Source organism: Scyliorhinus torazame, chromosome 3 (assembly GCF_047496885.1).
Source record: "Scyliorhinus torazame isolate Kashiwa2021f chromosome 3, sScyTor2.1, whole genome shotgun sequence".
Classification (NCBI taxonomy): domain Eukaryota; kingdom Metazoa; phylum Chordata; class Chondrichthyes; order Carcharhiniformes; family Scyliorhinidae; genus Scyliorhinus; species Scyliorhinus torazame.
Genome location: NC_092709.1, coordinates 22,051,691 through 22,195,869, shown reverse-complemented (window position 1 = coordinate 22,195,869; position 144,179 = coordinate 22,051,691). Strand labels below are relative to the sequence as shown.

At 47.4% G+C, this 144,179-nt stretch overlaps 1 long non-coding RNA gene across 1 annotated transcript; it reads right to left on the bottom strand.

Annotated features, from left to right (window-relative positions):
- Nucleotides 1–45,796: 45,796 nt before the first annotated feature.
- Nucleotides 45,797–137,838, bottom strand: LOC140408338 (uncharacterized). The gene is made up of 4 exons (XR_011940087.1): nt 137,564–137,838; nt 65,023–65,129; nt 64,321–64,374; nt 45,797–46,797 (listed from the first exon to the last, which is right to left on the bottom strand). It is a non-coding gene; the product is annotated as an uncharacterized lncRNA (long non-coding RNA).
- Nucleotides 137,839–144,179: the final 6,341 nt, after the last annotated feature.

Here is a 144,179-nt window from a genome sequence, read left to right as displayed (position 1 = left end):
AAGGAGGCCATTCAGCCCATCGAGTCTGCACTGGCTCTTTGAAAGAGCACCCTACCCAAGGTCCACACCTCCACCCTATTCCCATAACCCAGTAACCCCACCCAACACTATGGGCAATTTTGGACACTAAGGGCAATTTAGCATGGCCAATCCACCTAACCTGCACATCTTTGGACTGTGAGAGTAAACCGGAGCACCCGGAAGAAACCCTCCAACACGCGGGGAGAACGTGCACAAGCCGGGAATCGAACTTGGGACCCTGGAGCTGTGAAGCAATTGTGCTAACCACCATGCTCCATCCCATGCTGTTTACGCAGGTGACAGCTAATCATTTCTCCGCCCCCCCCTCCTCATTGGGGAATCTCATACTCATTGAGGATTGTGGGATTGCCATTAGTCCCCAGCCAGTAGTAAAGAGGCAGGTTACAACAGTTACTAAAGAATCTTGTCATGTACAAAGCATATTAATGTCATGGCCAGCGAATCATCCAGGCTGAACTAAGGATAAGAGCTGCCAGAGGAAATGGGGCTAGAGGATGGTGTGCTGGGCAGTAGCTTAAATTCCAATAAACCAACAGACTCAAATGTCTCTTTAAGATGGGTTCCCTGATAGACACATTTATTGATGAGGTAAAAGGATGGAGTAATCAGGTACTTGCCCAGAGGTTAGAGGATTAAGAACTCAGAAAATCCTCCCTCACACTTCTTTGATGCTGGATTGCTTCTTCTGAACACGGGATCGAGTGGAGAGGGATTGGGGCATGATGTGTTAGGCAGGTTGGTTTGATGTGGACTGCACTCAATGCAGGGAAGTTAGAAACAGACGTCTAACACAGGAGAAGATCCAACACTATTTTATTCAACTAGATGAATTGCTGTACATATTCAGCTGTGGGTCGACACTATACTGATCTGACTAGTGACCTTGTAGTAGCCTGACCAGACTTACTAGCTACCGCATGGTGGACTCTGACTGTCTCAGTAGCTGGGTCCAGAGAGAGCGGGAAACCTAGTGCCCTCTGGCTTTATAGTGGTAATGTCCTGTCTGGTGATTGGCTGTGCTGTGTTGTATGCTTACTGGTCATCCTGCGTGTCAATCACTGCCCGTCTGCATCTCATTATATACATGAGTGGATATTATGACAGACTTGGACTGTGTTATTGAAGGAGCTGTCCCTGTGGAACTGTTGTCCAATGAAGAAGAAAGCTGTATGTGAGGGGTTGGGAAAAGAGAGAATGGAAGAGAGACGGGAGCCAAGGCTGAAAACAAAATGTCACAATTCCTTCCTGCGGCCTCGAAGCACAGTGAAAATGGCAATGCTGGCCATGAAACCAGCCGTGCTATGTTCCATTCAAAAAGAAAAAGCATTTTTAAAAACCTTCAACATTTCTGTCCTGATACTTGAGGAGACACTGGTTAGGCTTTACACTCAAACATTCCGCAAGGAGAAAAAGAGAAAGTCAGGGAGCCAGACCGACTTGTATTTATGTAGCGGCTTTCACAACCTCAGGACGAACCGAATCACCTTACAGCCCGTGAAATGCTTTTGAAGTTTAGTTATTGTTGCAATGTAGGAAACATGCACATTTGTGTACAGCATATTCACACAAAGAGCAATAGGAGAAAAGACCAGATAACGTTTCCCAGGAAGTGGGTTGAGTGCTAACATACAGCACAAACAGCTGCTCTGCTTCAAATAGTGCCATGGGTTCTTTTATGTCCACTTTTAGGTCTTGGATTATGGTCTCATCAGGTAGGTGTCACCTTCAACAGTGCAGCACCCGGGTCCTCGGCACCGTGAAGCAGCAGTGCCACCCTCGCTTCAATACATTTTAAGGGAGAGCTGAACAGCCATTGGGCAAGAAAAACCAGCATGGAGGCAGATAGTGAACAGTGTATTCTATTCTTAAATTGCGGAGCTAGCCAGATGGAACAAAGATCTTATCCGTCCTAAACATTCCTATATTCCTGTGAGTGTAATCCTTGTTGCAGTTGGCAGGATGTTCCTGAAACCATCCTTTCAAGTGGTTGTGAGGAACTTTTAATTCCCAAAATTACATGCCTTGACGATTTCATGGTTGAAATCCCAGCAATTCATATAACTTATTCTTGGATTCCGTCCGTATCAGCAAAATCTATTCCTGTCCAAAATATTTACTTTAAAAAATAACTGGCACGAAAACAGCAACATTTTTAACCAATGAAATGAAGCTCCTCGATCTGTGGAGAGAAAGCAAGAATAGATTTTCAAAGCTAGGTGAATGTTTTTTAAAAATTGAGAGTACCCAATTAATTTTTTCCAATTAAGGGGCAATTTAGCGTGGCCAATCCACCTACCCTGCACATCTTTAGGTTGTGGGGGCAAAACCCCACGCAAACACGGGGAAAATGTGCAAACTCCACACGGACAGTGACCCAGGGTCGAACCTGGGACCTTAGCGCTGTGAGGTACCAATGCTAACCACTGCGCCACCATGCTGCCCCCAAAGCTAGGTGAAATTCTTTGACACAATCAGAATTAATTAGCATTTGCAGCATTGTGCCCAAGCTGGAGTGCGTCTGCAGATCCTCGTGGAAAAGATTGCAGAGTTTCCCAGAGAATATCCAAGGCTTCAAATGCAGGACACTTCTGCGAGGTTAAGGGAAATCCTGCTGTGTAAGGGCGGCGTGGTGGCACAATGTGGCTTCACAGCTCCAGGGTCCCAGGTTCGATTCCCGGCTTGGGTCACTGTCTGTGATGAGTCTGCACGTTCTCTCCGTGCATGCGTGGGTTTCCTCCGGGTGCTCCGGTTTCCTCCCACAGTCCAGAAAGATGTGCTTGTTAGGTGAATTGGACATTCTGAATTCTCCCTCTGTGTACCGGAACAGGCGCAGGAGTGTGGCGACCTGGGGATTTTCAGAGTAACGTCATTGTAGTGTTAAGATTATTATTATTGACTTCCGGGTGCGGCGATGACCAGCTGAGTCGCACGTTTCGGCAGCTCCCGGTGGACCGGACTTTTGGGCTCTTAATAAGAGCCCCAACGGCAATTTTAACGGCTAAAAGTACTGTGCGGTGAACCAGAAGGGAATCCCCCCTGGATACGGATGGAAAAAGGAGAGGAAAATGGCCGGATTGCGGTGGATCCTTTAGAACAGCGGCAAGGAAGGCAAGCAAAAACCAAGATGGCGTCGGAAGGTGGCAGTTTAATATGGGGCCCTGAACAACACGAGTTTTTGAAACGCTGCGTGGAAGAGCTTAAAAAGGAGATGAAGAAGGAGCTGTTGGCCCCGATATTACAGGCGATCGAAGGGCTAAAGGATGAGCAAAAGACCCAGGAAAGGGAGCTTCGGGTCGTGAAGGCAAAGGCTGCCGAGAACGAGGACGATATACAGGGCCTGGTGGTGAAGACGGAGATGCACGAGGCATATCGTAGACGATGTGTGGAAAGATTGGAGGTGCTGGAGAATAACGCGAGGAGGAATAATTTAAGGATTCTTGGTCTTCCTGAAGATGCAGAAGGAACAGACGTCGGGGCATATGTGAGCACGATGCTGCACTCGTTAATGGGAGCGGAGGCCCCGGCGGGTCCGCTGGAGGTGGAGGGAGCATACCGAGTGATGGCGCGAGGACCGAGAGCAGGAGAAATTCCTAGAGCCATAGTGGTGAGATTCCTCCATTTTAAGGACAAAGAGATGGTCCTTAGATGGGCAAAGAAAACTCGGAGCAGTAGGTGGGAGAACGCGGTGATCCGCGTATATCAAGACTGGAGTGCGGAGGTGGCGAGAAGGAGGGCGAGCTTTAATTGGGCCAAGGCGGTGCTTCACAAAAAGAAGATAAAATTTGGAATGCTGCAACCGGCAAGACTGTGGGTCACATATCAAGGGAGGCACCACTACTTTGAGATGGCGGATGAGGCGTGGACTTTTATTGTGGAAGAAAAACTGGAATAAGCGGGTTACTAAAAAAGAACGTTTGAAACAAAGTGGTGGGGCGAGTATGGGGGGCGAAGAGGGGGGGAAAAGGGGGGGAAAGATGAGTTTTATGTTATTAATCCTGCGATGCGGTAACTTTTCTCTCTTCCACAGGTGGTGGTGGAGGGAGGAAGGGAGGTGGAGGAGATGGGGCGTTGGCCATGGGGGGCGGGGCCAAAAGGGAAGCGCGGGCTTTGTTCCCGCGCTATGATAATCATGGCGGGAATAGGGAAGCAGGAAGGAGGGGGCGTCGCACGGTGCGAGCCGAGGTCACGGGGGGAAGCCGAGGTGGAGCCAGAAATGGGTGGGGTGGGTGAGAGGGCGCCGCCTGGGGGGGACACAGCTGCGTGGGAACCGGGTGAGGAGCTGGAAAAAGGGGATGGCTAATCGACAAGGTGGGGGGGGTAAAAAGCCCCCCAACCCGGTTGATCACGTGCAATGTGAGAGGGCTAAACGGGCCGATAAAGAGGGCACGAGTACTCGCACACCTTAAGAAACTTAAGGCAGACGTGGTTATGTTACAAGAGACGCACTTGAAACTTATAGACCAGGTTAGACTACGCAAAGGATGGGTGGGGCAGGTGTTTCATTCGGGGCTAGATGCGAAAAACAGGGGGGTGGCTATACTAGTGGGGAAGCGGGTTATGTTTGAGGCAAAGACCATAGTGGCGGATAGTGGGGGCAGATACGTGATGGTGAGTGGCAAATTACAGGGGGAGGCGGTGGACTTGGTAAACGTATATGCCCCGAACTGGGATGATGCCAATTTTATGAGGCGCATGCTAGGACGCATCCCGGACCTAGAGGTGGGAAAGTTGGTAATGGGGGGAGATTTTAATACGGTGCTGGAGCCAGGGCTGGACAGGTCGAGATCCAGGACTGGAAGGAGGCCGGCTGAAGCCAAGGTGCTTAAAGATTTTATGGAGCAGATGGGAGGAGTAGACCCGTGGAGATTTAGCAGACCTAGGAGTAAGGAGTTTTCATTTTTCTCCTATGTCCACAAAGTTTATTCGCGAATAGACTTTTTTGTTTTGGGAAGGGCGTTGATCCCGAAGGTGAGGGGGACGGAGTATACGGCTATAGCCATTTCGGATCACGCTCCACATTGGGTAGACTTGGAGATAGGGGAGGAAACAGAAGGGCGCCCACCCTGGAGAATGGACATGGGACTAATGGCAGATGAAGGGGTGTGTCTAAGGGTGAGGGGGTGCATTGAAAAATACTTGGAACTCAATGATAATGGGGAGGTCCAGGTGGGAGTGGTCTGGGAGGCGCTGAAGGCAGTGGTTAGAGGGGAGCTGATATCAATAAGGGCACATAAAGGAAAGCAGGAGAGTAGGGAACGGGAGCGGTTGCTGCAAGAACTTCTGAGGGTGGACAGACAATATGCGGAGGCACCGGAGGAGGGACTGTACAGGGAAAGGCAAAGGTTACACGTAGAATTTGACTTGCTGACAACGGGTACTGCAGAAGCACAGTGGAGGAAGGCACAGGGTGTACAGTATGAGTATGGGGAGAAGGCGAGCAGGTTGCTGGCCCATCAATTGAGGAAAAGGGGAGCAGCGAGGGAAATAGGGGGAGTGAGGGATGAGGAAGGAGAGATAGAGCGGGGAGCGGAGAGAGTGAATGGAGTGTTCAAGGCATTCTATAAAAGATTATACGAAGCTCGGCCCCCGGATGGGAAGGAGAGAATGATGTGCTTCCTGGACCGGCTGGAATTTCCTAAGGTGGAGGAGCAGGAGAGGGTGGGACTGGGAGCACAGATCGAGATAGAGGAAGTAGTGAAAGGAATTAGGAGTATGCAGGCGGGGAAGGCTCCGGGACCGGATGGATTTCCAGTCGAATTTTATAGGAAATATGTGGACTTGCTTGCCCCCATACTGATGAGAACCTTTAATGAGGCGAAGGAAAGCGGACAGCTGCCCCCGACTATGTCGGAGGCAGCGATATCGCTTCTCCTAAAGAAGGAAAAAGACCCGCTGCAATGCGGGTCCTATAGACCTATTTCCCTCCTAAATGTAGACGCTAAGATTCTGGCCAAGGTAATGGCAATGAGGATAGAGGATTGTGTCCCGGGGGTAGTCCATGAGGACCAAACTGGGTTTGTGAAGGGGAGACAGCTGAATACGAATATACGGAGGCTGCTAGGGGTAATGATGATGCCCCCACCAGAGGGGGAAGCGGAGATAGTGGTGGCGATGGATGCCGAGAAAGCATTTGATAGAGTGGAGTGGGATTATTTGTGGGAGGTGTTGAGGAGATTTGGCTTTGGAAATGAGTATATTAGATGGGTACAGCTGCTGTATAGGGCCCCGATGGCGAGCGTGGTCACGAATGGACGGGGGTCTGCGTATTTTCGGCTCCATAGAGGGACGAGGCAGGGATGTCCTCTGTCCCCGTTACTGTTTGCACTGGCGATTGAGCCCCTGGCAATAGCATTGAGGGGTTCCAGGAAGTGGAGGGGAGTACTCAGGGGAGGAGAGGAACAACGGGTATCTCTTTACGCGGATGATTTATTGGTGTATGTGGCGGACCCGGCGGAGGGGATGCCAGAGATAATGCGGATACTTGGGGAGTTTGGAGTATTTTCAGGATATAAGCTGAACATGGGGAAAAGTGAGCTGTTTGTGGTGCATCCAGGGGAGCAGAGCAGAGAAATAGAGGACTTACCGCTGAGGAAGGTAACAAGGGACTTTCGCTACTTGGGGATCCAGATAGCCAAGAATTGGGGTACATTGCATAGGTTAAACTTTACGCGGTTGGTGGAACAGATGGAGGAGGACTTCAAGAGATGGGACATGGTATCCCTGTCACTGGCAGGGAGGGTACAAGCGGTTAAAATGGTGGTCCTCCCGAGATTCCTCTTGGTGTTTCAGTGCCTCCCGGTGGTGATCACGAAGGCTTTTTTCAAAAGGATTGAGAAGAGTATCATGAGTTTTGTGTGGGCCGGGAAGACCCCGAGAGTGAGGAAGGGATTTTTGCAGCGCAGTAGGGATAGGGGGGTGGCTGGCGCTACCAAGCCTGAGTGAGTACTACTGGGCCGCCAACATCTCAATGGTATGTAAGTGGATGGGAGAAGAGGAGAGAGCGGCGTGGAAGAGATTGGAGAAGGCGTCCTGTAGGGGGACTTGCCTACAAGCCATGGTGACGGCGCCGTTGCCGTTCTCACCGAAGAAATACACCACAAGCCCGGTGGTGGTGGCTACTCTGAAAATTTGGGGGCAATGGAGACGGCATAGGGGAAAGACGGGAGCCTCGGTGTGGTCCCCGATAAGAAATAATCATAGGTTTGCTCCGGGGAGACTGGATGGGGGATTTGGAACATGGCAAAGAGCAGGAGTAACGCAATTGAGAGATCTGTTTGTAGATGGGACGTTTGCAAGTCTGGGAGCGCTGACTGAAAAATATGGGTTGCCCCAAGGGAATGCATTCCGGTATATGCAACTGAGGGCTTTTGCGAGGCAACAGGTGAGGGAATTCCCGCAGCTCCCGACGCAGGAGGTGCAGGACAGAGTGATTTCTAAGACTTGGGTGGGGGACGGTATGGTATCAGACATATATAGGGAAATGAGGGACGAGGGGGATATTATGGTAGATGAGCTGAAAGGGAAATGGGAAGAAGAGCTGGGGGAGGAGATTGAGGAGGGGCTGTGGGCTGATGCCCTAAGTAGGGTAAACCCATCGTCCTCGTGTGCCAGGCTAAGCCTGATACAATTTAAGGTGTTACACAGGGCGCATATGACTGGAGCACGGCTCAGTAAATTTCTTGGAGTAGAGGATAGGTGTGCGAGATGCTCGAGAAGCCCAGCGAATCACACCCACATGTTCTGGTCATGTCCGGCACTACAGGGGTTTTGGGTGGGGGTGACAAAGGTGCTTTCGAAGGTGGTGGGGTCCAGGTCGAACCAAGCTGGGGGTTGGCTATATTCGGGGTTGCATAAGAGCCGGGAGTGCAGGAGGCGAAAGAGGCTGATGTTTTGGCCTTTGCGTCCCTAGTAGCCCGGCGCAGGATACTGTTGATGTGGAAGGAAGCCAAGCCCCCGGGTGTGGAGACCTGGATAAATGACATGGCAGGGTTTATAAAGCTGGAACGGATTAAGTTCGTCCTAAGGGGATCGGCTCAAGGGTTCACCAGGTGGTGGCAACCGTTCGTCGAATACCTCACAGAAAGATAGAGGGAATGGAAAAGAAGAAGACAGCAGCAGCAACCCAGGGGAGGGGGGGAGGGAGGGGGGGGGGGAGGAACCAGAGGGATTCTCAGGGATGTTAATATATAAGTATATAAGTATAATATGTATAGGTTGTTGTTATAGATAATTGTATATTGGGCTGTTAAAACATATTTTTGGAGAATATTTATCTGGGACAAGGCAGTTGCCATTTAGTTTTGTTTTTGTTTTTGTTTATATATTATTTATTCCTTGTTTATAAAACTGGCCATTGTTATTTATATTGTGATATTACTGTGTAAAGGATACACAATGGACTGTGATGGTTGGCCAAAAATTTTCAATAAAATATTTTTAAAAAAAAAGATTATTATTATTATGAATAATCCTTCTGAATAAGAAAGTTAGATGTCCACCTTCTATCTGTTGGCATGGTGGCCAAAGCTGCCTCCTGCTCTTCTTCCAAATTCCGGGTGTCACACTTTAAGGGGAACCCAAAGGCTTTTCAGACAGTGCAGAAAATATTTATGAGGAAATGTGGTTACTAGGGTAGATGGGGAGAGCTGGCCTGGTGTGGTTCTCCTTTCAGAGAGAAGGTTGGAAGGGGATTTGATAGAAGTGTTCAAGATCATGAGCGGACTATACAGAGTCGAGAGAGAAAAACTAATTGTAGCGGTGGAAGAATCAAGAACCAGACCAGTTAAGAAGCAATGGCAACAAGAGGACATTTTATTTGAGCAATGAGTGGTTAGGGTCTGGAATGCACTGCCAGAGAGTGTGCTGGGGACAAATTCTATCATAGCTGTCAAAAGGAAATTGGATAAGCAACTGAAGAAAGAAAATTTACAAGGTTCCTGAAGAATGGAAGGTAGCAAATGTCACCCCACTATTTAAGAAGGGAGGGAGAGAGAAAACAGGGAGCTGCAGACCTGTTAGCCTTACATCAGTGGTAGGTAAAATGCTGGAATTTATTCTAAATGATGTGATAAATAGGCACTTGGACAACCATGATCTGTTTGGGCATCGTCAGCATGGATTTACAAATGGGAAATCATGTTCGATGAACATGTTGGAGATTTTGAAGATGTTACTGCCAAAAATGATAAAGGAGAATTGATGGACATTGTATATTTGGATTTTCAGAAGGCTTTTGATAAAGTCCCCCACAGGAGGTTAGTTAGCAAAATATAAGAACATGGGATAGGAGGCAACATACTGTCATGGATTGAGAATTGGCTAACAGGCAGGAAACAAAGAGTAAGAATAAACAAGTCATTCTTGCATTGGCAGGCTGAGACTAGTGGGGGTGCTACGAGGATCAGTACATGGGCCCCAGCTGTTCACAATATGTATCAATGATTTGGATATGGGGACCAAGTGCAATATTTTGAAGTTCGCAGATGATACCAAACTAAGTGGGGATGTGTGATGCGAGGAAGACATAAAGCGGCTATTGGAAGATTTGGACAGACTATGTAAGTGGGAAAGAACATGGCAGCTCGAATATAATGTGGAAACATGTGAGATAGTCCATTTTGGCAGAAGGAACAGATATGCAGAGCATTTCTTAAATGGTAAGAATTTAGAAAGCGTAGGTGTACAAAGAGACCTTGTCCATAAGAGCTCTTGTCCATAAGTCACTAAAGGCTAGCATGCAGGTGAAACAAGCTGTTAGGAGGGCTAATGGGATGTTAGCCTTTATTGCAAGAGGATTTGAGTACAGGTATAGTGCGGTCTTCAATTCTGTGGAAGTTTGGTTAGATCGCACCTGAAGCACTGTGTGCAGTTTTGGCCCCCCTTACCTCAGGGAGGATATTATTGCCAAAGAGGGAGAGAAACAAAGGTTCACCAGATTTGTTCCCGGGATGTCTTATGAAGAGAGATTGGGCAAACTGGGCCTCTATTCTCTAGAGTTGCGAAGAATGAGAGATGATCACATTGAAGCCTACAAAATACTTAAAGAATAGAAAGGGTGGATGCAGGCAACAGGGATTAAGGAAAAGTGGTAAGTCTGGGGTAAAGAAGGTTCAAAGTTTGCTTGAGGGACTCCTGTGCCTCAAAGAAAGCTAAAAGTAACCTCTCCTGATTTGACTTTGCAGGAAGCTGTCCCTGCTCCCTCGCGAACTAACTGAGCTTGCAATTAAAATAGTGGATTGGGCCACAATGGTGTCAGTTTGGGGAATGTGCCTTTGCTGCCTTCAATTTAAAATGACCCCACTGCCTAGCTTCACCAGGTAGAGGTAGTTACGATCAGCTCACATGGACCAACCTCATAATTCGACTCCCCATTACCCCCAGCATCACTTGACTGCCTCCTTTCTATCTCTGTGACCACAACTGGGCTCATTATTCAAGTCATCCCCTGACCAAATCTTGACTTCTTCAAACTTGACACTATTCTTTTGGTTCTGTGGTTCAGATTTGGACAGACTATTTAAGTGGGAAGCACATAGCAGTTGGAATATAATGTGGAAAAATGTGAGATAGTCCATTTTGGTAGATAGGAGGCAACATACTGTTATGAATTGAGGATTGGCTAACAGGCAGGAAACAGAGTAAGAATAAACAAGTCATTCTTGCATTGGCAGCCTCTGGACTTGAGGCTGGAAAGCACTTTGATCATTTGAGGAGGAGAGAAACAGTCATCCCGAGAAGGGGCAGGTGGACCCAATCCCAGTTACCAGTATACCACTTGCCGAGATGGTGGTATTAGAACCGAGATCTTCTCAAGGGGATTGAGCAAGGGCTGCAGAAGTGGCTGAAGTGGAGGTTAGCACAACCCTGTACCAATTCGGCTGTCCTTGCTGGAGACTTGGATACTCCTATTCTGGAATAGCCAGTGGCTAAATTGAGACGTTCGGTAAGAGTGAGGAAGTCACCTGAGGTAGACTCACTTTATGAACTTTGTGTTGCACTTACTGTAACCCTTTGTGTCTGCGTATAACTGTAAATAAGAGTTTTTCTGTTTCAGGGAACTTTAAGAGGGGAGGAATGTGGTACTGTGGCCCCTTTAAGGGGCAATACTTTGCAGGCCATGTGATGATCCCGGAGCCCATGAGGATGGAGTGTGTGAATGTTAACCTATCAGGTGTTTGGGCTTGGACCTGGCTGTTGGGTTTGGTCAGAGTTAGCCCGGGAGTCATGGGAACAGGATCCGTGTAGTAGTTCTGCTGTCCTATGTGTGTAGTTCTTCTTAATTCAATAAACCTCTCGTGTTTCAACACAACCTCATTTTTAAAAAAATATATATTTTATTCAAATTTTTCAGCCAAACAAAACAATACAAAGGTTTTCCCTTTTTACAACAATAAAACAATATAAATAACAGTGACCGTTTTAACAAGTAAATAAATAATATATAAACTAAATGGCAACTGCCAGAACAAAAATAATAACTCTCCAGATAATAAAATCAAACAATCCAATATACATAACCAAGTATATCTATACAAAAACCACCCCTGAGGACCCACCCGAGCCCTCCCTCCCCCCCCCCCCTCCCCCCTGGGTTGCTGCTGTCACCTTCCCATTTCCTTTATCGTTCTGCGAGGTAGTCAATGAACGGTTGCCACCGCCTGGTGAACCCTTGAGCCGAACCCCTTAGCGCGAACTTTATCCGTTCTAGTTTTATAAACCCTGCCATGTCCTCAACACAACCTTTTGATCGTCTCGCAACGTAACAGCCCCTAATTCTCTTTCAGAATCATCCATTATAGTATTATTCATTCTGTGTGCACTGCCAATGTTCTTCCCTCCAGGGACTGGTTTAGCACAGGGCTAAATAGCTGGCTTTTAAAGCAGTCCAAGGCAGGCCACCAGCACAGTTCAATTCCCATACCAGCGTCCCTGAACAGGTGCCAGAATGTGGCGACTAGGGGCTTTTCACAGTGTTATAACCTGCCTGCTTACCATTGGCTGGGGACTAATGACAATCCCACAATCCTGTGGGAGTATGAGCTTCCCCAATGAGGGGGGCGGAGAAATCATTAGCAGACTCCCTGTATAAATAAAGCTGGCCAGTTTGGAACCAGCAAGAAGGAGTAAGCAGCAAGCGAGGTTGCTGCTGTTGTGCATATATATGTTATTGTAAATAAATGTTATTTCTTTGTATCCTTGAAACTCGTGCTGGATTCTTCGTGGCCCTCACAAAACTGGCGACGAGGGTTAAAGTGAATAGCTGTCTACACTGCTGAAGCCACCTCCATGGAGTTTTGTTGGATACAGGTTGGAAGTTGTTTTCTATTACACCATGCCTCTGTACGGACGTTTGGATGTTTTTGATGCTGCGCTGGAAAGCTGGAACCAGTATGCACAACGGATGCGTTACTATTTCCGGGCAAACAATATCACCGAAAACGAGCGCCAGGTGGTCATATTGTTCACCGCCTGCGGCCCGCATACGTTTGGGGTGATTAGGAGCCTTACGTACCCAGCTGCGCCGGACACCAAAACGTTTGATGAACTTGTGAATTTAGTGGGGCAGCATTTTAACCCAACCCTGTCCACGATAGTCCAACGTTACCAGTTTAATACCGCTGAGAGGACCCCAGGAGAATCCCTTGCCGACTTTCTATCCAAGCTACGCAGGATTGTGGAGTACTGTGACTATAGTGAGACCTTGTCAGAAATGTTACGCGACCATTTGGTTTGCGGTATTAACAATGCGGCCACCCAGAGAAAGTTGTTAGCTCAGCCATCATTGACTTTTCAACAGGCCATTCAAATAGTATTGTCCCGAGAGAGCGCAGAACGAGGAGTGCAGGAGATACAGGGAATGGAAGTGCATGCCTTGGGGCGCAACGCCTTCCGTCCGAAAACGTCCTCCCGCACTCCTGCGGTACCTTGGGCGAGACGACGTCCGGATCGATGCCAGTGGCCGTCGGACATTCCTCCCCGAAGGGAGCCTTCTCCAGAACCAATGGATGAGGAGCCATGTCCGTGTCAGACTTGTAGGCGCCGACCCCGTCGCTGACACTGGTCCTGGGGCCGTCGTTCTGACCGAAACTGGGACCAGCCCAGGGGCCGTACCTTCCATGTGGATGAGCCTACGGCGACTACTCCTGAGGACATGGAGACGGAGGACGACTGCCTCCAGCTGCATTGTGTGGCAGCTCCCCGTGTGGCCCCCATTAAGGTAACAGTACGGGTCAATGCTCACCCGCTTGAGATGGGGTTGGACACTGGCGCAGCGGTCTCCGTGATCGCCCAGAGGACATTCGACCGCATCAAGCAGGGTATACAGACCCTTACATTAACACAGGCCAGGTTGGCCACCTACACGGGGGAACCATTGGACATTGCAGGAACTATGATGACCCCTGTTGTTTATGGATGCCAGGAGGGGCGTTTCCCACTTATCGTGGTGCGCGGCCATGGGCCCAGCCTGTTGGGTTTGGACTGGTTGCGCCATTTGCACTTGCAGTGGCAGCACATCCTCTAAACAGTTTCTAGAGGGTTGACTGAGGTGCTAGGACGATACCCAGATGTATTCCAGCCTGGTTTGGGGAAAATAAAGGGGCCGTAGCCCGTATCCAAGTCGAACCAGGAGCCACGCCGCGCTATTTCCGGGTGCGCCCGGTGCCTTATGCCTTGCTCGAGAAGGTAGAAGGGGAGCTCACTCATTTGGAAACTTTGGGTATTATCAGGCCCGTCCGTTTCGCTGACTGGGCAGCACCAATTGTACCTGTAATGAAGCCAGATGCCACAGTTCGCTTGTGCGGCGACTATAAACATACAGTGAATACGGCTTCCCGACTCGACCGATATCCAATGCCTCGCATAGAGGATCTCTACGCAAAGCCTGCAGGCGAACTCTCGTTCACAAAATTAGATATGAGTCACGCCTACCTACAGTTGGAGCTGGACCCTGCCTCCCGACCATATGTAACGATTAATACACACTGGGGCCTGTATGAATATACACGTTTGCCCTTTGGAGTATCCTCTGCCTGCGCTATTTTTCAACGTGTTATGGAGGGCATTTTGAGAGGTTTACCGCGTGTCGCTGTCTACTTAGATGACGTTTTGATCACAGGGATGTCGGAGCAGGAATATTTAGAAAATCTGGAGGCTGTCCTTAGACGCTTTTCGGAGGCTGGAGTCCGTCTACGTCGCACAAAGTGTGTCTTTCAGGCGAAGGAAGTAATCTACCTGGGTTATCGGGTGGACCGCGAAAGTTTGCACCCCGTCGCAGAGAAGGTGCGCGCAATTCAACAGGCCCCCGCCCCGACTGACACTTTGCATCTTCGTTCTTTTCTCGGCCTCGTAAACCATTACGGGAAGTTCCTCCCCAATCTGGCAATTACGCTGGCCCCGTTGCATCTTCTACTAAAGAAAAATCACACCTGGGTTTGGGGTCAGCCGCAAGAAAACGCTTTCCAGCGGGTAAAACAACAATTGTTGTTGTCAGGGTTACTAACCCACTATGATCCTGGAAAGCCTTTGCTCGTCACATGTGATGCATCCCCGTATGGTATTGGGGCTGTCCTGTCCCACAAGAAGGAGAACAGGGCCGAGCGGTCGATAGCTTTCGCCTCCCGCACATTGACTTCAGTGGAATAAAAGGGAATTCATTGAATGTTTACAGGAGGGCTTTTTGGAACAGCTTGTGATGGAGCCCACGAGGGAACAGGCCATTCTGGACTTAGTGTTATGTAATGAGCCAGACTTGATTAAAGATCTTAAAGTAAGGGAGCACTTAGGAGGCAGTGATCATAATATGGTAGAATTCAATCTCCAATTTGAAAGAAAGAAGGTAGAATCAGATGTAAAGGTGTTACAGTTAAATAAAGGTAACTACAGGGGCATGAGGGAGGAACTGACGAAAATCGACTGGGAGTAGAGCCTAGTGGGAAAGACAGTAGAACAGCAATGGCAGGAGTTTCTGGGAGTAATTGAGGACACAGTACAGAGGTTCATCCCAAAGAAAAGAAAGGTTATCAGAGGGGGGATTAGGCAGCCATGGCTGACAAAGGAAGTTAGGGAATGCATCAAAGCAAAAGAGAAAGCCTATAATGTGACAAAGAGTAGTGGGAAGTCAGAAGATTGGGAAGGCTACAAAAACAAACAGAGGATAACAAAGAGAGAAATAAGGAAACAGAGAATCAAATATGAAGGTAGGCTAGCCAGTAACATTAGGAATGATAGTAAAAGTTTCTTTAAATACATTAAAAACAAACGGGAGGCAAAGGTTGACATTGGGCCGCTCCAAAATGACGCTGGTAATTTTGTGATGGGAGACAAGGAAATAGCTGAGGAACTAAATAAGTACTTTGCGTCAGTCTTCACAGTAGAAGACATGAGTAATATCCCAACAATTCCGGAGAGTCAGGGGGCAGAGTTGAATATGGTAGCCATCACAAAGGAGAAAGTGCTAGAGAAACTAAGAGGTCTAAAAATTGATAAATCTCCGGGCCCAGATGGACTACATCCTAGAGTTCTAAAGGAGCTAGCTGAAGAAATAGTGGAGGCGTTAGTTATGATCTTTCAAAAGTCACTGGAGTCAGGGAAAGTCCCAGAGGATTGGAAAATCGCTGTTGTAACCCCCCTGTTCAAGAAGGGAACAAGGAAAAAGATGGAAAATTATAGGCCAATTAGCCTAACCTCGGTTGTTGGCAAGATTCTAGAATCCATTGTTAAGGATGAGATTTCTAAATTCTTGGAAGTGCAGTATCAGATTAGGACAAGTCAGCATGGATTTAGTAAGGGGAGGTCGTGCCTGACAAACCTGTTAGAGTTCTTTGAAGAGATAACAAATAGGTTAGACCAAGGAGAGCCAATGGATGTTATCTATCTTGACTTCCAAAAGGCCTTTGATAAGGTGCCTCACGGGAGACTGCTGAGTAAAATAAGGGCCCATGGTATTCGAGGCAAGGTACTAACATGGATTGATGATTGGCTGTCAGGCAGAAGGCAGAGAGTTGGGATAAAAGGTTCTTTTTCGGAATGGCAACCGGTGACGAGTGGTGTCCCGCAGGGTTCAGTGTTGGGGCCACAGCTGTTCTCTTTATATATTAACGATCTAGATGACGGGACTGGGGGCATTCTGGCTAAGTTTGCCGATGATACAAAGATAGGTGGAGGGGCAGGTAGTATGGAGGAGATGGGGAGGCTGCAGAAAGATTTAGACAGTTTAGGAGAGTGGTCCAAGAAATGGCTGATGAAATTCAACGTGGGCAAGTGCGAGGTCTTGCACTTTGGAAAAAAGAATAGAGGCATGGACTATTTTCTAAACGGTGACAAAATTCATAATGCTGAAGTGCAAAGGGACTTGGGAGTCCTAGTCCAGGATTCTCTAAAGGTAAACTTGCAGGTTGAGTCCGTAATTAAGAAAGCAAATGCAATGTTGTCATTCATCTCAAGAGGCTTGGAATATAAAAGCAGGGATGTACTTCTGAAGCTTTATAAAGCATTAGTTAGGCCCCATTTAGAATACTGTGAGCAATTTTGGCCCCCACACCTCAGGAAGGACATACTGGCACTGGAGAGGGTCCAGCAGAGATTCACACGGATGATCCCAGGAATGGTAGGCCTAACATACGATGAACGTCTGAGGATCCTGGGATTATATTCATTGGAGTTTAGGAGGTTGAGGGGAGATCTAATAGAAACTTACAAGATAATGAATGGCTTAGATAGGGTGGATGTAGGGAAGTTGTTTCCATTAGCAGGGGAGACAAGGACCCGGGGGCACAGCCTTAGAATAAAAGGGAGTCACTTTAGAACAGAGATGAGGAGAAATTTCTTCAGCCAGAGAGTGGTGGGTCTGTGGAATTCATTGCCACAGAGGGCGGTGGAGGCCAGGACGTTGAGTGTCTTTAAGACAGAAGTTGATAAATTCTTGATTTCTCGAGGAATTAAGGGCTATGGAGAGCGGGTAAATGGAGTTGAAATCAGCCATGATTGAATGGTGGAATGGACTCGATGGGCCGAATGGCCTTACTTCCGCTCCTATGTCTTATGGTCTTATACACGCAGATCGAGAATGAGGGCCTGGCAGTGGTCTTTGTGGTGAAACGTTTCCACCAGTATGTGTATGGCCGCCACTTCACTATCGTGACTGATCTTAAGCCTCTGCTGGGACTTTTCAGAGAGGATAAGCCAATACCGCCCATTGCTTCCGCACGGATCCAGCGCTGGGCTTTGTTGCTCGCTGCATACGAGTATTCTCTGGAGCACAAACCAGGAACGCAGATAGTGAATGCCGACGCACTGAGCCGATTGCCTTTATTGACCGGCCCCATGTCGACCCCCACGACCGGTGAGGTGGTTGCAACCCTAAATTTTATGGACATCTTGCCTGTCACGGCATCACAGATCCGTGAGTGGACCCAGACGGAGCCAGTCCTGTCAAAGGTTCGACACATAGTCCTGTATGGTGGGCAGCATAGACAGCTCCCAGGCGAGTTGCGGGCATTTTCCTCCAAGCTGTCAGAATTCAGCGTGGAAGACGGCAACCTCTTGTGGGGGACGCGTGTGATTGTCCCGGAAAAAGGACAGGAGCTGATACTAAGAGACTTGCACACTGGGGATCCAGGAGAAATGTTGGCCCGGAGTTATGTTTGGTGGCCAGGCCTTGACGCCGACATTGAGAAGGTGGCCAAAAACTGCTCCATTTGTCAGGAGCATCAGAGGCTTCCGCCGGCCGCGCCCCTACATCACTGGGAATGGCAAGGGCGGCCTTGGGCGCGTTTGTATGCGGATTTCGCCGGCCCTTTTCAAGGATCCATGTTCCTTTTATTAATCGACGCCCAGTCTAAATGGCTAGAGGTGCATAAGATGCTAGGCACAACGCCCTGCGCAACAATTGAGAAGATGCGTTTGTCTTTTAGTACACATGGCCTCCCCGAGGTGCTGGTCACGGATAACGGCACTCCATTCACCAGTGAGGAGTTTGCGAGGTTCATGAAGATGAACGGCATACGCCATATCCGCACTGCCCCTACCACCCAGCTTCAAATGGGTTGGCGGAGTGCGCAGTGCAGACATTCAAACGAGGCCTAAAGAAGCAGTCTTCCGGGTCAATGGACATGAGATTGGCTCGCTTTTTGTTTTCGTATAGGACCACCCCCCATGCGGTGACTGGGATAGCTCCCGCAGAACTCCTAATGGGCCGGAGACATCGCACCCGCCTTAGTATGGTTTTCCCGGACATTGGCGCAAAAGTATGGCGCATACAAGAACGGCAGGGACAGGGATTTTCTCGGCATCGTCCGATTCAGCAGTTTGCGCCCGGTGACCCCCAGTGTTCGTTCACAATTTTGCTGATGGTGCCCAGTGGGTCCTTGGTGTAATCTTTCGCCAAACGGGCCCTATATCTTACCAGGTGCAAGCCCAGGGTCGTCTCCAGCGCATCCATGTAGACCACGTTCGGTCCAGAAGACTATGCCTTCCAAAGATTCCCCGCCCCCGGAGCTCATTTCTACAGCCGCAGAGACCAGCGACAATGGAAAGTAGTCCTCACAATCTTCCTCTGGTGCCTCACTCAAAGCCTGCGCAGGTCGTTACAGAACCGCGCGGAGATAGAGACGCCGAGATGACAGAGGCAGCAGACTCTGACTCCGAGATGGAGACACAGAACGCATCAGAGGGGGAATTCTCGGGCCCACGGGCCGTGGATGTACAACCGTTACCCCGTTCATCACGGAAGCGCCGGTCTCCGTCTCGTTACACGCCGCCCGATCCAGCGCCTCGTGCAAATGGTGTCCGGCCTGCGGCAAAACGAGTCCGACGCCCTCCTTCGCCAGGGTCTTCGGTGGATTCCTTGGACTTTGAGGGGAGGGATGTTATAACCTGCCTGCTTACCATTCGCTGGGGACTAATGACAATCCCACAATCCTGTGGGAGTATGAGCTTCCCCAATGAGGGGGGGCGGAGAAATCATTAGCAGACTCCCTGTATAAATAAAGCTGGCCAGTTTGGAACCAGCAGGAAGGAGTAAGCAGCCAAGCGAGGTTGCTGCTGCTGTGTATATATATGTTATTGTAAATAAATGTTATTTCTTTGTATCCTTGAAACTCGTGCTGGATTCTTCGTGGCCCTCACAAAACACAGTAACTTCATTTGAAGACTACTTGTGACAATAAGCGATTTTCATTACATTTCCTTTCCACATGCATTTGCTTGCATTAATCTGCAGGGGCCACTGCCCAAAGTCTAAGCAAAATATCTACTAGGTGACTGTATTTCAGGGTTAATTAACTTAATAAAATAACAGAAACAAACTCAGGGACAAATTAAAAGGGGCACTCCTGGTAGGGGCGCTACTCCAAAATAGCCAAGAGCAAAGGAAACTTGCCAAACATTAAATCAAAGTGCTAGCTTACTGTGACCCCTAAGAGGGGTCTATAAAGCAATTCAACCCCTATGGCGCCAACCAGGTACGGAAGGCCTCGAGGATGCCTGTGGATACCGCATGCTGCCTGTCCATGGACACCCGGCCGTGAACGTAGCCGTGGAAGAGGGGCAGACAGCCCGGCCGCACGATCCCCTCGTTCGCCCGGTGCCTGGACCTGTTTAATGCTGAGTTTCGCCAGGCCCAGGAGAAGGTTCATGGGGAGTTCCTGCAAAATCTTCCCCAGCCCTTCCCACACCGGGTCTAGCAGCTTGGCAACCCACACCACTCTTACTTCTTGACAAAGGGTCATATGGACTCGAAACATTAACTATTTTCTCGCCCTACAGATGCTGCCAGACCTGCTGAGATTTTCAAGCATTTTCTCTTTGGACTCTTACCCTGTATCCAGCCAATGCCCAATTCCCATCACCTCTTCACCCCACCCACCCAAACATGCTTCCCTTCGCGCAGGCGCGCTGGAGAGGGAGAGGGGGGGGTTAAAAACATCGCGCCCGCGCACTGTGCCACTCACTCGACCCTGCGACTGCGCAGTCGCCGACCTCTGCCCAGCCCCGCCTGGCTCCAGCCTCGGCGCACGCGCCTGTCCAGTTCCCAGTCCGCACGTGCGCAGGGCCTTTCCAACGCTCCCCTGGCGGGAAGCCGATGCGCAGGCGCGGCCTGCCCGAGTCAAGAGGGAGAGAGAGGAGCCGCTCCAACTGCCCGACCGCGCACGCACATTCCCGACTGCCGCGCAAAGCGGGTGGTGGAGTCGTTTGGAGCTTTTCGTCCACGGGCTTTTCATCTGTTCCCTAGCCCGGGCGGATTTAGAGCACAGATATTAATCTGAGGGGAGGGTTGGGTGGTTTGAGGTGATGTAGGCAGCCAAGCGGCCGCCATTACCGGACCGGCCGCCATTGGGCTCTTCATGTTTTAGTTCCCGCTTTCGGGGCGTCGTCATGGACGGCGGGGCCGGGGACCATGTGCGGCTGCCAGGCGCTGATGTCCTGGAAAAGGTAAATGGGACGAGGTACCTACCCGTGTCCATCTTGGCCCCTGTGTCCGTCCACCCGCCACACGCACGTTTACTTGGTTCAGGGAAACCGGTCTCCAGACTGAACTTGCACAGTTTGACTTCAAACATCCCAAGTGCAAGCTCGTCAGGTTAAAGACCTGCCTACCAACCAGTGAACAAAAAGGGCAAGCAAGCTCAGCAGATGGACGGGGTACTGAAGGGAGATAATGTTGAATTAAGATCAAAAGCCAGTAAATAGACCATCCCTACATTATTGGCACTGCAGCCCAGGTTCTTCACCGAGCACCAGAACCATGTAAGGAATACGGGTCACGTTGATGCCCTTTCTGCCTGGCATCTTGCAGGTTGAATTTAGTTCTAACTTCTGAGTTGCTTTGCTTGCTCTGGGTGTGGTGGTGGGTAATGATGGCATTTTGAACAGCACATTTAAAACTGGTCACTCCACGCCCTGGCTGCAGAACAACAGCCTAACCAAAACACCCGAGCCCTAAATTCTACAATGATAGTTAAAATTTCTACACTTTGTGGGGGACGTCACTGCAACTTTAACTCAAATAATGGTATCGCCCTTTTTAAAGTGCCTTCCAAAAGCAGTTTTCAAAACTAAAGCTCTGGTCCTAGTTAGATCGCCACCCTGAAACTGCAGAATCTCCCAGATGTAACTGATAGAGTTCTGCCGTGGCTATGTTTTCCTCCTTGACCTGTGAAATCTCAGGATGTGGGTGAGGCTGTATTTGTTGTCCTGAGAATTGGTCATGGTGGGGTCACTTTATCCGTTGCAACCCTTGTGCTGTTAGTGCTCCAACAAGCCTGTTGGGTAAGAATACCTAATATCCAGAATAGTGATGTGTTCAAGTCAGGATGGTGTATGACTTGGAGGTGATGGTGTCTCTACTGTTGCTTTTGACCTTTTGTTGAGAGGAATCGTAGGGGAAGGAAATATTGGGCTGGATTCTCCGGTCCCCCAGCTGTGTGTTTCTCGGCAGCGTGTCATTCCCTGATGGCCGGATTCCTGCGACTTGTCAATGGGATTTTCCATTGTAACCATTCCACACTGCTATGATATCCATTGGCAGGGCTGCGCTGCCGGCGGGAAAATTGAATCGCAATGACCGGAGAATTCTGGCCCTTGTGTAAGCCTAGGGTTATGGTGATAAAGTGGTAATATCAGTAGACTAATAACCCAAGCAACATGGGTTCAAATCCCATTAAGGCAGCTGGTGGAGTTTAAATTCAATTAATAAATCAATCAATGGTGACCATGATACTATCATCATTGATTGTTGTAAAAACCCATCTGGTTCAGGAAATCTGCCTTGACTCTTAACTGTTCTTCAACTGCAAGACTGCCATGATCTTTTTTTATTGTCACAAGTATGAAGTTACTGTGAAAAGGCCCTCGTCGCCACATTCTGGTGCCTGTTCGGGCAAGCTGGTACGGGAATTGAACCCGCGCTGCTGGTCTTGTTCTGCATTACATACCAGCTGTCTAGCCCACTGAGCTAAACCAGGATGGGCAGCAAATTCCGGTCTTGTCACTAATGCTCAAATTTCTTGGAAGAATAAAAACTTGTGTTAATGGAGGGATTAGGTATTGGCTTCAAAGATATTGAGTCAGAAGATGTGCAGGTTAGGTGGATTGGCCATGCCAAATTTCCTCTAAGTGTCCAAAGGTTGGTTAGGGTTATGGGGATAGGGTGGGGGTGTGGACTGACCTTTCAGAGGGTCAGTACACACTCAATGGGCTGAATGGCCTCCTGCACTGTGGGGTTTCTATGATTCAGTGGCAGGTACGTTGATCAAGTGAATGGTATCAAGCATCAAATATTTTTGCAGCCAGAAGATATATTGCATGTCTTAATTGCCACTGGTAGGAATTTCCTGCCTCGCAGTTTTCACTACATGGCTTGCAGTGGTTTAAGCAGCAGGCCAATGAAAGATGGGCAATAAATGACAGCCTTGATGTCACTGAAGGACTGAATTAAAATATTCAGATGAGAGGTGAGTACTCTATTATACCCCTGTCTAGAACCATGGGCGTCATTCTCCGCCGGCGGGAGTCTCCGTTGTGCCGGCGCCCGGGGCTTTCCCGACGGCGTGGGGCTGCCCCACAATGGGAAACCCCATTGACCAGCCGGTGTAACGGAGCATCCCGCCGGCGGGTCGGGGCAGAAATGTGGCGGGGCGGGATGGAGAATTTCGCTCCATATTCTTTACCATGATTTTTTTCTTTAAAAAAAAATAATTTAGAGTACCCAATTATTTATTTCCAATTAAAGGGCAATTTAGCATGGCCAATCCACCTACACTGCACATCTTTGAGTTGTGGGGGTGAGACCCATGAAGACCTGGGGAGAATGTGCAAACTCCACGTGGACAGTGACCCGGAGCTGGGATTGAACCAGGGTCCTCGGCGCTGTGAATATTATTTACCATGATGATAGCAACAAAAAATAATATCTCAACAGAATGTGAATGACAAGGAAGGTTGAATTTTAAACCTTGGTTGTGAAATGTTTCTAATTCACGACTGCGTGCATACGGAGGCCATTTGGGTCATTGTGTCTGCAATGGGTCGCTGAATGAACAATTCATCTAGTACCATTCTTATGCCTTCTCCCTGTAAACCTACACAGTGTTTTGTTTCAAATAATCACCCAATTTCCTCTTGAATGTCTCGTTTGAACCTGCCTCCATCACACTCTCAGGCTATGGATTCCAGACTTTAGCCACTGGCTGTGTGAAAAAGTTTTTTCTCGTATCACTTTTTTTTGCTTTTACCAATTACATTAAATCTGTGCATTCTGGCTCTCAACCCTTCCTCCAATGGGAACAGTTTCCCACAATGTAATCTTTTCAGGCCCCTCATGATTTTGAATTGTTCTGTTGCCCATTGAGTCTGTCCTGACCCTCTGAAAGGTCAATCCACTCCCCCACCCTATCCCCGTAACCCAAACTAACCTTTGAACCTTTGGACACTTGGGCATGGCCAATCCACCTAACCTGCACATTTGATTCAATATCTTTGAAGCCAATACCTAATTTCTCCATTAACACAACTGCTTTTGTTCCAAGAAATTTGGGCATCAGTGACCAGGCCAGAATTTGCTGCCCATCCTTTGAGAGTACTCTTATACCCCTGTCTAGAACCATATTCTTTACCATGATTTTTTTTCTTTTTTTAAAATAATTTCCTCTCGGCCGCCTTTTCTTTCACATTTATGTTAATTGATTTTAATGTAAACCTGTTGTTTCAATGGTTTTTTTTTAAACTGAAGTTAGCGATGGGAGAGTTTGACTTGCATCACTTTCATTAATTACGTTGATCAATTTACTCCATGGAAATTGTTTTCCCGGATTCCTTTGATTTTAACACTGACTATTGATTGTGGTCTTGTGACAAGGAACTTCAGAAGAGAGATATGAAATAAGTTTTTACAATGTATTGTGTTTCAGTTTGGTCACTTTTACCTTGAGTGTTTGGATATAGTTCCAAGTTGCAGCGAGGGTTTTTGTTGAGGCCATTGAAAATTGCATAAATGCACAGTGAAAATGTTTGACTGCCTGCATGACCATTGCTAGTGTGAAGATTCTGTCCTTTTAGCATAATCTGAGTACAATGTGTAGTGACAGTGAAATAATGTCACCGCCATAGATTGGGATAGCAAGTTGCTTGTGACAGAGTTGAGAAAGAAACATTGAGTGATTGTACAGTACTATCTTTGCAACTAACTGAAGGGTGTAGATCTTTTTTAAAGTTCAGATTGAACTTGATTTTAACAATGTGGCTGGAAATAAAATGATATCAAGTAAACGTCTTATTTCTGCACCATGCTGGCAAGGATGCAGTCCCTGTCCACTGATGTCTGAGATGGGATGTGGATCATGAAGAGGAACCACCTTAACCAGAATTATGCTACAGACTGATGTGTACTCTGCTCATCAGGTAGCTGAGACAAATGCAAAGCTTCACACTCCAAATGGCTTTTTATTTTAATGTGGGGAGTTATTGCTTTTTCACGTGGAACATTAAACAAATCTCAAAGTAAAGTGCCCAAGAGATTTCAACCAAGCTTTTTAAAAATCTCTTTTTCCTCTAAACCAGTGGTTTACTCCACCCGCTGCCCAATTCAAGTGAGGCACTCCGTGTTATTGCCTGTCTCTGCTCTGCCTCAGCCCACCTGCTGTTGAACCCTTGTTTTTGTTATCTCCAGACTTGATTTTTCCAGTACAGTCTTGGCTGGCCTACCATCTCCCATCTGCTGTAAACTGAGCTCATCCAAAACTTGGTCTGTAACCTAACTCCCACCAAGGCCCAACACTCCTGTGCTATGCACTGGCTTCCGCTTCAGCAGCGGGATCTCCAATTTAAATTGATCATCCTTTTTTCCACGGCCTCGTCTCTCCCGGACCTTCTAACCTCTGCCAGTCTTCTGAGGACTCTGCATTCTTTCCGTTCCAATCTCTTAAGTATCCCCTGTTTTTTTGCTCCGTTATTGAAGGTAGTGTCTTCAGTTGTCCACGTCCTAAGCACTGGAACTCCCTCCCTAAACCATACATTTAAGACGCTCCTTTATGCTTACCTCTTTGACCAAACTTTTGTTGACTTGTCCTATTTATCTAATGTGGCTTAGTGTCAAATTTTGTCTGCAAATGCTCCTGAACAGTTTTCCTGCACTAAAAATGCTACATTAATTCAAATTGTTGCTGACGCATGACAGCCTCTTGAGTTGCTTGAATTTATTCCATTCTAAAATCTTGATTTATATGGAATATTGCTTCAAGGTAGGACTAAGTACTTTTCACTGGACCTCGGTACACGTGACAATAAACAAATCCAATCCTAAGTTAAAATAGTACGAAGTAAATGTAAAAAGTATACATTTCTGTTTAGTACAGGGTGATAAGTGCTCGGAATGATTTGCAAAGCAAGGTTGTTGCGCCAAAGATAATCCAGATGCAGCTGGAGACCAGACAGGAGGACATGAGCTTTGATAGGTTAGATCATCGTATCTTTTGCTTGACTGTTCTGTAGTTTTTCATTATTGCTTTTCCTGCTTTGTAGATTCCAGTCAAAGAGAATAAAGAATTGGCACAAGAACTTGAAGGGTTGCATGTTAAATCATTTTGCCAGAAAAATGGAAGATCTACATGGAGACCGAAAGTGGGTATGCTGCATTTCCTTGTTGGTGCTACATCTTTTCTGTCAGTTTTGACATGTTCTGATTAAACTTTTTAAAAGCAGGCAAAAGATTTTTTTTCCCATTTGCAAATAACTCTTTATTCCTTATTAAGATGTTCAATTCTGGGTTTTAGAACTTACAAAACCTTTTCTTAATTCGACGGAAATTCAATCTCCCAACCTGGCAAATGTTAGATGGACTTTAAGAGGTGAAGTCTGAACGTGATAGTGAGGGTGAGTTGCAAAATGAACACAGTCCGAGATGTGTGTTCTCTAACCTGTTACACCTGTAAAATAATACAGGTGTCACACTTCTGACCTGCTCCACTATTCAAACTAAGATAAATGATAAATTATGATCATCCATAGTGAGTATTACTGGAGTGGGGATCAATGAAAACTTGTGCTGTATCTGTGACTGAGCAAATTTGCTTTTTGGGTATCTGTACTACAATGGAAAAGAATTGTGACTTCCGTAGCTTACACCGAGAATGGAAAAAGTAATGGAAATTACTGCTGCATTGCTGAAAATCTTGGCATCTCTCTCTCTCTTTCTCTGGTGCTCCCCCTGCCACCCCATTATAATTGGCAGACACAATGCGAGTCCATTAAGTATTTCAGACAGCTTAAAGCTGGTTCTGTTTTTTCACTTGGAAAATAGCTCTCAAATGCTTTCAAACTTATGGGGAGCTGTGAATGACCTATTACCAAACTGAACCCAATACTACATGTTCTAACAGTTTCAGACACTAGCTGCTTCAATATATGAGGGTTTTAGGAAATAGAGGGTTTTGCCGATAAGACTTGGATGAGAAAATATAGGACGAGATTTAAGTGGAGCATAAACACTGGTATGAACTGATTGGGCTGAATGAGCTGTTGCTTTCATTTATATATTCTATGTAATACTCCTAGATTCTAATCCTCAGAGTCTGTCTTGATTCTCCGTCTCCCTCCTTCCTTCCAGGGCATGGCGTCATGCTGGCTCTATACAGCCTCCAGATCAGTGGTCCTAGGCGCTCCTCCCAGTGGTTCCTCACCCCTTCCTCCAACACTTCCATCCGCTGTTGCTAATATCCATCTGCTCCTGCCACTGCTGAGGCACTGCTGCTAGATCCTTATGCCCACTCCCTTGACTTCCATAATCCAGGACCCCTCCTCTTAGTGACATCAATCTCTAATCCTATTCCACCCATGCAAAAATCATACCAACCTCCCATTACTGTCACAGATGGCAGGATTAGTGTTTTCACACATTTCACCTCGAAGAGATTTCACACTAAAACTGCTCTGCCATGACAGCTGCAGTTTAGCTACCCTCTCCCGTTAATTCTAGACACCCCTGGAATTCACTTGGGAGTAATAGAAAACCTTGTAATGGAACACCTTGCTTACTGTCTTCCAAAAAAATTGAGGGATGAGTGTGCATTATACTAATGGCTTGTCTTTAAACTAAAATATAATATAGTTTTTGTGGTAAAGCACTGTGTTCCCATAGTAAGGGTTGTACGGTAGAACCTGCACTACAGGTTCACCTAGGCCCCTGCATGCTAGCTCCGCCCAGGAGCCGGGTTATAAATATGCGTGGCCTTCAGCTCGCAGCCATTTTGTCAGCTGCTGTAGGAGGCCACACTTCAGAGACTAATAAAGCCTCAGTTTGAATTCAACTTCATCTCCAGCCAAATTGATCGTGCCTCAATTTATAAGTCTCTGATTCAGAAGATGGACTTCCGGATTAAACCAGATTGACTGCAGCTGGATCCACATGCAAGCGACGCCAGAAAGGACTTTCAGCACTGGCTAGCTTGTTATGAAGCGTATATCAATGCGGCGCCAACCCCTGTTCCAGAGGCTCAGAAGATTCAAATCTTGTACTTCAGACACAACTCTAAAATCTTCCCGCTGGTCCAGGATGCGCCCAATTACGCTGACGCTATGACTCGACTCAGAGTTATGAGCAGAAGACGAACACGCTCTTTGCCAGACACGCGCTCGCAACGAGTACTCCACTACCTGGTGAGTCAATCGAGGACTTCTGGAGGGCCCTGATCCTACTAGTTCGGGACTGTGACTGCCAGGACGTTACAGCTAAGGAGCACTCCGATCTCCTTATGAGGGACGCTTTTGTAACTGGGATTGGGTCCGATGTTATCAGGCAGAGGCTCCTAGAAGGGGCCACGCACGACCTCGCAGAGACTAAAACACTAGCACTTTCCATGACGGTCGCCCTGCGCAATGTACAGTCCTACGCCCCCAACCGCGCGGTCCACTCCTACGCTTCATGGGCTCGACAAGGAGCTGCCCCAACGGGTGCGCTACCCACCCAGTACGCCTGCGCCACGCGCCAGCCAGTGATCTCCGGGGGGCCCCGATGCTATTTTTGCGGCCAACAAAGACCCTCGCCAACGCTGTCCGGCCCGTGCTTCCCTTTGTAAGGCCTGCGGGAAGAAGGGCCACTACACAGCGGTGTGCCAGGCCCGCTCAGCGGCAGCGGTCGCCCCCACCCCCTGGTCACGGACAATGGGTGCCGCTATCCTGCCCTCCTCCCAGGCCTAGTGCGTGCAATGGGTGCCGCCATCTTCTCCCCCGCACCAGGCTCGCACAGCGGCAGCGGTCGCCCCCACCCCCCTCGGTCACGGACAATGGGCGCCGCTATCCTCTCCTCCCCAGGCCATGTGCGAGCAATGGGCGCCAGCATCTTCTCCCCCGCACAACACGTGCGTTTCATGGGCGCCGCCATCTTGCTCCACCCCCACAATGTGCGTTCCATGGGCGCTGCCATTTTGTGACCCCCCCAGGACCTCCGGGCGCCGCCATCTTGTCCACCCGCAGCACACAGAGACCAACGGCGTTTCAGGACCCCGACGCAGCGGCCGCCTCACTACCCGACGATCAACCACGACTCGCATCCATGCTAATCAACCAGTCCAGACCACACACTCTGACCAACGCATTCACCAGCGTGAAAGTCAATGGCCACGTGACCTCCTGCCTACTGGACTCCGGGAGCACCGAGAGCTTTGTACATCCAAATACGGTAAGGCGCTGCTCCCTTAAGGTACACCCTACCAATCAAAGTATCTCCCTGGCCTCCGGATCCCATCGTGTAGCGATCCGGGGGTACTGCACGGTCACGCTCACAGTCCAAGGCGTAGAGTTCCACGGTTTTCGCCTCTACGTCCTCACTAACCTCTGCGCTGCATTTATCCTTGGCGTGGATTTTCAGTGCAACCTCCAGAGCCTGACCCTTAAATTCGGCGGACTCTTACCACCCCTCACTGTGCGGCCCCACGACCCTAAAGGTCGATCCTCCTTCCCTCTTTGCCAATCTAACTCCAGATTGCAAACCCGTCGCCACCAGGAGCAGACGGTACAGCACCCAGGATAAGGCCTTCATCAGGTCCGAGGTCCAGCGGCTGCTTCAGGAGGGAGTCATCGAGGCCAGCAACAGCCCCTGGAGAGCTCAAGTGGTAGTGGTTAAGTCTGGGGAGAAAAATCGAGTGGTCGTGGACTACAGCCAGACCATCAACAGCTACACGCAGCTCGACGTGTACCCCCTCCCACGCATATCTGACATGGTTAACCAGATTGCACAATAACGGGTCTTCTCAACGGTGGACCTGAAATCCGCTTACCACCAGCTCCCCATCTGCAAATCGGACCGGCCAAACACCGCCTTCGAGGCAGACGGCCAGCTATATCACTTCCTTAGGGTCCCCTTCGGTGTCACCAATGGGGTTTCGGTCTTCCAAAGGGAGTTGGATCGAATGGTCGACCGGTACGGCTTGCGGGCCACGTTTTCGTACCTAGACAATGTGACCATCTGCGGCCATGATCAGGACCACGAAGCCAACCTCGCTAAATTTCTCCACACCGCCACTCCTCACCCTCTCGTATAACAAGGAGAAGTGTGTGTTCTGTCCAAACCGCTTAGCCATCCTTGGCTACGTGGTCCAGAATGGAGTTCTGGGGCCCGATCCCGACCGCATGTGCCCCCTCATGGAGCTTCCCCTACCCCACTGCCCAAAGGCCCTCAAACGCTGCCTGGGGTTCTTCTCGTATTACGCTCAATGGGTCCCAAACTATGTGGCCAAGGCCCGTCCACTCATTTCCCCCTGACGGCCATGGCCCAACAGGCCTTCGCCCGGATCAGAGCTGATATTGCCAAAGCCACAATGCATGCTGTAGACAAAACACTTCCTTTCCAAGTAGAAGCGACGCATCGGACGTCGCCCTTGTCGCTACCCTCAACCAGGCAAGCCCGTGGCATTCTTTTCCCGCACCCTCCATGCCTCCGGAACTCGGCACTCCTCCGTCGAAAAGGAGGCCCAGGCTATCGTTGAGGCTGTGCGACATTGGAGGCATTACCTGGCCGGCAAGAGATTAATTCTCCTCACTGACCAACGGTCGGTAGCCTTCATGTTCAACAACACACAGCGGGACAAGATCAAAAATGACAAAATATTGCGGTGGAGAATCGAGCTCTCCACCTATAACTACGAGATTTAAGTATCACCCTGTCAAACTCAACGAGCCCCCAGGCGCCCTATCCTGAGGTACATGTGCCAGTGCACAGGTAGACCGATTCCAGACCCTGCACGACAGCCTTTGTCACCCAGGGGTCACTCGGTTGTACCACTTCATTAAGGCACAAAATTTGCCCTAATCTGTCGAGGAAGTAAGGACGATCACCAAGGACTGCCAGGTCTGTGAGGAGTGCAAACCGCACTTCTACCGGCCGGACCGCGCGCACCTGGTGAAGACCTCCCGCCCCTTTGAACGCCTCCGTGGATTTCAAAGGCCCCCTCCCCTCCTCCGACCGACACACTTATTTCCTCAGTGTGATCGATGAATACTCCTGTTTTCCCTTCGCCGTCTCTCCCCCCCCCCCCCCCCCCCCCCCCCCCCCCCCCCCCCCCCCCCCCCCCCCCCCCCCCCCCCCCCCCCCCCCCCCCCCCCCCCCCCCCCCGTTGATGAAGAGGATTTTGGCACGCTCCCGGAGTCAACTTCGACCACGACAGCACCAACATCGCCGGCTCCACTTCGTCGATCCCAGAGGACGATCAAGGTGCCGGACCGGCTGAACCTCTGACCGGCCCATATGCGTGGCCTTCAGCTCGCAGCCATTTTGTCAGCTGCTGTAGGAGGCCACACTTCAGAGACTAATAAAGCCTCAGTTTGAATTCAACTTCATCTCCAGCCAAATTGATCGTGCCTCAGTTTTAAACCCAAAAATACTGAACACAGTCACAATCCTGTAATTGAGTAATTTGGCAGGTGTGGTAACTGTTGTCATCCACCTGTCTTCATCCATCATATAATTGGATATGCTGAGAGCAATCCATTGGTATATTTAAAATAAAAAACAGCTATCCATCGGTGTATTTAAAAAACAAAAACAAAGTGTACATTACTTTGTGCATTACTTGCCTGAATTGTCACACGCAAAGAAACAGGTAATTAACTGGAGTATACATATTTAACACCAAAGCCAGAATTATTATTATTTTAAAAAAATAAATTTTTAGTATCCAATTAATGTTTTCCAATTAAGGGGCAATTTAGCGTGGCCAATCCACTTACCATGCACATCTTTTGGGTTGTGGTGGTGAAACCCATGCAAACACGGGGAGAATGTGCAAACTCCACATGGACAGTGACCCAGAGCCGGGATCGAACCTGGGACCTCAGCGCCGTGAGGCAACCGTGCTGGCCCAAAGCCAGAATTCTTAACCTCTGGCTGAGTTTTGGTACACAATTAAATTAAGAACAATAAACTTTTACATCCTTGGGAAAAGATGTCGCTTCATCTTAGCAACAGGTTAATTCATTGTGAGAAAATACAATACTCTTGTCCTCCACAGCTGCACTCATCTCCTGGTGTCCCCTCAATTCTATTTCTTGTAGTTGCCCCTCGCCCCATCCATCATGGGGGAAATTGTGGGGTGAGTAATGGCGTATATTTGCTGCAGATAATGGGGAAACCTGTATTATTCAAAACCAGTACTAATCCAGGAAAATGTCCTCTGTTTGGAAAAGGATGCTACATGCAGTATTTATTCCCGTGAATGAAAATGAGAAATTGAATTTCACATTCAAAGGAAATTTTGTTGCACATCCTTGAGCAATCTGACCCGATCCCCCTGAGAATTCGCTATTCTCAGTCCGGATTAAATGATCAATCGAATACCAAGTCACTTCAGCATGTTTATTCACGGCCGGGGCTGCACCACTGTGCTTCGGGGAGGCACAGCAGCAAGCCAATATTAGTACATTCGACAGTAGCTTATATACAGTATGACACTCCCTTTTCTGAGGACGGCCCCCCTTAGAGGCCCAAGTTAGGGACACATTCTGTTGCTCTCAGCTAAATTATTATTATCTTTAGAATGAGGAACCCATTCCCTCAGCTGCGTCCTGTTATTGCAGACTGTCTAGTGCAAAAGCAGAAGCGATTCATCTCGAAAGTCATGTACACATTTTACACAAAGCTGTGACATTCTATTTCCCATCAAGCTCCGATTCTATCTTGAGCCAAACTCTCACCCCTCTATATTAACAGGAAGAATAGGGTCAGTGGTGCATCAGTTCATATGGACGTGTACCTGTTGCATTGATAGAAATAAATAAAACTGATGGTGACACTGGTCTCAGATACCTGAAGTGAGAAGAACGATTTAAGATTTGTGAGTGTTAAAATTTCTTCGACCTGTCTGACCTTTCATGTGAATGTAGTTTATTATTTAAACCGTTTTATTTCCACCAGTTGTTGTGATGGATGCATGCAGTTCAACACTAGACTAATACCAGGAATGGACGGGGTGTCTTACGAGGAAAGGTTGGAGAGGTTAGGTTTGTATGCACTAGAGTTTAGACGAGTAAGAGGCGACTTGATTGAAACCTTTAAGATCCTGAGGGGTATTGACAGGGTGGATGTGAAGAGGATGTTTCCTCTTGTCGGATAATCTAGAACTGGGGCTCACTTTAAAAAAAAAAAGGGGTGCTCATTTAGAATTTGTAGGAGAATTTTTCCCTCCCAGCAGTTTGAGTCTCTGGAATACTCATCCTCAAAAAGTAGTGGAAGCAGAGTCTTTAAATGTTTTTAAGGCAGAGCTGGATAGATTCTTGATTAACAAGGGGTTGAAGATTATTAGGGGCAGGCATGAATGTGGGGTTGAGGTTGCAATCCGATCAGCCATGATCCTAATGAATGTTGGCGCAGGCTTGAAGGGCCGAGTGGCCTACCCCTAATTTGTATGTTCAAAGTCTTGCCTTCCTTCTCTTTTTATCCTGATGAGTCTTTACTTTGGCTACTTGATTATGATCATTCAAAAACAGACTTTAATCTGTTGTACTGATTTGAGTCTGATGTCGTTGCTTGTTCCATTTGATGATCACAATTAATTACAAACAAAAAGGACTGTCTATATTTTACTAGTGGTAGGATTAGAGATATGATGGATTTGTAATGATATCCCTCATTGCCTTGGTGAATAAAGTTAGCTATTTAAAGTCAACTGGTGATGAACTTTGGAAAACTTGTCTTATGTCAATGCCCATTACTGGTTTGAAAATGCCAGATGTACTTGCAATCGTTACAGCAGTCACTCCATCCCTCCAAGCTGGCTTTGAATGCAAGCTCAAGGGCTGAAAGGCCAGTGTCGTAACTATGCTACTACCATGAAAAACATATTACTTCTTTGTCATAATCATGTTAATTCACGGGTAATTTATTTCTAAATGTGCAAAATGTTCACATTTTTTTAGCGTCAAAAAAAGAACACCATACAACTCTTGATTCAGATTTGCAACATTTGGAACCGCAGAAAAACTGCATATCCTCCGGAGCAGAGGATGAAAATGAGCTTGACGATGAATATAGAGCTGATTATCACGATTATTTGGACAGTGACCTGAGTGACTATGACGTTTCTCCACTCCCAGAGGCCGTGCCAACACCTGGAATGAGTGCTGAGCTATTTTGTGAGAAAGAAGACTGGGAAGAAGAACTTAAAGAAGCTTGTCCTTATGGTAATATATCTGTGAGGGGTTTAAAGATTACATGTCCTTTCACTTCTTTCACAACTTCATATAGTTCTTGAAGATTGCTTGTACATTGTGCACTCCACTTTCTGCCTGTGTGCTTTCTTGAATGTATCTTTGTAATCCTTGGCAGTTTTGAATGGAAATCCGATATTTAGAACTATTCCACCACAGTGATTCTCATTAACTAACTTTGGTATTATATTGTGGAGAGCATAAAATATCAAATACAGTGTTTCGTTTTTAAGACCAGAAGACATAAGAGCAGAATTAGGCCATTTGGCCCATTGAGTCTGCTCCTCCATTCAATCATAGCTGATATGTTTCTCATCCCCATTCTCCTGCCTTCTCCCCATAACCCCTGACACCTTAATAATCAAGAACCTATCTATCCTCTGTCTTAAAGACACTGTGACTTGGTATCTACAGCCTTCTGCGGCTTTGAGTTCCATCCCTGACTGAAGAAATGTCTCCTCATCTCTGTTTTAAAGGATCGTCCCTTCAGCCTGAGGCTGTGCCCTCGGGTTCTAGGTTCTCCTACTAGTGGAAACATCCTCTCCACGTTCACTCTATCTAGGCTTCTCTGTATTCTGTAAGTTTCAATGAGATCCCCTTCACCCTACTAAAAGTACAGACTCAGAGTCCTCAATCGCTCCTCATATGACAAGTCCTTCATTCGGGGTATCATTCTTGTGAACCTCCTCTAGACCCTCTCCAAGGCCAGCGAATCCTTCCTTAGATACAGGACCCAAAACTGCTCACAATATTCCAAATGTGGCCTGACCAGAACTATATACAACCTCAACAGTACATCCCTGCTCTTGTATTCTAGCCCTCTGGACATGAATGCTAACATTGCATTTGCCTTCATAAGTGCCAACTGAACCTGCATGTTAATCTTAAGAGAATCCTGAACTCGGACTCCCAAGTCCTTTTGTGCTTCTGATTTCCGAAGTCGGGTTATGCCTTTTAGAAAATAGTCTGTGCCTCTATTCTTCCTATGAAAGTGTATAACCTCATACTTTTCCACATTGTATTCCATCTGCCACTTCTTTGCCCACTCTCCTAGCCTGTCCAATCCTTTTGCAGCATCTCTGTTTCCTCTACACAACCTGTCCCCCTGCATATCTTTGTATCATCTGCAAACTTGGTAAAAATGCCCTCAGTTCTTTCTTAAAAATAAAAGCATGGCTTCTATTTCAGGAAATAAACCTTTGAAATCATGGAGATGAAGTAGGTCTTGGGTGACAGTGAATTGGCAGCCGATTTTACATTACAGTCCACCTTTGAGATGGCCAAATTCACTTCCATGTAACTACCGTACGACCATTGTTAGTTTGAGATTGGGCAGGTGGGAAACAGGATATTCAGTTAACCTGCCACTTGTCAGAATTGTTCTTCTGTCAGAATGATTCATTCATTTAGCCTCATTTACTTCAAACAGTTTTCATCAAAGGGGGATGTATCTCTGGCAAAGCATTCTGAAAATTCATATCCACTTTTAATGATCTGTCTTTTTTGTCCATGCTTTAACCATTTCAACCGTTCAAATTAAAAATAGCAACTTAGATTTGCATAGCTAGTTCAGGTTTCTTGAACACACTCCGGTTAGATAAACTTTTAAAAGATATTGAAATTAAAATCTAATTTTCATGAAAAGCATATCATGAAATGCTTGTGATTTGCCAACACGAATAAATAGTACTGGGCTTATGTGTATCTGAAAGATAGGAGCAGAATTAGGCCATTCGGCCCATCGAGTCTGCTCTGCCATTCAATCATGGCTGATGTGTTTCTCTTGCCTTCTTCCCATAACCCCTGATGCCCCTAGATTCAGACCAGTGCAGGTGAGAATGCAGCTGATAGAAAAAACTCCAAATTTGTGATCGGAATCTTGGGAGGGAAGGGTGAAGCAGACTAGTGGGTAGACTGACTGTGAGTATCCACTTCAGGAATAGAAACTGTCAAACAGATTAAGGATCAACTTATTTATTTCCTTTCGAATAAGACCATAAGTGTAGGAGCAGAAATAGGCCATCAAGCCCATTGAATCTGCTCCGCCATTCAATGAGATTATGACCGATCTGATGTGATAATCCTCAACTCCACTTTCCCATCTTATCCCCGTAACCCTTAATCCCCTGAATGATTTAAAAATCTATCTATCTCAACCTTGAGCATACTTAATGACCCAGCCTCTACAGCCCTCTGTAGTAAGGGATTCCACAGATTCACTACACTGAGAGAAAAAATTGCTCCTCATCTCAGTTTTAAATGGGTGACCCCCCCCCTTATTCGAAGGTCATGCCCTCTGGTCCTAGACTCCTCCCACAAGCGGAAACAACCTTTCAGTAGCTACACTGTCAGACCTCCTGAGAACCCCCGTATGTCTCAATAAGGTCACCTTCATTCTTTTGAACTTGAGTGAGCACAGGCCCAACCTATTCTACCTCTCCTCATAAGAAAGTCCATCCATATCCAGGATCAACCTAATGGACCTTCTTTGGACTGCCTCCAATGTCAGTATATATCTCCTTTGATAAGGGGACCAAAATTGTTCACAGTATTCCAAAGTGTTCTAACCAGTGCTTTGTATAGTTTTAGCAAGATGTCCCTACTTTTATGCTCCATTCCCTTTGAAACAAGGCCGACATTCCATTTACCTTTCTATTACCAGCTGAACTTGCATGCTAGCTTTTTGTGATTTATACACAAGGACCCACAAATCCTTATGTTGCAGCTTTCTGCAGCCTTCCTCCATTTAAATAATATTCAGCTCCTTTATTCTTCTTACCAAAGGGCACTTTCCTACATTATATTCCATCTGCCAAGTTTTTGCCCACTCAGTAACCTATCTATGTCCCTCTGTAGACTTTTTTTGGGTGGGATTTACCGAGCAACCCTCCACGCTGCCCGCAATTGGGTGGCAGGATCTTCTGGTACCCCTGTTAACGGGGTTTCCCATTGAATGTACCCCTCGTAGCTAGGAAACACTCAGCGGGGGTGCACTGTCCGCAGGACTGGAAGATCCCACTGGCATGAACGATGGGAAAACCTCTCCCTTTTTGTGTCATCTACAGCACTTGCGTTCTCAACTATCTTTGTGTCATCTTCAAACCCAGCAATAGTGCATTCACTTCTCCCATCCAAATCATTGATATATTGATATATATTGTGAATAATTGTGGCTCCAGCATTTATCCCATCCCTGTGGCACTCCATTTGTTACAGATTGCCATCCTGAAAATGCCCATCTTATCCCAACTCTTGTCTTCTATCAGTTAGCCAATCCTCTTTCCATGCTAATATATTATCTCCAACACCATGGACTCTTATCTGATTAAGTAGCCTTTTGTGTGGTATCTTGAATGATTTTTGGAAATCCAAGTATGTTATATCTACTGGTTCTATATTGCTGATCACCACTTCAAAGAATTCTAATAAATTTGTCAGGCATAATTTCCCCATCACAAAACCATGCTGACTCTGCTGGATTATATTATGTATTCCTAAATGCCCTGCTATTGCACCTTTTATAATGGATTCTAATGTTTTCCCAATGACCGATGTCAAGCTACCTGGCCTATAGTTAACTTTGTTGTCTCCCTCCCTTTTTGAATAAGGGTGTTACATTGGCAGTTTTCCAATCCTCTGGGACTTTTCCAGAATTTAAAGATTTTTGGAAGATTATTACCAGTACATTCACTACCTCCCTGAATTATTTAGTATTTTTGGAATGTTATTGGTGTCTTCTACCATGAAGCCTGACAGTATTTATTGAACTCTGCCACTTTCTGGTTTCCCATTATTACTCCACGCTCATTCTTTAAGAGGCCTATGTTTAATTTGGCTTCCCTCTTCCCGTTTATGTACTTAAAAGAAGCTCTTACTGTTTGTTTTTATATTACTTGCTAGTTTACCCTCATATTTTTTGATAATCTTTTGTTGGTTTTTAAAACTTTCCCAAACCTCTGTCTTACCACTGATCCATGTCACATTGTATGTTTTTTCTTTCAGTTTAGTATTATCCTTAATTTCCTTAGTTAGCCATGGTTGATTTATCCCCCACCTAGAATCCTTCCTCACTGGGATATATCTTTGTTGTGAGTCAGAAACTGTTTTCAGAAATGTTTGTCATTGCTGATCTACCTTCTTTCCTGCTAAATTCCTTTCCTCGTCCATGCATGACAATTCTGCCCTCACTCCTTTGTAATTAAGTTTAAGTTTAACCCAGTTGTTACTGACCCAAATTTCTCACTCTCAAGCTGAATGCTAAATTCTACCATGTTATATGGTCACTGTTTCTGAGGGGATCTTTTACTTTGAGATTGTTCACTAAACCTGCCATTACCAAATCCAAAATCGCCTGATCCCTGGTTGATTCTGCAACATATTGTTCCAGGAAACTGTCTGGAATAGACTGTGAATTCTTCCTCATGGTTACCTCTGCTGATTTTGATTTTCCCAGTCTAGATAAAGGTTAAAGTCACCGTTGATTAATGTATAGTCTTTTTTACATGCCCTCATTATCTGCTTTATTCCCCGTCCTACAATATAGCTACTGCTAGAGAACATATTGACTATTCCCACCAGTGTCTTCTCCTTGTTATTTCTTACCTCCACCCATATGGATACTACAATCTTCTGATCCAAGATCATTTCTTGCTATCGTACTTATTTCATCTCTTTGGTTTCAAGCTTTGGTAACTAAGCTACCCCACCACCCTTCCTGCCTGTCCTTATGAAGAGACGCATACTCCTGAATATTTACTTGCCAATTTTGATGTCCTTCTAACCACATCTCTGATGGCTATAAGATCATACCTATTAACCTCAATTTGAGCTTTGACAAAGCGTCACCTGGACTCGAAACATTGGCTCTCCCTACAGATGCTGCCAGACCTGCTGAGATTTTCCAGCTTTTTCTCTTTGGTTTAAGATTCCAGCATCAGCAGTAATTTGCTTTTAACCTCAATTTGTGCTGTTAATTCATTTATTTTCTGCCAAATATTATGTGCATTTAAATAAAGAACCATTAATTTTGCCTTTTTACCATTTTCCCCCCCTTTTGACTCTACTTACTGCTTTTAAAAAAATGTTTGTACACTCTTTCCCTTCCTGTCACACTCTGGGCATCATAACCTGAATAGCTGTCTTGCAATTTTGCCATATCCTTCTGCTTTGTAAGCCTACGCATCCCCTCTCCAGGACCCCCCCCCCCCATTCAGTTTAATTCAGCCTTCTCTAGTTCCCTAGTTATGTAGTTTGCAAGAATGCTAGTACCAGCAGGATTCATAGGCCATCTTATTTACAGAATAAACTTTTTACTGTGCGTCACCTATCCGGTAAAACATTCCTTCTGTGTAAATATTCACAGCATCCGTAACCTTTGTTTTTATGCTGGTGCTTTTTTCAAGGTGATTACATTTTCAGAATGTTATCGTTTTGTGCTTTCCTACTGGTTGATCTGGTCAAGACCCCTAAGGAGTAGGTCATTACGCTCTTTGATTATGTTCTGCCGTTCAGTTAAGTCATAGCTGATCAGTATCTCAACTCCATTTAGCCATATTGGTTCCATATCTCTTACTACAATTGACTAACAAAATTTTTTTATCAATCTCTGTTTTGAATTTTCAATTGACCTCGCAGCAGTAGCTTTCTTGGAGGCCATTCTTGGAGGAGCTCCACATATCACAACCTGATAACCTTCATTATCCTTAAAACTGTCACCAACCCCCTAACTAATTCCCTACCCATGTCAATAGGTTTCCTCCAGTTCCATCCAGTTTTGCTAACAGGCTGTTGTATTTGACCTTCTGAAAAATCCACAATACTAACATCTACAGATACTTTCTCACTACGAATTAGATAAACTTTTAAATATTGAACTGGATTAGTTTGGTATGATTTAGACATTACATATTGGTGCTGACTGATCATTTCTTATTTGCCCAAGTGCTCAGACATCCTGAACCTAACTTCTCACAACAGAGGTTAAACTAGTATGTCTGTAACTCCCTGGTTCCTCTATCCCAATCTACTTTGTATAATGGAGTGACATTGACAATATTTCAATCCAAGAAAGCAATTCCCAAATATTCCAATGAGTATATGACATAACTAATGTGGGAAGAAGCAGAAGCTGCAGCAGTAGAGGTAAAAGCAAATTATACACCTTGAATCCATTGGTTTTGCTTGTGGGACCTTTATGCGCAGATTAGCTACTACTTTGGAACTACCTTAATATGTGTTTAGGTGCTATACAAAAGTAATTTATTTCTGGTTCAGAAAAGGTCCAGAAGACTATTGAAAAATACATGTATTATATTTACTTTGTAATTGAATTATATGGTTTTAGAAATGTTGAGTAAAATTTCCACTCAAAAGGTACTTTATGCATCTGATCCCTGTGGGAGAGGGAAGAACAGGAATATTTAGGAGGAATATTCCCTTTGAGGCTGACAATTTGTCTTAATTCATGTTTTTTTTTTAATAAATAATTTTTATTAAAGGTTTTCATAAAATATCAATAACAAAATGAGAAAGAAAAAAGAACCCAACAGGGTTAAGTACAAAACACAATCTAAAAAAAAAGCAACCCCCGCCGTACCTAAATAATAAATTAACATTAACACCCCGACTTAAGACAACAGGTGTATACACCCCCTCAGACCCTTCCAGTGTAAATAACATAAACAAAAATAAAGTAAACCCCACCCCCACCCCCCCGAGCTGCTGCTGCCATTGACCAATGTCTATCGTTCTGCCAGAAAGTCTAAGAATGGTTGCCACCGCCTAAAGAACCCTTGTACCGACCCTCTCAAGTCGAATTTCGAATTTCACCCTCTCCAATTTAATGAACCCTGCCATATCGCTGATCCAGGATTCCACGCTTGGGGGGTCTCGCATCTTTCCACTGAAGGAGAATCCTTCGCCGGGCAACCAGGGACGCAAAGGCCAGAATTCCGGCCTCTTTCGCCTCCTGCACTCCCGGCTCCTCTGCCACCCCAAATATTGCGAACCCCCAGCCCGGTTTGACCCTGGATCCTACCACCCTCGACACCGTCCTCGCTACACCCGTCCAAAATTCCTCCAGCGCTGGGCATGCCCAGAACATATGGGTGTGATTTGCTGGGCTCCCTGAGCACCTAACACACCTGTCCTCACCCCCAAAGAACCTGCTCATCCTTGTCCCGGTCATGTGTGCCCTGGGCAGCACCTTAAACTGTATGAGGCTGAGCCTCGCGCAATGAGAGGAAGAGTTCACCCTCCCTAGGGCATCTGCCCACGTCCCCTCTTCGATCTCCTCTCCCAACTCCTCCTCCCACTTACCTTTCAACTCCACTACCGAGGCCTCCTTCTCCTCCTGCATCACCTGGTAAGTTTCCGAGATCCCCCCCCCGAGAGCACCCTGTCCTGTACTGTGTGTGGCAGTAGCTGCGGGAATTCCACCACCTGCCGCCTGGCAAACGCCCTTACCTGTAAGTACCTGAAGGTGTTCCCCGGGGGAGCCCGTACTTCTCCTCCAGCTCACCCAAGCTCGCGAACTTCCACACTGGACTAAATCGCTGGCTTTGAAAGCAGACCAAGGCAGGCCAACAGCATGGTTCAATTCCCGTAACAGCCTCCTCGAACAGGCGCCGGAATGTGGCGACTAGGGGCTTTTCACAGTAACTTCATTGAAGCCTACTTGTGACAATAAGCGATTTTCATTTTTAATTTTCACAAACATGTCCCCCAACTTTCGTATCCCTGCCCTGTGCCACCCCGAAAACCCTCCACCTGTTCTTCCTGAGACGAACCGGTGGTTCCCCTGTAATGGGGTCCACGCCGAGGCCCTAACTTCCCCCCTATGCCGCCTCCACTGCCCCCAAATTTTGAGGGCAGCCACCACCACCGGGCTCGTGGTATACCTCCTTGGAGGGAGCGGCAGCGGCGCCGTTGCCAGCGCCCCCAGACTCGTACCCACACAGGACGCCGTCTCCAGCCTCTTCCATGCAGCCCCCTCCCCCTCCATCACCCACTTGCGCCGCATTGTCGCATTGGCGGCCCAGTAGTACCCACAAGAGGGTGGGCAGCGCCAGCCCCCCCCTATCTCTATTCTGCTCCAGGAACACCTTTCTCACCCTCGGAGACCCTCGCGCCCACACAAACCCCATTATACTCCTGTTAACCCGCCTGAAAAAAGCCTTCGGGATAAACACGGGGAGGCACTGGAACAGGAACAAAAACCTTGGGAGCACTGTCATTTTGATTGACTGTATGCTACCCGCCAGGGCCAGCGGCAACGCGTCCCACCTCTTGAACAACTCCTCCATTTGCTCCACCAGCCTTGCAAAGTTAAGCCCATGCAGGGCCCCCCTGCTCCTGGCCACCTGGACCCCCAAATATCTGAAGCTCCTCTCCGCCCTTTTTAGTGGGAGCTCGCCAATCCCCCTCTCCTGGTCCCCTAGCTGAACTACGAACAGCTCGCTCTTCCCCATATTGAGCTTGTACCCCGAAAAGTCCCCGAATTCCCTAAGGATCCTCATTACCTCTGGCATTCCTCCCACCGGGTCCGCCACATACAGCAGCAGGTCATCCGCATAAAGCGACACCCTATGTTCCTCCCCACCCCGCACCAACCCCCTCCAGTTCCTCGACTCTCTCAGTGCCATAGCCAGGGGTTCAATCGCCAGTGCGAAGAGCAGGGGGGACAGGGGACACCCCTGTCTCGTCTCTCGGTGCAACCAAAAGTACTCGTACCTCCTCCTATTTGTGGCCACACTCGCCATCGGGACCTCATACAACAGCCTAACCCACCTGACAAACCCCTCCCAAAACCCGAACCTCTTCAGCACCTCCCACAGGTACCCCCACTCTACCCTATTGAAGGCTTTCTCAGCGTCCATCGCCACCACTATCTCTGCCTCCCCCTCCCTCGCCGGCATCATGATAACGTTCAAAAGCTTCCACACATTCGCGTTCAACTGTCTCCCCTTCACAAACCCCGTCTGGTCTTCATGGATGATCTGCGGCACACAATCCTCAATCCTCGTGGCTAAGACCTTCGCCAGCACCTTGGCATCGACATATAGCAAGGAAATCGGTCTGTAAGACCCACATTGCAGGGTCCCGCTTCAGGATCAAGGAGATCAGTGCCCGGGACATCGTCGGGGGTAAAGCCCCCCCCCCCCTTGCCTCATTGAAGGTCCTAACTAACAGCGGGCCCAACAGGTCTATATATTTTTTTATAGAACTCGACCGGGAAACCGTCCGGCCCTGGTGCCTTCCCCGTCTGCATGCTTCCTATCCCTTTGATCAGCTCCTCCAGCCCAATCGGGGCCCCCAGTCCCACCACCAGTCCCTCTTCCACCTTTGCAAACCTCAATTGGTCCAGGGAACGGCCCATCCCTCCCTCCTCCCGTGGGGGCTCGGATCGGTACAATTGCTCGTAGAAGTCCCTGAAGACCCCATTGATGCCAACCCCACTCCGCACCATGCTCCCTCCCCTGTCCTTAACTCCCCCGATCTCCCTAGCTGCGTCCCGCTTCCGAAGCTGATGCGCCAGCATCCGGCTTGCCTTTCCCCCATACTCGTAGACCGCCCCCTGGGCCTTCCTCCACTGCACCTTCGCCTTCCTGGTGGTCACCAGATCAAATTCGGCCTGGAGGCTGCGTCTCTTCCTCAACAATCCTTCCTCAGGCTCTTCCGCATACCTCCTGTCTACCCTCACCATCTCCCCCACCAACCTCTCCCTCTCGCTCCGTTCCCTCCGCTCCTTGTGGGCCCTAATGGAGATCAGCTCTCCCCTCACCACCGCCTTCAGTGCCTCACATACCATCCCCACTCGGACCTCCCCATTGTCGTTGGTCTCCAAGTACACCTCTATACTTCCTCGGACCCGCTTGCTCACCTCCTCGTCCGCCAACAGCCCCACCTCCAAGCGCCACAGCGGGCACTGGCCCCTCTCCTCCCCCATCTCCAAGTCCACCCAATGCGGGGCGTGGTCCGAAATGGCTATTGCCGAATACTCGGTATCCTCTACTCTCGCTATCAGCGCCCTACTCAAAATGAAAAAGTCGATTCGAGAATAAGCCTTATGGACATGTGAGACGAATGAAAATTCCCTAGCCCCCGGCCTTGCAAATCTCCAAGGATCCACCCCTCCCATTTAGTCCATAAATCCCCTCAACACTCTAACCGCCGCCGGCTTCCTACCCGTCCTAGACCTGTATCGATCCAGTGCCGGATCCAACACCGTGTTAAAGTCTCCCCCCATTATCAGGTCCCCCACTTCCAAGTCTGGAATCCGACCCAACATACGCCGCATAAAACCTGCATTGTCCCAGTTCGGAGCATACACATTGACCAGTACCACCCTCTCTCCCTGCAACTTACCACTTACCATTATGTACCTACCGCCATTATCTGCCACAATGCTCGACGCCTCGAATGACGCCTTCTTTCCCACCAAGATCGCCACCCCTCGATTTTTGGCATCTAGCCCCGAGTGAAACACCTGATCTACCCACCCTTTCCTCAGTCTTATCTGGTCTGCCACCTTCAGGTGTGTCTCCTGGAGCATAACCACATCCGCCTTGAGCCCCTTCAGGTGCGCGAACACGCGGGGCCGCTTAACCGGCCCATTCAGTCCCCTTACATTCCAGATTATCAGCCAGATCAGGGGGCTACCCGCCCCCCTCCCCCGCCGACTAGCCATGACCCCCTCCTCGGCCAGCCACGTGCCCGCACCCCACACCCGGCCCGTTCCCCACAGCGGCATACCCCCGTCTCAACCCCCCCCCCCCCCCCCCCCACTTGCTCCAGCTCCTCCTTGACCTTAGCAGCAGCAACTCGATTCCCCCCCCCCAACTCCCCCTCCCCCCGACTAGGACCCATCCTAGCTGGTTTACTCCCTCCATTGCACTTCTGCAAGTCAGCTGACTCCTGCTGACCCCGGCCACTCCCGCCTCCCCTTCGACTCCTCCCATTGTGTGGCACACCCTCCTCTCCCGCTCCCCATTCACAGGCTCTCTCCCCCCCCCATTCTAAGCGCGGGGAACAATCCTCGCTTCACCCCCCGGCCCCCCCCCCCCCCCAGTCTTCGGCGCAGGAAAGAAAGCCCGCGCTCTCCATCTACTAGGCCCTGCCACCAACCAAAACAGTGCCCAACCCGCCCCATCCACCCTCCCCAACCCGAAAGAGAAAATCACAGAGAAAAAGAAACCCAAAACAATGCAAAGGCCCCCCCACCCCGAACCAAAAATAGGCATAACATATCCACCGCAGTCCCCAATCGCCCATCCCGACCCTCAGTCTGTGTCCAGCTTCTCGGCTTTAACAAAAGCCCACGCCTCCTCCGGAGACTCAAAATAATGGTGCCGGTCCTTGTAGGTAACTCACAGTCGCGCCGGCTGCAACATGCCAAACATCACCCCCTTCCTGTGCAGCACCGCCTTCGCTCGATTGTACCCGGCCCTCCTCTTCGCCACCTCCGCACTCCAGTCCTGATATATCCGAACCTCCGCGTTCTCCCACCTGCTGCTCCTCCTCCTTGGCCCACCTGAGCACACACTCCCGATCGACGAACCGATGGAACCGCACCAGCACCGCCCGCGGAGGCTCGTTAGCTTGTGCCTCCTCGCCAACACTCTATGGGGCCCCTTCCAGCTCCAGGGGCTCCTGGAAGGACCCCGCTCCCATCAGCGAGTTCAACATGGTGACCACATAGGCCCCCACGTCCGGCCGCTCCAGCCCCCCCGGGAGGCCCAGAATCCGCAGATTCTTCCGCCTCGACCGATTCTCCATCTCCTCGAACCGCTCCTGCCATTTCTTGTGGAGCGCCTCGTGCGCCTCCACCTTTACCGCCAAGCCTAAGATCTCGTCCTCATTGTCAGAGATCTTTTGTCGAGCCTCTCGGATCGCCACCCCCTGGGCCGTCTGTATCTCCAGCAGCTTATCAATAGAAGCCTTCATCGGCTCTAGCAGGTCCGTTTTAATCTCTCTGAGGCAGCGCTGGATACCCTCCTGTTGCTCCTCTGCCCACTGCCTCCACGCTGCCTGGTCTCCTCCCGCCGCCATTTTGTCCTTCCCTCCCTTCTGTTACACCACCACCTTTTTTGTCGCCCCGCTCCTAGTTAAAGCCATATACTGACGGGGAGCTATTATTAACTCCTTCGCACACTGGGAAACGTCGGATAAGTGCCCTTGGGGGCCCTGAAAAGAGCCCAAAAGTCAGTTTTTGCGGGAGCCGCCGAATGTGCGACGTAGCTCCGCATAGCTGCAACCGGAAGTCTCGAGAGGGAATCCTTTTGGCAGTGTTCGCTTCACCAATCTGCCCCAAAATGTCTGTGGAAACTCCTGATAAAGGCCTAAGAGTCCGTTCCAAACGGGAGCTGCCGAATGCGCGACCTACTCCTCCATGGCCGCCACTGGAAGCCTCGTCCCCGCTTCTTCAGTGGCCTTGGTGAGATCTTTTCACAGTTGTTCCCTCTGATGCTAGAATTCACCTTTGATAAAGGCCCTCAGTTGAGCTTGCAGCTTTAAAGATTGCCCTTCCCCCGCCTGCATGCTGGAAGAGACCCTGTTTATCCTGCAGTTGCAGCCAAATCTTTTACTGTTTCTGCCGGTTCTGGTAACCAAAAGACATACCATTCCTGGGGGACACTGTCCGGGGACTGTTGCAGTCGTCTTCCCACACCGGGAAATGTCAAACAAATGCCGTGGGGGCCCTGTAAAAGAGCCCAAAAGTCCGTTCCAAGCGGGAGCTACCGAATATGCGACCTAGCTCTGCATAGCTGCACCCGGAAGTCGTCTTAATTCATGTTAAGATATTCCCATTAGATTTCTAGCCTATGAATCGTCCAAAATAAATCTATTACTTTTTTAACGACTTGTGATGTTTTTTCTTCCAGACGAAGATGACCTAGCAATAATTGTTAGACGTGGTTGTTGCGAAGTGCAGCTTGTTTGGCAGGATGGCGAGACTTACAACCCAAGCTGTGATCATGTTCCCTCATTAAGAACAAATATAATAGAAATTCCCACTGTGCAGGGGCAGTTTGATGATGCTGATGAATAAGGTTTGGACATCTCATCCTGTTGGAAGAAAAAAGGTAGACGAGCTTTGAAATTTGGAGTTAAGTTTTCTCTTCTCAAAATGGGAATGTTCTATGAAAGGATGCTGCCATATTATGCGGCTGTTTATCACAATTTCATTCAGTTTATCAAAATTCAGAATTTTCATTGGCACAGTTTCTTTTGAATTTGCAAGGTCTTTCAGCATGTAAAGTCATAATGGAGAAATAAGTGACATGATGTTTTGTTTAAAATGAATGTACAGTTAATGACTAGGAATGTGATTGGCTTTTTTTTATTTTCCAAAGTTTTTAAAAGACATTCTATTGATGTCTATTTTATTTTTAAATAATGTATTTTGAATCCCGACATGCAGGCATTTTATAAATCGGTGCTTTTTCTCATGCTGTAGAAACAAGTTAATCTGTCATTAAAACCAACGAGGGAGTAAAGGTGTTGCATACCTACCGTTGCTTTAATATAGTGGAACAATATTTGTTTTTGAGATCTTCTCCACTCTTGTGCAAAGAAATGTTAGCTTGGTGCTTATTTGTTTACCATGGGCTGTATGTTGTTCTTTTGACGCATTTGAAAAATGTTCCACATTTGTTACTGTAATCATTATTTTTATGATACCGTACACATCTGAGCTTTTGTATAAATTTAGATAAGTGTTTTTAAAGCTGTATGCAAATAATCAGTGTTGAATTGGTTGTTTGAGGGTCCTGTGATAATCACATTAACAGGAGCTCAGCCTGTCTGGAAGGGTTAAACAGGAAATAGTTTCCAAAGACTGAGGGAAGCTGAGCTGGTTATTCTGACCCCTGGAAAACAACTTAAGGACAGATATGGAGAGCGTGCATTCCTGTCAAATTACAAACCTTTCGAATTTTCCGATAATGGCAGAGGTTTTGTCAGGTGCTGCTTTTAAAAAATGGCACTTTGAAGAAAGTAAATCCAGGAATTGGACGAGCCAGATTCTGTAAAGTGATAGGTTTGCTTGTTGCACTGTGCTGATCTAACTGATCTGGGCCAGGATAGTTGGAGTTCTACAATACCTTCAGCAACTGGGGCTTTGGAGCTGAAAATTGGCCAGGGTAGCTGCTCCTGACCGTCTCATGTTGGAAGTGATTTTGGTCTGAATTAGGCTTGACTGTAAATACACATTTTGCAGTCAAATATATCAATATCATTGCTCGCCCTTTAGCCACTCTTCAGAAGAAGGATCACCTGGGCAATGAACTGAAAGGTGCCCAAAGACCTTCCCGTGGCAGTGAATAAAGGCCTCCAGGAGGAGAATGTTAATGACAAAATAAAAGAAGAGAAAAACAAGTTTTTGAGTACCCACTTCGTCATTTCCAATTAAGGGGCAATTTAGCATGGCCAATCCACCTACCCTGCACATCTTTTGGGGTGAGACCCACGCAGACACAAGGAGAATATGCAAACTCCACACGAACAGTGGGCCGGGATCAAACCCGGGTGGTCGGTGCCGTGAGGCAGCAGTGCTAACCACTGTGCCACCTTGCCGCCCCTTGAAGTTGGTTTAATCCAATGTGATAAGCGAGCCTCCTGACTTGCCTATCTTAATGTAGATCTTTTGTGATAGTTGACAACAGAGGGGGAAAAAACTCTTGACGTCCGTAACTTTAAAGGTGGTGGGATGAAACTTGGATGGGCTTTCTTGCCTTTATTTTACCCAGTACAATAATGATCTCCATTTTCTCAAATTTGAATGTATATCTGGTAGCTCACTTGAGCTACATTGGGCACAAGGCCTGATAGGCTTGTATGAATTCCTTTGTTCCCTTTACCCGTACTTATTTCCTCCTTTCTTCCAAAGAACCTGCCACCTCCTTTAAATAAATAAATATTGTCACAAGTAGGCTTACATTAACACTATAATGAAGTTACTGTAAAAAGGCCCTTGTCGCTGCATTCCGCTGCCTGTTCGGGTACACGGAGAATTCCGAATTCTCAGCTGGTACGGGAATTGAACCCGCACTGCTGGCCTTGTGCTGCATCACAAACCAGCTGTCTAGCCCACTGAGCTAAACTAGCCCTGCTTCCTTTTTCTCCATTTCTCCTTCCATCCATCACACCAAACCCATCTAGTTCATAAATCCCAGTTTGCCAATCCCCGCACAAGCCCTTGATTAGCCCTCACTAGCTGCCATATTTGCCAATCAATGTTCTTCCTTCCTTCAGAATGGACATTAACAAATAATTCTGTTTAATATTGAGATCTGTATAATTACATTTATATCTCCCTCAATTTCCATCATTATTTATTTTTCCCACTCAACTGTTGTTCTTCCTTTCTAGTTTCCTTATTACTGTTTACAAGTACAAACCCATGCAATAGGCTAGACGAGGACTTTTGAAAAAGAATGCTCTCCAAACCCAGCTGAATTTCAACCCTGGATAAAAGCAAATTACTGCCGATGCTGGAATCCGAATTTCAACCCTAAAGTCACTTGCATACAAGTGCTCCAAACAAACAAGTAAGAAGCTTCTGTGAGAGACGTATCTCTAGAGTATGTGTAGGCTCATGTTCTGATAGTCCTTCGCTGCTGGCACCTACCGTTCATTCCCTTTACAGGTTTCTGAACACCCGGCGATAGGTCTTAACAGTCAGCTCTTGTGTGTGATATCCTACTGCCTTGAATGCCAAGAGATATGGCAGAGGACGTATTACCTTCATTTACCTCTATTCTAAAGACCGTTGTGGGTCCAGAACAAGAGCCTGGGAGTTCAGTCTCCTCCCCTCCTGATGGTATATTCTTGCAAATTGTGATCATAGAATTTCGCAGTAGAGAAGGAAGCCATTTGGCTTGCCATATCTGAGCTGGCTCTTTAATAAAGCTGTCCAGTCAGATTTTTTTTCAAGTATCAGTGCATAAAATAAACAATCAAAAACAGTGGATGTACAGGTGGAGGGGAGAAAGGGCCAGGTTTGACGATTAAGTCTGAAAAATAACTTCTTCCTCTTGTATAATGTGTTTTGTTTATGAAGTTTTATTTCAACATTCCTTCAATTACTCTGGCAATTACCCCCAATACATTTAAATCTCCCAGTTGCTTCCTTGGTTTGCTGTGACATTTTGCTGAACCAGTCTTAGGATTTATAACATTTCAGTTTGAATTAAATATTCAGCTGTGTCTTGGTGTTGTGTTCTGTTGAGTGCCATCGATATTTAGATGGTGCCAAAATCAGTATAGTTCAGGAATGTCAGTCAACCTCATTTTAAACTTGGAGGGACAGCAGTTTCAAAGCGCGATAACTAAATTGAACATTATTTCAAATGTAAGAAAACAAGCTCCTATCTGTTAGACACGTGTATCAACTATGAGTTAACAAAGTATTTTTGTCAGGATCAGTAACTGAAGTTGTGTAATCAACAACTTGCATACGTATTGCTCCTTTGATATACTGCTCTGGATGAAACACTGAACTTATCTGGCCACTCATTTCATAGAATCCCTACCATGCAGAAAGAGGCTATTCGGCCCATCGAGTCTGTACCGACCCTCCGAAAGAGCAGCCTACCTTTGCCCAAACCCCAAACTATTTCCCCCTAACCCCACCTAGGGCCAATTGAACATAGCCAATCCACCTAACCTGCACATCCTTGGACTATAGGAGGAAACCGGAGCATCCGGAGAAACTCACGGGGAGAAAGTGGAAACTGCACACATTCGCTCGAGGTTGGAATCCAATTCAGGTCCCTGGCGCTGTGAGGCAGCAGTGCTAGCTACTGTGTCGCCCACGGGAATAAAAGATCCCATGGCACCATTCAAAGAAAGCAGAGGTGTTCTTCTCGTGTCCTAGCCAATATTAATGCCCCAACTAACATAAATAAAACAGATTGTCTGAACATATCGCATTAACAGCAGTGAGATATGTGGCAGCCAATTTGCATTTTCTTAGATTACTAAAAGATTACTAAATGACTATACTTCAGAAATGCTTCATTGGCTACCCATTTTACCAACATAACAACACTGGCACATTTTGCTGGACTATTATTCCCAGGGTACCCACCAGGATTCCAGGTATTAGGAAAGGCCCTTGTCAATGCAGCAAGGGCAGCTTCAGAATGAGAAGAGGTGACGGGGAACATTAAAGGAGCATTAGAGGGTCTGGTAGAAGGAGGGAAGGAGATGTAGTGAATTGCAGAATGAAGCTGAGGCCTGGAAAGATGAGAGCAACATTTGAGAGAATGTAGACCTCGATTAGACCCTCTGCTTGCACCTTGGAGTGATTCTCGCTGCTAAATCAAGGCTACTACCACCCCTCAGCAGGTAGTCCTAAGGATTGGTAGTGAAAGGGGTCAGGAAGTCCAATATATATATGGGGCATGGAGGGAGATTGGCACCAGTGGATTCAGAAAGGAGGAAAATCAAGTTTGGCTCTCAATGCCCCATTTTCCTGATATTCTCATTACTAGCTCCCAACATGTTTAAAGTAACATAGTTATTGCGCCGCAGAAAGGAACCATTTGGCCGATCAAGCCCATGCTGGCTTTCTGAAAAGCTGCCCAGTCCGCCCCTTCCCCTGCTCTATCCCCGGCGCCCTGCAAGTCTGTTCCCTACAAGTGCCTTCCTAATTTCCTTTTGAAATCATTGATGATAAATAAATAATGAAAGAAGTGAGGCTTCCTAAAGAGACAGAAGCTCGATGTGCAGTTATGTTTTCTTTCTTAAAAAAGCAAGTTGAACCATAAACACTTGATTCAAGAATGTAGTCACAAGCTGCTGCTTGTAATTAAATCGGCAACAGATCAGTTGCCAAAGTATAGTAGCTTCTTTCAGCCTCTCACATGGACACATGTGATGACTGCTCAGATGACAGGCTCTGAGACAGCTTGTGTAATATGTGGAAGAGTCAACTGGGTGACTGCGATCTCAGTCCCAAAGCTACTGCAGTTTTGTTGCACAAATTTCCAATATCTTGCCAATTCTTTTGTTTTGAAACTTTCAGGGGCATTAGCAATACTCAGCAACCAGCCACGTGTACTGTGTTTATTATTTATGCACTTTTGATGGACTGGTTATTTATACCAAAGTTACCTGAAGCACAGGCTAATTGTTTTTGGAGTTGATGCAAATAATGTATCATTTTAACTCCCCACCATCAGCGGGGATTAATTCCCTCTCGGCTTCAGTTGGAGTTTAGATCAAAGTTTACTGGTAACCCACTTAACTGAGAACTGAATTTAAAGTGCTGAAATTACACCCCATTTAATTTTCAATTTTTAAAATAGATTCTACTTTTTAGTCGTACTTTGTCCATTAGTAAAAACTGCCACATCAATAATTGAAAAAGTGTTTTAACAGACCATTAGCACCCACATTACCGTGCCATATTGTCCCGGTTGAGTTCCAGGACAGCTGGTTCATGATGCAGAGCGAGGCCAACAGCACGGGTTCAATTCCTGTTATTCATGAAGGCTCCGCCTTCTCAATCTTGCCCCTCGCCTGAGGTGTTGTGACCCTCGGGTTAAACCACCACCATTCAGCTCTTCCCCCTCAAAGGGGAAATCAGCCTGTGGTCATCTGGGGCTGTGGCGAATTTACTTTACTCTCGCCATATAGTTATGTACTCTCAGGGGACCATGTTCAGGACTGAGCTAAACCCTTGGCAATCCCCAAACAGAAAATGTTCTTTCTTGATGCTGTGAGCAGAATTGAACACTGGTCATTTTGGCAGAGAGAAGTGTCACCCTAGATAGCATATCATTTCATGGTTCTGCGAACAATTTGATTTAGTGCTGGAAGTAGTTTTCAAAAGATGCATTAAAAAGCAAAAATGTTAGAAACATAAACCAGAAAAAAATGCTGGAAATAACGAGGCCAGGCATGGTATCTGTGGAGAACACAGTTGAGCTAACATTTTTATGGCAAGCTCTTGGTTGGGACCGAATGAACGACTTTTAAAAAACAAATCTGGATAAGGAGCTGAGTCAAAAGCACATTGACTGATCTGTAAAGTGGGAGATGGCTAAAAATGTCAGAAGTGATCTTACACGAGATGATAAGTGGCAGAATGAAGTAAATCAAAAACAGACTTAGAATTCTAGAATAGGAGGAGCTAATTTAGCCCATTGTGGCTTGATGGCTCTTGGAGCTAAATTAATAGTTTTTTCAACCACCCTTTTCTAATAACTAGAATGTTGAGTAAGCAGATGAAGGGAAGAAAAACTAGCAAAGTTGGGTGGAACAAAAGCAGGTCAGAAACAAGTATTTTTTGATGGTGGAAGAGAGTGCCCCCACAGAGACAACAACCTGCTCCTTTTAACCTTCGGAAATGCCAGCACACCCATCCCACACTACCAGCATGTCCTGCTAGGGAGAGACTGAGCTTCAGTTTTAAGTCGGACATTAAAATTTATGTGAAGGTATAGTGGGCGAAATTTAGTCGGAGAATTTAGCAGTGTATCAGAGCAATAATGTCATGGGGCGGGATTCTCCGACCCCCCCCCCCCCCCCCCCCCCCGGGTCAGAGAATCACCGGGAGCTGGCATGAATCCCGCCCCCGCTGGTTGCCAAATTCTTCGGTACCAGATAGTCGCTGGGGGCGGGAATCGAGCCGTGCTGGGCGACGCGCCCCCCCCCCCCCCCCCCCCCCCCAACCCGGCGATTCTCCGGCCCGCGATGCTGCTGTCATGCCAGTCTTGCCGGCGAGAATCAAACCACCTCTCTTACCGGCGGGACTAGGCGGCTCGGGCGAGCTCTTGGGGGGGGGGGGGGGGGGGAGGCGGGGTGATCTGGCCACGGGGGGTGCCCCCACGGTGGCCTGGCCCGGATCGGGGCCCACTGATCCGCGGGTGGGCCTGTGCCGTGGGGGCACTCTTTTCCCTCCACCTCGGCCACAGCCTCCGCGATGGCCGATGCGTAAGCGCGCCCCCCCCCCCGCACATGCGCGGGGATGACATCAGCGGCTGCTGACGCTCCCGCGCATGCGCGGACTTCCGCCGCCCGGGCAAGTCCATTCAGCCCCGGCTGGCGTGGCGCCAAAGGCCTTCCACGCCAGCCGGTAGAGCGGAAACCAGTCCGCCGTGAGCCTAGCCCCTCACGGTGAACGCTTGGCCCCTAAAGGTGCGGCCTTACGCCAGAGTGGTTCACGCCACTCCATCCCGCCGGGATCCCCCGCCCCGCTGGAGAGGGGAGAATCCCGGCTAGGTCTTTAGCTTTTCACCTTTTCAGTGAAGGTAAAGGTATGTTTTGCAGTTGTAATTACAGCAAAACTGTTAACGCTGAATGAAATGTAGTAGGGTTTTTAACAACGTCCTAAGTCATAATTACTGCTGAACGACTCCCTGACCCTGGAAAACTTTGGGCAGAATCTTACCAGAATTTGCAAAGTGTCAGGCTCAAACTGAATTCTGATCTGTAACTCTCCAGTTGCCAGATCTGTTTTCTTTCTAGATATTGAGCCTCTTTAAAGAAAACAATTGAATGTGCATGGTTAATATAGTCACTGGCTCGGCAGGGCCTAACAGAGACGGCAACTGGCTCCACAGAGATTGGCGCACCATCTTTAAAGGGAAAGGAGACCATGATCAGCACTGAAACCTGACAGCCCCCAGCCCCCGTAGCAGTAGTAGCAGTGGCTCACCCCCCGGACAATCCTTGTTGGTATTCCTCCACCCCCTAACAATCATCGCGGGTATGCTTTCGCTCACACCACCGTGGAAGTGTCGCTGGTGATCTATCCCATTCCTCCCCCTTAGTGTCTGCTCTTGGGGGGTATACTTGCATCTGTGCCCCAAAGGTATCTCACCACTGATTCTCATTTTGTCAAACTTGTTGCCCGGCGAGGTGTGCGTATGTAGTGAGGGGGGAATTATATGACGGGGGGCCCATTAATAAAATTTAAACACATGAAAATCTATTCAAAAAAGGTTCACACCCTTTGTGGACAAGTGAATCTAGTGACATCACCGCCAGCTGGTGGGGAAACATGGAAACTCTGTTCTCTCCAGACTATCCGCCTGTATTGCCAATCCTGTGCATGGCTCGTATGGGCTCAAAATCTCTCTCCCTCTCCTCTCTTTCCCTCTCTTCTCTCTCTCTTCCCCCCCACCCCTCCCAACACACACACAATAGTTTATCTTAGTGGAATGCCAAATTTCTTCATTATAACTCTTAACTTTGCTTTTAAAGATTTTAATATTTCAGTTTCAACTTTATAGAAATAATTTTAATTCAAATTTTCACAAAATAACAACAACAAAATACAGAAAGTAAAGAACAAACCCCCCCCCCCCCCATATACATAAATAATAAATTAACAGCCTTCATCAATACAAAGGCAAAAATACACGCCCTCTCAAGAAAAACAAACCAAACCCCCCCCCCCGGGTTGCTGCTGCTGCTGACCATCTTCTAACGTTCTGCCAGGAAGTCTAGGAACAGTTGCCACCGCCTGAAGAACCCTTGTACCGATCCCCTTAAGGCGAATTTCACCCTCTCCAATTTAATAAACCCGGCCATATCGCTGATCCAGGACTCCACGCTTGGGGGCCTCACATCCTTCCACTGAAGAAGAATCCTTCACCGGGATGCAAAGGCCAGTTTTTGGGCACAGGCCCACCCGCGGATCAGTTCCCCCCCCCCCAGAGCTCGCCCGTGCCGCCTAGTCCCGCCGGTAAGAGAGGTGGTTTGATTCTGAACCAGTAAGAGAGGTGGTTTGATTTCGCCTCCTGCACTCCCGGCTCCTCTGCCACCCCAAATATTGCGAGCCCCCAGCCCGGCTTGACCCTGGAACCTACCACCCTCGGCATCGTCCTTGCTACACCCTTCCAAAAGTCCTCCAGCGCTGGGCAGGCCCAGAACATGTGGGTGTGATTTGCTGGGCTCCCTGAGCACCTAACACACCTGTCCTCGCACCCAAAGAACCGGCTTATCCTTGCCCCGGTCATGTGAGCCCTATGCAGCACCTTAAATTGTATGAGGCTGAGCCTCGTGTAAGAGGAGGAAGAGTTCACCCACCCCAGGGCATCCGCCCACATCCCCTCGTCATTCTCCTCACCCAACTCCTCCTCCCACTTGCTCTTTAGCTCCTCCACCGAGGCCTCCTCATCCTCCTGCATCACCTGATACGTTGCCGAGAGCCTTCCCCCTCCAACCCACACCCCCGATAGCACCCTGTCCTGGACCCCGCGTGGCGGCAGCAGTGGAACTCCACCACCTGCCGCCAAACAAACACCCTTATCTGCATATACCTGAAGGTGTTCCCCGGGGGGAGCCCAAACTTCTCCTCCAGCTCACCCAGGCTCGCGAACTTCCCGTCCACAAACAGGTCCCCCATCCTTCTAATATCTACCCTATGCCAGCTCAGAAACCCTCCGTCCATCCTCCCCAGGACAAACCGGTGGTTCACCCAAATCGGGGACCACACAGAGGCCCCCACCTCCCCCCAGTGACGTCTCCATTGCCCCCAAAATTTGAGGGTAGCCGCCGCCACCGGGCTCGTGGTGTACCTCGTTGGAGGAAGTGGCAGCGGCGCCGTCACCAGCGCCTCCAGGCTCGTGCCCACACAGGACGCCATCCCCAGCCTCTTCCATGCCACCTCATCCCCCTCCATCACCCACTTACGCACCATTGCCACTTTGGCGGCACAATACCCACAGAGGTTAGGCAGCGCCAACCCCCCCCCCCCCCCCCCATCCCTGCACCGGAACACCCTTCTCACCCTCGGGGTCTTCTGCGCCCACACAAACCCCATAACGCTCCTGTTAACCCGCCTGAAGAAAGCCGTAGGGATCAGGATGGGGAGGCATTGAAACAGGAACAAAAACCTCGGGAGCACCGTCATTTTAACTGACCGCACTCTACCCGCCAGGGAGAGTGGCAGCACGTCCCACCTCTTAAACACCTCCTCCATCTGCTCCACCAGCCTCGTGAAGTTAAGCTTCTGTAGGGCCCCCCAGCTCCTAGCCACCTGGACCCCCAGGTACCTGAAACTCCTCTCCGCCCTTTTTAGCGGGAGCTCACCAATCCCCCTCTCCTGGTCCCCCAGGTGCACTACGAGCAACTTGCTCTTCACCATATTAAGCTTGTACCCGGAGAAATCTCCAAACTCCCTAAGGATCCTCATCACCTCCGGAATTCCCCCACCGGGTCCGCAACATATAGCAGCAAATCATCCGCATAGATCGACACCCGATGCTCCTCCCCACCCTGCACCAGCCCTCTCCAGTTCCTCGACTCCCTCAACGCCATGGCCAGGGGTTCAATCGCCAGTGCAAAGAGCAGGGGGGGACAGGGGACACCCCTGCCTTGTCCCCCGGTGTAGCCGAAAATACTCTGACCTCCTTCTGTTCATGGCCACACTCGCCACCGGGGCCTCATACAACAGCCTCACCCACCTGACGAACCCCTCCCCGAACCCGAACCTTTTCAACACCTCCCACAGGTCCCCCACTCCACCCTATCAAAGGCCTTCTCCGCATCCGTCGCCGCCACTATCTCCGCCTCCCCTTCCATCGCCGGCATCATTATAACATTCAAGAGCTTCCATACATTGGTATTCAACTGCCTCCCTTTCACGAACCCCGTCTGATCCTCGTGTATGACCTGCGGCACACAGTCCAAAATCTTTGCCAGCAATTTTGCATCTACATTTAACAGTGAGATCGGCCTATATGACCCACACTGTAGGGGATCCTTGTCCCGCTTCAGGATCATGGAAATCAGCGCTCTAGACATCGTCAGGGGCAGAGCCCCCCCTTCCCTTGCCTCGTTAAAGGTCTTTGCCAACAGCAGCTCCGCATACTTATTGTAAAATGCAACCGGGAACCCATCCGGCCCCGGTCCTTCCCCGTCTGCATGTTCCCTATCCCTTTGACCAACTCCTCCAACCCAACCAGTGCCCCCAACCCCGCCACCTGCCCCTCCTCCACCCTCGGAAACCTCAGCCGGTCCAGGAAGTGACCCATCCCTCCCTCTTCCAGTGGGGGCTCAGACCGGTACAGTTCCTCGTAGAAGTCCCTGAAGACCCCATTGATACCCACCGCACTTCGCACCGTGTCCCCTCCTCCATCCCTAACTCCCCGATCTCCCTAGCTGCCTCTCGCTTCCGAAGCTGGTGCGCTAGCATCTGGCTTGCCTTTTCTCCGTATTAATATACCACCCCCTGCGCCTTCCTCCACTGCGCCTCCGCCTTCCTGGTGGTCAACAAATCGAACTCAACCTGGAGGCTACGCCGCTCCCCAAGCAGTCCCTCCTCCAGGACCTCCGCGTACCTCCTATCCACCCTCACCATCTCCCCCACCAACCTCTCCCTCGCTCTCCTCTCCCCCCTCTCCTTTTGTGCCCTAATGGAGATCAGCTCTCCTCTGATCACCGCCTTCAGCGCCTCCCAGATCACCCCTACTTGCACCTCCCCATTGTCCCCGGCCTCGCAAACCTCCATGGATCCACCCCTCCCATCTGGTCCATGAACCCCCTCAGCACCTTGGCCGCCGCCGGCCTACTGCCCGTCCTAGACCTAGAGCGATCCAATGTGGGGTCCAGCACCGTGTTGAAATCTCCCCCCCCCCCCCCCCCCATTATCAGGCCCCCTGTCTCCAGGTCCGGAATCCGGCCCAGCATACGCGGCATGAACCCCGCATCGTCCCAATTCGCGGCATATACGTTGACCAACACCACCCGCTCCCCCTGCAGCTTGCCACTTACCATCACATACCTACCGCCATTGTCTGCCACAATGCTCGACGCCTCGAACGACACTCTCTTCCCCACCAAGATCGTCACCCCCGATTTTTTTTTTTTTTTTTTTTTTTTTTTTTTTGCATCCACATCCGAATGAAACACCTGCCCTACCCACCCCTTTCTCAACCTTACCTGATCCGCCACCCTCAGGTGCATCTCTTAAAGCATGGCCACATCCGCCTTCAGCCCCTTCAGGTGCACGAACACCCGGGCCCGCTTGACCGGCCCATTCAGTCCCCTTACGTTCCAGGTTATCAGCCGGATCAGGGGGGTACTCACCCCCCTCCCCCGCCGACTAGCCATAGCCCTTCCTAGGCCAGCCACGTGCCCGCGTCTGCCCGTCCCGTTCCCCAAAGTGGCAGACCCCCGCCCCGACCTCCTCTACCAACTCCAGCTCCCCCTTGGCTATTCCAGCACCAATCCGGTCCCCCCCACCCCGCCCCAGCTGGGTCCCCCCCCCATTGCACTCCCGTAAGTCAGCTGACTCCTGCTGACCCCGGCCACTCCCGCCGCTCCATCGACCTCCGCCAGTGTGGAACCCACCCCCTGTCCACCAGCGGGATCTCATCCATTCCACTCCCAGCGCGGGAGAAAAAGCCCGCGCTTCCCAGCTCTGGCCCCGCCCCTTCAGCCCTAAACTCGGGAAATAGCCCGCGCTTTCCACTCGCCCGGCCCCGCCTCCCTTGGTGCAGCACCCTTTCCAGGCCCGGTCCCACTACCCCCAACTCAGGCCCCCCCGCGGGGCCCCATCTCCCCTACCGACCATCAACCCCCCGAAGCAGTTTACCTGCCCTCCCCCACGAGCCCGCCCGGCAGACCTAATTAAAACAATGCCCAATCAACCCCCAAAATACAAAGAACCCCCCCTCAAAACACAACCCAACAATCCCCAGCCATCCCTCCACCGCGACCGCTCATCCCCGACCCTTAGTCTGAGTCCAGTTTATCTGCCTGAACAAAGGCCCACGCCTCCTCCGGGGACTCGAAATAATGGTGTTGATCCTTATAGGTGACCCACAGACGCGCCGGCTGCAGCATACCGAACTTCACCCCCTTCCTGTGCAGCACTGCCTTCGCCCGGTTGTAACCGGCCCTCCTCTTCGCCACCTCCGCGCTCCAATCCTGGTAGATCCGGACCTCCGCGTTCTCCCACCTGCTGCTCCGCTCCTTCTTGGCCCACCTTAACACACACTCTCGATCAGCAAACCGGTGGAACTGCATCAGCACCGCCCTTGGCGGCTCGCTGGGCTTGGGCTCCTCGCCAGCACTCTGTGGGCCCCCTTCAGCTCCCAAGGGCCCCCGAAAGGCCCCCGCTCCCATCAGCGAATTCAGCATGGTGACCACGTAGGCCGCCCACATCCGATCCCTCCAGCCCCTCCGGGAGACCCAGGATCCGCAGGTTTTTCCGCCTCGACGGTTCTCCATCTCCTCGAACCTCGCCTGCCATTTCTTGTGGAGCGCCTCGTGCGCCTCCACCTTCACCGCCAGGCCCAGGATCTCGTCCTCGTTCTCCGAGACCTACTACCGGACCTCCCGGATCGCCGCCCCTTGGGCCGTTTGGGGCTCCAGCAGCTTATCGATTGAAGCCTTCATTGGCTCCAGCAGCTCTGCTTTCAGTTCCTTAAAACAGCGATGGAGAAGCTCATGCTGCTCTTGCGCCTACTGCCTACATGCTGCCTGGTCTCCGCCCGTCGCCATTTTGGTCCTCCTCCCTCGCACCTTTCTTTGCTTCAATACCACTTTTTAAATCGCCCCACTCCTGGTCCAATCCATACACCATCGGGGGAATGTTGCTGTCCCCTTCCCACATCGGGAAACGTCGAACAAGCGCCGTTACGGGCCCTAAAAAGAGCCCAACAGTCAGTTTTTAGCGGGAGCTGCTGAACGTGCGACTTAGCTCCGCATAGCCGCAACCGGAAGTCCTCAGTTTCAACTTTAATTCAAAGTGTAATTCCCAATATTAATTTTGCTCTCAGTGAAATTATTCAAAACTAAAAATAATCCATGCATTTTACTTCCTGGTTTCCTGAGCGAATTCTTCAAAGTGATTTTTAAAAAATACATTGAGTTCCCAATTCATTTTTTCCAATTAAGGTGCAATTTAGCCTGGCCAATCCACCTAGCCTGCACATCTTTGGGTTGCGGGGGCGAAACCCATGCATATTGAGGCACGATCAATTTGGCTGGAGACGAAGTTGAATTCAAACTGAGGCTTTATTAGTCTCTGAAGTGTGGCCTCCTACAGCAGCTGATGAAATGGCTGCTAGCTGAAGGCCACACATATTTATAACCCTGAGCTAACATGCAGGGGCCCAGGTGAACCTGTAGTGCAGGTTCTACCGTACAACTCTTGATATAGAACACAGTGGTTTACCACATTCACCCCCTGTTAAAATTGAGTCCGGCGGGGGTGGTGGATAACTATATGCAATTCGCAATCTTTAATATTTACAGAACAGTGAAATAAAAATGTCTCAGGTCATCTGATGGGCCGGTAGAGGTTCAGCCGGTCCGGCGCCTTGATTATCCTCTGGGATCAACGAAGTGGAGCCGGCGATGTTGGTGCTGTCGTGGTCGAAGTTGACTCTGGGAGCGTGCCAAAATCCTCTTCATCAACGGGGGTGGGCAGGGGGAGGACGGACAGTCCTGGGGTGGGTGATGGGGGTGGCAGTGGAGGGGAGGGTGCCGCCGTGGCGACGGGGGTGGCGTGGGGGCGGAACCTGCTGGTGCCAGGTCCCTGAGGGAGACTGTATCCTGGCGGCCGTCGGGGAACGCCAACTAGGCGTACTGTGGGTTTGCGTGGAGCAGGTGCACCCTTTCTACCTTCTACGGGTCCGCCTTGTGGAGTCGCACATGTTTACGGAGAAGCACAGTTGCCGGAGCTGTGAGCCAAGTTGGGAGTGATACCCCGGATGTGGACTTCCTGGGGAAGGCAAAAAGGCGTTCATGCGGTGTATGTACTGTTAGTAGCAGTGCAAAGTAATGAGCGAATGGCATGTAGTGCATCAGGGTGGACCTCTTGCAGGCGGGAGGCCGGGAGATTTCTGGACCGTAGGGCCAGCTGGACGGCCCTCCATACCGTACCATTCTCCCTTTCTACCTGTCCGTTTCCCCGGGGGTTGTAGCTCGTCGTTCTGCTGGAGGCGATACCCCTGCTGAGCAGGAACTGGCGTAGCTCATCACTCATGAATGATGATCCCCTGTCACTGTGGATGTAGGTGGGGAAGCCAAACAGAGTGAAGATAGAATTAAGGGCTTTAATGACGTGCTCCATGAGGGGGCGCATGCGGTCGGGATCGGGCCCCAGAACTCCGTCCTGGACCACGTAGCCGAGGATGGCTAAGCGGTTTGTACGGAACACACACTTCTCCTTGTTGTATGTGAGGTTGAGGAGAGTGGCGGTGCGGAGAAACGTAGCGAGGTTGGCGTCGTGGTCCTGCTGACCATGGCCGCTGATGGTCACATTGTCTAGGTATGGAAACATGGCCCGCAAGCCTTACCGGTCGACCATTCGGTCCATCTCCCTTTGGAAGACCGAAACCCCATTGGTGACGCTGAAGGGGACCCTAAGGAAGTGATATAGCCGGCCGTCTGCCTCGAAGGCGGTGTATGGCCGGTCCGATTTACGGATGGGGAGCTGGTGGTAAGCGGATTTCAGGTCCACCGTTGAGAAGACCCGTTACTGTGCAATCTGGTTAACCATGTCAGATATGCGTGAGAGGGGGTACGCGCCGAGCTGCGTGTAGCTGTTGATGGTCTGGCTGTAGTCCACGACCATTCGATTTTTCTCCCCAGACTTAACCACTACCACTTGAGCTCTCCAGGGGCTGTTGCTGGCCTCGATGACTCCGTCCTGAAGCAACCGCTGGACCTCGGACCTGATGAAGGCCTTATCCTGGGTGCTGTACCGTCTGCTCCTGGTGGCGACGGGTTTGCAATCTGGAGTTAGATTGGCAAAGAGGGAAGGAGGATCGACCTTTAGGGTCGCGATGCCGCACACAGTGAGGGGTGGTAAGGGTCTGCCGAATTTAAGGGGCAGGCTCTGGAGGTTGCACTGAAAATCCAAGCCAAGGATCAGTGCTGTGGAGAGGTTAGTGAGGACGTAGAGGCGAAAACCGTGGAACTCTACGCCTTGGACTGTGAGCGTGACCGTGCAGTACCCCCGGATCGCTACGCGATGGGATCTGGAGGCCAGGGAGATATTTTGATTGGTGGGGTGTACCTTAAGCGAGCAGCGCCTTACCGTATTTGGATGTACAAAGCTCTCGGTGCTCCCGGAGTCCAGTCGGCAGGAGGTCACGTGGCCGTTGACTTTCACGCTGGTGGATACGTTGGTCAGTGTGTGGTCTGGACTGGTCGATTACCATGGATGCGAGTCATGGTTGATCGTCTGGTAGTGAGGCGGCCTCTGCGTCGGGGTCGTGAAACGCCGTTGGTCTCCGTGTGCTGCGGGGTGGACAAGATGGCGGCGCACGGAGGTCCTGGGGTTCACACAATGGCGGCGCACATGGAACGCACGTTGCGGGGGTGGAGCAAGATGGCGGTACCCATGAAATGCACGTGTTGTGCGGGGGAGAAGATGGCGGCGCCCATTGCTCGCACATGGCCTGGGGAGGATAGCGGCGCCCATTGTCCGTGACCGGCGGGGCTAGGAGTGACCGCTGCCGCTGAGCAGGCCAGGCACACCGCTGCGTAGTGGCCCTTCTTCCCACAGGCCTTACAAAGGGCAGCACAGGCTGGGCAGCGTTGGCGGGGGTGTCTTTGTTGGCTGCAAAAATAGCATCGGGACCCCCGGAGATCACCGGCTGGCGCGTAGCGCAGGCGTACTGGGTTGGTAGTGTCCCTGCTGGGGCGGCTGCCTGTCGGGCCCATGAAGCGTAGGAGGAGTGGGCCGCGCAGTTGGGGGCGTAGGACTGTACATTGCGCAGGGCGACCGTCATGGAAAGCGCTAGTGTTTTAGTCTCTGCGAGGTCGTGCGTGGCCCCTTCTAGGGGCCGCTGCCTGATAACATCGGACCCAATCCCAGTTACAAAAGCGACCCTCATAAGGAGATCGGAGTGCTCCTTAGCTGTAACGTCCTGGCAGTCACAGTCCCGAACTAGTGGGATCAGAGCCCTCCAGAAGTCCTCGATTGACTCACCAGGTAGTTGAGTGCGCGTTACGAGCGCGTGTCTGGCAAAGAGCGTGTTCGTCTTCTGCTCATAACTCTGAGTCGAGTCATAGCGTCAGCGTAATTGGGTGCATCCTGGATCAGCAAGAAGATTTTAGAGTTGAGTCTGGAGTACAAGATTTGAATCTTCTGAGCCTCTGGAACAGGGGTCGGCGCCGCGTTGATATACGCTTCAAAACCAGCTAGCCAGTGCTGAAAGTCCTTTCTGGCTTTGCTTGCGTGTAGATCCAGCTGCAGTCGATCTGGTTTAATCCGGAGGTCCATCTTCTGAATCAGATACTAATAAATTGAGGCATGATCAATTTGGCTGGAGACGAAGTTGAATTCAAACTGAGGCTTTATTAGTATCTGAAGTGTGGCCTCCTACAGCAGCTGACAAAATGGCTGCTAGCTGAAGGCCACGCATATTTATAACCCAGCTCCTGGGCGGAGCTAGAATGCAGGGGCCCAGGTGAACCTGTAGTGCAGGTTCTACCATACAACCCTTAATATAGGAACACAGTGGTTTACGACACATACACAGGGAAAATGTGCAAACTCCACACGGACAGTAACCCAGAGCCGGGATCGAACCTGGGACCTCGGCACGTGAGGCAGCAGTGCTAACCACTGTGCCACCGTGTTGTCCTTCTTCAAGGTGATTGGCTGCTTACCTTGCTGGATGACTTCACTGTTGCTGGGTTCCAAAGATCACCTGCAGTTGGCACCTGAATCAGAATAACATTGGGAAGGTGAAACCGATGCCATGGCGATGGCTAGCTTTTTATGGACAGTTCAGCAGTGAGCATTATCACCGTTACTGATAGCAAAACCCTGGGCCATTGAGTGGTTTGAATGGGAGTAGGATGGAGAATTGAAGTGGCAAGCAGCAGGGGACTTGGAGCCATACACGCAAAACTGTTCAGCAAAGTGACCACTCAAGTCTTTGTTTGGTCTTTGCAGTGCATGGAGAGAACATATTGCGAGCAGTGTATAAGCACTGTGCGAGTCGGATGGTCTGCACCTTTGGTGCTGTGGCATGTACATGCAATGGCCCTAATGTCTGCTTCAGGCATGGGTAAGCAGCACCTCTTTTTTTCCATAACCAATATGATGGCTGTTGCACGTCTGACTTGAAGTGCAAGCGTGCTTCCTATCTGCCATTATGGGACTATCCTAGCTGCATAGCACCTGAAAACTGTTGCTACGTGGCCCAGTTTCTCGACCTTTGTGTCCTAGCCAACATTTATCCCTTAATAAATATCACCAAAAGAGTTTCAATTTATATCTTTGTTCTTTCTGTTTGTTATATCTATTTGTGAGATCTTTAATTTGATATAGCTGCCATGTTTCCCTATAATTAGAACAGTTCTTACCTTGGTTAGGCTGCATTTGGAGTTTTGCGTGCAGTTCTCGTCACCACATTACCAGAAGCATATGGAAGCTTTGGAGAGAGTGCAAAGCAGTTTCACCAGGATGGTGCCTACAAAATTATAAGAGGCATAAACAGGGTGGATAGTCAGGCTTTTTCTAAGGGTGCAAGTGTCAATTACAAGGGGGCACAGATTCACGGTGAGAGGGGGAAAATTTAAGGGAGATGTGCGGGCTAAGTTTTTCACGCAGAGAGTGGGGGTGTATGGAACGTTGCCAGAGGATGTAGAAGCAGGCACATTCACAACATTTAAGAGGCATCTGAATGGGTATATGAATAGGGAGGAAATAGAGGGAGACGGGCTGAGTAAGTGCAGAAGGTTTTATTTTTTGTTAAGGCATCATGATCGGCACAGGTTGGAAGTCCGAAGGGCCTTTTCCTATGCTGTACTTTTCTTTGTTATTGCACTTTTTTGAAAAAGGTATTCCATTGACTCTAAAGTAGAAGAACTTTGCTATAGCTGAATGTTCATTCCACTGTTGATCTCGCTTTGTGTAAAGAAAAAGAACCCTGATATCTGTCCGAAAATAACCCATCACTGGACTGAGCTTGTGTTCCCTAGTTTTACTGTCTCCGTTTAATGCTGCCTGCTTGTGCCCCTGAAGGCATTTCATGGAATCATTTCTAGGAAATGTTTGTGCTCTCAAGGTATGTGATGTCAGTGCTATTCTTGGTATCCAGGATCAGGCCACACATAGAAGGTTCGATGCAGAGTTTTGCTCTCTGTACACTGCTCCATGAATTTGCCTCGAATTTTGATCTCAACAACTCGTACTGCAGCAATGTAAATACACCCACTTTCAATACCAGGCAGTCTCCGCTTCACTTCTTGAATCTGTTTAGTGTTCACTTGTATCAAAATTGTCAGAAGATTTTGAGTTGTAGGCCTGTATGTATCGAGAATTTGTCAGAGACTGGTGAACTTGGCTGGTAAAAAGACACTTTCATCCTGTCAGTCTGGTCTAAATTTGAATATGGGGTGAGGGGTAATCTGCCTGCTCACTCATTTAGCCACTCATTCCACCTATCAAGCAGTGTTACTTTCAATCCAACAGGGAGTCCTTTTATCTTTAAAAGAATAGGAGATTAATTATATGGGAAATGAAAGTGCTGGAGATTTTGGTTTGATAAAATATAGATCAAACCAGAGGGTGAACACACACAGTCACCTCATGATGAGCACATTGGCAAATGGAAGCAATAAGATTCAGAACCAAAAGCCAGAAGAATGTGGCACACACTCTGATAGTGTTTGGTTTTTCACTATAACCCACATGCAAACTCTAGCTGTAATTTGTGGCAGTGGAAAAATCGAAGTGGAGGCATGATGGATCATTCGGCTTCCTGCTGTGCTGTCTGATTTTTAGGGCAGATTTTAACTTTGGTTGAGTGAACAACTGGTGGGTGCCCATACTCTCAGCAAAGAGACAGCTGGCATTTTGGGGGACTATAAGACCATAAGACATAGGAGCGGAAGTAAGGCATTCGGCCCATCGAGTCCACTCCACCATTCAATCATGGCTGATTTCAACTCCCATTTACCCGCTCTCTCTCCATAGCCCTTAATTCCTCGAGAAATCAAGAATTTATCAACTTCTGTCTTAAAGACAGTCAACGTCCCGGACTCCACTGCCCTCTGTGGCAATGAATTCCACAGACCCACCACTCTCTGGCTGAAGAAATTTCTCCTCATCTCTGTTCTAAAGTGACTCCCTTTTATTATAAGGCTGTGCCCCCGGGTCCTTGTCTCCCCTGCTAATGGAAACAACTTCCCTACATCCACCCTATCTAAGCCATTCATTATCTTGTAAGTTTCTATTAGATCTCCCCTCAACCTCCTAAACTCCAATGTTTATAATCCCAGGATCCTCAGACGTTCATCGTATGTTATGCCTACCATTCCTGGGATCATCCGTGTGAATCTCTGCTGGACCCGCTCCAGTGCCAGTATGTCCTTCCTGAGGTGTGGGGCCCAAAATTGCTCACAGTATTTTAAATGGGGCCTAACTAGTGCTATATAAAGCTTCAGAAGTACATCCCTGCTTTTATATTCCAAGCCTCTTGAGATAAATGACAACATTGCATTTGCTTTCTTAATTACGGACTCCACCTGCAAGTTTACCTTTAGAGAATCCTGGACTAGGACTCCCAAGTCCCTTTGCACTTCAGCATTATGAATTTTGTCACCGTTTTCCAAAGTGCAAGACCTCGCACTTGCCCACGTTGAATTTCATCAGCCATTTCTTGGACCACTCTCCTAAACTGTCTAAATCTTTCTGCAGCCTCCCCACCTCCTCAATACTACCTGCCCCTCCACCTATCTTTGTATCATCGGCAAACTTAGCCAGAATGCCCCCAGTCCCGTCTTCTAGATCGTTAATATATAAAGAGAACAGCTGTGGTCCCAACACTGAACCCTGCGGGATGCCACTCGTCACCAGTTGCCATTCCGAAAAATAACCTTTTATCCCAACTCTCTGCCTTCTGCCTGACAGCCAATCGTCAATCCATGTTAGTACCTTGCCTCGAATACCATGCATGGGCTCTTATTTTACTCGGCAGTCTCCTGTGAGGCACCTTATCAAAGGTCTTTTGGAAGTCAAGATAGATAACATCCATTGGGTCTCCTTGGTATAACCTATTTGTTATCTCTTCAAAGAACTCTTAACAGGTTTGTCAGGCACGACCTCCCCTTACTAAATCCATGCTGACTTGTCCTAATCCGACCCTGCACTTCCAAGAATTTAGAAATCTCATCCTTAACGATGGATTCTAGAATCTTGCCAACAACCGAGGTTAGGCTAATTGGCCTATAATTTTCCATCTTTTTTCTTGTTCCCTTCTTGAACAGGGGGGGTTACAATAGCGATTTTCCAATCCTCTGGGACTTTCCCTGACTCCAGTGACTTTTGAAAGATCATAATAACGCCTTCACTATTTCTTCAGCTATCTCCTTTAGAACTCTAGGATGTAGCCCATCTGGGCCCGGAGATTTATCAATTTTTAGACCTTAGTTTCTCTAGCACGTTCTCCTTTGTGATGGCTACCATATTCAACTCTGCCCCCTGACTCTCCTGAATTGTTGGGATATTACTCATGTCTTCTACTGTGAAGACTGACGCAAAGTACTTATTTAGTTCCTCAGCTATTTCCTTGTCTCCCATCACTAGATTACCAGCGTCATTTTGGAGCAGCCCAATGCCTACTTTTGCCTCCCGTTTGTTTTTAATGTATTTAAAGAAACCTTTACTATCTTTCCTAATGTTACTGGCTAGCCTACCTTCATATTTGATCCTCTCTTTCCTTATTTCTCTCTTTGTTATCCTCTGTTTGTTTTTGTAGCCTTCCCAATCTTCTGACTTCCCACTACTCTTTGCCACATTATAGGCTTTCTCTTTTGCTTTGATGCATTCCCCGACTTCCTTTGTCAGCCATGGCTGCCTAATCCCCCCTCTGATAACCTTTCTTTTCTTTGGGATGAACCTCTGGACTGTGTCCTCAATTACTCCCAGAAACTCCTGCCGTTGCTGTTCTACTGTCTTTCCCACTAGGCTCTGCTCCCAGTCGATTTTCGTCAGTTCCTCCCTCATGCCCCTGTAGTTACCTTTATTTAACTGTAACACCTTTACATCTGATTCTACCTTCTTTCTTTCAAATTGCAGACTGAATTCTACCATATTATGATCACTGCCTCCTAAGTGTTCCCTTACTTTAAGGTCTTTTATCAAGTCTGGCTCTTTTTTTAAAAATATATTTTATTCAAATTTTTTGGCCAAACAAAACAATACAAAAGTTTTCCTTTTTACAACAATAAAACAGTATAAATAACAGTGGCCGTTTTTAACAAATAAATAAATTATATATATATATATATATATATATATAAACTAAATGGCAACTGCCATATCAAAATAAATAACTCCAAAAATAAAATCATACAATCCAATATACATAGCCTAATACAAATATCTAGACAAAAACACCCCTGAGGATCCGCCCGAGCCCTCCCTCCCCCCCCCCCTCCCCCCCTGGGTTGCTGCTGTTACCTTCCCATTTCCTTTATCGTTCTGCGAGGTAGTCAATGAACGGTTGCCACCGCCTGGTGAACCCTTGAGCCGAACCCCTTAGTGCGAACTTTATCCGTTCTAGTTTTATAAACCCTGCCATGTCATTTATCCAGGTCTCCACGCCCGGGGGTTTGGCTTCCTTCCACATAAGCAATATCCTTCGCCAGGCTACTAGGGACGCAAAGGCCAAGACATCAGCCTCTTTCGCCTCCTGCACTCCCGGCTCTTCTGCAACCCCGAATATAGCCAACCCCCAGCCTGGCTTGACCCGGACCCCCACCACCTTCGAAAGCACCTTTGCCACCCCCACCCAGAACCCCTGTAGTGCCGGACATGACCAAAACATGTGGGTGTGGTTTGCTGGGCTTCTCGAGCATCTCCCACACCTATCCTCTACCCCAAAAAATTTACTGAGCCTTGCTCCGGTCATATGCGCCCTGTGTAAAACCTTGAATTGTATCAGGCTTAGCCTGGCGCATGAGGACGACGAGTTTACCCTACGTAGGGCATCAGCCCACAGCCCCTCCTCAATCTCTTCCCCCAGCTCTTCTTCCCATTTCCCCTTCAACTCATCCACCATGATCTCCCCCTCTCCCTCATTTCCCTGTATATATCCGACACCCTACCATCCCCCACCCATGTCCCTGAGATCACTCTATCTTGAATCTCCTGCATCGGGAGCTGCGGGAATTCCTTCACCTGCTGCCTTGCAAAAGCCCTCAGTTGTATGTATCGAAATTTATTCCCTTGGGGCAACCCATATTTTTCCGTCCGCGCTCCCAGACTCGCAAACGTCCCGTCTACGAACAGATCTCTCAGTTGCACAACCCCAGCTCTCTGCCATGCTCCAAATCCCCCATCCATTCTCCCCGGGACAAACCTATGGTTATTTCTTATCGGGGACTGCACCGAGGCTCCCGTCCTTCCCCTATGTCGTCTCCACTGCCCCCAAATTTTTAGTGTTGCCACCACCACTGGACTTGTGGTGTATTTCTTCGGGGAGAACGGCAACGGCGCCGTCACCGTTGCCTGTAGACTGGTTCCTTTGCAGGACGCCATCGCCAATCTCTTCCACGCCGCTCCCTCCCCTTCTCCCATCCACTTCCACACCATTGAGATATTGGCGGCCCAGTAATATTCACTTAGGCTCGGTAGTGCCAGCCCCCCCCCCCCCTATCCCTGCTTCGCTGCAAGAACCCCCTCCTCACTCTCGGGGTCTTCCCGGCCCACACAAAACTCATGACACTTTTCTCAATTCTCTTGAAAAAAGCCTTTGTGACCATCACCGGAATGCACTGAAACACAAAAAGGAATCGCTGGAGGACTACCATTTTGATCGCCTGCACCCTACTCACCAGTGACAGGGGCACCATGTCCCATCTCTTAAAATCCTCCTCCATCTGTTCCACCAATCTTGTTAAATTAAGCCTATGTAAGATTCCCCAACTCCTGGCTATCTGAATCCCTAAGTACCGGAAATCTCTTGTCACCTTCCTCAGCGGTAAGTCATCTATTCCCCTGCTCTGCTCCCCCGGATGCACCACAAACAACTCACTCTTCCCCATATTCAATTTGTACCCCGAAAATTCCCGAAACTCCCTAAGTGTCTGCATTATCTCAGGCATCCCCTCCACTGGGTCCGCAACATACAGCAATAAATCATCTGCATACAAAGATACCCGGTGTTCTTCTCCTCCCCTGAGTACTCCCCTCCACTTCCTGGAGCCCCTCAGTGCTATGGCCAGGGGCTCAATCGCCAATGCAAACAGTAACGGAGACAGGGGACACCCCTGCCTCGTCCCTCTATGAAGACGGAAGTAGTCACACCTCTGTCTGTTCGTGACCACGCTCGCCACCGGGGCCCTATACAGCAGCTGTACCCATCCGTTATACCCTTCTCCAAAACCAAATCTCCTCAACACCTCCCACAGATAATCCCACTCCACTCTGTCGAATGCTTTCTCGGCGTCCATCGCCACCACTATCTCCGCCTCCCCCTCTGGTGGGGGCATCATCATTACCCCTCGCAACCTCCGTATGTTCGTGTTCAGCTGTCTCCCCTTAACGAACCCAGTTTGATCCTCGTGGACCACCCCTGGGACACTGTCCTCTATCCTCGTCGCCATCACCTTAGCCAGGAGCTTAGCATCTACATTCAAAAGGGAAATGGGCCTGTAGGACCCACACTGCAGCGGGTCTTTTTCCTTCTTCAAAAGGAGCGATATCGTTGCCTCCGACATAGTCGGGGGCAGCTGTCCCCTTTCCCTGGCCTCATTAAAGGTTCTCGTCAAATGCAGGGCAAGTAGGTCCATATACTTCCTATAAAATTCCACCGGGAATCCGTCCGGTCCCGGGGCCTTCCCCGCCTGCATGCTCCCAATCCCTTTTACCACCTCCTCCATCTCAATCTGTGCTCCCAGTCCCGCCCTTTCCTGCTCATCCACCTTAGGGAATTCCAGCTGATCCAGGAAATGCATCATTCCCTCCTTCCCTTCCGGGGGCTGAGCCTTATATAACATCTCATAAAATGCCTTGAACACCCCGTTTACTCTCTCCGCTCCCCGTTCCATCTCTCCCTCCTCGTCTCTCACCCCACCTATCTCCCTCGCTGCTCCCCTCTTCCTCAATTGGTGGGCCAGTAGCCGACTCACCTTCTCTCCATACTCATACTGTACACCCTGTGCCCTCCTCCACTGTGCCTCTGCCTTACCCGTGGTCAGCAGGTCAAATTCCACATGTAGCCTTTGTCTTTCCCTGTACAGTCCCTCCTCCGGTGCCTCCGCATATTGCCTATCCACCCTCAGAAGTTCTTTCAGCAATCGCTCCCTTTCTTTACCCTCTTGCTTCCCTTTATGTGCCCTTATGGATATCAGTTCCCCTCTAACCACTGCCTTCAACGCCTCCCAGACCACTCCCACCTGAACCTCTCCATTGTCAATAAGCTCCAAGTACCTTTCGATGCACCCCCTCATCCGCCAATAAGCCCATATCCATTCTCCAGAGTGGGTGCTGTTCTTTTTCCCCTCCTACCTCCAGGTCTACTCAATGTGGAGCGTGGTCCGAAATGGCTATGGCCGTATATTCCGTCCCTGTCACCTTCGGAATCAGTGCCCTTCCCAAGACAAAAAAGTCTATCCGTGAGTATACTTTATGAACATGGGAGAAAAATGAGAACTCCTTACTCCTAGGCCTACTAAATCTCCAGGGGTCTACCCCTCCCATCTGTTCCATGAAGTCCTTGAATACCCTGGCCGCTGCCGGCCTCCTCCCGGTCCTGGACCTCGACCGGTCCAGCCCTGGATCAAGCACCGTATTGAAGTCTACCCCCATTACCAACTTTCCCGCCTCCAGGTCCGGGATACGTCCCAACATACGCCTCATAAAATTTGCATCATCCCAGTTCGGGGCATATACGTTCACCAGAACCACCACCTCCCCTTGCAATCTGCCACTCACCATCACATATCTACCCGCACTATCCGCCACTATGGTCTTTGCCTCAAACAGTACCCGTTTCCCCACTAAGATAGCCACCCCCCTGTTCTTCGCATCTAAACCCGAATGAAACACCTGCCCCACCCATCCTTTACGTAGTCTGACCTGGTCTATCAGTTTCAGATGCGTCTCCTGCAACATAACCACATCTACCTTTAATTTCTTTAGGTGTGCGAGTACCCGTGCCCTTTTAATCGGCCCGTTCAGCCCTCTCACGTTCCACGTGATCAGCCGGGTTGGGGGGCTCTTTAACCCCCCCCCCCCCTCTTGTCGACTAGCCATCCCCTTTTTTAACCCAGCTCCTCACCCGGTTCCCACGTACCCGTATATCCCCCCGACGGCGCCCTCCCGCCTCGACCACCCCATCCCATAACAGCTCCCCCTTCTCCTTAGCAGCAGCAACCCAGTTAACCCCCCCCCCTCCGCTAGATCCCCCTCTAGCGTAGTTGCACCCCCCATGTTGCTCCCAGAAGTCAGCGAACTCTGGCTGACCTCGGCTTCCCCCCTTGTCCTCGGCCCCCACTGTGCGAGGCCCCCTCCTTCCAGCGTCCCTGTTCCCGCCATAATTACCATAGCGCGGGAACAAAACCCGCGTTTCCCACTTGGCCCCGCCCCTAATGGCTGACGCCCACAGTTCCTCATATCCCCACCCCCCACCCCCCCAACATGGGGAAGAGAGAAAAGTTCCAGGATCGCAAAATTAACAAATTGAAAAAACCACCCCCCCCTCCCATTTTTCTCGCCCCACATAATCACCCCACCACTTTGTCCCAAAAGTTCTTTCTCTTGCCCGACTATTCCAGCTTCTCGTCCACAATGAATGTCCACGCCTCTTCTGCCGTCTCAAAGTAGTGGTGCTTCCCTTGGTGTGTGACCCACAATCTCGCTGGTTGCAACATTCCAAACTGGATCTTTTGTGAAGCACCGCCTTAGCCCGATTAAAACTTGCCCTCCTTCTCGCCACCTCCGCACTCCAATCCTGGTATACGCGGATCACCGCGTTCTCCTACCTACTGCTCTGAGTTTTCTTCGCCCATCTGAGGACTGTCTCTCTGTCATTATAGCGGAGAAACCTCACCACTATAGCTCGGGGTATTTCTCCAGCCTTCGGTCTTCGCGCCAGAACTTGATAAGCTCCCCCCACCTCCAAAGGGCCCGTCGGGGCCTCCGATCACATTAGCGAGTGAAGCATCGTGCTTACATATGTCCCGACGTCTGCCCCTTCTCCGTCTTTGGGAAGACCTCTTAGATTCAGAACTCTTAGATTCTTCCTCCTCGAGTTATTCTCCAGTACTTCCAACCTTTCCCCACACCTTTTGTGCTGTGCCTCGTGAGTCTCTGCCTTCATCACCCGGCCCTGTATTTCGTCTTCATTTTCAGCAGCCTTTGCATTCACGACCCGAAGCTCCAGCTCTTGGGTCCTCTGCTCCTCCTTTAGCCCTTCAATCGCCTGTAATATCGGGGCCAACAGCTCCTTCTTCAACTCCTTTTTCAGCTCTTCAAGTCTGGCTCCTTACATAACACTAAGTCCAGAATGGCCTGTTCCCTCGTGGGCTCCATCACAAGCTGTCCCAAAAAGCCCTCCTGTAAACATTCAATAAATTCCCTTTCTTTGGGTCCACTGGCAACATTATTTACCCAGTCCACCTGCATATTGAAGTCCCCCATGATCACTGTGACCTTGCCTTTCTGACATGCCCTTTCTATTTCGTGGTGCATTTTGTGCCCCTGGTCCTGACCACTGTTAGGAGGCCAGTACAGAACTCCCATTATGGTTTTTTTTGCCTTTGTGGTTCCTCAATTCTACCCACACAGACTCCACATCATCAGACCCTATGTCGTTTAGTGCTATTGACTTAATTTCATTCCTTTTTTTAAAAAATATTTTATTGAAAATTTTTGGTCAACCATCACAGTACATTGTGTATCCTTTACACAATAATATAACAGTATAAATAACAATGACCTGTTTTATAAACAAAGAATAAATCATATATAACAAAAAGAAAACTAAAACTAAATGGCAACTGCCTTGTCTCAGATAAACACTCTCCAAAAATATGATTTAACAGTCCAATATACAATTATTTATAGCAACGACCTATACATATTGTACATATATATTAACAACCCTGAGAGTCCTTCTGGTTCCTCACCCCCCTGGGCTGCTGCTGCTGCCTTCTTCTTTTCCATTCCCTCTATCTTTCTGTGAGGTATTCTACGAACGGTTGCCACCGCCTGGTGAACCCTTGAGCCGATCCCCTTAGGACGAACTAAACCGTTCCAGCTTTATAAACCCTGCCATGTCATTTATCCAGGTCTCCACCCCCGGGGGCTTGGCTTCCTTCCACATCAACAGTATCCTGCGCCGGGCTACTAGGGACGCAAAGGCCAAAACATCGGCCTCTCTCGCCTCCTGCACTCCCGGCTCTTGTGCAACCCCAAATATAGCCAACCCCCAGCTTGGTTCGACCTGGACCCCCACTACTTTCGAAAGCACCTTTGTCACCCCCACCCAGAACCCCTGTAGTGCCGGACATGACCAAAACATGTGGGTGTGATTCGCTGGGCTTCTCGAGCATCTCGCACACCTATCCTCTACCCCAAAAAATTTACTGAGCCGTGCTCCAGTCATATGCGCCCTGTGTAACACCTTAAATTGAATCAGGCTTAGCCTGGCACACGAGGACGATGAGTTTACCCTACTTAGGGCATCCGCCCACAGCCCCTCCTCAATCTCCTCCCCCAGCTCTTCTTCCCATTTCCCTTTCAGCTCATCTACCATAATCTCCCCCTCGTCCCTCATTTCCCTATATATATCTGACACCTTACCGTCCCCCACCCATGTCTTTGAGATCACTCTGTCCTGCACCTCATGCGTCGGGAGCTGCGGGAATTCCCTCACCTGTTGCCTCACAAAAGCCCTCAGTTGCATATACCGGAATGCATTCCCTTGGGGCAACCCATATTTCTCGGTCAGCGCTCCCAGACTTGCGAACTTCCCATCCACAAACAGATCTTTCAGTTGCGTTACTCCTGCTCTTTGCCATATTCCAAATTCCCCATCCATTCTCCCCGGGGCAAACCTATGGTTATTTCTTATCAGGGACCCCACCAAGGCTCCCGTCTTTCCCCTATGCCGTCTCCACTGTCCCCAAATTTTCAAAGTCGCCACCACCACCGGGCTTGTGGTGTATTTCTTCGGTGAGAACGGCAATGGGGCCGTCACCATAGCTTGTAGGCTAGTCCCCCTACAGGACGCCCTCTCCAATCTCTTCCACACCGCTCCATCCTCTTCTCCCATCCACTTACTCACCATTGAGATATTGGCGGCCCAGTAGTACTCACTTAGGCTCGGTAGTGCCAGCCCCCCCCTATCCCTACTATGCTGTAAGAATCCCTTCCTCACTCTCGGGGTCTTCCCGGCCCCAAAAAATTCATGATACTCTTTTCGATCCTTTTGAAAAAAGCCTTCGTGATCACCACCGGGAGGCACTGAAACACAAAGAGGAATCTCGGGAGGACTACCATTTTAACCGCCTGCACCCTCCCTGCCAGTGACAGGGATACCATGTCCCATCTCTTGAAGTCCTCCTCCATTTGTTCCACCAATCGCGTTAAATTTAACCTATGCAATGTACCCCAATTCTTGGCTATCTGGATCCCCAAGTAACGAAAGTCCCTTGTTACCTTCCTCAGCGGAAAGTCCTCTATTTCTCTGCTCTGCTCCCCTGGATGCACCACAAACAACTCACTTTTCCCCATGTTCAGTTTATATCCTGAGAATTCTCCAAACTCCCAAAGTGTCCGCATTATCTCTGGCATTCCCTCCACCGGGTCCGCTACATATAACAACAAATCATCCGCATACAGAGATACCCGGTGTTCTTCTCCTCCTCTAAGTACTCCCCTCCACTTCTTGGAACCCCTCAATGCTATTGCCAGGGGCTCAATCGCCAGTGCAAACAATAATGGGGACAGAGGGCATCCCTGCCTTGTCCCTCTATGGAGCCAAAAGTATGCAGATCCCCGTCCATTCGTGACCACACTCGCCACTGGGGCCCTATACAACAGCTGCACCCATCCAACATACTCATCTCCAAAACCAAATCTCCTCAGCACTTCCCACAGATAATCCCACTCCATTCTATCAAATGCTTTCTCGGCATCCATCGCCACCACTATCTCCGCTTCCCCCTCTGGTGGGGGCATCATCATTACCCCTAGCAGCCTCCGTATATTTGTATTCAGCGGTCTCCCCTTCACAAACCCAGTTTGGTCCTCGTGGACCACCCTCGGGACACAATCCTCTATCCTCATTGCCATTACCTTGGCCAGAATCTTACCGTCTACGTTCAGGAGGGAAATAGGCCTATAGGACCCGCATTGCAGCGGGTCCTTTTCCTTCTTTAGGAGAAGCGATATTGTTGCCTCAGACATAGTCGGGGGCAGCTGTCCCCTTTCCTTTGCCTCATTAAAGGTCCTCATCAGTAGCGGGGCGAGCAAGTCCACATATTTCCTGTAAAATTCAACTGGGAATCCATCCGGTCCCGGAGCCTTCCCCGCCTGCATGCTCCTAATTCCTTTCACTACTTCCTCTATTTCAATCTGTGCTCCCAGTCCCACCCTTTCCTGCTCCTCCACCTTGGGAAATTCCAGCCGGTCCAGAAAGCCCATCATTCTCTCCCATCCGGGGGTTGAGCTTCGTATAAATTTTTTATAAAATGCCTTGAACACTCCATTCACTCTCTCCGCTCCCCGCTCCATCTCTCCTTCCTCATCCCTCACTCCCCCTATTTCCCTCGCTGCTCCCCTTTTCCTCAATTGGTGGGCCAGCAACCTGCTCGCCTTCTCCCCATATTCCTCCACTGTGCCTCTGCAGTACCCGTTGTCAGCAAGTCAAATTCTACGTGTAGCCTTTGCCTTTCCCTGTACAGTCCCTCCTCCGGTGCCTCCGCATATTGCCTGTCCACCCTCAGAAGTTCTTGCAGCAACCGCTCCCGTTCCCTACTCTCCTGCTTTCCTTTATGTGCCCTTATTGATATCAGCTCCCCTCTAACCACTGCCTTCAGCGCCTCCCAGACCACTCCCACCTGGACCTCCCCATTATCATTGAGTTCCAAGTACTTTTCAATGCACCCCTCACCTTTAGACACACCCCCTCATCTGCCATTAGTCCCATGTCCATTCTCCAGGGTGGGCGCCCTTCTGTTTCCTCCCCTATCTCCAAGTCCACCCAATGTGGAGCGTGATCCGAAATGGCTATAGCCGTATACTCCGTTCCCCTCACCTTCGGGATCAACGCCCTTCCCAAAACAAAAAAGTCTATTCGCGAATAGACTTTGTGGACATAGGAGAAAAACGAAAACTCCTTACTCCTAGGTCTGCTAAATCTCCACGGGTCTACTCCTCCCATCTGCTCCATAAAATCTTTAAGCACCTTGGCTGCTGCCGGCCTCCTTCCAGTTCTGGACCTCGACCTGTCCAGCCCTGGTTCCAACACCGTATTGAAATCTCCCCCCATTACCAACTTTCCCACCTCTAGGTCCGGGATGCGTCCTAGCATACGCCTCATAAAATTGGCATCATCCCAGTTCGGGGCATATACGTTTACCAAAACCACCGTCTCCCCCTGTAGTTTGCCACTCACCATCACGTATCTGCCCCCGCTATCCGCCACGATAGTCTTTGCCTCAAACATTACCCGCTTCCCCACTAATATAGCCACCCCCCTGTTTTTCGCATCTAGCCCCGAATGGAACACCTGCCCCACCCAACCATTGCGTAGTCTCACCTGGTCTATCAGTTTCAAGTGCGTTTCCTGTAACATAACCACGTCTGCCTTAAGTTTCTTAAGGTGTGCGAGTACCCGTGCCCTCTTTATCGGCCCGTTCAGCCCTCTCACGTTCCACGTGATCAGCCGGGTTGGGGGGCTTTTTACCCCCCCCCCCCCTTGTCGATTAGCCATCCCCTTTTTCCAGCTCCTTACCCGGTTCCCACGCAGCTGTGTCCCCCCCCAGGCGGTGCCCCCCCCCGCCCATGCCACCCCATGCCAGCTCCCCCCTCTCCCCAGCAGCAGCAGCTCAATAATTCCCCCCTCCCACTCCCCCCCCCCCCCCCCCCCCCCCCCCCCCCCCCCGCTAGATCCCCCACTAGCGTAGTTACACCCCCCATGTTGCTCCCAGAAGTCAGCAAACTCTGGCTGACCTCGGCTTCCCCCCGTGACCTCGGCTCGCACCGTGCGACGCCCCCTCCTTCCTGCTTCCCTATTCCCGCCATGATTATCATAGCGCGGGAACCGAGCCCGCGCTTCCCCCTTGGCCCCGCCCCCAATGGCCAACGCCCCATCTCCATCTCCTTTCCTCCCCCCACCACCTCCTGTGGAAGATTGAAAAGTTACCACATCGCAGGATTAATAACATAAAACTCCTCTTTCCCCCCTTTTTACCCCCCTCTTCGCCCCCCCATACTCGCCCCACCACTTTGTTTCAAACATTCTTTTTTTTTTTTAAATAACCCGCTCATTCTAATTTTTCTTCCACGATAAAAGTCCACGCCTCATCCGCTGTCTCAAAGTAGTGGTGCCTCCCTTGATATGTGACCCACAGTCTTGCCGGTTGCAGCATTCTGAATTTTATCTTCTTTTTGTGAAGCACCGCCTTGGCCCGATTAAAGCTCGCCCTCCTTCTCGCCACCTCCGCACTCCAGTCTTGGTATACGCGGATCACCGCGTTCTCCCACTTACTGCTCCGAGTTTTCTTTGCCCACCTAAGGACCATCTCTTTGTCCTTAAAACGGAGGAATCTCACCACTATAGCTCTAGGAATTTCTCCTGCTCTCGGTCCTCGCGCCTTCACTCGGTATGCTCCCTCCACCTCCAGCGGACCCGCCGGGGCCTCCGCTCCATTTAACGAGTGCAGCATCGTGCTCACATATGCCCCGACGTCCGCTCCCTCCGCACCTTCAGGAAGACCAAGAATCCTTAGGTTGTTCCTCCTCGCGTTGTTCTCCAGCACCTCCAGCCTTTCCACACATCGTTTATGGTGTGCCTCGTGCATCTCCGTCTTCACCACCAGGCCCTGTATGTCGTCCTCATTCTCGGCAGCCTTTGCCTTCACGACCCGAAGCTCCTGCTCCTGGGTCTTTTGCTCCTCCTTTAGCCCTTCGATTGCCTGTAATATCGGGGCCAACAGCTCCTTCTTCATTTCCTTTTTGAGTTCTTCCACGCAGCGTTTCAAAAACTCGTGTTGTTCAGGGCCCCATATTAAACTGCCACATTCCGACGCCATCTTGGTTTTTGCTTGCCTTCCTTGCCGCTGCTCCAAAGGATCCACCGCAATCCGGCCACCTTCCTCTCCTTTTTTCATCCGTATCCAGGGGGGATTCCTTTCTGGTTCACCGCACAGTACTTTTAGCCGTTAAAATTGCCGTTGGGGCTCTTATTAAGAGCCCAAAAGTCCGTTCCACCGGGAGCTGCCGAAACGTGCGACTCAGCTGGTCATCGCCGCACCCGGAAGTCCACTTAATTTAATTCCTAATTAACAAGGCAACCCCACCCCCTCTGCCCGCCTCTCTGTCTTTTCGATAGATTGTGAATCCCTGGATGTTTAAATGCCAGTCCCTGAACCCCCTGCAACCACGTCTCTGTGATGCCTACCACATCATACCTGCCAGTCACCATCTGGGCCAAAAGCTCATCTACCTTGTTCCGTACACTGCGCGCATTTAAATATAGCACCTACAATTCTCTATTGACCGTCCCTTTTTGTTTTCTTAGTGTGGTGGACCTTGGTTTACTGAGCCTTTCCATACACTGTGTCATATTTTGTGAGATGGGGACTATCGTAACCTCTCCTGAGTTCTGTCTTTTCGTGCTTTTTTGTATTCCTAAGCAGCTACGCTTCCCACTGATTACTTCACCTCTTGGTTCCCTGACTTTCCCTTCCCCCCCCAATCTCTAGTTTAAAGTCCTATTGACCACCCTATTTACTCTTTTCGCCAGAACACTGGTCCCAGCTCGGTTCAGGTGGAGACCATCCCAACGGTATAGGTCCCCCCTGTCCCAAAACTGATGCCAGTGTCCCATGAAAAGGAACCCCTCTTTCCCACACCACTCTTTCAGCCATGTGTTAACTTCCCTTATTCTTGCCTCCCTATGCCAATTTGCACGTGGCTCGGGCAGTAATCTGGAGATTATGACCCTTGAGGACCTGTTTTTTAATTTGAATCCGAGCTCTTTATAATCTCTAAACAGGTCCTCTTTCCTAGACTTGCCTATGTTGTTGGTACCGACATGGACCACAACAACTGGATCCTCCCCCTCCCTCTCCGGTATCCTTTCAAGCCGGTCAGTGATATCCGGCACCCTAGCACCGGCCAGGCAACATACCATGCAGGACTCTTTATCCTGCTCACAAAGGATACTATCTATCCCCCAATAATAGAATCCCGTACAACTACAACTTGCCTATTTATTCCCTCCCCTTGAATGGCCTGCTGTACCATGGTGCCTTGGTCAGCTGACTCATCCTTCCTGCAGCCCTTTTCGCCATCCACACAGGGAGCAAGTGCCTCGTACCTGTTGGACAGGGTCAAGGGCTGAGGCTCCTGAGTTCCTGACTGCTGGGTCCCTTTACCTGCCTGACTTGCAGTCACACCCTGCTGTCCCTGGCCACTGGCAGGATTTAAACTACTTACTCTGACAGGTGTGACTGCCTCCTGAAACACAGTGTCCAGGTAAGTCTCCCCCTCCCGGATGTGTTTGAAGCTCAGACTCCAGCTCATCAACTCTGAGCTGGAGCTCTTCGCGCAGCCAACACTTACTGCAGATGTGGTCGCTGCAGCTCGCAATGGGATCTGCCAGCTCCCACATCAAGCAGCTCAAGCACAACACCTGACCAGCCATGTCTAATTAATTAATTAGTTTAATTTACGTTTACGAGTTTAGCTGTTTTAAAATTTGGGGCAGATTTGCTATCAACCAGTCAGAGCACAGCTTCCCTTTGACATCACTTTTGGGAAAAAAAGTGCAAAATAGGAAGTTACCGTTAGGTTTTTATACTCACACGGAGACTGCTCCTCCTCCGAACGGCTCCCAAAACTAGGCCGCGAACCCCGGGTTAAAGTAGGTTTTCATACTCGCACAGAGACTGCTCCCCCTCCTCCAAACGGCTCCTGAAACTTTCCTGGTTACCTCACTGCACCAAATTACCAAGTTTCAAATTCCCACTCTGGATGTGTCTTACTCACTCAGGCTGTGTCTCTTTGACCTGCGCAACGCTTACTGAGTGTGCTTTCTGTCTGTCTTTTATACAGACTTCAGGATGACTCACACTAAAACTTCAAAGAGAAGAATACAATGTGTACCTTTGTGCCCCTAAACAGGCCTCAGGTGACTGCCAGATAACTGCCTCGCAGCAATTACAGTGGGGGCAGCTTCAGCCAATCAGACACTAATCTACACTGCACTTTTAACTGAAAAACAGCAGAATTAGATTAACCACTTGCCTTTCGTGGTTACCTCACTGCGCCAAATTACCAAGTTTCAAATTCCCATTCTGGATGTGTCTTAATCACTCAGGCTGTGTCTCTTTGACCTGCGCAACGCTTTGTGCCCCTAAACAGGCCTCAGGTGACTGCCAGATAACTGCCTCTCAGCAATTAGGATGGGGGCAGACTAATCTCTTTTACTTTTGGACATGTGGGTCAACAAACAGTACTCAGCTGGACAATGGAGGAGTGCTGTCGGATGAAGATGGTGTGGCCAGCCATGTCAAAGTTGGTAATGAAGGATGACAATGGACAACAATAATAAAAATCTTTATTAGTGTCACAAGTAGGCTTACATTAACACTACAATGAAGTTACTGTGAAAATCTCCCAGTTGCCACACTCCGGTGCGTGTTCGGGCACACTGGTGGAGAATTCAGATTGTCCAATTCACCTAACAAGCTAGTCTTTTGAGACTTGTGGGAAGAAACCGGAGCACCCGGAGGAAACCTACACAGACACTGGGATAACGTGCAGACTCCACACAGACAGTGACCCATGCCAGGAATCGAACTTGGGTCCCTGGCGTTGTGAAGCAACAGTGCTAACCACTGTGCTACCATGCCGCCCCAATGCCCCACAGCCAGTCTCTGACTGAGAGTTTGATACTGATACTAAGCTGATAGCTTGATGTGCAGAAAATACATTTCTTTTCACCAATTTTGTCTTTTATTACTTTGGATTGCAGTTGAAAATGGGCCAAAAAGGCAATTATCTCCTAATAAAAGTTGAACTGTATTTAATACTGCAGTCACATTGATTCAGATAAACATGAGTGAAGGATATAGACCCACTCACCGCAGTAATTGGCAGATGTGTGACACAGTATGTTGGAATTTAACAAGTCATTGTGACCCATTGCAGGAAATTAAGCTTTAAAGTTAGATTCATGATTGAGTTTTGGGATGTGCTGTTGCTTTTTTTTTAGAAAAATCATTAAGCAATATGCTCTGTTTTTTGAACATATTGGGGCAATGATGTGATCATACAGCTCCCCCTTTGCTTGAAGCAAATTTTGAACTCCCTATTGCTTCTTAATCTGAAGCCTCTCACTATGTACAAATGCAAAATAATTTGGGTGCTGGAAATCTGAAATAAAACAGATTTGCATTTGTATATCACCGTTCATGATCTCTAGACACCCAAAGCACTACATATTCAATGAGGTACTGTTTCACTGTCAGAATTATGACAACTTGTGTGCAGAAAGCTCCCAGAAACTATGTTGTAATAAAGACCAAATAATCTGTTGCCATGTTGATTAAGGAATAAATATTGGCTCACGCACCAAGGATATGTCAGGAATGCCTACCCTGAAGAAGTACTGCTATTCTCTCTGACAGGATCTCAGTTTGTTTGTTTCGCCCTGTCCACCTTCATTCTTTGTCAATCTCCACCTATCGCTGCCCTCTCTTCACGCCCCCCCCCCCCCCCGCCCCGCGCAACAATATAAATGTTATCCTATTTCCAGTTCTCTCTAACTTTGACACAGTCACCCAGATTCAACGTTAGCTCTGTTCTCTCCACAGATGCTGTCAGATCTGCTGAGATTGTCCAATGTTTTCTGATTTTGTTTCTGATTCCAGCATCTGCAGTAATTTGCTTTTATTTTACACTAACGATAGCCCTGCTCTTCTTCAAAATAGGACCATGGGATATTTTATGTCCACTTGAGGGGGCAGACTATCAGCTCATTAAAAAGTGGAATGCTGCATTGTCAGAAATGCTCTCAGTACTGCACTTGATTGGTGGCACGGTGGTGCAGTGGTTAGCACTGCTGCACCATGGCGCCAATGACCCGGGTTTGAATCCGGCCCCGGGTCACTGTCCGTATGTTGTTTGCACATTATCCCGTGTCTGTGTGGGTCTCGCCTCCACAACCCAAAGATGTGCAGGAAATGTGGATTGGCCACGCTAAATTACCCCTTAGTCAGAAATTTATTTTTAAAAAGTACTGCACTTGATCTTTGTACTCCAGTCCTGGAGTGGGACATGAGCCCAGAACCTTCTGACTCCAAAGCAACTGCTACCAACTGAGCCACAGTGCGCATTAAGAACAAACAATGCTGGAACGACTGAATGGACACCATCTGTGGAGAGAGAAATAGGGTGAACGTTTCAGGCAAATTACCTTTCATTAGAACTGGGAGCAGTCAGCCATGTGTCAGTTTTGAAGCAAGTACTGAAGTGGAGGAGGCAAAAGACAAAAGTGGTGCTAATGGGAAAATTTGCCTTTCACTGTGTCAGCAGTGGCTCAGTTGGAAACTATCTCACCAGACTCAAAGAGCAAGTTCAATTACTGTTCCAGAGACATGGGCTTAAAAACCTAGGCTGACAAGAGAGTGCCTCATTGTTGAAGGGTGCTGCATTTCGATTAAGATATTAAACCAAGGCCCTCTCTGGCCTCCCAAGTGGACATAAAAGATCCTGCAGCACTATTCAAACCAGAACAAGGGAGTTCTCCCTCGTGTCCTGGCCAATATTTATCCCATAGCCAACATTGCTTAAAAAAACATTGGTCAAGTGTCGCATTGTTATTTGTTGGAAATTTGCACAAATTTGCTCCTGAGTTTCCTGTATTACAACAGTGACTACACTTGATTTGTTGTCAAGTGCTCTGTTGTCCTCTGTGTGAAATGTGACTTTTTTTCTTGTGATGTCAGTGGGTTCATTACATCCATTGACCACAGGGAATTGTTTTATAAACCACACCTAACTTAGAATCTTAGCAAATCCTATATCAAATATTGTTGCTTATCCAATCTTGCAACTCCCCTCTACCATTCTCCTAGTGATTGGCACTTCCCTCCCATTGGCAATGATGCTTTCAGCTGCCTAGCCTTCACTTTCTGGTTTTCTGACATAAATCCATTTGCCTCTCTATCCCCAGCTCCTTTAAGATCCAGCTAAATGTTATTGGTCACCACTCCTGGTATCATCTTCCTTCGTTTGGTATCCATTTCGTCCATGAAATGGAATGCTTTCCTACCTTAAAGGTGTGAGAGTTGTTGGATTGCTCAGTTGTGTTCTTCCATCTGACAAACCACCAGCAAAGTAAACAGCATATGGTGAATGCCCACTCCAGTTTCTAATAACTGTGACAAGGCATTGAGACATCTGAAGGTTGTGATGACATTTTAATAAACCATTCACTCACATTTTAAGAGTTAGTGCACTCTAACACAGCGGGTTGTGTGTTCCCCTGCATGCAATATTTTATTGGCTCTTAAACATTTGACTTTCCAGTCAAATAAATTACATTAAAACATTTTGGCATGTGATGCACACATAAACCTAGGAATTACTGTTCATGGTTTCAGAGGAACAAGACTGAACACATTTGGATAATTTCCTCTGTCGACTGATTTAGTGGAAGAAGAAAACTGTAATCATGCACATGTTAAGTGTTCAGATATTAATCTCACCAGCTATCTAATCTGTAATTCAACGCCATAAAACCTCACAGTCTTGAAAAAATAATATGTGGGTGATTTTTAGGTCTACACAAATAATTGCCGATAAATGTTTTCAATTATCATCCACCTCAAAATTCATCCTTTGCCATCAGAGCATCACCCTCCCATCCAATAAAAAGTCTACACAAAAGGAAACCAGCATGAAGAAATGACAAGGGGATTGAACATTATGCCCAGGCACGGAAGGACTTGGCAAGAGTCCAAAAACAATTTGATAATGTCAAGTTGACAAGTTATGGAGAGATAGTGTTCAGTCATCAAACAAGAAGAGGCTCACTGCAAGTCTTTACAATACTGAATAAACTATGCCCCAATAAAAACAACTGTCCAAATTAATTGCATTTGAGAAAAATCATATGGTTCACAAGTCAACTGAGTGTTGCAGTCATTGAATTCAATTTATATATGTTACTGAAGGCCTCTGGTATTTTGAAAAACAACACAATGTTAACACAAAATTGTAGGTTGGACTGTTCTGTGTTTTAATCTTTCTTTGTCAGGGTGAGTAATTATCGTTGATTGGAACAGAGGTTTTTTTTTTCAAGCCTACATTAGTCTTGCTGTACAAGGCATTGGAATATCAGCACACAGTACCACAAAGTCAAATAAGCTGCCAGAATTCAATATCTTGGCCAGCTCAGTGATAGAGGTTTAAAGTACTTTCCCTTAAACAATGCAAGAAGAGCCAATTTTGCACATCCCTGAGCATCTGACTCAAGTGAATCTATATCATAGCCATTTAAAATTCAGTTAAACAAAAATGCTTTGTTTGAACATAATGGTGCGTAGCCAGTGCCATTTTGGAAGTTGCACTGAAGTTTGTCTTCCATATTTGGCATATTAAACCCAGTGATAGTGTGAACTGTTAACATAGACTCCTTTTTAGGAGAATTTATTTGGATATAAGAGCCTGTGTCAAATCTCTATGGCTACGGTGATGATTTGTTGTGTCCATTCCTTTTCCATTTAATGTTGCTTCCTCGACATTCTACTATATGCTCAAGTTCCTGAATGGTCTGTTCAGGTATTAGGGAGAAATAATCTGAACCTCTTGACGGTCTAGTGCAGATAAAAACTCAAATTTCCCAAATTCTTGTTAAATGGCAGCTACGCTGTGGCTTTGGGGAGTGCCAAAACAGAACGGGGATTGTAAATATTGTGGTAACTTTAGACCGCAAAGAAGGTAATCAAATGTGTTGTTTGAAAGGAGGAACTTCTTTATACAAATAAATAACAAAGTTTTGACAATAACAGTAACTCAGCAGAACAGTAGTAACTATGAAAGCAGGAGCACTAGTAAAACTGGTCTTGTTTACAGGTCACCCTCCTACAGACTGGAAGAAGTCCGCACATGCTCAGAACCCTCAACGGACTCCTGTAAAACAATTGCATAGGAAGAAGGCTTATAAGAACACTCTGTACTCAAAATGACACTCTAGCACATCTCTCCCAATTCCCCATCAGGACAGAAATACATTGAAATTAATGTCTTAACTATATGAAAGTCTGTCTGCTTTGTGGTTGCATTCCGACCTATGCAATACCACAGGTGAATCTTGTAACGTATAATCTGGAATAATGGGTGAAGAGGTAGATTGAGAATCTGTACCTGAGTGTGAGATACGAACTTGGCTGGAGTATGGTGTTGAAGGCGGAGCTGTAATCTGAACAGAAGTCTGATGTAGGAGTCCTTGCCGAGATGCTCCAGGGATGAAAGTAGGGCCAGCGACATAGTGTCTGCTGTGGGCTGGTTGCAGCGGTATGCGAACAGCAATGGATCAAGGCATTCTGAGAGTATGGAGTTGATGAGTCTCATGATCAACCTCTTGAAGCACTTCATAATGATAGATGTGAAGGTCATCAGATGGTAGTCATTGAGGCACGTTGCCTGATTCTTCTTTGGCACCGTCATGGTGTTCTTGAGCTTTTGAACAATTCTTTGTGTTTTGGTGGTCACGTATTGCTTTAAATTTTCCTTTAGCAAGAGTTATTGATATACGTGGCTCATGTCCATTTTTCAAAACGTCTTGCCTCCCACAAGAATTGAAAACAAATCTTCTACCCTAGGTAGTAGATGAGCATCTAACTTGGGAAAACTGTTTAATGGTGAGCTTGTAGTCACCACAAATGCGCACCGTACCGTCATTTTAAGGACAGGAGCGATTGGAGCTGCTCAACAAGAAAATTGAATAGATTCAATGATTCCTAGCCTTTGCAGCCATCTAACTCCTCCACTTTCCTTCTCATGGCAACGGACATTGTCTTGCACTTGAAGAAGTGAGGAGTAGCCTGAGGATCTACATCCAACTTCACAGTAGTACCATACCATGTACCCAATTCCTCTTCGAACACGTCCAGATACTGCTTGACAACACCCTTGTATATTTGATCTCATCCCATTTCAATGGAATTTTCCTCAACCAGTCATGCCCTAGCAAACTCCGCCCCTTCCCTTTGACCATAAGGAGGCAATCCCTTGCTTCTTGACTGTTGTACGCAATATGGACTTCCAATGCCCCGAGCAACGATTAATCCCTGCCGGAGTAAGGGCTGCTGCTCGGTTAGAATCCCACGTCGACTTGATAGTCTCATCACTAATTTTGGACGCAGAGGGTCCATCTTTGCATACCATCGACCACCACTGTAATAAAAATAGGCTCTGCTTGTGCCTCATTCATATTAAACATGTTGTAAGTATGCTCCTCTGCTTGCTCCGAACTTTCCATGTGCTGCATAGCTGCTTGAGGCTTCCTCAATTTAAAATTTTCTTCTTCAACCTTGGCCTTGCATTTCACACGCCTGTATTTGCCCATTCTTGTTGCATCGGTGACAAAGAGCACAGAGAAATTTGGACTGATTCTCAAGTGGGACCTCCACATTTAAAACACTACTGCCTTTCTTCATGCAGCTTCTTTCTGTACTTGGCACAGCGTCCCCATCTGGGCATCAGGATTAGCTTGCTGAATATGGCTAGCATTGCTGACAGCCATTCCTATGCCCTGAGAAATTTCTAGAGCCGCCGTAAAAGTCAGTGTGGCTTCACTCAACTGAATTCTGTCTTCATTAATGCCACAGACTGGCCTATCTCTAAGCATATCTTTTAAAATTGCTCTAAAATTTGCGTTCTAAAAGCTGGCGTAATTCTGCCACAGAGTTAGCTATCGTTTGACGTGTTTTTCGACAATGGCTATGAAATTTGAATCTTTGAACAATCACCGAGGTCTTTAGTTTTGTGATTCCGAACCAGAGAAACCAAATATGGAAATGAAATATCCCCTGGCTTTCATATGTGGCCAGATTCCTCATCAACATATAGTCTTTGCCCCATACATACTTGGGGAAAATCAAATATTGTTTTGCCTCATCTTCCAATCCATTTGCTAAAAATAAATGCTGCAACCTCCCCACGTATTCAGCCCAGTTCTCACTTTTCTCATCAAACTTACCGACCACCCCGATAGCCACGCTGCGCCTAACTTGAAATTCTGTCAAATAAATCCACGATGAAACTGGCTACTCACTGAATGCACCCTTGTGTTGCCACGCAGTTTTTTTTTACTGCCGTATTCTCGTCACCAAAAAGATGTTGATAATTTGAGGAAAATAAGGTGTGAAACTTGAGACCAGAAAGAAGGTAGTCAAAAGCGTTGTATAAAACAAAAAACTTCTTGATAAATAAATATATATATTTTTTTTAATATACATAACCACATTTCAGCAGAACAATAATAACTATGAAAACAGGAGCTCTAGTAAAACGGGTCTTGATCACAGGTCACCCTCTTGCAGACTGGAAAAAGCTCTGAACCCTCACGCCAGTAAAACAAGTACGTAGGACAAAGGCTGATAAGAACACTTTGTACTCAAATGACATTCTTTATCAAATATATTGCGGGAAATTGAGAACATCTAAAGCAAGATATTCATAAAATAAAAGTTTCCTCTGATGATGAACCAAAGCTTGATAGCTCAAATCAGGACCCTTCTATACTGTTGCCTTTTTTACCTGCTATTAATATGGCAATCAATAAGGTTGCCCGTCTTTCTTTTGATATCGATATTATATTGCTCAGAGTCGCCAGGTATCAAATGATACCACCACAAGGTTCAACCGGATATCGAACAAAGAGCCAAACACCAGTTAGTTAATTCAAGATCAATGGTTCTTTATTTACACACAAGATTAATCATGCAACATAAACACTACTAGTTAAACTACACCTATCAACTAGACAACGTGTACTTAACTTCAGGCACCCGGCTTAGGTCAGAGGAACAGTGGCCGTTGTTCGATTCTGGATCTACTGGGTCTGGAGAAGTAACTGCTGCTCAGCTGGGCTCATCTGTCTGGTTGCGGGCGTTGAACTTGAACTTGCTTCTGGTGGTGCTGCACTTGGAGGTGGATGTTGCCGGAGCGCCAGGTCCAAGAGAGGTCGAACACATGACAGTCACTCTCTTTATCCTTGGGGAGCTTCGCCTCTTTTGAGCGGCCCTTCGGTTTGGACCTCATTAATTGGGTGGTTCTTGATCACTGTATTCGATTTGAGCCAATAATGGGGCGGGTGCCTTGATGGCTGGGCATGTCCAAAGTGGTCATTGACCCTGTTGTTTACACTTCCTGAGTACACCCGAAAGTGGCACCGACATGTTTGGGATTGTATCGGTTACTCAAGTATCAGTCTTTTGTCTTACGGAGATGGGCCATCAAAATGCTAATCGGTTGGGAGTTTCGATGCTGTCTGGATTCTTTGCTCACAAATACACATTCAGGCTCTGAGCCTGCCTGAATCTTACATTGTCCACATTTCCCTTTATGCTTTGCGACCGTCCATGTTTCTTATTGTAAGTGGCCATCCCAGGTGGCAAACGTCCGTCCTCTTAATCCTCAACGCGAAGCGTCAAGGATCACACTACTGAATCTTCTCCTGTTCTCTGATATGCCGGGTACCCTCAATCAAGGACAGGTTCTATCCTACTCTGTCCTATGGGTCGAAACATTTACCTAAGTTTTCCCTAATACAGCACATATCTATAAAAGTTCTAAGGGGGCACTATAACATTCAATCATACATTTCAATTTCTTTACACAAAAAGGGGAACCTCTAACTATCCTTAACTAAACTATACTCATGCTGCTATCAAATAACCAAAGGAACTTATATTACAATAGAAAATAAACAATAGCAGCATCACATTCCTACTTAACACTTATGTCAATTTACAGAAAAAGTAACTTTATTAAAAAAAACACAACCGCAGAATTTATTGGGAAGGATAGAGTTCAAAAAGAGTGTGGTGGTCTGCTGAAGTCCGCGAAAGGGGGCTCTGAGTGTGAAAACTGGAGGGCAGGAGGCTCTCCTTCGCCATTTCCGAAGTCTGATCATCTGGATGACACTGCAAAGTATAGCTATAATCAATAGGGCTTCTACCGTGTATGAAAGGGAATACCATTTTATGATATCACACCATGTGGGGGTATCAGTGGCTGTGTCTATGTGTGGTGTAGTGTCCGGGCTAGGGGTGTCGTGTTGGGTGGTCATGTTCAGGGCCTGTGTGGTGAGGGGTATAGGGGCGGATAATGAGCGCAACTGTATTGATCCAATGACAATCATGATGCAGATTATCAGGTCCATCTTCATCTTGTCTGTATCTTCCTCTATCTCCTGGTATATTCGTATCTTCCTGGGGGTACAAGCATAATATCTGTTATTATCTCGTTTTTCTGTCTGTTTCTCCTTCACGTCAATTTCCCATTTAGAATTGTCACCATATGTGATTCCCTCATTTTTATTTTCAAACCAACCATTTGGGAGACAAGACATCTGAAAAGTAATTCTGTCACAGTGCGAGCACTCTCGCAGCCTGTGTTTGATGGGCTGAGTGGGCGGACAATTTCTCCGTCCAGTGCAAATTCATTTCAACCAAGTGTTTTAACATGTAAATAGCAGGTGAGGGTTAGCAACCGAAGGGTCGCCGGAGAGGAAACAAAAGTTGTGGCAAAGTGCATTCTTTAAACCACATTTTTGAAAGAACAGCAAAAGAGTTTCAAAAATAACTTTCTGAATGGAGTGCGTATGAGCGTACAGGGCAAGAATGGGTGGAATCCCTGGGTAGGGCCGTGATCAGTGCCGTTGCTCCACTGCCTGGGTAACCTTACAAGAACGGTAAGAATCTGAATATTTATGGACTTTCAACAAACTCGTGCCTTTAACTACCATGTTGCGTCAAAGGAGTAGTCATAACTGTATCAAATTTGCATGAGATCAACACACAAGTCGTACAAGAGAGAAACATTCAACATTTTTAAAAAAACTAACAAAAAACAAAGCGGGCAGGCTCCATCAGAGAATAGGACACCGTAAATCTCAATCGGTTCCTTTCATCATCTGGACACCTCAGGGTTCCATTCCAAAAAGGGTCTCAAAGGGGTTAGCATGGTGGGAGTCAGACTGAGTCATCACCATCTCCTGGTTGCCAAACTCGTGACTGGAGTTTCGGTGCCAATGCGGCTTGGGCCGATGTGGGATCCATCTCGTCGTTTCTTATCAGTCGATAAGAATTGTCACAGTGCCATTGTTTCGTATTCTGTAGGGTGGTAGGGGCAAGCGGGGTGTTGCTATTGTCGGGTGGTGGGTCAGGTTCTGGTGACGGCAAATAAATTGTCTCTGAGTGGCCGAACATATCGTGGTCGGTGTCAGTGGGGCTGTAGTGACTGGGGCCTGGTCTGTTTTTCCATTGGTCGGGAGTATCAAGGGCGTCAGTTGTGCTTTCGCTGTCACTATCGCTAGCGGCTGAATCAAGTGTGAGGGTGAAATTGGCCTCTGGGGGGCGGAGTCAAGGTCGTGTCTGTGGACGTGCTCTCCTGGCTGGGGGAGGGCTGGATTGGGTTGTCAGTGGGTGAGTCTTCGTTGTCGGCCATTGCCAGTGAGATGTGTGAGTGGCTGCACTGCATTCCATAAACCTTAAGCTGGTTTATATGGAACCATCCTGATTTTCCATTAGGATATGTGATCTTGTAAACTGCGGGGCTTACTTTATCGGAAATTGAGTAGGGTCCTGCAAATTTGGGGGAGAGGAATGAACTGGGATTGTACAGGAAGATCATAACTTGCTGTCCGACTGTGTACTCTTATCGGGTGTACTGTTTTATCAAAGCAGGCCGTACTCTGCTTTCTCCGAGCGCCGAGTCGAACAGCTGCAGCGAGCTTTAATATTCTCCATTATGTTTTGGACCGCTTTTTCGTGGGTAAGGGCGGTGACTGTGGGGCTGGCCAAATCATGTCCAAATAAATATTCTGTACCCTTCATGGGTCGTCCGGTCATGAGGGTATGGGGGTTGTATCCTGTCGAACTCGACACCGTGTTTCTAATAAACATCAGTGTGAATGGGAGCACTGTGTCCCATGTCGTGTTATGCTGCTGTACCATCTTCCTAAGAGTTGCCTTTAGGGTTTGGTTCATGCGTTCCACAATGCCGCTGGACTGTGGGTGATAGGCAATGTGAAACTTCTGTTTTATTTCAAAAATCGTCAGGACGTTTTTCATTACTCTCCCTGTGAAGTGCGACCTTGGTCCGACTCAATACTACGGGGGAGTCCCCACCTAGTAAACATTTGCTCTGTTAGAATTTTTGCCGTGGCTTTGGCCGTGTTTGTTCTTGAAGGGAATGCTTCTACCCATTTTATGAAGGTGTCAATGACGACCAACACATATTTGAATCCATTTCTGCAGGGGGGAGGGGACCAATATAGTCTATCTGCAAGTTCGTCCATGGGCCATTAACAGGGCGGGTGTGTCTTAGCTGACCTTTCTTTGCATATCTGTCTGGGTTGTTCTGGGCGCAAATCAAACAATTCTCAATGTAATAGGTTACGTCGGTTTTTAAATCTGGCCACCAGCAGAGGCCTGAGGTGGACAAGAGTGGATTCTATCCCTTGGTGTCCGTGTCCGTCGTGGAATTGGCAAATAATGTGGTTCCTGTCCTGGGTGGGGACCACATAAATACCATCCTTTAATACGATTCCCTCATGAATCCTTAACGTGTCTTTAAACCTATCATAGGGAGCCGGGAAGTCTCCTTTTAAAATTTCCTTCAGCGTGTCATCTTCCTTTTGTGCCTGTGCCAAATCTTGAATATTGGTCTGTGAGACCTGGACCGTATGTACTGGGGCACTCTCGGTGGGGGGGTTGCCAAAAGTGGCCATGCCGTGAGCCTGCTTTCGCTAGGGTGTCTGCTTTCACGTTGCCGGGTGGGGAGGAACGATGCTGGCTTCTCACTTTTATGATTCTGTATTTTCTACCTTTCGCTATCTGGATAATGTGTTTTAGTAATGGCGCTGAGGGTAGGGGTTTTCCGTCACTGGATATAAATCCTCTAGATTCCCATAGGGACAGGAATTCTGTCAAGCTGTTGCAGACATACAAACTGTCCGAATATATGTCTGCTGGGGTCAGGAACGAATCTGAGTGCTGCACAATGTAAGCAATGGCTGCTAACTCAGCTGCCTGCGAAGCTAAATGTCTAGGCAACTTTAACAAGATTTCCTCTAAAGCGCGTCCCTGCGCGTCCTCTACATAAATACCACATCTTGTGATCCTTTTTCCATCTAGAACTGTGGAGGAGCCATCTACATAAATTTTTAGAGCTTTGTTTGTGGGCTGGGTCGTTTGTGGTCGGATGCCTGTCTTTTTCGGCACCGATCTGGGAACAAAGAGGCCTGTGTTGTGCTTGGCTGCAATGATCTCGCACTCGTGGGGTTCCTGCATATTGTAAATTGTCGGCCAGAAACATGTGCATCTTTGTCCTTTTTACCGTAATGTCGCGTCCTTGTAGGAGTAGGGTCCAGCGCGCTGCGTGAATTTGACTTGCTGTGCCGTCTTTTAGCCTACTGTCTAATAGTAGCTGTTTCGGGGAGTGCTCGGTCAAAACGGTTACGGGGTTGAGTCCTGTTATGTATGAGAAGTATTGGACAGCCTAAAAAACTGCGAGCAAGTGCCTTTCGCAGGCTGAAAATCCTTGCTCTACGGGATCTAAAACCCATGAGGCATAGGCTATGGGTCCTAAATGATCGTGCCTTTCCTGTAGAAGTACTGCCGAAAGGGTTCGGTCGCTGGTCGCTACCTCTATTGCATATGGGGAGTGTGGGTCTGGGGCCTGTAAAGCGGGGCTGTGCTTAGGGCGTGTTTCAAAGCATCTACGGCATCCGTGTGCTGTGGAAGCCATTTCCATGGGGCCTGTTGCTTAAGAAGCTCGGAAGGTGGGGCTGTTTTTCTGGCAAAACCGTCTATGTGGTTCCTGCAGTAACCGACCAGTCCTAAAAATGACCGGAGTGCTGTAACATTTTGGGGCAAGGGCAATTTACAATTGAATCTATCCGTTTCTGTTCTATCTCACGCTTATCATGTGTAATGACCGTACCTAAATAAGCGACCTTTCCCTGGAGATATTGAGCTTTTTGGGGGTTAATTTTGCATCCAATTTCTGTTAGGAGTCTTAATAATTCCGAAAGAAGCAAAATGTGCTCTTCCTTGGTGTCAGTCTGTAGGAGCAAATTGTCCATATACTGAATGAGGCATTCGGGTTGGGAAAATTTTGCTAATCGTTCGCCAATTGTCTGAAAAATGGAGGGGGAGTTGTGGGAGGCATGTCCACGTGTATTGCTGTCCCTGGAAAGTGAACGTAAATTTGTACTGGCACGTTTTGTCCAATGGAATGGACCAAGAGCCATTGCTAATGTCCAAAACCGTGAAACATTTTCACTGAAGTCCCTGCTTTAACATGGTCTCGGGACCCGTGGCAACGGTGGGGGCTGCTAACAGAGTTACTTTGTTTAATTCTTTATAATTGATGGTCAGTCGCCATGAACCATCTGGTTTTCTTACGGGCCAAATCAGGGCATTGTTCGTTGAGGCTACGGGACGAATTACTCCTTGGTCCAATAAAATCTGGATTACTTTAGCTATCTCTGCCTCGGTTTGCTGTGGAAAACTGTATTGTATCTGGGGCTTAGGATCGGGACCTATAATGTTGACTATTCCTGGGATTTTACCGCAATCATGCTTGTGCTGAGCAAACGATGCTTTATGTCTTTTCAAGACTTCTCTAACTGTTTTGTCCGTGGTAATGGTTTGTAGATCAAACCAGTACTCTCCCACTGAGCTAATCCTGTGTGCGTAGTCTCCTACTGTGGGCGTGGCGGGGACTCGTGCTGCTCTAGCCATTTTCCTCACACATTTATTTACGGGGTCGAAAGAAATTGTGCGTGAGCTCATAAAATCTATTCCTAAGATGTGCTCTTCTGTCTGGGGTAAATATACCAAAAGGACTGAGTGCTTAGTTTTAATGTTACCGATCTGGATATCCACAGGGGCTGTAATGTGTCCCTGCTGGAGGTGGCCTGTAAAGCCACTAAGGATGATGGTGTCTGTAGTGGGCCGTATACCTCGCTGGTACATCATGGAGGAGTTTAACGCGGTCCGGGACCCTCCTGTGTCCCAAAGGAACTCTACGGGGTGTCCCCGGACTGTGCCTGCAACTACTGGTATTCCGGACTTGTCCCAAAGTGTGTCGCAGACCTAAGTTGGGGAGTCCGAACACCGTCAGTCAGTGCCATTTATGGCCAAATTATATGCACGGGCACTAACGCTGTGGACAGGTCTGGCATTGTTCCTAGGGGGGGGGGGATTTGTGGGCTGATTCCGTTGCAGTTTCGGGGGGGCTTGGCATTCTTGTGCGTAATGTCCCTTCTGTCCACAATTGTAGCATTCCTGCGCTTTAGGATTCTGCGTGTTACTTCTATCTTCATTTACCCTTGCGGGATCTTGGTGTGCCCTTACTGGATTCATGTTGGTGTCTACTCTCTTCTCTGTCTTTTTCTGTAGGGATTGTTCCCAAGCTCTAGATAGTCGCTTCAGTACCCACACTTCGTTGTGTGCCGGGTCTGAGGGGTCGTAATTCGCACATGCCTTTTGTCCTGCCTCCGTGGCGTGGGAGACTAAATTAAGGGTCCATTTGGCCGTATTGTCTGCAGATAAATGGGCGCGTGTCAAATCACCGAATACTGCGGTGAAGTGGATCCAGAGGCGTCCAGCAAATGCTGTTGGATGCTCTCCCTTTTTCTGTCTGCACCGGTTGATTCCTTCTACCGGATCTCCTCTATTGTAGCCAATGGCATCTAGAATGGCTGTTTTCATATCTTGGAGGCTACCTCCTCCTAAATTTTGTGGGTCGGGAAGGGCTGAACTAACAGACGGGTCAAGGCTCATTACTATGAGTTTTATTTCTTCCTGCTCGTCCAGACCGTACATGAAGGTCTGTTGCCTAACTCGTTCAAAAAAGTGGTGTGTCTGACGTGGGGTGAAAAGTTTATATTTTGTCGCGGGCATCTCTTAACTGGGTGATGGTTAGTGGGGTGGTGTACACAAAATCGGGTTGGTCTTCTGTTGTTACTCTACGCTGCGTGGTGATGGGATTCATTGGGTTGGGTGCTGCCTGTGCAGTCGATGGTGCGGGTGCTTTCCTTTTCGGGGCCTGGGGGGCTCTGTTCTGATTTTCTGTCTCGTTCACATATCGATGGGCTGTTTCATTAAGTTCCTGCCAATCGGGGCCATCTTCCTGATCTAACTGTGGGCCAAAGGTGTCTCTGAACCCATTCTGAACTGAGAGCAGTGATTGCAATCTTGCAATTTTCTGCCTGCACTTGGCATGGTCCACCGAACTCTGCCTCTGTTCCGTGGTGGAACTGTGGAGTGCTCGTAGGGCTGCCTTTAAGTCCTCACACTGTTTTTTCAACTGTTCTGCTCGGTTTTCTGTTTCCTCTCTTACCAAAACCGCACGTTGCGTGTCCTGGTAGGCCTTATCATATTGGATCTGAAAGCTACTTAGGTGAGCGAGACAAGATTGGTGTGCCCTTTTGACATCAGCCATCTCCTTGCCCTTCGCCGCTAGCTGCTCTCTGAGTTGCTCATTTACTCTCTCACAATCGCTAACATTTCCCTCTCTACCCCTCTCCTCCTCAAGCTATGTACGGAGCGTCCTCACGACCTCCTCTGTGCCTCGCAATTGTGCCAAGCAGGACACGATTGCCATCGGCTTACGAACTCTACTCAAATTCTTCTTGTGGATCTCGGTCAGGTTATCTCACCAGGTTTGTCCTATATTACCAGGACCTGTTTCCTCATTCGCACAAAACTCAGACCATAGGGGCCATTCTTTCCTCTTATGTACTTTCTCATCTCCTCTTCCCATATGGGACACTGTTGTGCTCTGTTGGTCACTGCGACCTCGGGTTCTTGTGGGTGCATAAGGCGTTCCATTGCCTTCATTGCCATCTCTACGATGATTTTTGTATCTCTACCGGGAATTTGGGACAGGGGGGAATAAAACGGTGGTGCAAACAACGGGTATGGCTCAAGCTACTTTCTGGTTTATACAACTCCCGAAAGTTTCATGCAACAAAATCTATCGAGGTTACCCCTTATTAGTACGCATGCAAATTACACAGTTTAGAATCCTGGAGGTTTGATCGATACTGGTCTTACGCTTGTGGTTTCTTTTACTTTTCCAATTTGGATTTCTAATTCAACCATTTTGTGGGTTCTCTCGGAGTGACTGGGTCGAGTTCCCACCAGAGTCGCCAATAACTTGCCTTTTTTACCTGCTATAAATATGGCAATCAATAAGGTTGCCCTTCTTTCTTTAGATATCGATATTATATTGCTCAGAGTCGCCAGGTATCAAATGATACCACCACAAGGTTCAACCGGATATCGATCAAAGAGCCAAACACCAGTTAGTTAATTCAAGATCAATGGTTCTTTATTTACACACAAGATTAATCATGCAACATAAACACTACTAGTTAAACTACACCTATCAACTGACAACCTGTACTTAACTTCAGGCACCCGGTTAGGTCAGAGGAACAGTGGCCTTTGTTTGATTCTGGATCTACTGGGTCTGGAGAAGTAACTGCTGCTCAGCTGGGCTCATCCGTCTGGTAGCGGGTGTTGAACTTGAACTTGCTTCTGGTGGTGCTGCACTTGGAGGTGGATGTTGCCGGAGCGCCAGGTCCAAGAGAGGTCGAATGCATGGCGGTCTCTCTCTTTATCCTTGGGGAGTTTTGCGCTCTTTTGGGCGGTCCTTCGGTTTGGACCTCATTAATTGGGTAGTTCTTGATCACTGTGTTTGATTTGAGCCAATAAAGGGGCGGGTGCCTTGATGGCTGGGCGTGTTCTAAGCGGTCATTGACCCTGTTGTTTACGCTTCCTGAGTACAGGGAGTGGAGACGAAATGTCTGGGATTGCATCGGTTATTCAAGTATCAGTCTTCTGTCTTATGGAGTAGGGCCATCAAAATGCTAATCGGTTGGGGGTTTCGATGCTGTCTGGATTCTTTGCTCACAAATATACATTCAGGCTCTGAGCCTGCCCGAATCTTACATTGTCCACATTTCCCTTTATGCTTTGCGACTGTCCATGTTTCTTATTGTAAGTGGCCATCCCAGATGGTAACAATACTCGAGAGAATACAGTACTATACGCAACATGGCCTCGTAATTTTACTCCTTTAGGCCTGGTCTCTTTCTGTGGTGTATCTCACTCTAGAGCCGCTATAGCTTTCCTGTGGTGTAATGCCTAGAACTGAATGTTGTACTCCTTATGCAGTTTAATCCGAGCTTTATTCCCTGACATAATGTCCTATCCCCACCACCAGACAAACCCTTCATTTGCGTATATGCTGTGTTGCGCACTTTCTCTAATTTCTTAATTATTTCAAATTATTATATTCAATCTGACCCTCCTAAATTTGGGACTGTAAATGATCCGATAGTATATTAAGGGTAATCCAGTTCGAATCTGATTATTGCACAATTTGTAGTGAATATGACTTAAAAACAACCTTGGAGCAGGATTCTGAGGATAAGGGATTTTGGTAGAATTTTCCCACAGAAAAGATTTGAGGAAAAAAAATTATTTTTAACGTTGGGTTTTAAAAGCAAAATGCCCCTTAATTAGAAAAGAAAAATAATTGGTTACTCTAAATTAATGAAATAAAGAAGAAACTGAAATCGGGAACAAAGCAGTAGAAAGATGATTTCTTGAGGTATGGCTTTAATTGTGCCAATGCAAATCAGGATGCAAAGCCCATGTGTGTTGTATGCAGGGAAGTACTGACAAATGAAGTTTAAAACCCTCAAACCTTCAACGGTATTTGAAGACTAAGCATGGTGAGTTCGAGGACAAACCTCTTGATTTTTCAAAGCATGCAGCAAGAACTTAAATCGTCAGCTGAAGCCCTTAGCAGAAATGCAACATTGAATGACGAAACAAGAGAGATTGTGAGGACCAAGCAGGCTCACCTGCCACATTAAAGGTAAACAATAATGGTGTTTCGCGAAGGTCGGCTGGCATGGGTCGCTAATGTCAGCCGACATGTTTCGCGAAGCCAGTTGGTAAAAGTGGCTCCCGGAAAAAGAAGTTTGAGAAACACTGGTTTAAGGCAATATGATGACATCCTGACATGGGGAAGTATGGTATATTGATTATTTTATATATATTTCAAAGACATTTAACTAATAATTACTGTTGTTCTGCATGCATACTCACCAAAGTAAAGCGACCTGACAATTTGTATCGGCATTATCATACCAAATATTTTGTTGGCCTATCTTTAAAAAGATGAATTGTGTGGAAAAAATAAATATCCAGTTCAGATCACAAGAAGCGACTTGCGATATATTCTGAGTTATACGGCGAAGTTCTCTGACTCATGCCATCAGTAGTAGAGTTCCCAATGAGGCAGAGAATCCAGCATTGTCAGGAAAATGGGATCGGTAAGGGAGTCCAGGAACTGGAGGGGCTGGTCTGGGAGGGGGGGGAGGAACACCGGGTATCGTAGTATGCCAATGACCTGTTACTATATGGGGCGGACCCAGTGGGGGGGATGCCGGAGGTGATGCGGGTCCTCAGAGTTTGGGGACTTTCCCGGGTATAAGCTCAACGTGGGGAAGAGTGAGCTCTTCGTGGTACACCCAGGGGACCAGGGAAGGGGAATAGACGAGCTTCCATTGAAGAGGGCGGAAAGGAGTTTTTGGTACCTGGGGATCCAGGTGGCCAGGAGCTGAGGGGTCCTACACAAGCTCAACTTGACGAGGCTGGTGGAGCAGATGGAGGAGGAGTTTAAAAGGTGGGATATGCTGCCACTCTCCCTGGCGGGTAGGGTGCAGTTGGTGAAAATGACGGTGCTCCCGAGGTTCCTTTTTGTTTTCCAGTGCCTCCCCATCCTGATCCCTAAGGCCTTTTTTAAGTGGGTCAGCAGGAGCATCATGGGATTTGTGTGGGCGAAAAAGACCCCGAGGGTGAGAAGGGTGTTTCTGGAACGGAGTAGGGACAGAGGAGGGTTAGCGTTGCCTAATCTATGTGGGTACTACTGGGCTGCCAATGTGGCGATGATACGCAAGTGGGTAATGGAGGGGGAGGGGGCGGCGTGGAAGAGGCTGGAGATGGCGTCCTGTGTGGGCACGAGTCTGAGAGCACTGGTGACAGTACCGCTGCCGGCGACTAGGTACACCACGGCTCCGGTGGTGGCGGCGACTTTGAAAATTTGGGGGCAGTGGAGACACCACAGGGGTGAGGTAGAGGCTTTGGTTTGGTCCCCGATCCGAGAGAACCATCGGTTCGTCCCAGGGAGAATGGAAGGAGGGTTCCTGAGCTGACACAGGGCAGGAATTAGAAGGATGGGGGACCTGTTTTTAGATGGGACGTTTGCGAGCCTTGGGGCTCTGGAGGAAAAATTTGGGCTCCCCCCCCCCCCCCCCCCCCCTGGAAATGCCTTCAGGTACATGCAGGTAAGGGCGTTTGCAAGACGGCAGGTGAGGGAGTTCCTGCTGCTTCCAGCACGTAGTATCCAGGATAGGGTGCTCTCGGATGTGTGGGTTGGAGAAGGCAAGGTCTCGGCGATCTACCAGGAGATGCAGGAGGAGGAGGAGACCTCGGTGGAGGAGCTAAAGGGTAAATGGGAGGAGGAGCTTGGGGAGGAGATAGATGAGGGTACGTGGGCGGATGCCCTGGGTAGGGTTAATTCTTCCTCCTCTTGCGCCAGGCTTAGCCTGATACAATTTAAGGTTCTTCACAGAGCGCATATGACAGGGGCGAGGCTAAGTAGGTTCTTTGGGGTGGAAGACAGGTGTGTAAGGTGCTCGGGGAGCCCAGCAAATCACGCCCATATGTTCTAGGCGTGCCCGGCGCTGGATGGGTTCTGGAGGGGCGTTGCGAGGACGGTGTCTAAGGTGGTGAGCACTGGGTTAAGCCGAACTGGGGGTTAGCACTATTTGGGGTATCGGACGAGCCGGGAGTGCAGGAGGTGAAAGAGGCCGGTATTCTGGCCTTTGCGTCCCTGGTAGCCCGGCGGAAGATTCTGCTACAGTGGAAAGATGCGAGGCCCCCAAACGTAGAAGCTTGGATCAGCGACATGGCAGGATTCATTAAATTGGAGAGGGTAAAATTTGCCTTGAGAGTGTCTGTGCAAGGGTTCTTCAGGTGGTGGCAACCATTCCTAGACTTACTAACGGAGCGCTAGGAGGTGGTCAGCAGCAACCTTGGGGGGGGTTATACTTTGTGTTTACTATTGCTTAATGTATATTGGGGGAATTTGTGATGTAGTTGTAAGATGTTTATTTATGTGTTCTTTGTTTTTCTTTTTTCTGTAAGGAGGGGGGTTTGTTGAAAATATATAAAAATGTTAATAAAAATATTTTTTTTAAAAAAAGGAAAACAGGATCGGCGCCTGTCACTTTCCGATGCTCCAGCCCCTGCTGACGTCAAGATCGAGGTTCACGCCCTGTGCCAGTGGGAGGATATAAATGGTCTTAATGACCGTATTCTCTGTGCCTGTGAGATTCTCCAGTCCTCTGGGTCTGGAATCATGTGGGCGAGAATCACTAACGGTCTTGACAGCTCCTGGACCATTTCCAACAGAGTTAAGTGCTGTCAATTTCTAGATGACCACTTCAAGATTACTCCGCTGTGAAGAGAGGTGATTGGAAAGCCCTTCAGTCTGTTTGAAGTGGTCCAGGAGCTGTCAGTCAAAGCTTGATGTTTATAAACATTGCGTTAGAGTACTTCAGAGTTACTCAACTGTGAAGGAAGATGAATGGAACAATGCTGACAGCTGTGGTGTGTGGAAGCTGTTAATCACAGCCTAGTAAAAAATATCAAAGAGAAGTGAATGAATGGCTTATAGATCAGAGATCTGGGGGGTGGAGTGGCCAGCTGCACAACCTCGCTAATATAATAGGCCACCAATTCAAAATGGTGTGAGTCCCTCACAATCCTCGCCATACATAAATTTGCATGGGGAGGATTGCTGGGCGTGCAAATCAGGTGCAAGTCAGGATAAAAGCAAATTACTGCGGATGCTGGAATCTGAAACGAAAGAGAAAATGCTGGAAAATCTCAGCAAATCTGGCAGCATCTGTAGGGAGAGAAAAGAGCTAACGTTTAGAGTCCGATGACTCTTTGTCAAAGCTCTGACAAAGAGTCATCGGACTCGATACGTTAGCTCTTTTCTCTCCCTACAGATGCTGCCAGACTTGCTGAGATTTTCCAGCATTTTCTCTTTCGCTCCTAGGTGCAATTCAGGTCTGGCGTGAGAACATAGTCTCCCAAATGGAGAATTTGACTCATTTTTTCTTAAAGTTGGATATTGGGAAATACAGGTGTATGTTGTTGAACCCACTTGTGGGAGCGAGCAGTATTTCCCCATCTGAGAGAAAGTCTAAAGAAACATCTTAACCCTGAGGTGCAAACAAAAAACAGCACCGTATCTCAATTCCTCACATAGAATTCAGAGCATGTAGTCCATTTGGCCCAGCTGTTATATGCCAGTGTTTATATTCCACACAAACCTCTTCCCACCGTGCTCCCTCTATTTCCTACTCCCTTGTATATGCATCATATCTCTCTTAAATCTCTCAATACACCAATTAAGAACTAGGACAAGCCTTGGGTCTTTGACGACAGAGAGGAAAAGTGAAAGCAGTTCTGATGGGCCGAATGGCCACCTTCTGCACTGTAGGGATGCTACAATTCTATGATAACTCTGGCCACTCTGGGGCAGTGAGCTCAGCAACAGCATCAGCAAAACCCTGGACCTTTCCAGTCACATTGTACGCAAGTCAAGGAGTGACTACAAAACATTAGGAGCTAATTTATCTCCGTTTTACTGTTTTGTAAGCTGATATGACCTTTTGTTCTCATCAGTCACAATCGTTCAGTCCATTTACCAAAGGCTCGCCAAAAGCAACAGTTTAAAACTGCTGACACATAACAATAAAGCTTTTATATTTTTCAGTCTGTAGGTATTCACAACCACCGTGGTTTGCGAAACTACATTTGTCACAGAACCGCAGGGCAGTGACAATGCATAGGCATAACCATTAATAAAACATTTCTCTTAATAGTAGTCTTTTTTTAGCTTGGCTGAACCATGAGTGATAGCCAGCCCATCTGTTTCTAATCAGCTACAACACTCCACAGCTTACATGTTTAACTTTGGACCCTGAGCCCCATGAGCATCAAGCCAACTTTTAAACTGCTAGATGCTGGCGAGAAGCAGCCTAGTAGAATTCCATTGAAATTACCACATGGGGAGGAAATACTGTACAGAAAAGAATACTGGATCGAGTATTAATTAACTCTTAACTGAATGAGTAGAGACACCAGAGAGAAATTTATTTATGCAGCAGTTTGGATCTTATCCACCAGGGAATGGTTGAGTCAGAGCTCATCGCATCTTTCAAGGGAAAATTGGACAAATGTTTGATGCGTACAGGGCTTTGGGAATAGTTTTGGAGAAAGTGCTGCCACAGACATAATGGACAGAATGGCCTTCCTCTCCTCTAAACACTGATGGTTGAACATGGGAAGGTATTGTCACTGGACTAGTGATCCAGAAACTCAGGGTAATTCCCTGGGAACCTGGGTTCGAATCACACCACAGCAGATGGCAAAATTTGAATTCAATAAAAATGAATTAGACTTAATAGTCTCATGATGACCACCATTGACGATTTGTCATAAAAACCCATCTGGTTCAATAATGTCTTTTTAGGAAAGGAAATTTACCTACATGTAACTTCAGATCAGTGGCTGATTCATAAGTGGCCTATCAAACCACTCAGTTCAAGAGCAATCTTCTAAACGAATAAAAAAAATTGCAGCTGGTGCATTTCCAAAGCTCTTATTCTATTAAGCATTTAGGGGAGATCGTGGCATTGTGGCAAAATCACTGGACTAATTCAGGCTAATTAATAAATTCAATGAATTAATCTGGAATCGAAGGCCAGTCTCTGCAATGGTGACCATGAAACTTATCACTGATTGTCGTAAAAACTCACACCTGGTTCACTAATGTCCTCTAGGTGTCCACATGGGAAGGAAATCCGCCATCCTTATCTGGTCGAGCTTACAGGTGTCCACATGGGTCCAGACCCTCAGCAACGTAGTTGATTCTTAATTGCTCTTTGAAATAGCCACTCAAAACTGCTATGGAAAAATTGAGCAATTAGGGATGGGTAACAAATGTGGCCATGAAAGCATGTTTTAAAAAATAATAATATAGGATTGAAATTTCCTTGGTTTTGCAAAATCTAATGGTGTGGTTTTAAATTTGGAAACTTGACTTTTTGCCAACTGCTAGATAGAACTGGAAAGAAACAGTCGATATATTGAATCCTTTCAGGAAATGATACTTAATGTTGTACAGAGCTATGGTCACTGCTCATCTTGAGTACTGCACTTAGTTTGATACAATGCAAATTTATCACAAGCATATTGTCATGAGCCGTGAAGATGTGTCCTGTTCAACATGACTTCCCGTGGAAGCTTCTGGCACTTTTTAAAATCTGTAAAATGGACACTCATAAGATGCCTAAGAAGGCTGCCAAGAGTCAGATGACCTTTGCTTATTCAACACAGACTCTCACAAGTCTCCGTAAAGTCCTAATTGAATAGCCCTGGGTGGGGATCGCTCTCTGGAATGGGAAAACCAATATGAATATTATCTGAGATTTATTAATGTTTTGTATGTCATTAACCCAAAATCTAATCAATAGACCTCTCGATTTCCCCAGCCCAAGATCTGTGCTTTACAAAAGAGAATAGGCGTCCAGTTATCCATAGAATAAGTGTGAACGATCTCTATCTCCTATTGTATATCAATGGCCTTTAGCTTTGAGGCATTCTGGATGGACATTGGCCAATGATCATACATAAACCATTTATTATCCCAAGCACCAGAAAAAGGCCAGGGCAGTATGCATAAGACTACCTCAAGCCAGAGCATCTGTAGGAAAAGATGTTTCATCTTTGCCTTTTAAAAATTGTGAGGCTGTAAAGTTTTTAAAAGTTTCCCAGCCTGATTTTTAAAAATTCATTGAAGGGATGTAGGCATTGTTGGCTCGGCCAGCATTTGTTGCCCATCCCTAATTGCTCTTGATAAGGTGGTAGTGTGTTAACTGTTTGAACCGCTGCAGTCTATGTGGTGTAGGTACAGGTACCCAGAGTGCTGTTAGGGAGGAAAATCCTGGATCTTGACCGAGCAACAGTGCAGGAGCAGCGATATATTTACAAATCAGGATGGTGTGTGGCAGGAAGGAGAACCTACAGGTGATGGTGTCCACATGTAGCTGCCACTCCTGTCCTTCAGGGTAGTGGTTGTGATTTTGGAAGGTGCTGTCTAAGCCTCAAACTCTCAATTAAAGAAATCTGACCGTCTGATATGAAAACCGCAAGTGCTTAGCTTTGTGAGCTTCTGAGGAATCCTGTGATAATTTGAAAATCTGACTTCAGCTGAACACATCTGAATTATAATCCAGGAATGGGAAAAAAAACTCCTTTCTCTGTCATGCCCACAATGATGTCCTCCTACAACAAACCAAATACGTGAACTGTTAACTAATCTTTTGGTTTGACACTTGTAGAAGTGCATTATCTTCTTTAATTGCATCTTTTTTGAGTGTGGTGTGACTGATGTAGCATCTAATTTCAGGATGAGCAAGTGAGTAAATAATTTTCATTTTTAAGCACACAAGTCTGCTACCTCTGACTTGGTTGGTTCCGTAGTTTGAGTAGTTTGGGCAGCACGGTAGCACAAGTGGATAGCACTGTGGCTTCACAGCGCCAGGGTCCCAGGTTCGATTCCCCGCTGGGTCACTGTCTGTGCGGAGTCTGCACGTTCTCCCCGTGTCTGCGTGGGTTTCCTCCGGGTGCTCCGGTTTCCTCCCACAGTCCAAAGACGTGCAGGTTAGGTGGATTGGCCATGCTAAAAATTGCCCGTAGTGTCCATAAGGGTTGGGAGGGGTTATTGGGTTGCGGGGATAGGGTGGAAGTGAGGGATTAATGTGGGTCGGTGCAGACTCGATGGGCCGAATGGCCTCCTTCTGCACTGTATGTTCTATGTAATCTATGTAATCTATATGACTGCTGCAATAATGTTTTTTAAAATCCTGGTTTGAAAGACAAGCCAGGCTTTGTGGCTACAAAAGTGATAATTAAAGCATCGTAAAAGTAAGGGTTAATGAAATTTCGTTTATATAAAGGTTCCATGGGGTGTAGATAATTAGATGCACTGTTTAGTTTAGTAAGCTGATGCAGTTAATAGGAGGAGCCAGGGACTGAAGTGGTCAGGTGTTGAGTCTTTGATCTGAGAACAGACCAGCAGCTTCTCTCGAAACAGTTCAGATTTTGCCTGCAAACAGAACTGCAGTTTCTGAAAAGGCTGGCAGGTTAAACAGTGGTCTGACACAGACAAGAATCTGGCTCCTTAAGGATCTCTTTCTCTCAAAGCAGTTTATCCAAGACATTTCTTTACAGAAAATAGTCCTGGGTTGGTTAACTGTATTTAAAAGTGGATTTTGACCTGAGGTGGGTTTTGCTTGAGTGGAGAAAAAAGATAGCAGTTAGGAGTTGTTTAACTGGTAAACTATTTGTCTTGATGATAAAGTTAGTAATATGGTCTTAGTAATAAAGCTTGTTTTAATATACCATATCCCTATTTGTGTGTGGAGTCACTTCTTGAACAAAATATCCTTTCCTCACAGTCTTCCGAATTAAATAAGACATTGCAGTTTCTGTCTAGTATCCTAGCACCTGTTGGGGTGTGGTCTGGGATCATAATACATACACATTCACCTTTCAAAAAAATAGCACACTGATTCTGAGCAGTAAGGGAAGTGAACTAGGGAGTTTCAGTTTATTTATCCTCCCATGTTCATAACATAGCGAGCCAAGGGTTAGATTATGAAGTTGGTTGCACAAACTTAAGTCTGCATTTATTTTATAAGGCTGAATGGGGCGATCTAATGACAAACGAACACCATAATTTTAGATACAGATACTATTTTCTCTCCTGGGGTAAATCTGAAAGAAAGTGGCGTAATCTCATAATTAGAGCTAGGCCAGTTAGAATTGAAATCAGGAAGCACAATATTACACCGACTAGGGAAATCTGAAATAAAAGCAGAAAATACTGGAAATACTCAGCAGCTCTATGGAGAAAAAAACCCCATTATCGTTATCTTTCATCGGAACAGCTGGAAATCTGGAACTTGTGGATGTTGGGTCAGAAACCGGGGGACATATGTACACAAACTTTACAGATTTCAAGATAGGTTGACAATGTTGTTTAAATGGCACATGAGATTCATGGCTTTACAAGAGTTCCAAAGCAAGGAAGTCAGTGCTAAACCTTTCTAAGATAGTTAGACCCCAGCTGGGACATTATGGACGATTCTTGCCACCACACTTTTTTTATAAGAATGTCAAAAAATGTGAATTGTTGAGAATAGAACCAGGGATGTAGGATTTCTGAATTTGTGATTGTTCTCCTTTGAGCAGAGAGGATTAAGGGGAGATTGAATAGAGTTGTTCACAATCATGAAGTGTTTTGATAAAGTAAATAAAGAGGGATCTGTTTCCAATGGCAAACAAGTTGATAACAAATACATGCAGATTTAAGGTAACAGAACCAGCGAGAATTATGCAGCATGTTGTTAATACCTGGAATGCACTGCCTACAAGGGTGGTAGAAGCAGATTCCAAAGTAACTTTCAAAAAGGAATTGGATAAATATTTGAGGGGGGAAACGTGTAGAGCTACAGGGAAAGAGTGAGAAATGGGACGAATTGGAAAGTTGTTTCGATCATGCACTGGCATGATGGGCTTAAAGGCCTTCTTATGTGCTGCATCATTCCATGATTCCATGTTTGAAACACTGATTCACGGGTGGTGCAATGGTTAGCACCGCTGCCTCATGGCGGCACGGACTGTTTGGTGTTTGCACATTGTCCCCGTGTCTGCGTAGGTCTCCACCACCACAACCCAGAAATGTGCATGTCAGGTGGATTGGCCACCCTAAATTGCCCCTTAATTGGGAAAAAGAATTGGGTACTCTAAAAAAAAAATTTTAAAGAAACATTGATGGATATATTTTTGCTGAGGAAAGGGGAATCAAAGAATATGAAGCAAAGGCAAGTAAATTGAGGTACAGATCACCATGATCTAATAGAACTGCAGAATAGGCTGGATTGGCTTTGTGGTGATATGCATATGCATAGCAATGTATACAGTTGGAAATATGACCTCCGACCAGCAGGTTGGGACGGCGTTCCACCATGTGACTCCACAGATCAGCAGTTGGTAGTAAGTCGCACTAGAGGACAATCACATTAGAAGTAGCTCCAGGAGAATATACTTATTCATTATCGTTTGTATTATTGTTAGTTAGCTATCTTTCCATGTGCTCAAAAACTATCTTGCTCATCAAAGAACTAGGTGTTCTGTGTTCCATCTTTACCATGGCCACAACACAGAATATAACATGGTACCAAGAGTGTCGAACAATTGAAGGTAACTATGAAGTGAAATGAAAATCGCTTATTGTCACAAGTAGGCTTCAAATGAAGTTACTGTGAAAAGCCCCTAGGGAGAAGACAGGAGTAAAACAGACCGAAGAAAGAAAAAATAAATTTCTTCCACCTACCTGGTAAACTATGGGTAACTGGAACTCGACGCATGGAAAGACTATGAAGTTAAAGATGGAAGGTCTGAAGGTGCCTCACCAGCTTCAGATGACCAGTAATGTAGATGAGAATTGGCGTCTTTTTAAGCAGTAATTTAAGCTCCATGTTACATAGAACATAGAACAATACAGCGCAGTACAGGCCCTTCGGCCCACGATGTTGCACCGAAACAAAAGCCATCTAACCTACACTATGCCATTATCATCCATATGTTTATCCAATAAACTTTTAAATGCCCTCAATGTTGGCGAGTTCACTACTGTAGCAGGTAGGGCATTCCACGGCCTCACTACTCTTTGCGTAAAGAACCTACCTCTGACCTCTGTCCTATATCTATTACCCCTCAGTTTAAAGTTATGTCCCCTCGTGCCAGCCATATCCATCCGCGGGAGAAGGCTCTCACTGTCCACCCTATCCAACCCCCTGATCATTTTGTATGCCCTTGGCCTGCAGGCACAGCCTGATGAGAGGTGTATTGTGTTGCTGCTCACGGTAGCAGGTCCTCAAGCCATTGAAATTTACAATACCGTCGCATTCGATAGCGAAGCAGAAAGCAAAACTTTTGATGAAGTAACAATGATCGACATTGCTCCCCGAAAAGATATGAAACGTTTGAACGGTATATCTTACGCACACGTACTCAGAAGTTGGGCAAATCTTTCGATACTTTTCTAACGGACTTGCGGTTGAAGGCGCAATCATGCAATTTTAGTACGTCAAAGTCGTTGTTGATTCCCGATCAGATAGTGTTCGGGATATGGAATGATAAGGTACGCGAGAGACTATTGAGGGAAAAAAATGCTTTCTTTATTTGTCATGCAAGTGAGCTAGCTGCACAGCAGATCAGCACATTCAGTCAAACATTTTGCCGCCTATGTGGCAGAAAATGGTAGCGCCATAAGCATAGAGAAGCAGTCAAAGAAAAAACGTCTCTGCGTGTAGCCATTTTAAGTGGCCGACCGGATCCGCCATTTTGTGCCAGCGATGCGGCAATCGACTTGGGCCACGACAATGCTCAGCATATGGGACGGTGTGTTCCTAGTGTGGCAGAACAAATCACTTTGTGAGGCACTGTTTTTCAAGTACAACAGTGGACCAAACAGGATCAGTCAACGTGGTTGATGAGATGTGCATTGAAGACCTTTTTTCGTTGATCTGATTTCAACTGAGGACACGATGAGTCCGAATATGCAAAGTAAAGAAGTCTTACTTTCCAGTTGCGGCAATAGTGATGGTGATGCTGATACCATGGAAGACACATGGACAATTCCATTGATGTTGAATGGCACTTTAATTAAATGCAAGCTCGACACGGGAGTGAGGGTCAACCTTATAGGTTGGTCAGATTTGAACAGGCTGAGAGTGAAACCGATAGTTGTCAATCAAATAAGTCTGCTCAGAGACTACAATGGGACAGAGATTGCGACATTAGGCTCATGTGAGCTCGAAGCATGGGTACACAACAGAAGTCATACCATAACATTTTCCATTGTGGACACTGAACGGGAGTCCATCATAGGAGTGGAAGCGTGTGAGGCACTGAACTTAGTTGAGCGGCTGCATATTCCAGACAGCGCTACGATAGAGGATTATGAAATGGAGCAGTTATCCAGTGAGATTTAAAAAAAAAAGTCAAGGTGGAGGAAGATAAACCAGATAACGTGATGGAGGAGCCAAAAGGAATTCCAGAATGCTGGTTGACAGCCTTCAAAAATGCGGATTTGCTCAGCGACATGATACAGGAGCCTATCTTAAAGCATTTGCAAGATTTACAGGTGAAATTTTCAGATCCTGGACAGCCATTGAATTTCACTCTGGAGTTTAAGTTTGAGCCAAATTAGTATTTCAAAATTAAGCAGTGACAAACACATACCAGATGGAGTCGCAGCCGGATGAGTCCGATTTTTTTTTTTTTTCTTCTTTGATGAACCACAAATTATAGGATGCACCGGATGCCAAATCGAAGGGAAGAACGGAAAAAATATCACAATGAAGACTATTAAATGTAGACGCATAAGGGTCGGCGCATTGGTAGACCAGTTGAACTTTGAAATTGGTCACTTCTTGCATGAACACGTAATTCCACGAGCAGTGTTATACTTCACAGGAGAAGTTATTGCAGACGATGATTAAGATGATGATGATTACAATGAGGAAATTGAAGAATCAGATGATGAGCCAGAAGAGGAAGACTATGAAAGTTTGTTTAGTTTATTTGGTATTAGTGATGAGGTGATAAGTAGCATCCAATCTGTGCAGGACAAAGATGACTGTGAAAGTTCCAAGATGGAGTGTGCAGAGGCTGAAAGTGAGATTGCAGCAGCAGTCAAATTAGCTGAGAGCAAATCAACTGTGAACAGCCAACTGGTAACCGAAGAAATTATCCCATTTTGGAGAAATTGGGTCCAGAGAAGTACGATGAATTATCCTATGCTCGTGGAATGGTTCCTGCAGTGGATTCCCAAGTATTTAAGGCCAGTCCATCAAAAAACTTGCTGCAAGATCAGATGGATACATTTTTGTGCAGCTCTACAACAACAGACAAAGCATGTATCATTATATCAGATGTGGATGAGCCACTAATTGAGACTAAAACACAAAGTGAAGAAGAAGGGCAGCACGGTAGCATTGTGGGGGCAGCACGGTAGCATTGTGGATAGCACAATTGCTTCACAGCTCCAGGGTCCCAGGTTCGATTCCGGCTTGGGTCACTGTCTGTGCGGAGTCTGCACATCCTCCCCGTGTGTGCGTGGGTTTCCTCCGGGTGCTCCGGTTTCCTCCCACAGTCCAAAGATGTGCAGGTTAGATGGATTGGCCATGATAAATTGCCCTTAGTGTCCAAAAGTGCCCTTAGTGTTGGGTGGGGTTGCTGGGTAATGGGGATAGGGTGGAGATGTTGACCTTGGGTGGGGTGCTCTTTCCGAGAGCCGGTGTAGACTCGATGGGCCGAGTGGCCTCCTTCTGCACTGTAAATTCTATGAAAGTAATGCCTAATTTTGAGGACATTGATCTACCTAAGATACTGGAATGCGAGAGTTTGCAGGTCATTCCTGAAGTCACAAACTTGCCTGTAACTTCAAAAGCGTCCAAAAATATGCCGATATTAGATGCCTCATCAGTTGCTGGGCTTGCAGTACAGCAATCGAGCCCATGCACCCTGGATCAACCAAAACTCCTCAATCTAGCAAAGGCTTCAAAAAGCAGCTATTGTGACAGAAGAGCCAGAAACGAGCTTTCACAGCAGAATATCCAGAGACAGCTATTACAGCAGAAGATCCAGAGACAGCTATTACAGCAGAAGATCCAGAGACCGCTATTACAGCAGTAGATCCAGAAAGAGCTACTACAGTAGACAATCCAAAAGCAGCTACTACAGTAAAAGATCTAGAAGCAGCCAGTGCAGCAAGGGATTCAGAAACAGCTAATCCCTTGGCCGAGACCAGTAGCAAGAATTATGCTGTAGGTGCACAGGCAGATGTGAGTGTGAACCGCACCAACTTCACGGGTGATGCCACTAAAGCCAAGAAGAAAAGGAGAAGGAAAAAGCTGATCATAAAAAAGAAAAGAGAAGAGTCGAGGATACAGTTGGTTGACTGGGTTGCAGCCGCAACAGTGAAGACACCAGCATTGACAATAAGACCAATGTACAAGAACACACACTGAGTAGGAAGCATCATTTAAAAAAGCTGAAAGAGTTGGTGACTCACAGACCAGCCAGAAAACCGGCCTTTCGAAAGATGAAACGATCACTGATTCGGTCAAGGTTCAGGAGACCAACAAGAAGATGTCATTAACCTGAAGGATTGAACGTGTAATGAACAGTGTACAAGGGACACCATAAGACATAGGAGCGGACGTAAGGCCATTCGGCCCATCGAGTCCACTCCACCATTCAATCATGGCTGATTTCAACTCCATTTACCTGCTCTCCATAGCCCTTAATTCCTCGAGTAATCAAGAATTTATCAACTTCTGTCTTAAAGACACTCAACGTCCCGGCCTCCACCGCCCTCTGTGGCAATGAATTCCACAGACCCACCACTCTGGCTGAAGAAATTTCTGAAGAGACACGTTTGAAACTGTTATGCATATCATGTTTTGTAAAGCAGTTAATTTGTATATGTAACATGTTTGAAATTATTATGCATATCATGTTTTGTAAAGCAGTTATATTTGTTAAACATTCACATTTCCAAAGGAAAGGGAATGTGGTGATGTGCATAGCAATGGATATAGTTGGATGTGCGACCTCCGACCAGCAGGTGGGGATGATGTTCCACCATGTGACTCCACAGATCGGCAGTTGGTAGTAAGTCGTACTAGAGGACAGTCGCATTAGAAGTGGCTCCAGGAGAATTCACTTATTTGTAACCGTTTGTATTATAGTTTGTTAGTTATCTTTCCACCTGTTCATTTTAATAAACTATCTTACTAGTCAAAGAACTAGATATTTTGTGCGCATTTTTACCACTGTCACAACACAAAACATAACAGGCTAATAGCCTAATCCTATTCCTATGTTCCTTAGTGGCATTACTCAATCCATTTTGACAATGTTTAAAGATATTGTGAGAAACGAGAGGTGTTCATTTCATTGTTCACCATTTGCCTTATACTCAGATTCACAGAATTGCTATGGCACAGAAGGAGACCATTGTGTCTGCGCTGGCTCTCCAAATGAGTATTACAACTTGGTGCTATCCCCCTACCTTTCCCCTGTACCCTTGCATGTCATCGCTTTGAGGCAATTTCAGCTGGACCAGGTCCAGAGTTGCATTTTACATGTGTCCAGTCACACTGGCCCACTTTGATCTTCCAAGAAAAGGACCAAAACTTTGCGGTTAGATATTCTTCTTGAGCCACCTTGACTTTAGTTTTCTCTCTCTCCAACTTTCATTTTCTGCATAAATGTAAGAAATAGACAAAATTGGCATCAACAACTAGAAACACATTGTAGCGGTTTGTGCCATTTATCTTCCTCCTTTCTCAGACACCCATCTGACATGTGCCTCAAAGACACAAAGTATGTCTTGACTAATTTAAAAATGACTTCTGCACTGTAAATTCTATGATTACAGTGGCAGAAATCAAGCCACAAACAAATTGAATCAGGAGGTCATTTTTTAACGTAGCCTGTAGAGAATGTTTTTTGTGCTGTGGTTATAGTGTTGACCATTGCATGAGAAATAGGGATTTGTAGGGGCATTATGAAAGTAGAACATATCTGTCCCCAAAAAACCCTCATCTTTCTTGCTGTTGTTTTAACCACACTTCGCAAGTTGCTTGCCAGTAGAGGAGAAGTTACATTTCCACTGCCAATGACAGTAAATATCTTCAACTTTGTGAACTCAATAAATAACACCGCGTCAGTGATCTGGTACAGTCATAGAATCATAGAAAGTAGGATTTTGGCCCTTTGAGCCTGCTCCGCCATTCATTATGATCATAGTAAGAAGTCTTACAACACCAGGTTAAAGTCCAGGTTTGTTTCGATATCACTAGCTTTCGGAGCGTTGCTCCTTCCTCAGGTGAACAAGGAGGAAGGAGCAGTGCTCCGAAAGCTAGTGATATTGAAACAAACCTGTTGGACTTTAACCTGGTGTTGTAAGACTTCTTACTGTGCTCACCCCAGTCCAACGCCGGCATCTCCACATTATGATCATGGCTGATCATCCAACTCAGTAGCCTGTTCCCGGCTTCCCCATATCCTTTGATCCCTTTCGCCCCAAGAGCTAAATCTAACTCCTCCTTGAAAACATAGTCAAACTTTTCTACAGGATAATGATGCATTTTCCAAGAATGATTGTCAGAATGAAGCAGTAATCAGTGCTGCCTTACTGACTTCTTACCTGAAAAAGGTTCAATTAGTTCATTATTAATTACATTAATTTAATTAAGGATTACATAAAATCTAATAAGCAAAAATTGCTCTTGTCAAAATTATAATTCAGATGCAATGACGTTTTTACTTTACAGTATGATATGGGGAAGCATGTGTATATTCCAGTTTCTTAATGGCAGCCTCCATATGGGAAGATAGCATGTCCAGATTAATTAATGAATCCTGATTGACTGAAGGAGATGAGTCACTACATCCTGTGTGTTGTCATTGATGAATTTCACAGATTCTGCTGCCAACAGTTTGACAAATATTCAGGTGTTTAAAGATATTTGCCACTCAACCGCTCTAATTTTAGCATGGGATAGGTGTGAATCCAATCTGGAATTTCTGCCAGTCTTGCACCGGAGTTGGAGCAGGTGTTCTGGAAAATCCTTAATGGAATTTAAGGGCTCTCCTGGGAGATACCTGTGAAATCCTCCACACGCCGCAACCATCCCTTCGAGCCCCCACAAAAATGGCAGGGACCCTCGTGGAACTGCAGGAAGATCACTTTCACTCGGGCATCATTCCGGTTACACTATCTGGAGCAATCAGTGAACTGCAGACTGTAAGAACTAATCACTATCATGGTTCTCACTCTTATCTGGCTAGGAGACAACATGGATGAAGGGAGGACTGCTGAGTAAAGGAATCTTTCCTCTGTAAAAATAGTTGCTGCATGGTAAGTTAGTGGTCACACACTCACTGCTTTAATTGGTAGATTGTGGGTTCAAACCCCATTCCAGAGATTTGAGTACATAATCTGGATTGACACTTCAATATATTACAAAGGGTGTGCGGCACTGTTGGAGATGCCCTCTTGTGGATCAGATACTGAACCATCTATCTTTTTAGGTGGATAGATCTCGTAGCATAATTTCCTGAGTAGGGAGGTTTCTTAATTCTTAAATCAGAAACGGATTGTCTGATCATTATGTTATAAGTGCCTACCTAACAATGGTGACTGCACTTCAGATTATTTAATTGGCTGAGAAACACTTTGGAGATCTTGGGGTCAGAAGAGGCTCAAAATAACATGTAAATCTTTTCTTTCCTACAAATTAGTGCCTTAATGCAAGCAAGATGTTTATAAGTGACACTTAGAGAGAAGTAAATAAGATAGGTTATAACATTGCACTGTAGCCATTCTGTGGGTCTATAGTCCTTGTATCATCTAGTTGGAACAGCTTTTATTTGTCAACCAAGCAGATCAGCTCAAATAAATGGTAACAGGAAAGTGGAAAATGCAATCCATAGAACCACAGAAAGGTTTCCGCACAGAAAGGCCATTCAGCCCATCAGCCAAAAGAAAAGAGAAAAAAGAAATCAGCTACTCATTTTAATTCCACTTTCCAGCACCTGGTCCATAGCCTTGCAGGTGACAGCACTTCAGGTGCAGATCCAGGTGCCTTTTAAATGAGCTGAACGTTTATGCCTCAACCACCAATTCGGACAGTGAATTCACCTGGAGAAAAAGATGTTTTCTCATGTCTCCTCTAATCCTTCTATCAATCACCTTATATCTATGATCCCTCAGCTAGGATAAACAAGTCCATCCCGCCTATCCTATCTGGATCCCTCATAATTTTTTGCAACTCAATTAGGTCACGCTGTGCTGAAACTGTTCTGTGGTTCTATGGATTGCATTTTCCACTTTCCTGTTACCATTTATTTGAGCTGATCTGCTTGGTTCATCTCACCTCTTGGTAAGATGTTCCACCCCGAGACACGAGCTCTTAATCCAGGCTGGCACTTCAGTGCAGTACTGAAGGAGTGCAGCGCTGCCAGAGGTGACATCTTTCGGAAGAAATGCAAAGCCAAGGTTGAGTCTACCCCATCAGGTGGATGTAAATAATTGCAGGGTGCAACTGAAAGTAGAGTTTCCCCCAAAGTTCTGGCCAAATGTTATACCTCCTTCAATATCATTAAAACAAATAAACTGGTCTTCAAAGTCACTTTTTTGTTGGTGGGATCTTGCTTTGTACAAACTGGCTGCTTTCTGTGCTGAGACTGCAATAGTGACTGAACTCTGAGACTGCAATAGTGACTGAACTTAAGTACTTGTTTGGCTTTGCTACATTTTGAGTGTGGATGTTACTGTGTAAAGATACATTCTTTCATTAGTTTCTACAGTGGTTTCAAATTTTGATCAATAAATATATGTTTCTTATAAATGCATTGATAGGGCATTAAAAGCAAGTAATTGGTGGATTCCACAGTTTGAAACTGTTGTTCAGTAAATTAATAATCTAGCATTGTGATTTAGTAAAAAATCTTTGTTTTCCATTTTATGAAACACAAAATCCGATTACTAACCTGTAGAAGAAATTACTGCCAAGATCCAGTTAATTGTGTAAAATTCAGATGACGCCTGGAGTGGGGACAGATAGTGCAAGCTTAAAACTGGGACTTTGCAGGCCAGTTGTTGCAATAAGTGACGCATCTTGCTCACAAAGGCCCAGTTCCAAACCTGCTGCTTGCATCCATCAACTGGTGACAGATTTTCTCACTAGGTACACTTCAAATGTTCTCTATTACAGTCTTCTTAACCTGTTATTAACAAATACTGTTAGAATGCTTCGGGCATCATCAATAAATTATTTTTCAATTTCCCTGTTTTATAGTTCAGCCAAGCATTTATGAGATGAAGCATTATATAATCAATCAGATTTTCAGAGTGTCTGGTCTGAGAGGGAATGCTTGTTTGTTTTGGGGAATAGTGGGGAAGTGTTAGACGAATTAGTAGGCTGATTATCAACCTGTTTGACCGTGTCACAAATGCTCCTCCTGAAGCCCTAGTGTGGGATTTGAAGCTGGAACGTCTGGCTCTGAAGGCAGGGGTGCCACCAGCTGTGCCACAGGACCACCTACTGAGAGGAGGATTAAACATTAGCTCAGGTTTTTAAAGCATGCTCTAGACTACTCCGATAGTAGTCATGACCAATCCATGACATAGAATAAAGACAGCTGGCTAAAGGAACAAACCTGACAAAAAAAGTGACAGCCCAGTGCCAGGTATGAGATGATAAAACAGATGGGAATGGATCTAGTGTTATGAGGAAATATGACAAACCACAACAAACCCTGATAACCATCACTGACAAACTAATGGCATTTATCAATCAGTTCAGTCAGAACAGTCGAAAAACAAAATCAATCGAGAACAAACTAACATGCTGTAGAAAGAAAATGTATAAGAATTGGAACCCTGCCAAAGAGGTCAATAGTGACTAATCACCTTAATTTTGTTTACTCGTGCCAAAACATTAATTGTGGTGGCTGAGCGTTGGAAAGGATGCGCCAACTATAATAATCATATCTGTCCAACTGCTTGCTGACTTGTTTTCGTGGATCACTTTCTGCAGAATGTGAATTATTGATTGGAGTGAAACCGAGATTATGGACCTCAGTCACCTGTTTCTCGGCGCGCGCAGGATTCTCTCTGCCGCTTGTCAATGGGATTTCCCATTGAAGCCTGCCCACACTGCCGGGAAACCCACAGACGGGGGTGCCAGAGGGAAAAGAGAATTCCAATGGCTGGAGAATTCCAGTCTGAATTTAGAAGCCAAGTGCATGATACTTTCCCTGATCTCCATCAAAAACACAGAAGCTGTGCCAAGCTTTTGCAAGATCCAAGGAAGTGATTTTGAGATGTGGATTATTAATTAGATACTCGTATCTTCATTCAATTTAGTTCTGGATGGGCCACATTGGTTCTTGATGTTTCATGATGGAGGGACCAGGCCACAGTCTTTCTGTCAATTCTTTCAACAATCCATCAAGAGGGGGGACTTCTGGTGACGGCGGGCGGGAGGCGGCCGCACAATGGAGGGCTCACGTTCGGGAACGGCATTTTCGGGGCTTTAAGCCCGGTCCCAGGGTCCATGGAGGCGGCAAAAGCAGGGGGAAACTGAAGAAAAATGTCGAGGGTAAGCAAAAAATCGTCCGTAAAGAAAACAGCTGAAGGCCCGTCGGGGAGTGGAGGGGTCATCAATTAAAATGGAGGCTGGAGCACCAGGGGAGGCTGCATTGCTAACGGCTGAAGAAATAACTAAGGTGATGGCTGCGGAATTCGAAAGGCAGTTTACAAGATACATGGAGTCAATGAAGAAGGAGATGAAAGAGGTTTTGAGTGCGCTGGTGGAGGAGGCGATTTCCATGGCGGTGGCGAGCGCAGTGGCGGAGGTGCGAGAGCAAGGGGAGGCGCTGAAGGAAGTGGAGGAGACGTTATTACAGCACGGTGATCAACATGCCTCGATGGGGAAGGAGATGCGGAAGGTGATGGACATTAACAAGGATCTGCAAGGAAAAATGGAAGACCTGGAAAACAGATCCAGGCGACAGAATTTGAGGATGGTGGGGCTGCCCGAAGGAGTTGAAGGACCGAGGCCGATTGAGTATTTTGCCGCGATGCTGGCTAAACTATTGGGGGAGGGGGAGGATCCCTCCTGATATGAACTGGATCGGGCTCATCGGTCATGGAGGCTTCTACCAATGGCGAGTGAGCCGCCAAGGGCAGTGACTCGGTGCTTCTGTAGGTACAGTGTGAAGGTAAAGGTCCTGAGCTGGGCCAAGCAGAAGCGGACGGTGCAGTGAGCTGGAGCTGGTATATGCGTATACCAGGACTTTACAATGGAGGAGGCGGGCTGCCTTCAACTGGGTGAAGAGGGCACTGTACATTAGCAAGGTGCAGTGCGGCATTGTATATCCAGCGAAGCTGAGGGTGACGTACAAGCTCAGGGACTTTTATTTTGGAACGGCGGAAGTAGCAGAGGAGTTTGTGAAGGCAGAAGGACTGTGGCAGAACTGAGAAATGGCCATGTGCCGATGTGACCTCATGACTGACTGTATTTACTTCTTTTTGTTTCACTGCGTGCGGGTGTATGGGCTAAATGAGTCAATGTTGTATATATTTGGACAAGGGAAGTGATGGGACTTTCACTCGAAATGAGGGCTCTTGGGGTGTAGGTGGATATGCGGGGTTTGTGTGCTAAAAGGGGATTTCTGGGCTTTCCAAGGGCCGGGCAAGGGGGAATGGGACCTGTGCGGTTTAAGCTGGCCAGTGAACGGGAGTGAGGTGGGGGAGGGGCTGTGGCCTTCGGAGCCTGGCAGAACAGGGTCCGAGTGGTCTAGCCGGGGTGTGAAGTTGGGAGGGAAAGAACCGAGGTTGGGAGGAGGAGTTTTACAAGAGGCAGTGGACGGGAGGAGTTGGAGACGGTGGGCGGGTGTACAACTCTTGGGTATCATGTACAGTACTCCTTCAGAGGTTGGATGGCGTTGAGTAGGGGGGGGGGGGGGGGAAGAGTGGACTCTATAGGTCAATGGTGACCATGGGCGGTCCCGGACTCCTTTTTCTTTTTCTCTTTTGTTTTTTGTTTCCACCGTGGGAGGGTTTGTTTTATTGGATGCATATATTGACAGGTGGGCCATTGTTTGAGGTGGTGGGAGGATGGGATCGTTGGTATTGTTAAGGGGATTGATTTTGTATTTGTTACCGTTTACTGTTTGTGGGTGGGGTGTAAACTTTGAAGGAAAATGTGAAAATGGAGAATAAAAACATTTTATATTTTAAAAAAATCCATCCAGACGGGGGTTGTATCGGCTAAATATCTCAAAGATGGAGACAGTACATTCAGAAGACTCAGTTCCCAGTGAAGGATGCAGTCTGGTAAAACATAATAAATATGGACAAAATGTTGGACAATTAAAGCCAAGCGAGTTCGCCTAACCTACCCCATACATTTGTAATGATCTGTTGTCACACGATGAGAGACCCTGTTCACTGTTGGTGTCATGTATTTCTCTGGCAGAGCTGGAAAAACAGATCCAAACCCCACTGCCAATTAGGAGAAACAAAATGTCTCTACAATGCTGTTGGGCAATCAAACCTAGTCCAGGAGATCGCATTGACTATAGCATATTACTTGATACCCACTTGTATGATGCAATCTCAAACTCCAGACAGGATCTGGTCGAGTTGTCTTGTAGGTTACACTCCTGCAGAATAGGAAGATTCATTGATTGAGAGATCAGTGCAGCAGATAGTTGATGTGTTATGTACTCTGGGATAACACAGGCTACAACTGGATGCAGCTTTAACCAAAAGATACTCCAGACCTTGAAGTTAGTTTAATCTGATTTATTGAACCAGTAGCACAGTTAGCACAGTTCTCTATGAGTTCGACTCTCTGCTAACCTAAGTGCGGTTACTCTGTCTGACTGAACCAGACTAGCTCTTAGCAACGTGCTGAAGGTGTGATACTGTACATACACCCTGACTCACTCTGTAGATATTCATCGGTGGAAAGAGGCGGAGTGTGAGTGCCTTGTGCCTTTTATAGTGAGATACCACTCCTGAGTGTCCTGCCTGCTCATTGGTCATGTCCTGTTCTCTGTTCATTAGCTGCCTGTCTGTGCCTGTCTGTATATCATTATCTGCATGTCTGCATATCGTGACAATAGTCATGCAGAGAATGATGAAGCAAATTGAATCCCTCCTCTGCTGAGTTGTTGAAGTCCGCCATGCTGCTGTAGCAAAGCACTGAACAGAGACTAGGAGGCAATCATTAATGAAAGGAGTCATCGAGGCACAGGAGAGGCATTATCCTGCCATGGACGATACAGTCAACGTCCTTCTGTAGATGAGCTCTAGAAGGGGTAGCATGGTAGTACAGTGGTTAGCACTGCTGCCTATGGCACCGAGGACCCGGGTTCGAATCCCAGCCCTGGGTCATGTCCGTGTGGAGTTTGCACATTCACCCCGTGTCTGCGTGGGTTTCACCCCCATAACCCAAAATGTACATGTTGGATGGATTGGCCAGGCTAAATTGCCCCTTAATCGGAAAAAAAATAATAATAATTGGATACACTAAATTTATTTTTTTTAAAGATGGCAGTACGGTGGCGCAATGGATAGCACTGCTGCCTGATGGCGCCAAGGTCCCAGGTTCGTTCCTGGCCCCGGGTCACTGTGGAGTTTCCACATTCTCCCCGTGTTTGCGTGGGTTTCGCCCCCACAACCCAAAGATGTGCAGGGTAGGTGGATTGGCCATGCTAAATTGCCCCTTAATTGGAAAAAATGAATTGAACACTCTAAATTTAAAAAAAACGATGAGCTCTAGATTTCACAAGGCCGACACTTGAAAGGAGATGCCACTTGAACAACAATGTTTTCTCCAGATATCATAGGGTGGGACAAGCATAGGTTATATCGTTTTGGCATCATGTCTGGGGCACGATCTAACAGCCACGCCATTATGGGAATGAATCGGAGCGAGCCGATTAGATCGTGGGAAACTCCGAAATCGGGAAGTGTGGCAGGTGCCAATCTGGTTCTGATCTAATCGGCCCGCTCATGTTGGTGAGGTCAGGATCGTGGCATCGCGAGAAACCAAGAATCACCAATTAAGGCCAATTGCCATCCCATTGACAGGAAGCCATGAGGGGCTGGTTTAGCACACTGGGCTAAATAGCTGGCTTGTAATGCAGATCGGGGGCTCGGTGCCAAGGGGCCCCATGCTGTGGCCGGGGGGGGGGGGGGGGGGGGGGGCGTTGCGCAGGACAGGGTTCCCCAGCACAACCCAGTCATTGGATGGCACCCTGAGAGATGGCAGGGACCGAAAGTGTGGTGAAGGCTCGGGAGATTAGAGGATAATGGGGTGGAAGCCATAATTGATTGTTAGTCTCACACCCTCTCCAATTTCCTACAGATATCGTAGTATGGATAATATTGTGGACCCCGCAGCAGCTGTCCTCGTGGTAGCATTGGCAGTCCAGGCGGCCAGACGTCGGGGAAGGCGGCAGCAGAGGCTTGAGGCAGCAACCCATGTGTAGGGTCCAACGTGTGCGACTACCTCCAAGATCATGCACATGTGTGCCCGCTTCCCCGCTTGCACGGCAGTTACATCCTGGGGCAGTCGGAGGACCCTGGTGTCTTCGAGGGACACCCCAGGATGACTGGATGGCTCATGGATGAGGGATACGTACAGGACCTGGTTAATAACAGGGGCCGGTGACCGATGCCGAGACCCGATATATCGAGGTCCATGTGGCCATCTGGGCTATCATAGAGCGGTGCATCGGACTGCTTAAAATGCCGTTCCGACGCCTTGACTGCTCAGGCCCTCCACCCCGTGATCACCTAATCCCACGCTTTTTGGATCTGTCTGTCTTATATCACTCCAGGCTGATGGGTCTGTGTCAGCACTGTCAGGGGGTCAATAGACAAAGCAGGAGGGTGAGGACAACCTGCTGTGAGCTGAGCTCTGGTGCTTCTCAGTGTATGCCATAGCCCGTCTGCCTGTTGACAGCTCGTTCACACCCATCACCTGCATGCGGTATGCCTGGGGGGGTGGGGGGGGGGGGATAGAGGGCAGAGAGTGAATAGGGAGGCGGGGGTGCAGGCTGGTCCACAATGGGGAATATCGTAACAGAGGCTTCAAATGTCTTGGGTGTAACGTGGTTTAATGGTGTACAATCGTGGCCCTAACTCCCTAGCTACCGATAGGCCGCCATCCCCCCTCCCTCCGTGCCCTCTGTGGTCCTCAATCTTCTTAGCCTTCCGTGCTGTGCCACTATGTCTAGGTGTGTTCCCAGGATGCAGATCAGAGGCAGAGGCAGTCTGCTGCTTACCGCTCCCTGGGGCCTTTGATGCCCCTGGTGGGCTCTTCTGGAGGGTCTAGGGCTAGAGGGCCCTAGCCACCTTGGCGTAGCTGTGCCACCCTGTTCCGCCTGCTGACCCCAAGAAGCACCATTGTTGGGGGGTGGGGGGAGACTCGGGTTTGGGGGGGGGAAAGTGGACACAGGAGAGACTCAGAGGAGCTAGTGACTGCCCTCCCCGTAGGGCGGCTCCTGGTCGTCCTCCAGTGTGCCCTCCTCCTGGTTGGTGCCATGGGGCCCTGGGAGTTAATAAAAATAATAATAATATGGGGCTGGTTTAGCACAGGGCTAAATCGATGGCTTTGAAAGCAGACCAAGGCAGGCCAGCAGCACGGTTCAATTCCCGTACCAGCATCCCCGAACAGGCGCCGGAATGTGGCGACTAGGGGCTTTTCACAGTAACTTCATTTGAAGCCTACTTGTGACAATAAGCGATTTTCATTTTCAATAATAATCGCTTATTGTCACAAGTAGGCTTCAATGAAATTACTGTGAAAAGCCCCTAGTCGCCACATTCCGCCGCCTGTTCGAGGAGGCTGGTAGGGGAATTGAACCTGCACTGCTGCCTTGTTCTGCATTACAAGCCAGCTATTTAGCCCACTGTGCCAAACCAGCCCCTGTTGAGTTAGTTGAGCTTCTTGCGGCACTGGGCGGCGGTCTGCCCGGTACTCCCCACGCTGATGGCCGCCACCATTGCCTCCCAGGCGGCACTGCCTGCCCTGTAGTTGACGCTCTGATCCCATCGGGGGAACAGGGTATCCTGTCTGGCCTCCGCCTCCAGCAGCCTGGCCAGGTTGGCATCTCCAAATCGTGGAGCCGTTCTGCAGGATGGCATGGCTGCGTGTTGTCTGGGGATTTCTCTGCAGGATTGTAAGCGGGGAGCTGCTGAGTGCCGTCCAGGCGAATCAGCTGGTGGGACAGTCTTTTCTGGCGTGAAGCTGGTGGGACATCATTAAGTACCTAATTAATGGTAGATACCGGTGACAGCCTCGCGGGGTCGGCCCTCAGGAAACACCCGACTGTTTTTGCTCACTACCACAGTTAGAAACTTTTCCGTTAGATTGCGCCCCCTGAATTTGTTGGGAGAATTACAGCCCACTATTTATTCCAAAAAATAAATGCAAAACAATTCAACTCCTACAGGAACAAAAATGAAAGTATACAGTTCAAAAAATTCACAAGTATTCTTTGGATGCAAGTGTTACCAGCAAGACCAGCATTTGTTATCTATCCCCATTTGCCCTGAGAAATTGGTCCAGTTTCGTGAACCGCTCTGCAGAGCATGTTCGTTACAGTAGGGACTACGCTTTGGATGTACTCTAGTGGCTGTAAAGTACTATGGGATGTCCAAGGGAGTGAAAGGCGCCATATAAATGCAAGTCCTTTCCTTTAGGATGGTTGAAGTAAAATGTTGCCACAGCCCCAGAGGACCATAGGCTGATCCCTCTTTGCGAGCTGACTGGTGGTGATTTCAGGTGAAGGTGACCACACCTTAGGCAAGAGGCGAGGTTGAGAAGGTGGGGCATACATGAAGTACAATCTTGGGGGGAGAGGGGGTTTGCTTTGCAGGTGGTTGTGGGGGGCAGGAGGGTGAAAGTAGCAGCAAATGGGCAATAACTTGATTCAGCACTCCAACCGAGTTTCTATTCCATTGACTTCAGCCCGAAACACATTTATACCCTTTGGAGTTCTCATCACATAAACCCTTTGCCCTTGCATTTCATGGTGTGATCACAATATGCCCCTTTGACACTGTTGCCTTTTAAATATGCTTATGCCCAACTATCAGTATACAGAATAAGAAACAAGGAACTGTGATTCTGCCTATATTTTAATCCTTTGACAGTACTGGAGTTACATTTCTCTTTAATGCAGTTCAATTCAACGTGACACACACAGCCTGAATTATACTAAAACGGTAAACTGGGTATTTCAACTGTGAGGGACTAAAACCTCACACTGCAATTATTTTATAAAATATGTATTTTATAAAAGAGCTCGTTGCCATTGTGTTTCATAGCCTAGGCTAGATGACAGGGGCCTGCTAAGCCAAAGGGTCCTTCCTTTCAATTTTTAAATGTTAAGCCATTCAACCATCTCGGGGATCTGGATGAGAAATACACGTCCTTTGTCAAAGATAATGGGGTGAGGTTATATGGACTTCTGGCTTGTGGAACCAGTAATATTGCCTTGCTGAACTGCAAAGTTTCAGTCTGTGAGTTACCATCTAACTAGCAGCCTTGCAGTAAAGGAGCTCTGCCCAGGCTGAATATCTGGCTCCATCTACAGTGGTTCTGCTGGAAACTATGTCCCGTCATCTACAAGACAGGCATGCAAGGAAAAATCTATCTCATTGTGTAAAGTCAACCACCGGAAAAATGAATTATACCACATCGGTTTTCAACTTGCCAATCCTTCATGAAGATTCATTGGACTTTGATTCTGGACTCTGGAACCCATGTGAAAAAATAGGTGGAATTCTCTAAAAAAACAGTTGGCAATATTTCCATTGCGGTTTCCCACACTAAGTCGTTTTTTTGGACCCGGGGTGAGACCCATCGAAAAAGTGATGCTTTCGACCCGAAGACGCCAGCGAGCCCGGCCTCTCCGAGATTGGGGTGGCATTGTTAAAGGGTGTCTCAATCCCAAAGTGAAAGTACAGGTGCCCCCCCCCCCCAATCCCCCAGCAAGGATCGTTGGCATCCAAGCCCTCCCAATGAGTCTCTCTTCAGGCCCCAACCCATTCTAGCCAGTATCTGAAGGATCCCCCAATCATTGGCCCCCCCAATCCCCCAGGTGAATGACACCCGCTATGGGGTCGCCAAATGCTCCTCCAAATCCCCTTCATGACCATACCCCTTTTCAGGATATGCCACATCCCTTGGCAGGGAAACTCCGAGGGATGTCTTGTTGCAATTATACAGGGCCTTGGTGAGCCCACACCTGGAATATTGTGTGTAGTTTTGGTCTCCTTATCTGAGGAAGGATGTTCTTGCTTTAGAGGGAGTGCAGTGAAGGTTTACCAGAGTGACGCCTGGGGTGGTGGGACTGACGTATGAGGAGAAATTGAATCGGTTAGGATTATATTCGCCAGAGTTCATAAAAATGAGGGGGGATCTCATAGAAACCTATAAAATTCTAACAGGACTAGATAGGGTAGATGCAGGAAGGATGTTCCCAATGGTGGGTGTGCCCAGAACTAGGGTTCATAGTCTTGAGGTTATGAGTAGATCATTTAGGACAGATGAGGAGACATTTCTTCAAACAGAAGGTGGCTGGCTGTGGAATTCGTTACCACAGGAAGTAGTTGAGGCCAAAACATTGTATATTTTCAAGAAGCAGTTAGATATCGCACTTGGGGCGAAAGCGATCAAAGGATATGGGCGGGGGGGGGGGGCGGAGGCAGGATTCGGCTATTGAGTTGGATGATTAGCCATGATCATAATGATTGGCGGAGCAGGCTCAAAGGACCAAATGGCCTCCTCCTCCTCCTATTTTCTATGTTTCTAACCATGAAGGGAGGTGATTGGAAAGCACTTGATGCTGTTTGAAATGGTCCAGAAGTTGTCAATCAAAGCTTGATGTTTACAAACATTGTGGTTAGAGCACTTCAGAGTTATTCAACTGTGAAGGAAGATGAATGGTAGAATGCTGACATCTGTGTGTATGTGTGTGTGGGGAAGCTGTCAATCCCAGCACAGTAAAATCAGTATCAAGGAGAAATTAATGAATGGCTTGCAGATCCAAGATCGGAGGGGGTTTATACCCAGCTGACTGGTTGTCTCTTTCCTGGAATTGACAGGTTCTGCTTCCTCTGCCTGAGCCAGCAGATGTATTGCCCAGGTGAGTGTTGAAGCAGTGATTTTCTTTTCACTGCCTCTGTCTGGACTGAACTCTAACTTCCAGATATGGGTCTCTCCTGGTGGGCTTAGACAGGGGTCTCGTTTCTGGGGTGGCTTCCTGACAGAGGTCACATTTATGGGGGCGGGGGGGGGGGGCTTCCTGACAGGAGTCTCTTCTTGGGGGGGGGGTCTCAATATTTAGGGGGTCTCTATGGAGGGTCTATTTATGTAGGGATTCTGTGGGAGGGTCCCTTTATTTGGGGAGTCTATGGTGGCGGGCTTGTAGGCGGGTCTTGAATTGTGGGGGAGAAGGTTGCCCTCTTGGGGGCAACTCCCTTAAATTACCCCTTGGCCCACCCCGAGGTCCACCGCATCAGGTACGCGTTTGTGAGTACCAGTAGTAATTCTCGCCTATGTGATTCCCAGCCCAGAGGAATGGAGAATCATGGGAGTCTGGATGGATGCCAGCGCCGATCCTATTTTCTAAACTACCGCTGGATTCTCCGCCTCTAAGCTAACTCTGCTACTTGCACTGCGACGCAGAGAATTTAACCCAATATTTCCTTTGTGTTGTCGCTGTACTGTAAATCTTTTCTCTATCCTTTTACTGTAAGAATGCGCACGAGTCAATGTGACAACCCTCTTCTTGCATTTTGAGTGTGTGCAAATAAACTAACCCTTTCAGTTCATCCTGTCTCGAGTTTGCAGTGAGGTTATTAATGTAAAATTGAGTCAGAACCAAAACAGTGGTTGGGAAGAATGCCATCACAATAGAGGGAAACAAATCAAAACATCTTTCTGTTTATGGAAGGGTGGTGAGTGGAGAAATTATTGCTGTTAAAAATAATCCCCCTCCTGCCCATAACACAATTAATTTTCACCGCAAAGGGTGGGATTAAACGGTAGCTAACTATTGACCACTGGCAGGCTGTTCTGGTCCCTCCGATATCTATGGCATTTTGTGTGGCTCGCCCATCTCGCTGCTGGGGAAGCTGCGTGGGGGAGGGGGCGGAGGGTCCTCCTTTGACAGGCCCGGAAGATCCTGTCCAAAGTGTTGGGTAATAGTACTCTGCCCTTAGTTTTGGTAAGATCTTTGTGGGTATGGATCAGGATTGGTCGGTTGTGTAAAATAGCTGACAGCCAATCGAGTTGAAATCAGCCATGATTGAATGGTGGAGTGGACTCGATGGGCCGAATGGCCTTACTTCCACTCCTATGTCTTATGGTCTTATGGATTGCTGGAATAGGTAATTGGACAGAGTTTAAAGCAGGCTGCTGATTGGTTGTCACCTGTTTCATGCCACTGTCTGGGATGAATTTCAACTGTCCAGATTACCTCGACTACAAAGTGAGATCTCCTTATCAGGTGATTGCGCACAACTTGAGAGAGTTTCCTGGTATTCCTTCTCGGAAAAAAGGAATCTGCACTCTCACAGGGTAGCATTAGCGCCAGCAACAATGCAACAAATCTAAACAGTGTGAAGGATCTGGGGAAGCTCATTCACACTCTGTCACACTGATTTAAAGCAAATGTTCTGTATACATAGAAATTCATGTCGACCAACCTCCCTCACGTTTGGCAGAAATGCCAATACGGGAAGTGTATGGATTTTGCTGGAAATTTCTGACATTTTTCTTGCCTTGTCTCACAAAAGGCAAAAATATTCCATTGCTCTTAATTAATGGGATAAGGTGCTAGGCAACAAATTACTCGAATCAGACTTAACCATTTTGCTCTTGTTTGGTCTCCGTGCCTGCTTTTAAAAAGCTATGAAAAAGAGCCACCCATCACAAAAGTTACCTCATATGATGCTCAGATGTTGTCCACCACTGTTCAAGATACTTGACACCAGCCAGGCCAAAGCAACTGCTTGTTCAGCATCCCATTCACTAACTTAAACATTCACGCCCTTGATAACTGATGCACCGCGCGTCAACAGTGTGTACCATCTACAAGATGGTTCCACTCCATCTACAAGTTTGCTGACCACACGACCATAGTGGGTCGGATCTCGAATAACGATGAATCAGAATACAGGAGGGTGATAGAAAACCTAGTGGAGTGGTGCAACGACAACAATCTAGCCCTCAACGCTAGCAAAACTAAAGAGCTGGTCATTGACCTCAGGAAGCAAAGTGCTGTACACACCCCTGTCTGCACCAATGGGGCCGAGGTGGAGATGGTTAACAGCTTCAAATTCCTAGGGGTGCACATCACGTAAAATCTGTCCTGGTCCACCCACGTCGACGCTACCACCAAGAAAGCGCAACAGTGCCTATACTTCCTCAGTAAACTAAGGAAATTTGGCATGTCCACACTGATTCTTAACAACTTTTACAGATGCACCATAGAAAGAATCCTATCTGCATCACAGCCTGGTATGGCAACTGCTCAGCCCAAGACCGCGAGAAACTTCAGAGAGTCGTGAACACAGCCCAGTCCATCACAAACCTGCCTCCCATCCATTGACTCCATCTACACCTCCCGCTGCATGGGGAAAGCGGGCAGCATAATCAAAGACCCCCTCCCACCTGGCTTCCTCACTCTCCCAACTTCTTCCATCGGCCAGGAGATACAGAAGTCTGAGAACACACACGAACAGACTCAATAACAACTTCCCCGCTGGACTGACTTGATTAATACTATACTCATGTATGCTTCACCCGATGCCGGTGTCTATGTCTACATTGTGTACCTTGTTGCCCTATTATGTACTTTATTTTTATTTTATTTACTTTTCATGTACTAAATGATCTGTTTGAGCTGCTCGCAGAAAAATAGTTCTCACTGTACCTCGGTACATGTGACAATAAACAAATCCAATGCAATGCACTGCCAAGGCTCCTTTGATTGCTCCTTTCTAACCTGTGACCAGACCCACTTAGAAGGGCAAGGGCAGCAATATATGAACACCACCACCTGCAAATTCCCCTCCATGTCACACACAGTTCTGACTTGGAAATATATTGTTCCTTCACTGTCACTGAATCAAAATCCGGAACTCCTTTCTTAACAGCACTGTGGGTGTACCTACACCATATGGACTGTAATGATTCAAGAAAGCAGGTCATCACCAACTTCCCAAGGATAATTAAGGATGGGGAATAAAAATGCTGGCCTAGCTGGTGATGCTTGCTACCCTAATGGCCGAAGGAGGCCATTCAGCCGATCGCGTCTGCACCGAGGACCCTACCTAGGCCTATCCCCCACCTCACCCCCAAATAAATTAAACTTGAACTCTAAGGAGTAATTTAGCATAGCCAATCCACTTAACCTGTACATATTTTGAAGGAAACCGGAAAACCTGGAGTAAGCCACACAGCCACGCCAAGAATGTGCAAATTCCACCCAGTCACCCAAGGTCGGAATCGAACCTGGGTCCCTGGTTTGTGATGCAGCAGTGCTAACCACTGTGCCGCCGTGCTGCAGTAGTCTGGACCAGGCCAATTGGCACAACCAGCACATGCTGGTGTGCATGCTCCACTAGAGCCTCTTTCCATCATTCCTTACCTAATTCTACCATTTTAACCCTCTACTTCCTGCCCTCATGTATGCCTGTTAAGCATCACCTTAAATATATCTGTACTATTACTGAACCACTCCCTGTGGTAACTAGTTCCACATTCTCACCACTCTTAGAATGAAGATGTTTTTTTCTGAATTCCCTTGGATTTCTTGGACACAATGGCTTCTGGTTATGGTCATTCTCATAAGAGGAAACATTCTCTGTGTATCCACTCTAACAAAACCTTTTATAATTAAATATATATATATATATATATATATATATATTGAAGTTTTACATTTTAACAAATAACACAGGAATGGGACAGCTCAGCAAGACAAAAAAGTCTCAACATCCATAGATACAGAGGGGAACAGGTAAATCGCAATATAGCTGGCTTAATACAGTCATTAGACTCAACTTGACACTTCTGTATGCTTCACCAGTGAACAATGGGGAAAAGGATAAGGCCATGAAAACATTGTGAAATGGTGCACACCTTCCTTCATGGCGATTGCTCTGAACGACCAGGAGAGTTCAGGAGAAGTGTTTTGCGCCATGTTAGCGTGTGCACACCAGCACACCTCGTTCTACTCCAGCAGCACCGGAGGCATCAATGACCACTGCAACCTCCTCCCCTCGGATAATAGACCCAGCTGTACCCCTGCAGGAACTAATCACGGATTCTTTATGTCCACCATAACAAAAAAGGTAAAATACAAAGAAACTACACGAGAACCCATTCAAAAAGGATGTTATACATATATCACACAATGCAACTTAACCTCAACCTCAAGCACAGGACATAACGATCATCATTTCACATATTTATCCAGAGTGGACCGGCAGTTATGGATATAGATTATGGTCAGTCCCTAATTGAAACAGTGAAAAAAGAGGGAGAATTTCCATTAGTAGAAGGTTGCAGGATAAAAGAGGACCAGGGCCCAGCCATATTTCTCCGGTGCATGTCACCACCTATTATGAAAGAAGAGAAAAAAACTACTCGTTCAGACAAAGGAGCGTCCCAACAATAAGAGGGCAACAGGATATCAGCCATAGTACATGGCCCGGCTCAACCCCAGGCCCTCATGCACAAAGGAGTCTCAACCAAGGATATTAAAACGCATCAAAAAAAAAACAGCCTCTCAGGACATTCCTAATAAGTGACTTCAAAAAGGGACGTCCCAAGCATAAGGGGGCAAAAAGATAGCAACTATATCACCGGACCTGGCCTAGTCCAGCACACACTGACACACCGGAGTCAGGACACCCAGCACATACCAAGAGCCAAGACCCAGCTGGCCCTGCACTTCACCCACCACACCCAGGGAACTGCAGCAACCCCACAACAGTAGAAAAATCACACCAGCCTCAACCAGGGAGACCCCACCACCAAAGGAAAGATGAATCATCAAGACACCCAATAATTGGGTGTCTGGGAGGGGGACCTAGTCTTTCCTCCCTGGAATGATTAAGGGAAACCCCATATAACCTGCTGAACCAAACCAGGGTTCATTACAGTACGCTGTTCACCCAGGTGAAGAGAAGAAGAACCCCCCCCCCAAAGAGGAATGCCGGAACTTGGCGAGGAACGTTGGCATTAGACCAGCATTGTATGCCATTGTAAAGAGGATAGTAGGGGAAAGACAGCACTGTCGCAATGGAGAGAATGATATTGCCTCCCCATGGAAGGCCCAGCCACAACAAAGAGGACATTCAGGAAACCACGATACAAGACTACTTGGAAGGAGGGTGCCTAACTCCCGAATCAAGCCTACCCCCAAACCGAAGAAGAGCTCCAACAATGTAGGAGCACAGCAAACAGACTCTCACTTCAACAATTCAAACAAGGTTTAACCAACCCTACCCTGACGTATATCCCCACTCATTTCTCCCTACCCTAATAACTTGAAAGTAAATCCCGCCAACTCCAAGCAAGAATAAGAAGGAACCCAGTCCTCTCCAGGACACATGATCTGCCCAGGCATTTGATGGAAATCAGCACGGATTCTCGAAATTCAAAGTAATAAAAAAGTCAAAATCAAAATCTGATGCAATTAGCTCTAACTGGAGGCTATCCTCGATCCTAGTGAGGACTCAACTAACCCTACTGCCCACCTCCACATCAACCATCCACTCATCACCCTCCCGTGGCTCCACTCATTTTCATTTTAAACAAGATAGGGGGTGTCTAAAATGCACTCCCTTCTCATAACTGCAAGTATTACAACACATTAAAAAACAGGAGTAAGACTGTGCACAAACCACATTTCACATTACCCACTGAATATGATTTTTGCCAAAATATTATAACCGACGACCCACACCCTCGTGCTCACTCCTTGCCCACCCTTGCTAGGAGAAAAGACAACAACAAGAAATAAATAGCATAACCAAAAGGGAGCAAAGTCCAGAATTATTAATGAACTGCAGGATAATAACACCACCTATGTCACTTGGAGGCCGAAGCCATGACAGGATCGTCGAAAAACCCCTAGGATCTCACAAACTATTCCATCGAACAAAGTATTTTTACCTCTGCCGTACCGTCGCCCTGACACCCAGGCAACTAGGAACCTAGGGTCTGACCGAGGGAGATGACATGACCAGCCACTTCCAACCCCTTGCAATAAGCATCGAGAACAGGATAGTATATGACCAGTGGTCCGAGGCCCAACTGACCCCAGGCCTCGAAGACCGGATACATTGTGCTCCTTCAAACCTGATGTGCATGGCAGCAATTTTCAAACTCAATCGGGAACTCGCTTCCTACGTCTCGCAAGAGACCAGGTTCACTGGGACTCCTTGTCCGGACCCCACTTCCCAAATCAGTCGCGATAGATGACACACCATGCAGCAGGGTTTCTAAGAATTGAAGGTGGGCCCCCATAAATGGCCCCCATTTATAGAATTGCTCTATAAAATACCGGTATTCTCTTCTATGCATCCTCCATTCTCCTAAGGATACTTTGCAGCAAAGACCTGCACCACAGATCCGAGATCATCCAAAACATCATTCGCAATGGCAGCCATCATCCCGATGCAAACAGCACCGCTGAGGTTTGGGCCCACTCACCATCGCAACCACCACTACAAGCTGGACACCACCCAGCCATCTCCGACTGCCTTAATCAAACGAGGATTCTCTCTGATTTAACTCGGCTTCTCGTCGCCAAACTCTGACCAGGAGCATCCAGGGACATAGTGCAAGGCATATCCCAAAAAAAGATAATGATGGAATGTGCATTGAGATAAAATAAAGGATTAAAAGACGAGTAGAGACAGAGCTTGTGAAAACACAGAGGGTCCTGTGCTCACATCACACCCCCACCCCCTTTTGCAATTATAAAGACCTCTATTAGATCATCACTCATACTTTTATCAAGAAAAAAGAGACCTCGCCCAGCTAATCTTTTCCCGATATATACATATATACCCACATATTTCTGGTATCGGGCGCAATCCAACAAGAGTCCTTTCTAGCAGGATTAGCGAAAAGCACCAGGAACAACCCCGCTATCTAACAGCGCAGTTTGTTTTTCATGCCCTGGCGGGGTTCCCCCCCCCCCCCCCCCCCCCCCCCCCGCCCCCGAGGCTACACTCAGCGTCATTTCCTGCGCTGAGGAGCTCCGGCGAGCGGAACACTTCTGTGCAGAAAGAGACCGGGACACCATTTTTAAATGGCGTCCGATCTCTCGACCCCGCATCCCACCTCACACGGACAGGGCACCCCAGGCCAGGGTTCCAGCGTGGGCAAAATGCTAGCCTGGCACCTTGGTATTACCAGCCTGGCACACTGGCAGAGCACCTGCCAGCTTGGCAGTGCCCAGGCGGCACCAACAGTGTCAGGGTGCTACCCTCCCAGAGGTCTCTCCGATCGCCTGGGAGACCCCCGACACCCCCCCACACCCAGGTACTGTTTCGCCTGGTCTCCATTTGTGGGGAGCAGTACTGAACGATGCCTGTCTGGGGTCTCCTTGGTGAGGCCAGGTGGCAGTTAGATCCGGTGGGAGCAAGACTAAGTGGGTTCTTAAACTCACTTAGCCATGCGAGATTGGGTCCTGCCCACAGATCGTGACGTCTTGAGAGATCTAGTTAGAGCTCGCGGGGTGAAACGGTTGTCGGGAATCCCACAGGAGGCATCTACCAGCCGTGTCACACCCTGGTTGCGGCAGGACGCAGCCTGTAGATCGTGCCTATCATCTTTGTAAATCTTCTTTGCACTCTCTCCATTGAATTGTAGACTGGTTACAGATCAGAAGGAGGCCCATTGTCTCTATGCTGTTTCTTTGCTAGTCCCACTCTCCTGCAGCCCTGCAATTTTTTTCTATTCAGATAATTAAATCTGTAATTGAGTCGCTAGAATTTTAACGAACTAGAAATTCACACTGTTTATTGTACCGCTGTGCGGTGGCACGATGGCACAGTGTTAGCACTGCTGCCTCACAGCTCCAGGGTTCCGGGTTCAGTTCCGGCCTCGGGTGACTGTCTGTGTGGGGTTTGCACTTTCACCCGTGTCTGCGTGGGTTTCCTCCGGGTGCTCCGGTTTCCTCCCACAGTCTAAAGATGTGCAAGTTAGGTGGATTGGCCGTGCTAAATTGGCCCTTAGTGTACAAAGGTTAGGTAAGGTTACTGGGTCACAGAGATAAGGTGGATGCGTGGGCTTAAGCAGGATGCTCTTTCCAAGGGCTGGTGCAGATTTGATGGGCTGAATGGCCTTCTGCACTGTAGATTCTATGATTCTGTGATTTCACGGACATTAAAAGGTTCATAACTAGTTAGTCAATCGGCATGAACATTTCAATATTGTGAGTGGCATCAACTACTAACTAGGGTCAGAGTTTTGAATCTGAACAAAACTTAATATGAGAAGATATTAAAAACAATCAGGCTGGAGGGATTTCAAGAAATTAATCAAATCTCTGCAATCCTTCTAGAAGCTTCTAACACTACTTTAGCTCTTTGATTAAACTACTAGTTTAATTCCCGAATATCCATTATTCTTTACGCTTTTGTTCCACCTAGTTAAAAACTCAATAAATTGTGAAAGCATTCCGGTTTGCCTTAGAGAAAAGCCATGTAGCTAGTATGTGTAATAGCAGCACTAATGTAGCTTATTCAGTTGGGTCGTTAGATTCAATTCATGCATGATTCGAGGCATATCACAATGGCAGAGGCCACTCCGCCCCTCCAGTTAGAATCTGGATTTTCCCCTTGCCTTATATCACTGGTTCTGCGATTGGGCTGAACGTCTTCAGGAGATGTCTCTCAGAGTTGTGTTCTCATCAGACAGTCACTGCTTTTTTTAAAGAAAGAGCCAATAGAAATGACATCTCTGGGCGACACTGACTCCAACAGGCAATACAGTCCATGATTCTCCCTTGGTGTGCTCACACTGTGGGTAGGAGATGCAGGACCGATCTTTGAGTTGACTATTCAAAACAAACGGCAGCCTGCCGCTCTCTCTGTTATCTCTTGGCTAAGACCCTGAGGGAGGGAGGGAAGCCTTAAAGGAAAGCAGAAAATACATTTTAAAAGAGGGACAAAGTAGATGAAATCACAAATGATTTATAAGGGCAGCACGGTGGTGCAGTGGATTAGCCCTGCTGCCTCACGGCGCTGAGGTCCCAAGTTCGATCCTGGCCTTGGGTCACTGTCCTTGTGGAGTTTGCACATTCTCCCTCTGTCTGCGTGGGTTTCGCTCCCACAACCCAAAGATGCGCAGGCTAGGTGGATTGGCCACGCGCTAAATTGCCCCTTAATTGGAAAAAATGAATTGAGTACTCTAAATTTATTTTAAAAAAGAAATGTTTATACTCTGTGCATAAAAAGTTAGTGCAAATAAATCACACTGCAGTGCTCGTAAGACAGAAAAGCAAATGCTTACAATAGTACGGCTTTAAAATTCCAGCACACTTCATAACCTACTTGAGCTGCAGTTGTAAAACAGTCAGATATCCAATCTTTTGCAGACGCGGTGCTGTGCACACTCATGGTGATGCTGTGCACCCCACACTTTGATGGTTATCGCCAACATGCCAACTCATGGAACATGCACTGGGGGGAACAGCAACTCTTGTCTTTTTCCTCTCCAAGTGTTTTCTCTTGTAACAGTTTGGCTTTTATGAGCAGTCCAGTGCCACTCCTTCTCCACTTCATTTTCATATTCTCGGACCTCCTTTTAATTTCAGCACATTGTTTTTATACCCTAAGTAACTCCGTGTAAGACCCACCCACCTTGCTGTGAGCCAGCCCTCCTAGATTGAATTACAGATTTCAACCACCCCTCTATCCCATCCTTTCCAAATTAACCACCTGACCCTTGGAATAGAAATCTGCCAAAAATACATTTACACTGGACGGCTTACAGTGAAACCAGTTATGCAAGGCTCTTTAGCTTTAGTTTGACTTTTAGAATGATTTCAGAAAAAGAAACCTGCCATTGAACATGAAGTCAGAAATCCGCGAATATATTCTTATTCAAACAAACTTGTATTCACAGGTACTTTGACAGCAAATGGAGCTGGGCTCTTGGGCAAAAAAATGCTGGTTCCAGCTCCAAAATTAACTGTGCTGTTACTTTGGAGTCCATCGCACTTTGGGTTGCCAACACCTTCAACGGTTGGCCTGGAGTTTCCAGGAATTTGTAATTAATCTCCAGGGCACTGCAGAGAGCCATCCAGTTGAGAAACATCCGATTGGGAAATGGTCCGTTTTGCTTTCCCATTGGCTGGAAAGGCAGTGTACTGTTAGGATGGGAGGCAAATGGTGGGCAGCTGAAGGCAGGGCAGCTGAAGGCAAGAAATCATGTTTTGGCCTCAAATGAGAACAGAAAATGCTGGAAATGTTCGACAATCAGGCTGTGGAGGGAGAAACATTTCAGGCCGACGGCCTTTCACCAGAATTGGAAAAATCATGGGTTTTAAGTAAGTGCACAAGCAGGGAAAGGCTGTGCCTGTGAGGTGGGTTCCCAACAAATTCCAGGCATGCGGCGATGAGACTTGTTTGATGGGAGCGCCAATTTTTGGATCCCCCTTTTTCAAAGGGGCGACCCACCAACTGAACCTTTCCAGCTCTGATCCATCCAAATCTTATAATATTTATAAATATGACCCCTGATACCTAGCAGTTATTTGTCCTATTTTAATTCATGTTTAAACAAATCTGCTAACTCCTCAGGGTTGGCCAACTCTTGCACCTCTAATTTAGGGAGTCTCAGTAACGCCATGACAACTATCAGCGATTGTTGTAAAATCCCATCTGCTTCACTAATATCCTTTAGGCATGGAAATCTGCCATTGCTGCCTGGCCTGCATGTGGGTTAACACCCATAGCACCGCGATTGCCACATAACTGCCCTCTGATATGGCCGAGCAGGCCATTCAGTTCAAGGTCAATTAGGGCTGGGCCACAAATGCTGGCCTTGTCAGCAATGCCCACAGCCTATCAAAGAATAAAGAAAAGAAAGCTTCAGCTCTTGCCGTCTGCTTTGGACACTTTATTGTATAGAAAATTGTACAATTTAATTATTGTAAATTTATTAGAATCATGAGGTGGGAGGAGGTTGCAATTTAAAAACCCACCCCCTAGAAGGGCAGGGGATAGGTTAAATTGACAAATATGCCAATTCAACTTCTTATTCCCAATTCATCCCCAACACGCTAGCTTCTTATCTACTTGTGGAAATTTTGGGGTTGTCCAAATAGAATCATAGAATTTACACTGCAGAAGGAGGCCATTCGGCCTATCGAGTCTGCACTGGCCCTTGGAAAGAGCACCTTACTCAAGCACACCCCTTCACCCTATCCCCATAACCCCACCTAACGTTTTTGGACACTAAGGATGATTTAGCATGGTCAATCCACCTAACTTGCACATCTTTGGACTGTGGGAGGAAACCGGAGCACCCGGAGGAAACCCACGCAGACACGGGGAGAATGTGCAGATTCCGCACAGTGACCCAAGCTGGGAATCGAACCTGAGATCCTAGAGCTGTGAAGCCATAGTGCTAACCACTATGCTACCATGACGCCCATCATGACCCATTTGAGAGGGTCAGGGCAATAATTATAATATTTAAAGGATACTCTATGATCGGATTCTGGCATCCATTTGAAAGTAATGTTCTGGGGCCCAATTTAACGGCTTTGTTGCTCCCGACTTGGTGTCGGGATGAGGCAGTTGAATCTCGTGAGAGGCCTCACGTGAGATTTGCGACGCTCGAAACGCCTTGCCAGATTTAATGGGGTCTCATGAGACATTATGATCTGGATCTCGCCTTCACTGGGCGTGATCCATATCTGCATATATAAATGAGCAATTAGGCTTTTTCATGTTTCTCCCAGTCGCAGTGACACCTTGGGGCTTCTCCTAGGCAAAAAGAGACCCCTGGGTGGACGGAGACAGGGCAGGGTGGCACCCTGGGACCTTCTGACACCAGCCTGGCACATTGGCAGTGTCATTATGGGTAGCACTGCAGGCTGGCAGATGAATTGCCAGGGATCAGGCCCGGGGGATGGGGAGTGAGGGCCTCCCTGAGGTTTTTTTTTGTGGGGGGGGGGGGGGAGAGATTGGAGCAGCCAGACAAAATGGGCCCAGATCTGCGAGTCTTGAAGCTCGCCAGCAGGAGTTTATTCTTAAATGCGGCCTTGATGCAGAGAAGCTACCCGAACCAAAAAAGGGGCAAAGTGCCATTAAATAGCAGGGTGCTTTGAAGTGCTGAAGCCACTGAAAAACACCCTTCTAAATGCGCCCAAAACTGGACATAGATTTTCTTTTGGTTAAACTCACCCCTGGTTTCCCAGGAATCTCACTGCTAAAAGGAGGTGGGAGCAGTCAGATTGAGCAGGCTTTGTCCAGCTCATCTTGTGAACCAGCACGAATGGAAGCGCTAACCACTCTCATCACCTCTGGGCCCTCAGGAAAATCTTTTGCTGCAATCCTCTAAACCAACCAGGAAATTTGTTCTGATTCCCCCTCTCACCCAATTGAAGTGCTCACTCCCACCAACCCCTGACGTATCCCAGTTTCCAGGGACTATCCCCAATGGTTCCCCCCCACCCCCCACTGTGGCCTTCCAACGCTGGCTTTTCTCCCTGGAATCCACAGAATTGTAACAGAGTGCACACGGAGGCCATTCAGCCCATCATGAGGACACAGGGTCTCCGAATAAGCATTTTGCCTCGCGCCATTCCCCTGCCTTCTCCCCATCACCCTGAAAATTGTTTCTTTCAAATAATAATCTCATTACCTCATGAATGCTTTGATCGAATTTGCCTCCACAACGCTCTCAAGGTGTGCATTTCAGACCCCCTTGCTGTGTGAAAATGTTATTTCTCATAACGGCGTGAATCAGTAAAATATGCCATCCCAACTATTGCACCTGTGTTGGGCCTTTGAAAGATTTCTCTAATTAGTCCCACTTTCCCCATTCCTTCCCCATTGTCCTGCAACTACTTCCTCATTAAATATATATCTAATCGCCATGTCAAGGCTACCATTGATTTATACATCCTTTCAAGCAGCGCCTTCAAGATTCTTGTACTTAATTTGATCATCCTCTTTAGGTTGGAATTTATAAATAGTATTTTTCTGTTTAAAAACGTGATTTGACATCATTGCAAAATGTATTTGTAATGTAACATTTGCAGACAACTGAGGATAAATTGAACTACCAACGTTTCTAGGATTTTGGATTGTACTGATGAGCAGAAAATATATAAGCTGATAATTAAGACTTTATATTATATTAAATAGCAAACTGGAGGTGAGGTAAGCGATGAGGAAGCTTGTAGGAAGACATTGGCAGGTTAGCAGAGTGTTAGATGGGTGGAAAATGTAGTTCAATGCAGAGGAATGTGAAATGAAGGGTAGGATTTTGTGTTTAGGTGGAATTCCTACTTCGGGGTCGAATGGGGGTCCCGATCCCGTTCTGCATCAGGAGCAGCCGCCTGACATCAATTTTGCCTGGATTTGCCAACTATTGGCCAGAGGGCCTGCTTGCTGTCCAATTGAGGACCGGTGGGCTGGGTGGACTCCCAAAATGGCTGCCCAATAAGAGGCCCCTTCAGTACGGAAGGATCAGCAGCCTGCAGTTGCAGCTGAGTGCGAGACTGGGCGCCTCCATCTTGAGGCACCCTCTCAGAGGTTTTAACGCTTTTGAAGTCAAAGTTGATCACAGCTGCCGGAATCTGGAGTAATCCACTCCACAGGGAAGCCTGCAGCCACAACTGACCAGTCAGACAGGGAGCGGTGTCTCAAATGTTCACGGAGCACAGTCCCCCTGATTTGCTGCCGGAAGGCTTTCTCCAGGCAGCTGCTGTGTTCCGGATACCTCGGGGAACCTGTAAGCCAGCTTGAAAATGCAATTCAACCTCTGATTAAAGGCCTTAAGCCTCTCAATTATCTTAACAAGCTACCCACCACTTGCAGACAGGCCACCCCCATTCTGACCTGCAGGAAAATGGTTTGGTGGGCGGAAAGGGAATGGCAATGAAGATATGGCAATACATGTCCATGTCAAGATGGTTTGTGACCTGAATACAAAGGTAAGGAAGCGATGTTGAATTTGGGCAAGGTAGTGGTTAAGGCTGTTTATGGTACATTAAGTATATTGTTACACAGGCAAAGTGCATTGTTTAATTAAGTATGTGAGCACATATAAATAGGGGACACCTCATCAGGGTCTGTCAACCCCTTCTATAAGTTTATTTCATTGACCATTTGTTAAAAGAGAATATCAATCGGCGGCGCAGTGGGTTAGCCTGCTGCCTCACGGCGCCGAGGTCCCAGATTCGATCCCGGGTCTGGGTCACTGTCCGTGTGGAGTTTGCACATTCTCCCCGTGTTTGTGTGGGTTTCGCCCCCACAACCAAAAAGATGTGCAGGCTAGGTGGATTGGCCACGCTAAATTGCCCCTTAATTGGAAAAATGAATTGGGTATGCTAAATTTATTTTTTTAAAAGAGAATATCAATAGGGGACAGCTGGGACAATGGGGGTGGATGAGGAGAGCTGTGAGACTGAACAAAGTCAATAAATGCTCTCTATAAAAAAAAAACTCTGTTTCTGCCTCACCAAATGGCTTGGATTCTTTTAACAAGCAGTTTGGGACACCTCACCATCGTGTGGGTATCAGTGGTGGCGAAGAAGCATTAGAATGGTATCTGGGGTGAGAGGATTTAGATATGAAAAAAAAGTCTAAAAATATGTGGGGCTCATTCGAACCGAGAAGGTTAAGGGAGATCTCAAAATTACGGGAAAATGTTACTGGCCACTGAGTCAGAGATTGTAACCATTTGAAAGTGAATTTAATAAGTATCTGAAGAGAAAGGATGTGAAAAGAGATCAGGAAAATAGAATTAGCGAAGATAACTTCTGAAAAGCTCATCTCAAACTATTTTCTCTCATGACCTCCCTCCCTCCTTCCTTCTCAAAGCTTCCCAAAAGATACCACTTTGACCAAGCTTCTGATCATCGTATGTAAAATCGGGTTAAGGCAAAAACATTAATACAAAAGCAGATGTGGAAATCTGACATAAAAACAGAAAAAGCTGGAAATCCTCATTAGGTTTGGCAGTATTTGCTGGAAATTACAGACAGAGTTAGCATTTCAGGTTGATGATCATTCATCAAAACTGGGAAAAAATTAAGCAAGTTCAAAGGCAGGGTAAGGTGGGAGTTGGGTTGGGTTGAAGGAGAAAGAACAAAGGGATGGTCTGTGACAGGGTGGAAGGTAGTAGAGATTAAATGACAAAAGGGATAATGGTGCGAGGCCAAAGGAGATGGCAATGGGACCAGTAAAGAAACAAAAGATGGGTCCGGGGAGGCATAAATGACAACAGTAGATCTCATCTCCAACATTTAAGAATTAAAAAAAAAAAAATTAGCAAGTGGTTTTGATATGGAATTGCTGAACCCAATGTTGAGCCTGGAAGACTGTGAAATGCCTAATTGAAAAATGAGGTGCTGTTCCTTTAGATCCTGAAGAGCCTCATTAGAACTGTGTCGGGGGCCCAGGACAGAGAGGTCAGTGTGGGGGTGGAGCAGAGAATTAAAACATTGGGCAACTGTAAGATAGAGGCCCATGCTTGATTGTGAAGGTAAAACCTACATTGCTGGCAGTACTCCTCTGGTTTGCTACCGGAAAAGAAAGTGATCCAGGCAGGAAGGATGAAAAGGCTTTTTCCCCTTGCAGCAAACTCAGTTGTGTTGACTCCCCATTGGGAGCATAGAATCACTTCAAATGTGGTTGATTATGCACAGCCATGTTCAAACACTTCACATCTCAGAGGAAGTCTGAATTTAGGAGCATAGACTTTTCCCAAGTGGCAATCTGCCCATGCAAAACCTGCCTGGAGACAGAAGGCATTTTCCGATACTTTCTTCAACACCCTGTCTCCAAAACCTCCAAAGAGTCAGGAAGAATCCATCCAGAGATGCAGCACAAAAACAGACCAGCTGGTTCATGCCGGCATCTATGCTCCACATGAGCCTACTCTCACGCTACCAGCATATCCTTCTGAATCTTTCTCCCTCATGTAGTT